General features: G+C 45.2%; 2 protein-coding genes across 7 annotated transcripts; one reads left to right on the forward strand and one right to left on the reverse strand.

The window, feature by feature from the left end:
• Positions 1-40,248: 40,248 nt before the first annotated feature.
• SYBU (syntabulin) lies at positions 40,249-99,348 on the forward strand. Of its 5 annotated transcripts, none has more exons than XM_084847987.1 (7): positions 40,249-40,425; positions 44,355-44,562; positions 69,918-70,118; positions 80,758-80,860; positions 92,902-93,108; positions 95,843-95,992; positions 97,522-99,348. In XM_084847987.1, the coding sequence occupies exons 1-7, from the start codon at positions 40,399-40,401 to the stop codon at positions 98,630-98,632; spliced, it is 2,007 nt and encodes a 668-aa protein (XP_084704113.1). In that variant the 5' UTR covers positions 40,249-40,398; the 3' UTR covers positions 98,633-99,348. The 5 variants fall into 5 exon arrangements, with proteins under 5 accessions (XP_084704113.1, XP_084704114.1, XP_084704116.1 ...); XM_084847988.1 differs by having other exon boundaries at positions 40,290-40,425; positions 92,902-93,009; positions 97,522-99,342; XM_084847990.1 differs by lacking the exons at positions 40,249-40,425; positions 44,355-44,562 and adding an exon at positions 59,908-60,166 and having other exon boundaries at positions 92,902-93,009; positions 97,522-99,342.
• A 2,747-nt stretch (positions 99,349-102,095) lies between these two features.
• EBAG9 (estrogen receptor binding site associated antigen 9) lies at positions 102,096-120,647 on the reverse strand. Of its 2 annotated transcripts, none has more exons than XM_084848924.1 (7): positions 120,500-120,647; positions 110,490-110,587; positions 109,762-109,840; positions 109,470-109,628; positions 107,661-107,768; positions 106,287-106,378; positions 102,096-102,615 (listed from the first exon to the last, which is right to left on the reverse strand). In XM_084848924.1, the coding sequence occupies exons 2-7, from the start codon at positions 110,570-110,572 to the stop codon at positions 102,495-102,497; spliced, it is 642 nt and encodes a 213-aa protein (XP_084705050.1). In that variant the 5' UTR covers positions 110,573-110,587; positions 120,500-120,647; the 3' UTR covers positions 102,096-102,494. The 2 variants fall into 2 exon arrangements, with proteins under 2 accessions (XP_084705050.1, XP_084705051.1); XM_084848925.1 differs by having other exon boundaries at positions 120,317-120,647.
• Positions 120,648-121,896: the final 1,249 nt, after the last annotated feature.

Consider the following 121,896-nt stretch of genomic DNA (forward strand, 5'->3'; position numbering starts at 1 on the left):
AGATGATCCTCCCTTGGCAAGGAGTTCCAGACCATGGGAGCATGGCCATCTCTTGAATTCCTGCCAAACATGGGACATGGGGACAAGAGTGAAAGAAGGGGCCAATCCCAAAAATCTTAAAACCTGGGCAGGCTTGAATGAAGAATGTGGTCTGTAAGGTGACCTTGTCCCAAGTCTTGAGGGGGCTTGTAGGTGTTATGGCATCAGGGGCAGACTCCCTCATGTCCAGGGAATCCGGTCATGAACTGAGGAAGTGGCAGAGTAGAGGAGGAATTTCCCTCAGCACAAACCCTGGGTAGTTGAACTTTCATAAAATCCCCAGCACATGAGGACTCCAAGTCTCCCAATATTGTCAGAGCCAATGCTTGCTACAGTGAACAAGCAAGGCAGGTGGAATAATACCTTCTAAGGGCACAATCCTATGCAAATTTAGACAGAAAAAAAGTCCCACAACTCCCAGCATGCCCCAGCCAGCATGGCTGCCTGGGACATGCTGAGAGTTGTAGGACATTTCTCTGTCTAAACCTGCATAGGATTGTGCTCTAAACTGATATTTGAGCTCCAAGTGAGATCGTCATACTTAGGTCCCACTGATTTCAATGTGACTTAAGCTTTGTGCTATGGACCGCTTTTATTTAGCAGCATACAGGCTGGGCAGAGTGGGAAATCGCAGCATTCTGTCCAATCCATTTATCCAGTTCTGCATCTTGCTATTATTCACACTCCATCTTGTGGCCAACTGGGGGATTTTTTTCCACTAAAAGTTCCAAAACTTTAATAAAGTTGGGATATGCCTTCTCTGGCAGGTAAATAACTTAATTTTGTGCAATCAAGTGTGTCCTGTTTAATGGTATTCCACTTCAACACTTTTTAGCCTTATATTTATTCAACACAAGGTTTATATAGCACATTTGAAATTGGTCAAAGTGCTTCACATACACTATCTAAACCTGTAATCTGATGCATATGTTTCTGGGAGTAAGCCTGATTGTACACAGTGAGACTTACTTCTGAGTAAATATGCATAGGATTGCACAGTCAATCAACCTTATAACAATAAGTGAGGTCAGTGTTATTGTCCCTGCCTTGCAACCTTGCAAATAATTCCACAAAAGTTACTGCCTGACAAATCCATATTGTCCAAGAACGATATCTTTTTGCCCCTAGTGTGGCATCCCTAGAGGACACCACAATTCATGGCATCCCTAGAGGACACCACAATATGTAATGTTAATTTCAATCCATTTTATAAGAATTTTATTTTTTTTATAAACATTATATCGATGATATCTTTCTAATATTTTCGAAACAAGACATTTCACATCAATTTTTGACCTTGATCAATACCATACATCCTACTATAAAATTTTCTTCTCATTCTGATGCACTGAGTGTTTCATTTTTAGATACAGAGGTATACTGCAGACAAAATCATCTATACATTAGAGGATTCAGAAAACCGACTGACAGGATTTGCATTTTGATTTGCATCTTTTGCATTTTGAATCTTTTCACCCTGTGCATCTGCATAGGAATTTACCATATGGACAATATTTACATCTTAAGAGGAACTCCTCACAATATCATGAGTATGTGAATCAAAAAATACTATTTCGGCAACAATTGGTGGATAGGGGTTACCCAAGGAATATAATAAGGGATGCTGAAACACAAGCAGATGCAGTCTCTAGACCTATGTTATTAAATTCACCTGATAAGGAATCTAATAATAAGTTTACAATCTCTCTGGAGTATTCCAGTTTGTCCTTCTCTATCAAAAAAGCAATATATAAATATTGTCATATAGTAAGCCATATACCTGGATGTGGCAATGTTCCACATATAGGATTTAGACGGACAAAAAACCTTAGAGACTTTCTAGTACACTTGGATATTGATCCATCTGTACAACATGTAGCATCACATTGTGGGCATTACAAATGTGGGGGCTGCTCTGTATGTGATCTTTCCTTACCAATCAAAGTCTTTGAACATTCCATGGATCATCGATGTTTTGAATTACATCATTTTTCCAATTGTGTGACCCAGTGAGTTATTTATGTTATTATTTGCCCATATGGGTTACCGTGTGTAGGAAAAACCTCTCGTACCATTCGAACTAGGATTATTGAACATTTGTCCAAGTTAAGAAACCGTGTTTTGGATGCTCCCTTGGTGCAACATTTTGCAGAATGAGCTCATACACATGAGGACTTTAAGTTCCTAGTTACAGATAGAATTTATTCTCACAAACACAATTGGACAGGTTATAATAACTTACTGCTATGTAAGGGGGCGGAGTGGATTTTCAAATTACAGTCTGTGATCCCTAAAGGTTTGAATGCTTCTCTGGATCTGGCATCTTTTGTGTAATATATAAGGGCATTTGTACTGGGGATATCTTTCTGATGGCATATGAAGCCAACACTATACCTTTAATAGTAATGTGGGTGACTTAGCTCCTTTTTTTCAACACTGGGTATTTAAAGCCTGCTACGAATTAGTGTGCTCACAGCTGCCAACTCAACTCATGGACTTTAGAGCAGGAGAAATTATCAGCCTGTGGGTTGAGGTTTGTTTGGTTACTTTGTGTCTCATTTCAAAGAAATTTTTTGGTAATGTACTGATATTACATGCTTTAAGTGTTGTTCTTTCGTAGCTCTGGGAAGCTCTATGAGATAAAATGCAAGCTATGCCAGAGGTTTAAGTGGCTTCTTTCGAAAAACTATTCAGATTACAATACTGCTGCAGTGTTTTTTGTTGAGTCTAAGGATGGTGAGTTGAAACAATTTCCTTGTTTATAAAGTACAGCCCCGCTTTCAGGTAAATAATTTTTGATAAGATTATGGCAACAATTCCTAACAAGAATGTCTGTGTTTATTTGAAATAATGTTTTTGTACATGTATATATTAGGATAATAACTGGCAACTAGTGTGAATATAAATGCAACAAATTCTGTGTGTGTACATATGTGCATATGCATGCACACACAGGTCTGTGCCTGTGTGTGCATATGTGTGCATATATATATGATTATAAATCTGAATATCTTAATATCTTTACAGTTATTATTTAACTGAAGAAGCAACTCATATGCAAAACAGGATTGCACCAGATTCCTGGAAGACTTTTTGGATGGACTTTGAGATCCTTGAACTAATTATAATATTTATATGTATATACCTGTGATACAGATGCTTCTGTTATCTTCCAATATATGTACAATTGTATTCATACTATTTTCATATGTATAATTATATTGTTCCAACAACAATCTATTTTAAATAGATCACTAACACCCACTATGTTCATTGTGTGTTCATATTGTTATAACATTATATTATTACTTGACCTATTTACAGTTGTGTGCTTGTTCACTTATTTCTAATTGGTTTTTACAACTGTGGCCCTTTTTTGTACATGACTAACTTGCCCCATTGATCTCAGTGGGTCTCCTCTAAGAATGACTAAGTCTGGATCCAACCTAATTTTATCTTGTTCCAAGCAATCAAGTGGGTGGCTGTTTTCAAGCCTTTCTATATCATTTTATGTAGCCCAAACGGCTCCATCCACACCCAGGGGAAAGGCACAGGGGAATCCCAAGGTTTGCAGAAGCATTTTTAAACCCGTGGTCTAGGGAATTGCCCAATGAGGACTGAGCATACTTCATGGCCATGGAATGCTGATGGCAGGGGGTAGAAAACTGGGTGGAAGGAGAAATGGAATGGAGTATCCTGGGGAAAGGACTGACTGAATCACTAAACAGTAGCACTCACTGCAACATTTTGGGAAGAATCGATTGGGGTGCTTATGCCCCTGTCGATTCCCTTGTGCCCCACAGATTTCATTGCACAAGTGGGACCCACTGCTTGCACAATAGAAATTTAATGCTTCCCAGATTAAGCCCCTGAATGAGCAAAAATGTTTGTTTCTTGGTTAGGACAAGTCAGCCGAGCTCCCTTATGCAAGCTCTCCTGACCTACCCCAGTCCAGGAACGAGCATGTTTCTGGTTGCCCCCGGAAGAGCAAAATCTCCATTCCACAAGTGGTGAGCACCACTTGTGGAAAGGGATCAGCGGGGCACGAGAGAATTGAGGGGGGGAGCACCCTGTTGGATTCTGTCCTTTGTTGCAGGTCCCACTTATTTGTTGATGATGATGATTTCTATGACACTACACACCTTATTCAAACCACTGAGGGTAGTAAAAACAGCTACGTCACAACAATATATATGTAACATATCTAAAACAAGAGTAGTAGAACAGATACTTTATTGTTATGTCATCAATCATGGAAGTACCGTATTTTTCAGTGGAGTCCACACATTTACTCAAAGCTTGATCTGAGAGATAAATCAAGTCTCAAGAGAGATATACATGCATGTGTTAACCAACTAAGCTTGAGTGTAGGGGCTCCATAAATTTATTTTAATCTGCCCCATGGATTATGTACTGAAAGGAAGTTTACACATCTATAAACAATAGCTATATTCATTTCATCTACAGATCTTAGGCGGCATGCTATAAGACAAACCCTATTATCTTGCCTCTAGGTGTCAGCATTTGCCCTCTTTCTTTTCTTTGAAACAACACATGAACACCTTACCCTCCAGGGACTAGCAGCTGTTTCATTTTTCCTGCCAAGAGAATAGTATGCAAATCAATATGTGTAACAGTAGCTTAATAAGACAATAGCTTGATAAGAGCTATTATGTAGCTTGATAAGAGAGTTATTCCTCCACAGATCCCATTACAGGCCATTCTAAACTGGGAAATATTTAGAATCTGAACTTTAGAAAGGAGGCCTAAACCACTGCTTGGAAAAGGTAACCCAAAGGGTAGAACCATTCCCTGAAAGCTAATTGCTAGTGACATTGTAAATGATGAAGAATTCATAGATATTTTTTTTTCTGCCACCTTTGGTAATGAAATCTGCCCATTAGCTTGTAAAGAGGCAGCTTGAAGCAACCTGCTTCAGGTGGCACTATGAAGGGTGGATGGCAGGAATTGGTGCTTTCCAGTTCCTAGGCAGCATAACTTTAAAGCAGCCTACTCCAACATCAGATGTTTTGGATTTCAACTCCCATCACCCCTAGCTAGCATGACCAGTGGTCAGGAATGCTGGGAGTTGTGGTCCAAAACGTCTGACGAGCACCAAGTTGGAGAAGGCTGTTGGCCCTAGCAAGGGGAGGGGGCACCATTTAGGCTTCATTTCACCGGCAAAATCTCTTGGGCCGGCACCTTACGTGGTGGGATAGTTTTGGTAACACCTTATGTCATTGGGGGTGGGGGGGCGACCTCCATCCCACAGGCTTAATCCAGCCCATGCAGGTTGCCCATCTGGCCCATAGAGGCTTGGGCAACTTCCACAGGCCCCACCCACTCTCCTTCCCAAGCTCCTCCCCCTAGCCTGGAGACTTCCAGGGGCTTTGGGAGGAGGTGGGGAGTGGAATCCCCATTGAGTCTCTCATCTGTGGTCAGAGAAAACAAGGGGATTCCCTGGAGGACTGGCAGCTGCACACTCATCTGGCACAGGCATTCCTGCAAGTGCTGGACAAGTGGGCTTCACTTGTTCTTCCTCCTCCCTGTGGGCTTTGCCTGTCCTGCATCCTCTTCCCAGCGGGAGAGAGCATGGGTGAAGTGGCTTCACTGTGCATGGGCTTTCTCCATGCTGGCTGGGGAACAAATGACTTCAGGGGGCATGGGCCCACCTCCTTGAAGTCATTTTGTCTGCAGAAGGCTGGGCCCTCACCTGATTTTATTTGCCCATCCCTGCCTTATGTAGTGCCAAAAGTTTAGATTGATTTTTTTCTTCCAATCCCTTAAAAAAAAAAATTACTCTTATCTGCTCTGCAATCTGGCCACTTGAAGCATTTCTCTATTTTATTCACAGGAAGAAGTCCTTGGCTAAGCCAGCCTTTGGAAAGAGAAGTTCTTCAAGGATTTCCGGTTGCATTTTCTAAGGGGAGACAGCTCTCCTGACCCACAGCATCCACGCAGGGACAGATTTGCCCTACCCCCATGTCAGAAAGCAAAGAGAGGAGTCAGGCCAGCAATGCTGCACTGCCAGGCCACTCGGGAGGGGCGGCAAGCGGGCACGGCCTCTCCTCAGCAACAATTTTGCCATCTGGCAGCTCAGCCCACCCGCTGACAAGCCAACATGGTGAGATTAGCCAGCTGCCTCTTGGGGCTGAGTAAAAAAATAGAATGAGTGTGTAGCTCCCACAGTTGGCTTTTCCCCACCTAATCTACACTGTGGAGCTGTAGAGTTTGTCTACTTGACGGCAGCTTGCATTGGCTTTTGTAGACAGATTCAGTGCAGGTCAAGGTGGGTAGGGAAATATGCCTAGGCTGTGCTGGTGAGTGCCCTAATGGGGAGGGGCTGCTGACCAAACTGTTTCTCATAGCCATCCAGCTCAGGGAGATGTGGTGAGGAGCTACCTTTAGGGCAGTGGAGGCTGGTTGCTCCTATTTCAGTGGGGCGGCGAATCCGCTCTGGGTTTCAGTCAGAACCAGTCTGAACTCTAAAGGAGCCACCCAAGGTGCTGAAACTATTTGGGAGTAGGGTTCAGCACTTTAGATAGCTCCTTTAGAGTTCTGACTGAAACCCAGAGCGGATTCACTGCCCACTGAAGTAGGAGCCACCACCCTCCACTGCCTTAGGCTGTGGCAACTTGGTCCCATCCAAGGCTGTCCAATGGTGGCGGTGAGGAAGAAACCATTGGGCACTTCCTTGGCACACCATTTAAGGTGAGCAGGCAATGAAAAGTATGGATCAGTTAGTTGCCCTGCTAGCTCTCACCTTAAGGCAGGAGTGGGGAACATGTTGCCATCCAGATGTTCCTGGACTACAATGCCTATCATCCTTAACCATTGCCCATGCTAGCTGCGGTTTATGGGAATTGGAGTCTGATAACATCTGGAGGGGGCAGATTGCCCGCCCCTTCCTTAAGGAAGAGGTAGCCTGCACTGTCAGGATGGAGTTGTGGATGTTGGAGAAATTAAATGTTTGTTGCCGATCCCTGTATGTGGCAATAAAATCCACTGTGAAATTCTACTGCCTTGTATCTTCATGTTGAGGTGTGGGAGCAAACGATCTGATCGAGAGTGAAACTCGGCATGAAATTTTTAAGAAGTCAAAGTCAGAGATCATAGAATAATTGAGCTGGAAGGGACCTCAAAGGTTATGTGATATTTTTCTCTAACAGAAAATGATGGTCATGCAATTTGGCTATGTGAATGGAAGTCTTGACATTTGATTTAACATAGAATAAACTCTAATCAAATTGTCAGTCCAGTCTTCTGGTAAAAGTGAAATGCCAGTGCAAGAGCTTGCTTGTATGAGGCACAAACACACCCTTCCCACTTTGATTCCCCAAGCTCTGGTCACCTGAATGGGCGTTGCATAAGTGTACAGTCTGTGACAAAAATGCTTGATACTGCTGAGGCAATGGATATTACCTGTAGAAGAACAGCATGAAAAAAATACTGAAATATAACATCTTTAAAAAAAAAAAAATGAATCAACACACCATTCAGGTCCTGTGTTTTTCCGTTCTTTCTGCTTCTACAAAATCCATGATGTGTTTCCAATCTTTATCAAGGGTGAGTAAAAGAATTCTGATAACCCTGTTTAGCATTCATTCAACACTCCATCTTGCCTCTCAGATGGGAAGACAAGTTACAGTTTTTATAGAAGCAGAAAGAATGCTTTTAAGGTTGAATGAACAATTGGATTCCTATTGAAGATTTTGGCCAGGTTTCAAAGAGCTATCTTTGGTTATCCAAACACTTCAGAATACCCAGTGAGATTAGTCATGGACAAATAGGAACAGCAAACTCCATCATGTCATGTCACAAACTGCTTTTGAAAGTCCCCTCAGTTTGAAAAGTCCTTTGCCATATGGCATGGAAGACTGCTGTTCTAGAAAAAGAAGTTCAAAGACCTCTGGGGCATAAGGAATATTGAATTATCAGTTCTTTGAATTCTGGATTTCTTCCACACTTGAGCCCTTTAATGGTTTCTGAATTGGGACTGGTTTCTGAAATTAGCTCATAATGGAATAGTGGTTCCACATGGCATGCGTATAGTGCTATATTCCCCATAGAAATCTGCTACTAGTAATGCCCATGGGGAATATTTTACGATGTGTTTACTTAGAAGTGATCCATGTTACATTAAAGATCTGGCTTCTTCCTGCCACTGTGCCTTTAATTACTATTTTCCTGCTTGCCTCTATCTTTAAAGCAGCTTCCAGACCCATAATTAGATTTTTTTTTCCCCTATTCATTTGCATAGCTATAGGCTGAATTGGTTGCAATCAGAGCAGGGATGGGGGAGGGGGGGCTTTGTGGCAGACAAGACGGGTTCTGCCAGCAAGTCCCCTGGGATATGGGGCAGAGATGGCTGGAGGACCAAGGGGGAAGGAGGGGCAGAATAACCCATGGGTGAGCCCAATCATCTGCTGGGCTCACCTGTGGGTTGTTTGGACAACAACCCACACTGTGTGGCTTATTTCACAGGGTGGGTTGTCATGTCACGCAAACTCAGCCAATGGTTGAGATGTTAAGATCCCATGAGCAGAACTCCACTAACAGGGTACTTCCATTGGCACAAGAAGATGAGTCATACAATCATAGAATAGTAGGGTTGGAAGGGGCCTACAAGACCATCGAGTCCAACCCCCTGCTCAATGCAGGAATCTAAGTCAAAGCATCCCCGGCAGATGGCTGCCCAGCCTTGTCTTGAATGCCTCCAGTGTGGGAGAGCCCACCACCTCCCTAGGTCATTGGTTCTATTGTCGTATTGCTCTAATAGTCAGGAAGTTTCTTCTGATGTTCAGCCGGAATCTGGCTTCCTGTCACTTGAGCCCATGATTCCATGTCCTGTACTCTGGGATGAGCGAGAAGAGATGCTGGCCTTCCTCTCTGTGACAACTTTTCAGGTACTTGAAACAGTGCTCCCCTCAGTCTTTTCTTCTCAAGGCTAAATATGCCCAGTTCTTTCAGTCTCTCCTCACAGGGCTTTGTTTCCAGTCCTCTGAACATTTTCGTTGCCCTCCTCTGAACCCTCTCCAGTTTGTCTGCATCCTTCTTAAAATGTGGTGCCCAGAACTGGACACAGTATTCAAGGTGAGGCCTAACCAGTGCTGAGTAGAGGGGAAGTAGTACTTCACGTGATTTGGAAGCTATGTTTCTATTAATGCAGCCCAAAATAGCATTTGCCTCTTTTGCAGCCACATCACACTGTTGGCTCATATGCAGCTTGTGATCAACAACAATTTCAAGATCTTTCTCACTTGTAGCATTGTTGAGCCAAGTATCCTCCATCTTGTAATGGTGCATTTGGAGGGGGGGGGGTCCCTAAGTGCAGAACTTGGTATTTATCCCTATTAAATGTCATTATGTTTTTTCAGACCAGCGCTCCAGCCTATCAAGATCACTTTGAATTTTGTTTCTGTCTTCCATGGTATTAGCAATCCCACCCAATTTTGTGTCATCACCAGATTTGATAAGCATTCGCTACACCTCCTCATCCAAGTCATTAATAAAAATGGTGATGAGCCCAGGGCCCAGGACTGAGCCAATCGATTCTTGTTGATTGACCCTGAAAATCTTATCCGGAGGATTGGGAGACTGTAAAAAAATGGTGTGGAAGGTGATGCAGGGGGACTTCGCAAAAAAATCTGCTCAAAGGAGTCCTTCCATTCATGGAAGGGCAATGCAGGATCCAAGCCAATGTCCCCAACCCAGCACAGTGTTATGCAGGCTTAACCCTCATTGATTTAAGCGTCCAAAACCATGAACTGTAGCCAAAGAACTCAAAAGGCTGTGCAGATGTCTTCTGCTGCTCTGGCAAACTGCCTCAACATCACTTGAGGGGAAATGATGGCTTTGGGTGATGCTCACTTTACCCTCGGTGCTGTTCTGGAGAAAGCTGACCAACCATACAAATCTATGGTGCAACCACACTTGGAATACTGTGTACAGTTCTAGTCACCACACCTAAAAAAAAAAAAAAGATATTGTAGAACTGGAAAAAGTGCAGAAAAGGGCGACTAAAATGATGAAGGGGCTGGAGCATCTCCCCTATGAGAGAAGGTTACAAAAGCTGGGATTGTTTAGCTTGGAAAAAAGGAGGGTAAAAGGAGACATGATAGAGGTGTACAACATTATGCATGGTGTGGAGAATGTGGATAGGGAGACTTTTTTCTCCCTCTCTCAAAATACTAAAACCCAGGGCCATCCTATGAAGCTGATTGGTGGGAGATTCAGAACAGAACTTCTTCACACAGGGCATAGTTAAACTATGGAACTCGCTACCACAGGACGTCCCCTTCTTGGATCACTGCCTTGTTGTGGCGAAGGGGCTTGCGTAACTCAGTGAAGCCATAAGCTATGCCATGCAGGGCCACCCAAGATGGACAGGTCATGGCAGAGAGTTCTGACAAAATGTGGTCCACTGGAGAAGGAAATGGCAACCCAATCCAGTATTCTTGCCAAGAAAACCCCATGGAACGTAACACAAGGCTAAAAGAGATGACGCCGGAAGATGAGCCCCTCAGGTCGGAAGGTGTCCAATATACTACTGGGGAAGAGTAGAGGGTATTTCCAAGTAGTGCCAGAAAGAGTGAAGCGGCTGGGCCAAAGTCAAAAGGACACTCAGCTGTGGATGTGTCTGGTGGTGAAAAGAAAATCCGATGCTGTAAAGAACAATATTGTTTAGGAACCTGGAATGTCAGATCAATGAATCAAGGTAAGTTGGAGGTGGTCAAACATGAGATGGCAAGATTGAACATCGACATCTTGGGAATCAGCGAACTAAAATGGACAGGCATGGGCGAATTTAATTCAGGTGACCATCATATCTACATATGTGGGCAAGAATCCCTTAGAAGAAATGGAGTAGCACTCATAGTCAACAAAAGGGTGGGAAAAGCAGTACTGGGGTACAATCTTAAAAATGATAGAATGATCTCAGTACGAATCCAAGGCAAACCATTCAACATCACAGTAATTCAAGTCTATGCCCCAACCACTGAGGCCGAAGAAGCTGAGGTTGATTGGTTCTATGAAGACCTACAACACCTTCTAGAACTGACACCAAAAAAAGAAGTCCTCTTCGTCATAGAGGATTGGAATGCTAAAGTAGGAAGTCAAGAAATCACCGGGATAACAGGCAAGCATGGCCTTGGTGTACAGAATGAAGCAGGACAAAGGCTAATAGAGTTTTGCCAAGAGAACACGCTGATCATAGCAAACACTCTTTTCCAACAGCACAAGAGACGACTCTACACATGGACGTCACCAGATGGTCAATATCGAAATCAGATTGATTATGTCCTTTGCAGCCAAAGATGGAGAAGCTCAATACAGTCAGTCAAAACAAGATCTGGAGCTGACTGTGGCTCAGATCATGAGCTTCTTGTTGCAAAATTTCGGCTTAAATTGAAGAACGTAGGGAAAACCACTAAACCATTCAGGTATGACCTAAATCATATCCCTGATGAATACACAGTGGAGGTGAGGAATAGATTTCAGGAATTAGACCTGATAGACAGAGTGCCTGAGGAACTATGGACGGAGGTCCGTAACATTGTTCAGGAGGCAGCAACTCAATCCATCCCAAAGAAAAAGAAATGCAAGAAAGCAACGTGGCTGTCTGAGGAGGCTTTACAAGTAGCTGAGGAAAGAAGGGAAGCGGAAAGCAAGGGAGAAAGGGGAAGATATATCCAACTGAATGCAGAGTTCCAGAGAATAGCAAGGAGAGACAAGAAGGCCTTCTTAAATGAACAATGCAAAGAAATCGAGGAAAACAACAGAATGGGAAAGGCTAGAGATCTCTTCAAGAAAATCAGAGATCTCAAGGGAACGTTTTGTGCAAAGACTGGCATGATAAAGGACAAAGAAGGCAGGGACCTAACAGAAGCAGATGAGATTAAGAAGAGGTGGCAAGAATACACAGAAGAACTATACAGGAAAGATCTGAATGTCCCTGATAGCCATGATAGTGCAGTCACTGAACTTGAGCCGGACATCCTAGAAAATGAAGTCAAGTGGGCCTTAGGAAGCATGACTAACAACAAAGCTAGTGGAGATGATAGTATTCCAGCTGAGCTATTTAAAATCCTAAAAGATGATACTGTTAAAGTGCTGCACTCAATATGCCACCAAATTTGGAACACTCAACAATGGCCACAAGACTGGAAAAGGTCAGTTTACATTCCACTTCCAAAGAAGGGCAACGCCAAAGAGTGTTCAAACTACCGCACAATTGCGCTCATTTCACATGCCAGCAAGGTGATGCTCAAAATCCTACAAGCTAGGCTTCAGCAGTATGCGAACCGAGAACTACTGAAAGTACAAGCTGGGTTTCGAATAGGCAGAGAACTAGAGATCAAATCGCCAACATTCGCTGCATCATGGAGAAAGCAAGAGAATTCCAGAAAAACGTCTATTTCTGCTTCATTGACTACGCTCAAGCCTTGATTGTGTGGATCACAACAAACTCTGGCAAATTCTTAAAGTGATGGGAGTACCAGACCACCTTACCTGTCTCCTGAGAAACCTGTACGAGGGTCAAGAAGCAACAGTAAGAACCAGACATGGAACAACCGATTGGTTCAAAATTGGGAAAGGAGTACGACAAGGCTGCATATTGTCACCCTGCTTATTTAATTTATATGCAGAGTACATCATGAGAAATTCCGGGTTGGATGAATCAGAGGTCGGAATTAAGATTGCTGGGAGAATTATCAACAACCTCCGATATGCAGACGATACCACCCTAATGGCAGAAAGTGAAGAGGATCTCAAGAGCCTCTTGTTGAGGGTGAAAGAGGAGAGTGCAAAAGCTGGTTTGAAATTCAACATTAAAAAAACTAAGATCATGGCATCTGGCCCCATCAGTTCCTGGCATATAGAAGGGGAAGAAATGGAAGCAGTGACAGATTTTACTTTCTTGGGCTCCAAGATCACCACAGACGGTGACTGTAGCCATGATATTAAAAGACGCTTGCTCCTTGGGAGGAAAGCTATGGCCAACCTAGACAGCATAGTAAGAAGCAGAGACATCACCTTGCCGACAAAGGTCCGTCTAATCAAAGCTATGGTTTTCCCAGTAGTAATGTATGGCTGTGAGAGCTGGACTATAAGGAAGGCTGAGCGCCGAAGAATTGATGCTTTCGAACTGTGGTGCTGGAGAAGACTCTTACGAGTCCCCTGGACTGCAAGGAGGTCAAATCAGTCCATACTAAAGGAAATCAACCCTGAGTGCTCATTGGAAGGACAGATACTGAAGCTGAGGCTGAAATATTTTGGCCACCTAATGTGAAGAGAAAACTCTCTGGAAAAGTCACTGATGCTGGGAAAGACTGAAGGCAAAAGGAGAAGGGGTCGGCAGAGGATGAGATGGCTAGATAGCGTCACCGATGCAATGAATATGAACTTGAGCACACTCCGGGAGAGAGCGCAGGACAGGAAGGCCTGGCGTGCTATGGTCCATGGGGTCACGAAGAGTCGGACACGACTGAACGACTGAACAACAACAACAACCACAGGACGTAGTGATGGCCATGCTGCTAGCCTTGACTTCTATGTGCTACCTCCAGTACCAGAGGCAGTGAGCCTATGTACATCAGTTGCTGGGGAACATGGGTAGGGTGGTGGTGTTGCACTCATGTTCTGCTTGTGGGTTTCCCATGGGCAGCTGGTTGGCCACTGTGTGAACAGAATACTGGACTAGATGCACCCTTGGTCTGATCCAGCATTGCTCTTCTTATATTCTTATGTCCAGAGGGACCACATGATTGAAATCAGACCCTGGTCCAAACCATTCTAACAGAAACAATGGCTTGATTTTCTTTTGATTTGTAGCAACCATTTCCCTGGCACAGAAGAACTTCATAGGGATGGAAGAATCTGTCAGTTTTGGGTTTTCCCTGTTTCTCATTTTTCCAATCTTAAGTTTGAGAATTTGTAAGTTTGGTTCATCTTGAACTTCCAGTTTTTGTTTGTTTTTTTAAGTTTGCATGTTTCTCCTAATACACACATTGTTGTATCCATGTTTTCCTAATATATACATTTTTGCAAGCCATGTCCCTAATATAATACATTTTTAATGTTATTACCCCTGATTTATGCATTGGTGTATGCATTTTTTTAATTGGAGAACTCCATTGCAAAAGTTGGGAAGAGTGAATTTCAGAAGATAACTGAATGTCAATTTGAAAGTGAGAACTTATTTTATTTTAATGTAGAAGAATTGCTCAAATTGGTCCTAAATGCAAACTGGATGAATTTCTCTCCTTTCCCTACTACCCAGCCTGTCAGTTTACTTCCCTGAGCATTGCCTTTAACAACACTGTGCAGATTTACTTTGAAATATAAAAATAGCCTGCCCTGTGCTGTAGCAAATATGCTCAAAGATGAGACTGGCATAATGGGTCAGCATGCTGCCACGAACATGCAACAAATCTGCCAGCAACTAAGACTTGCCTCTCACAAGCATCGCCTGCTTCCATTCAGCTCAGCAGCTCAGGGCATGCCATTTTGCGTCACGCAGAGCACTGCCGGCAGCAATGCTACACTGAATTTCATTCATTCATTTATTTATTTATTTATTTATTTATTTATTTATTTATTTCATTTCTATACCGCCCAATAGCCAAAGCTCTCTGGGCGGTTCACAAAAATTAAAACCAAACAACACACAATAAAACAATTTAAAATATATAGAACATTAAAACCACAATCTGATTTCTGATTTCATGCATCCAGGGGACTCTTAGCCAGCACCCTAGATCCAGGTGAGATGGGTTGCAACCTGATACAGGGGGCAGAGGGCAGGAAGGCATCTAAGCTTGGTGCTCTCTTAACACACCAGCCTGTTTCTTATGAATGGCAGGTTGTTTCTAGGGCCCAGGATGTGCATATCATTGCTGGCAATGGACTTTGTTTGGTGGTGGAATTAGGGATGTACAGATATTGTAAGACCCGGTTCCGTCTGCATTTTGCAGATTGCCAGGTGCCTTTTGTTCCATCATCCGTTCATTGACAGAGACCCAATTTCAACAATTTATTCCACCTTAAAATAAAACTTTTTAAAAAAAAACCTTCAGGTGATAGGGCATTTGTGAAGTTGCCTAGCTCAGCAAGAGACAACACCAGTGTGTTGTCTTTGACTGAAAACACACACAAATACACCCACACTGTCAGGATTGTCTAAACCAGGGGTGGGCAACTGCAGGAGGTCCAGGGGCCATGTTCATCCCCCAGACGCCCCCTGCTCCTGCTTCAGGCTGCACTCTATGGGGCATCGCCACTATCCAAGGAGCACCGGGGGGGGGGGGCAATAAAATCAGTGCCAAATGGTTCCAGTGCACTACAGAGGACTATGAGGGTGAAACGTAGCTTGTTTGCAAATTTAGCTTTCTTTGTCCCATAGCACCACAGCTGCCATTTTTGTAAGGAATTTTTTCCCGAAGCCACCAAATTCAAGGGCACGGTGGGGGCCACACTGGGACATGGTGGCAGCTGCATGTAGCCTGTGGGCTGTGCGTTGCACACTCCTGGTCTAAACAAACAATTAAAAAAGCACACATCAAATTCTGTAACACAAAAAGCTGGGTGCTTTGACCTCCATACAGAAAACAAATTGCACATATGTGCATATATTTAGCAATTCTGCAGCATTTGTTTTGTTTCTGATAGTCATGGAGTAGAGGAATGCAGCACACTGAGGTCCTCCCAATTCCAGATCTTTGGGGGACCCCACATTTTACATCCCTCCATTGTGGGAAGTGCCCATTTATTCCTACTCGCTGCCTCCTGTCCTTCAACCAATTATTAATCCATAACAGGACCTCTCATCCCATAGTCGAACCATTAGATGTGATAGAAAGCAGCATAATCCATAGGGATGACACCTGCCTTTAATTTGGGAAGCTGACTGTGCAATGGACATGTACAGAATTTAGAAGGCTGGAGAACAGAGAAGGTCATTTTCTTCTGCAGAACAATCGCAGCTACCTTCCCATCACTAAATCATTCTGTCCTACATTGATTTTTACTCATCATGAAATCTTCCTTGGGAGTCCCTTTACTGAATCAGTGAAGGGTCAATTTTGCAAGAAATTAAAGTTTCCTCATAGTGAACTGGTGCTCCATGCAATTGATGATGATCTCACTCCACATGGTCAGATTTAAAGCAGAGGCTGCACAACTACCTACCATTTGTACCCATCCTAAGGCTCCTTGCACTTTGCATGGCAGAGGGAACACCAGAAATTGCGTTATACCAGTTCAAGCTATCTGTCCATCTCCTAGTCAGTATTGATTGACAGTGCTTCCCAAGGGTCTTAAGCAGAGATCTTCCTTATCAATTCATAACTGATCCTTATTTCAAAACAGAGATACCTGGGACAGAACCTGTGACCTTCTACATGCTTAGCATGTGCTCTGCTACTGACCTATGTTCACTCCCCACCCTGTGCCTCAGACAAGATGGGAGCTCATCGCCAAGGCAAAATGTGAACCGGAGGCACCCTCTTGGCCCCCATATTATGTCAGTTTTCATGTGCGCTGACAGCTGTAAGATATGCACAACATCAGAAGCCGTTTCAGTGGGTCGCTCAGAAGCAGCAGCAAATGCTTATCACCATGGTAACCAAGTGAAGGAAGAGGATGACTTAGTACAGAATCTGAGTCCTTTTCGTTTTTGTCCATTGCAAGCTTCTGCTCACTGCCATGGCTCAGCCTCACTTCTAGTCAACAGGGCAATTTTACATTCAAACGGGGGTATGGCATGCCACCAGAGAAGTCTTTTGTGCTGCTTCTTCAGTGCTCTGTGCAATGGGACAGTGGCAGTGCTGGGACAGCACTGTCTGCCATCATAAATGGCGGACTTCACTCACCCTTCGGAGCTTGTCCCACATTGCTTTATATTTAAAGAATATATTGGCTACGATGGCTTCAAGGTTTGATGAGTAGCGAAAATCCAGGGGGGAAATGGACAGACAAGCAAGCTAAAGTGAATGAGTTGGGACTGCCAGGCTGCAACCCAAAGAACCTAACTTGACCTTTAATGGTGCAGGATGGTGATAACTTAGTGGTGGAGCACATCTTTTCATCCAGAGGGTCTCGAGGTCCAGCTCTGCTATCTCCAGTTAAGTGGTCACATAGTAGATCAGCCTTCTCCAGCCTCTTGCCCTCCAGATGTTTTTGACTGCAACTCTCATCTTCCATACTGGCTGAGGCTGATGGGACTTATAGTCCAAAACATCTGGTGGGCACCAACTTGGGGAAGGCTGCTGCAGTAGGGGATGGGAAAGACTGCTGCTGGAAACTGTGGAGAGCATCTGCCAGTCAGTGTAGACAATATTGAGCTAAGTGAACCTATGGTCTGACTCAGCATAGACCACCTTTATATGGCCATGTCTATGCAGAAGAAGAAATTGCCACTGCTGCACCTCCCATTCAACAGGACCTGCCCTCCTCCTCCTCCCTTGCCTAATGCTCAATTCTTTGCACTTGTGTGCTCTTGAATCACAGCTTTCCCCAACTTGGTGCCCTCCAGATGTTTTGGACTACAACTCCCCTGACCATTGCCTGGGACTGTTGGGGGATGTAATCAAAAACATCTGAAGGGCACCACATTGGGGAAGGATGGTATATCTAATCAAATGGTCAAGACAAGATCACCTCACAGGCAGTAGTTAAGCCCAATTTTACACAGTAGTTATTCCCAGTAGAGTCTTACATGAACTTTTCAGCTACACTCCTATATACCTCCGCTGATTTATCACATTCCCTTTTATTTTCCTCTGTCTATCTTCTCTGGGTGGCCCCCACCTTTGGAGGCAATACAGCGGGTGGCAAAGAGGGAGAGGAAATAAGACGGTGTCTTTGAAATCTTGTTCAAGAAGACATCTACCTGCTGGTTATCTTTCAGATGCTGGCTCACAGAAATTCTCCTTTCTCATGCTTTTGAGACATCTGTATTACAATTGCAAATTCCCAGTGTGGATTTTTACTGGCTTATTGTTGCTGCAGTTTTAGGATATGCTCTTTGCTCTTTGAATAGATAATTGTATTGCTTGTGTTCTGCGCACTGCTTAAAAGTATTGTAAGCCGCCTGGGATGCACAGCCAAAAGGCAGGGATGAATAAAATCTTGCAGTGCTGCTCCTCCTTTGTATCGGTACGAGTTGTCAAGCTTTCCTATCATATCTTTCTAATTTGAGAAGGGGGGCCTTAAGGCACAGTAAGTGATTTATGCTGTACAATGACAGCATAAATCTACTCTTCCTACTCTGTCCTTGGTACTGAAATATGAAAGGCAACTTTTACCCAATGAACAGCCGCAGTACATCTATTACATGCAAAGGCAGAGGTGGGTTCTTCTTTTTGGGTGGCAAATTGTTGCAATACGGGTAGCCCGGCACACAATTTGGAACTTTCTGTCAGTGCACAAGAACCTAACACAAGTGATTTAAATGGATTTGTAATAGGCAGTAGAATGTGGTGGTAGAATAGACTGTACCAAGTCAGACTGAAGGTGGGTGGCCACTGTACTAGAATGTCTCCCCTTATTCACTTATTTAGTTTACTAGTAGGCTTTTTTTAACATTCAAAAATGTTATCCCCCCCCCCAGCCAGTCTAAAGTGGTTCAGTCTACTATGTCACCTCCACCTCCTATCACCTCATACTCCTGCATGTGCAGACCAGGCTCTGGGTCTGGTCTTTTTGTGAATGTAGTAAAATAGTATTCAGTAGAAGTAAGAAACATCAGTGCTTCAGCATGACCATGGGCTTCCATGTTTTGGGTTGTGCTTTAGCATGAGGAGGGGGAACCAGTGGCCCTCCAGCTGTTGCTGGATTACAACTCCCATCAGCCCCAGCCAGTATGGCCATGGTCAGGGGTAATGGGCATTCCCCCAGCCCTGCTTGCATTTCCCAGTCCTTGCATTATCTAGAGAAAAAGAGAAAGCGCCATTTTAAATTAATTAATTAATTACTTGTTTAAATTTGGGCATTGGCTCGAGACCATTTGTCAGATCAAATCATTGTTTACTGAAGCAACCAAAAGTAAGGAAGAGAACTGGAGTGTGAACATTTAACATGCTGCCTAGGAGGAGAGAACCATTCGACTGTAAAAGATGCAGGTTATTTCCCTCCTCTGTGTGCATATTTCAGAACATAATCACAATGCCATAGTTGTGATGGGAGTGTGAAGGAAGAAGATGGTTTTCCATTTCCCAAGCAGCAGCCCCCACATCATAACAGATGGCAAAACTCCTTGCAAACTGAGAGCATTTCAAAAATAGTTTTTATTTATTACCTTCATAGCTTGCCTTCCCCCCTCTCTGCCCCCCAGGAGCTGAAGGTGGTATACATGAGAGAGAGTGATAAGCTCAGTGTCAAAGCCACCCAGTGATCTTCATGGCCAAGTGAGGATTTGAACCCTGGTCTCCCACTTCATGGAATCAGAGTTGGAGGTGCCTTGCAGGCCATCTACTCAAACCCCCTACTCAATGTAGGAAATCCAAAGCTAAAGCATTCCCAACAGAGGGCAGTCCAGCCTCTATTTGAAGACTTCTAGACTAGCATGATAGACCCCAACGCCCCTCTAGGTAATTGGTTCCATTAGTGAACTGCTCTTATAATCAAGATGCTTCTTCTAGCATTCAACTGAAATCTACCGTCCTGTAACTTAAATCCATTAGATCTAGCTCGGCCAATGCTCTGACCACTGTACCACACTACACCTCAGTACTGAGGCATGTTCCGTGTGTGTTTGTCTATCTCTGTGTGCACCATTCAAAAGGAAACAGCCCAAAATTCTACTGGCTGTGCCCAAGCTCTTGGGCTTAAAGATCTCCATCAGAGGCCCTGCTCTGGGTACCGTTGTCTTCAGAGGCAAGAAGGTTGGTGTTGGTGTCCCAGTTGTGGAAGACTCTGACAACAGATACTCCACTGGCATCTACTTTTCCCCACCCATTATAGACATTTTATTATCCCCAGTTTTTAATAGCTGATTGGTTTTATCTTTGCTGTTTCTGTGATGTTATTGCTGTTTTTACTGTAATCTCATTGTGTTTTTTGGTTTTAATATTTTTATGTTAATCTAATATCATTTGTCAGCTTTTACATTTTCATTGTTAGCTGCTTTGGAAGCTTTCAGAATAAAACTGCAAATAATAAATACATAAATAAATGACCATCTTTCATTTGAACTCAGACTGACATGAAGATTTTCCTGGTCCTTATTTGGGGTGCGGTCCTATGGGTTCTGCCCATGACACTCCTCAGCCTCTGAATTTGGAGGCTTATGAGCACCCAGTGCAGAGCGGAAGGTGTGGCAGGAAAAGTGCTGCCTCTACCGCACCTCCTGTTCTGCATTTCAGCTAGATGGGCTTTTTTGCTGGTATAGCTGAGGCGCTGCAGAGGGGGAGGGACAGAGGCAGGACAGGCCTCAGAACACAGACTAAGCCCACCTCTCCAGTTGCCTCCCCTCCCAGGCCATGGGCACACCCTCTTTACCTCCTCTCCAAGGTCCATTTGCAACCTTGGAGAGGCAGCTGCTGTGGTTCTCTCCATGCCAGCTGCAAGGGGGAGGGGGTGGGGAGCTCAGATTCCTGGCTCCGAGGTCAGAGCGCTGTCTCTGACCTCAGATCCAGGAATCCGAAATATCCTACGGCCACCCAGACTCTGTCTAGGAGCCATTGGATCACTTCCTCCAGCAAGCCCAAAAGCTACTGAATCTGAATTGGGATTTCAGAGGAAAACACAAGAAGCTGATCAAGTCCCTACTGGGCTACGTTAGGCTACGTGGGTCACATGTTGTGCAACCCCAATATCGCTGATCTATACTTAACTTATGCTAGTCCAATTGTCCAACCATCATGCCAATCTGATATCTCTAGTCATTTGTTGTTCCATGCATAAAATCATATTTTATTTCCTTTCAAAGCAAGCACAAGGCTGGCTACTATCTGGCAGAAAATTAGCTTTAGTTTTAAAGGCTTGCTCCCAATTTCATTTAATTATAGCATTTGAAAATTATAATTTTACTGCTTATTCATAATCTGTGCAATCTGACGTGTAATGTTTTCAGTGAATTAAAGAAATGGAAAAGCATCAGCATGTTTTTCTTCGGTTCTCTTCCAGTCCCCTAAAGAGAGAGAGAGAGAGAGAGAGAGAGAGAGAGAGAGAGAGAGAAAAGCTTTTGTCTCTTCTTATGAGAGATTCCTGAGTGATGCAGGTCCCTTGCTTGCTGCAGGTCTGAGGCTTTCACAATGATGAGGCTTCCATTTTTGAACAGTGTCATGTACAATATGCTCTTCCTTCTGACACCTGGTTCCAAAAGCTACAGATCGTCACAGCAGCTTCCTGGTTGTCCTGGCCTTAAGCTTAATATGCAGTGATATTCCTGGTTGCGGGGAGAGAGAAGAGAAGAGAAGAGAAGAGAAGAGAAGAGAAGAGAAGAGAAGAGAAGAGACAGAACAGTTAAAAGGAATGGAACAATCACCATGCATGAAAAATGAAGACCATATTTATGATGGTTTGTCCCAGATTTTAACAAAACTACTAGCAAATTGCTGGTCTTTGTGATAGAGGGTATGGACAGAGCTGCTGCTATATTGTAAGGACCTGGAGGGCTGTCGCCAGTAATGGGACGGCCCTAAACTAGCTGCCAGCAACTGGCACTCAGTGAACCATGCAATTGGTGCCCCCATCCCCAAACCCCAAGGACAGATCTAGGCTGAGGTTTTTGGTAAATTGGGAAAATGTTGCCCTATATTCCATTTAATGAAGAACCCCCACACACACACAGGCAGAAATTTCTCCTTCTCCTCCTCTTTATATAAACAGAAGCATTTGTCCATATGTCCTCGATGGACTCGAAAACTATACATCTGATAGATTGACATGAAACTTTCAGGATGTGTTGTATCTCTATCTGGGATGGTTTTAGGCATAGTGACATTTTTGACTGCCATCAGACACTCAACCTATATTATCATGTAGTTACAGCAGGGGCTGAGGGAAGGGGGCCCTGACAGAGCGGGAAGCTCAAGACAGTCTTCAGGACTGTCTTGAGCTTCGGGGTCACCATGGCAGGGGCGGTGCTGAGGGCCAGCACAGGCGTAACATGTCCATCTCTGGCAGCTGCGTAACTTGCTCGAAGGCTTCGCTGTGTCCAACTCTGACAGGTGTGCAAGGCTTCGTTGTATCGAATGAAGGGCTCTTCCCAACCCGTGCGAAGCTGGGTCTCTTGGCTAGTTTATAATAAAACACACCTAAAATGCTTTTCCTTTTCCTTTTACTAAGCGCTGCTTCAGCACAGAGGGTCTGATAAAAACAACAAAGGGGACAAGCACAGCCATCTGTTCTGTGAAGGAACAGAAGTGCCACCCACAACGCCCAAAGGAGGTCCCTGTCAGGAGCACCTTAGCTGCCTCTTAAAGACCCTCCAGTAGCCAGGCAGACAAAAGGGATTCTTTCGAAGGCTTTATTCCTTTACAACTTAATTACTCTTTCAGATGCTAATTGCCAGCGACTAAGCTAGGAACTGCAAAGGGTATCTTAACAGAGTAACCTAAGCTCCATGTACACAGTTGGTCCCTGTTTGAAGGAGAAGGGCGGGAAAGCCCTGAAACTTATGTGCTAGGAGGGGAGGTTCCCCCCCTTACCCATGGGGCATCAGCATGCAGCCATTGCCATAGCACCAAGTGGGCTGAGCACCTCCTCTTGGTGCCCTCCACCTCGCGCCTCTCTCTGCGCCGGCACCTTGCGTCTAACAACAACCAATCTCCCACTCTTTCACTGCCAGGGTCACTATCTCTCTCAGGAATGCTAGCAGGGGGGCCTCTCCCTGCAGCTGTGCCTCTGAGAGACGAGCGGGCTCCTCTCCCATGAGTTGTAGCTCCTCCTCAGAATCAGAGCTGCTTTGGGGCTCCGTGGGCTCAGTTCCAACCCTGACAGTCCCTGGAAGAAGGGTCCCAGCTGCATCCCCAGGGCGACACGGCCTACAAGGGACCGCCAGCCCCCAGGCTCAGCCCTCCGAGGGCAAAGGGAGCGGGAGCTCTCGATGGAGCGTCTCACTCCCTGCCTCCAACTGGGAGCAGCAGCAGGGCAGGAGGATAGCCCACATCGCCTGAGGGAGGACTGGGTCCCAAAGGTGGGCGGGTGGGCAGCCTGACTTAGCCCCACCATCCCCAGTCAGTCCCTCGCTCAACTCCACAGCCTCAGCCATATTCCCTCTGTACGCACATGGGAACTGGAATAATGACATCTTTGTTGTTTTATTTGTATTTTTTCAATCAGTATTTTTTTCCCCCTTGAATTTGGCGCCCCACTTAACTTGGTGCCCTAGGCAACCGCCTAGTTCACCTATATGGATGGGCCGCCCCTGGCCAGTGGTGTAGTGGTCCACTGTGAAGTGTGGGCGCTCATCGTGACAGTCCCCATAGCCCCAGGCATTGTCTAAAACTACAGGCAACTGTGTCAATCCATATTAACAACTTGAGATTTTCAACTCCTCCAGGATCAGGTCTGTTGTAAAGCTTATGGGTCTTAATTGCTCATTCCAGAGCAAGCCAACCCAAAATGTTTTGCATTACACCAGGGATAGCTCACAACTATGTGTTGTTGCTAGGAAAGTCCATCCCCTCAACCACACCCTGGCTACTGTGAGGATTGCAGTGGCCTTCAGGGGGTACAAGGAAACCTCAGGGGGGGGGAGATGACATCATTGTCCCCACTGATCAAAAAATCCTGGTGCTTCAACCCTAAAAGCCCTGCTCCACTACAACACTGGCTCTTCTCCCCCTCCTGGTGGGATCCCTCTCAGTGAAGTCTGGGGTGGAGGGTCCATTTTCACAGGGTAAGGTCCAGATGCTCATCCCCACTCCTTTGCCTCGGAGGTCTTCAGGGGGAGTTGCTGCCTTGTAAGTGGTGGCATCAAAGGGTGACACCAGCCGAGACCAAGGATGAGGGCAGGAAAGGCTTCCAAAATAATCCTGGCACCATATGGACATGTGGTTATTTCCATTCCTGATACCAGACTCAAATATAATGTTATTGCATGTATCTTGTAAGCTGCTCTGAGAAGCTCTTAGGACTACAGAGAAGGCTGTAAGAACTCTAAATAATAAACAAAAACGAAGAAACATGACACTGTGGAACTGCAAGGTGACATACTTACTGAAATGAATTGTCTACTTTTGTCAGCATTGACCTAAATTAGGAAGGGCTTAGACAGTCCTCCTGCCTGTGTATGCCTGAATTATTCATGTTAGGGAACAGGATTTCTTGTGCACAACAGAGTTTTCCCCTTTATCTCCAACTACGGTTTCAGCACAGAGAAAGGCCCACAGTATTACTTTCCCTGTGGAATGGAATGGCCTCTTTCATTCACAGTCTTCATTTCTGCTTTCTTCTGACATGAGCCCCCATACATAATACACAAAACAACCTTCATGACCATCCCAAGGACAACCCAAGAACAACTTGTGGCACCTCAAATGCAAGCATGTGGACAGTTGATTAAGCTTGTTGGCCAACCCAATTACCCAGACAGTCCACATTCTCCCTCAAGGCAACAACACATTTTTAGACTGCCAGAAGAGGGTAGTCAAGCATCAGCAGTCTGCAGAAGAGATATGATGGCCCATCCTCTCTGTCCATCAGCTGAGAAGGGAAATCAAGCCAAGAGTAATGACTCAGTTCTCAGATTTATCACAACAGTAGCTGACGTCAAAAGGCTTCCTGGAATCAACCAGCAAGTCACATTCATAAATATAGTCATGACACCACAGCTGTGTAGAAGATTCTGCCCTTCTTCAAAGGGGACCAGATGCAATACTCTTGGCACAATACCTTTCCTCCAATGAACCCAAGGAAGGATGCATGGGGAGAAGGGGATGGAGATGTACCCACAAATCTGCCTAGTACAGGGGTGGGGAACCTCAGGCCTGGGGGCCAAATCTGGCCCTCCAGGGTTCCCCTGATAGCCCCACCCCTTTCCTTGGCTCCACTCCTTTTACCCAGCCACTGATCATTTCATGGTTTCCTGGCTTTGGTGTAGTTTTTCCCCATTCTGAAAGATTGAAATGCCACTCCCAAGGCCTCTCACCGGCAGTAAGAGCTTTAAGCTATAATATCTTGGTATTTTTACTATTTTGCCTCCACCCACTTGGCCTATGGACCCACCCACCACCAGAATGCACCCCCCAAGACTTTCCCTGAACTGGAATTCGACCCTTGGGCTGAAAGAGGTTCTCCACCCGTGGCCTAGTACATCAATGCTCCAATTCAGATGTACGCTACTACCCACACCCTCTCCTGAAGAACTGCTCAAGGCCATCAACAGGAATTGGGTGGAGGTGCTAGTGATATGAAATGCCACCTCCATGTGGGGCCTGTATCTTCCATGGACTTGGAGATCAGCTAACAGGGAAACATATTACATCTTTCTACAAGAAGTTTTCAAGCATTCATGCCAGGTCATAAGAACATAAGAAGAGCCATGCTGGATCAGACCAAGGCTCCATCTAGTCCAGCATTCTGTTCACACAGTCGCCAACCAGCTGTCGACCAGGAACCCACAAGCAGGACACAAGAACAACAACACCCTCCCACCCATGTTCCCCAGCAACTGGTGTACACAGGCTCACTGCCTCTGGTTCTGAAAGTAGGACATGGCCATCAGGACTAGTAGCCATTGATAACCTTTTCCTCCAGGAATCTGTTCAATCCCCTTTTAAAGCCATCCAAACTGGTGGCCATCACTACATCCTTTCCATTGTTTAACTCTGAGCTGTGTGAAGAAGTACTTCCTTTTATCTGTCCTGGATCTCCCACCAACCATGAGATGACCCGGGTTCTAGTATTTTAAGAGAGGGAGAAAAATGTCTCCCTATCCACATTCTCCACACCACACATAATTTTGTACACCTCCATCATGTCTCCCCTTACCCTCCTTTTTTCCAAGCTCAACAATCCCAGCTGTTGCAACCTTCCTTCATAGGGGAGACCCTCCAGCCCCTTGACCATTTTAGGTCAGACCATTTTTCCATCTTTCCCAGTATTGTCTGCTCGAGTTGGCAGGAGCTCTTCAGGATGTCAGGGAGAGGCTTTTCACATCACCCACAACCTGATCCTTGTAACTGGAGATGCCAGGGAGTGAATGCGGGACCTTCTGCATGCAAAGGACACGCTCTGCCACTGAGCTGCACTCCCACTCCAGTTCGACATTCATTCTACCTTCAACGAATTCTTTCAGTGCCATCTTTTCTGCCTACACATCTGGTACAAAACCTCTATGAGTTTCATAAGACTGTAGGTCAGGGGTGGGCAACTTGTGGAGCTCCAGATATTTTGGCCTACAACTCCCATCATCTCTCACCACTGACTATACTGGCTAGGGCTGATTGGAGTTGTAGGAAAACACATCTGAAAGGCCACAAGTTGCCCACACCTGCACTAAACCTAGGGCACAGTCTCTGATGATGGGTAAGCCTTTGGAGATTTCCCAGAATATACCAAACACTTCCTTGTGGCTTCTCACAGCAGTCTGGCAAGCTGTCTGATAGGGAAGCTTAACTACTATTATTGATCTTATCACTGAGGAAACCCATTTGGCTTGTGTGGAATTCCAGGAAATCAACTATATTATTAGGCTGGGAGCCTGGGGAAGGAGGACCAGCCAGCAGCTGCACCGGGTGATCCTGAGCCTGAGCCTGCTTCTGCCCCCGCCCACAGGTACTTAAGGCGTGGCTGCCAGAGGCAGCGCCTCGGCGTCGCACTAAGTGCGCACTTAGCGTCGCACTTGGAGTCACAAGATCTACCCACCTGCTTCTCCAGAGACACCAGCAGCCACGACACCAGCAGCAAATAGCAGCAGCAGCAGAGGGCAGCAGCTTTAGAGACCAGGGGAAGGGGCAAACGTGGACTATCTGCTCCTTCTTAGCTGCTGTTCTCTTTTATCTCTTTTATATTCTTTTAAACTGTTGTGTATTTTATATCTTAATATTTTAATATGTGCCTGGGAGGACTATTGGGCAACTCAGGGGGTGGGGGAGGTGCCACCATAACTGTGGTCACGGGCAGGGGGAGGTATGGCGTTGGGGGATCAACAGGCCAGCTGAGGAGAAGAGGGGCTAGACACCTTACAGCTGTCCCCTCTTCTGGTTCTTCCCCCAACCTGATGGTTCCTGGCAGCCTTACCAGTCTGCCCTCGGGTCTGGTGGTGCTACTGCTGAATGCCAGGTCGGCCCAAAATAAGACCTCCCTCATCCATGATTTGATTGTGGATGAGGGGGCTGACCTGGCATGTATTACTGAGACCTGGGTGGGGGAACTGGGAGGGGTCACTCTCTCCCAGCTGTGCCCTCCTGGGTACTCAGTGCAGCACCAACACCGACTTGAGGGTCGGGGAGGGGGGGTTGCCGTGGTCTATAGGAATTCAATCTCCCTCTCCAGGCTTCCTGCTCATTCGAGTGCAGATCTTGAGTGTCTGTACCTTTTGTTGGGTACCCGGGACAGATTAGGGATTCTGTTGGTGTACCGCCCACCCCGCTGCCCATCGGACTCCCTGCCTGAGCTGACGGAGGTGGTCTCGGACTTGGTGTTGAGGACCCCCAGGATGATGGTCCTGGGGGATCTCAACTTCCATGCCGAGGCCGCTGTATCCAGGGCGGCTCAGGACTTCATGGCTGCCAGGACGACCATGGGGCTGTCCCAACATGTCATCGGCCCAACGCATATAAAAGGACACACGCTTGATCTGGTTTTCTCGACTGGACAGGAGGATGGTGATCTGAAAGTAGAGGAATTAACATCTGTCCCTTTGTCATGGTCAGATCACTTCCTGCTGAGGTTTAGACTTCTGGCGGCCTTTCCCCTCTGCAAGGGTGGGGGACCTATTAAAATGGTCCGCCTCCGGAGATTAATGGATTCCGATGGATTCCAGAGGGCTCTGGGGGATTTTCCTGCTGGTATGGCTGGTGCTCCTGTCGAAGCCCAGGTCGCTCTGTGGAATGCAGAGATGACTCGGGCGGTTGACACGATCGCGCCCAAGCGCCCCCTCCCTCTGAGCAGAGCCCGGCCAGCTCCTTGGTATACACCTGTGCTGAGGGCAATGAAGCAAGAGGGGAGACGGCTAGAACGCAGGTGGAGGAAAACTTGTGCTGAGTCTGACCGAACACAGGTAAGAGCCCACTATCGAGCCTACTCTGTGGCGGTGAGGGTGGCAAAGAGGCAGTTCTTTTCCACCAGCATTGCATCTTCTCAGTGTCGTCCGGCGGAGCTTTTCCGAGTGGTTCGCGGCCTGTTACATTCTGGGCCAGGGAGAGAGATGGTGGAACCCTCGGTAGCACGCTGTGACGAGTTTGCGTGGCACTTTGAGGATAAAGTCGCTCAGATTTGTCATGAATTGGACACAACCATTAATGCAGTTCCATTGGTAGAGGCGTTCAGAGCATCGTCTGGTCCAGTTTTATTGGATGAGTTTCAGTTACTGAGGCCTGAGGATGCGGACAAGGTGCTTGGCCAAGTCCGATGGACCACTTGTGTGCTTGACCCTTGCCCTTCATGGCTTATTAAATCAAACAAGGAGGGGTTGTCCGGCTGGGTTCAGGAAGTTGTAAATTCCTCCTTGAGAGAGGGAGTGGTGCCTGCCGCTTTAAAAGAGGCAGTAATTAGACCACTCCTGAAAAAGCCTAACCTGGACCCAGAGGATGTTAACAATTATAGGCCAGTGGCCAACATCCCCTTCCTGGGCAAGATGCTTGAGCGGGTGGTTGTAGGACAGCTCCAGGCACTCTTGAATGAAACGGATTATCTAGATCCATTTCAATCGGGCTTCAGGCCTGGTTTTGGAATGGAAACTGCCTTGGTCGCCCTGTGGGATGACCTTTGCCGGGAGAGGGACAGGGGGAGTGCGACCCTGTTGATTCTCCTGGACCTCTCAGCGGCTTTCGATACCATCGACCATGGTATCCTTCTGGATAGGTTGTCTGGGTTGGGAGTTGGAGGCACTGCACTACAGTGGTTCCGCTCCTACTTGGATGGCCGATTCCAGAAGGTGGTGCTGGGGGATTATTGCCCTGTGCCATGGCAATTGTGCCATGGGGTTCCACAGGGCTCTATTCTATCCCCCATGCTGTTTAACATCTACATGAAACCGCTGGGGGAGGTTATCCGGAGGTGTGGGCTGAGGTGCCATCAATATGCGGATGACACCCAGCTCTACCTCTCTTTCTCATCAAAACCAGGAGAGGCAGTGGCTGTTCTGAACCAGTGCCTGGGCACGGTAATGGACTGGATGAGGGCTAATAAACTGAAACTCAATCCAGACAAGACGGAGGTACTGTTAGTGGGTGGTTCGTCTGCCCGGCTAGGTGATATTCAACCTGTTCTGGAGGGGGTTGCACTCCCCCTGAAGGATCAGGTCCGTAGTTTGGGGGTGCTCTTGGATCCAGAACTGTCACTTGAGGCACAGGTGAACTCAGTGGCATGGAGCACTTTTTATCAGCTTAGGCTGGTATACCAACTATGCCCTTATCTGGACAGAGATAGCCTAGCTACAGTTATCCATGCTCTGATAACTTCTCGTCTGGATTACTGCAATGCGTTATACGTGGGGCTGCCTTTGAAAACGGTCCGGAAACTTCAGCTGGTCCAAAATAGGGCAGCAAGATTGTTAACAGGGACTGGCCTGCGAGCTCATATTACGCCAGTACTTTTCCAGCTGCGCTGGCTGCCGGTCCATTTCCGGGCCCGATTCAAAGTGCTGGTGTTAACATTCAAAGCCCTTAACGACTTGGGGCCAGGTTACCTGAAGGATCGCCTCCTCCCATATGTGCCTGCCCGGACCTTAAGATCATCATCAGCGGCCCTTCTCCATGAGCCCCTGCCAAAGGAAGTGAGGCGGGTGGCTACTAGGAGGAGGGCTTTTTCTGTTGTGGCACCCCGGCTCTGGAATGAGCTCCCTAGTGAGGTTCGCCTGGCGCCTACATTGTACTCCTTTCGGCGCCAGGTGAAGACCTTTTTATTTTCCCAGGCATTTTAGCTTTCTAAATTTTTATCTTTGCTGTTTTAAATCTGTATTTTAAACTCCTGTACTGCTGCTAGGTTTTATTGTGGTTGTATTGTTATATTGTGGTTTTAATGTTCTATATATTTTAAATTGTTTTATTGTGTGTTGTTTGGTTTTAGTTTTTGTGAACCGCCCAGAGAGCTTCGGCTATTGGGCGGTATAGAAATGAAATAAATAAATAAATAAATAAATAATAAATAAAAGGCTGCAAAGGTAAGTATTTCCACAGGTAAGGTGCCTCATTTATACTGTTTCAATTTTACTAAGAGTATGTGTGTGTGCATGCATGTCCATATATATATAAGGACTGGATATCCAATATAATTTCATGCTGTTCAAAACCATTTCTCTCTTACCAGTTGATTCTTAAATTAAGGTAAAGGTAAAGGTGTCCCCAACCAGTCGTGTCCGACTCTAGGGTGCGGTGCTCATCCCCGTTTCTAAGCCGAAGAGCCAGCGCTGTCCGAAGACGCTTCCGTGGTCATGTGGCCGGCATGACTGAACACCGAGGTGCACGGAACGCTGTTACCTTTCCCGCCGAGGCGGTATCTATTTATCTACTTGCAATTTCTTGCTTTCGAACTGCTAGGTTGGCAGAAGCTGGGACTGAAGACGGGAGCTCACTCCGTCACGCAGCACTCGGGTCTCGAACTGCTGGCCTGCCGACCTTCCAGTCTGCAGTACACGTAGTTTTATTTATTTTATTTATTAAATAAATATGGGTCTATTTATTTTGAATATGTATAAATCACCTTTCCAGAACAACCAAGGTGACCGACAGCAATATAACTATCAACTATAATATTAATAAAATTTTAAAATTAAAAACTAACAAAAGTTACACAATACACAAAAATATAAACCAGTATAAAACCACCTCCAAAGCCACAGTAGTAAAAGAGTTTAACAGCAGCATATCCAGCAAAGACATCAACTGAATGCCATTTTAAACAGCTGGGGTTTAAAATCATTTTGCATACTGCAACTGAAGGGACTAGCCATACATCCCTTTAAAATGAGTCCCACAGGGTAGGGGCGACTATGGAGAAGCCCCTATTTCTAGTGCATGCCCATCTAACTGATCTTAAAGCATTCCTGAGAGAGTGCCTTCTCCCTTACCACCCTGCCTGATCACTGGGGTCATCAGAGGGTATCCTCCTGGTGGTTTCATGTGGACCTATGGCCTGACTGGAGTCTACCCAGAGAAGAGCCTTCAGTGTGGTGGCTCCCTTCCTATGGAACTCCCTGCCTCTGGAGGTCAGGCAGGAGCCAACACTGTGTAGTATTTGGTACCTCCTGAAAACAGCTCTTTTCCAGAAAGCCTTCCTTGGTTAACCTGCCTCGGGTTTATTGGCATTCTGTTTTTTAAAGAATAATGTTAATATCATGTTTCATTCTTCTTTTTATCCTTTGTTCATTTTATCTCTTGTTGGTCATCGCTCCAGAATCTGTTTAGATGTTGAGCTGTATACAAATGTTGTACATAAATAAATAAGCAAATAAATAAAAGCCAGTGAACAGGGCCTTTCGTGCTAATTTTAAGGCATGGGCAAGTTCATGTGGGTGCAGGTGGGCCTTCAAAGAAGCTGGCCCCAAACTGTTTAGGGCTCTAAAAGCCCAAACCAACACTTCAAATTGGGCCTGGAAATGCACAAGTAACCAGGTACAGAATCTGTGTGATATGTTCTGACCTTCTGGCCCCAACAAGCATGTGACCAGTCACATTCTGCGTCAGTGGAAGTTTCCAGCTCATCCTCAAAGGCAGCCCCAGACAGAGCAGATTACAGCAGTCTAGCCTAGATTAATACTACATAATATTAAGTATGCCATTTTTCCTAAAACTCTTCACAGACGTTAAGATTAAAAAGGGACTATAAAGACTGAAATTGGGTGAATATCTTTACATAGCACAACCCTGAAACAACAGTGAACAGAGAGTTCCAGTCCTGTTTCTCCATCAGACAACAACAAACACCTGAAATAAGTCAACAAACACCTGACAAAGGCGGTGGATGCTGAATCCAACATACATCAGTGTGGGGTGTGGAGTCTAGTGAGTGAAAAGGGTTAATAGAGGGACAACTGGTCACATCCAACAGGAGAGAGTTCATTATTCAGAGCCAAACACTCATTTGTTTTAAGAAAGCCAATATTTGCAGATTTCTACATATCATTTTATAGTTTTCTTTAACAGCAGCAGTGTTCCAAGAAACAACGGGGTGTGTGGAAGCGTGCCTTCCAGCCAGGCTTCCTCATACAGTGAAACTTACATAAACACAAGCAGCGTGTACTAAATTTAAAACTGATGCTGGGCTCCTGCAGCTAATGAGACTTCAGGGGAAGGCACAGAGTCATCTTCCTTGTTTGGAACACACAAATTTGCTAGTACATCGATGACTCAGTTCACTTGTGCAATACCACTCAGATGATCACTCTATTCCCAGGCACCTGATGGCATATGATAGGTTCCTTAATGCATCAGTTGAATTGTTTATGGTTGTCACTGATGTTTTAGTAGTTTTATGGCAGGGGTGCAGCACCTCAGGCCCAGGGGCCAATCCAGCCCACCAGGGTTCCCATGAGGCCACACCCCCTTCCACTGGCCCCATCTCCTTAAGAGCATAAGAAGAGCCCTGCTGGATCAGACCAAGGCTCCATCTAGTCCAGCATTCTGTTCACACAGTGGCTGACCAGCTGTCGACCGGGAACCCACAAGCAGGACATGAGCGCAACAGCAGCCTCCCACCCATGTTCCCCAGCAACTGATGCATATAGGCTCACTGCCTCTGGTACTGGAGGTAGCACATGGCCATCAAGACTAGTAGCCATTGATAGCCTTTTCCTCCAGGAATTTGTCTAACCCCCCTTTAAAGCCATCCAAATTGGTGGCCATCACTACATCCTGTGGTAGTGAGTTCCATATGTCTCCCTATCCACATTCTCCACACCATGCATAATTTTGTACACCTCTATCATGTCTCCCCTTACCCTCCTTTTTTCTATGCTAAACAATCCCAGCTGTTGTAACCTTTTCTCATAGGGGAGTTGCTCCAGCCCCTTGATCATTTCAGTTGCCCCTTTCTGCACTTTTTCCAGCTCTGCAATATCTTCTTTTAGGTGTGGTGACCAGAACTGTACACAGTATCCCAAGTGTGGCCACTCCATAGATTTGTATAGGGGCAATCTGATGTTGGCAGTTTTATTCTCAATCCCTTTTCTAATTATGCCCAACATGGAGTTTGCCTTTTTTACAGCGGTCGCACACTGGGTTGACATCTTCACTGAGCTGTCCACCACAACCCCGAGATCTCTTTCCTGGTTGTTCACCGCTAGCTCAGATCCCATCAGGCTATACTTGAAGTTGGGACTTCTTGTCCCAACGAGCATCACTTTACATTTGCTTACAAGTTCTCCCAAACGTGGATCATTTTGTGGTTTCCCAGGTTTTGTGCAGTTTTTTCTTCCCATTCTAAAAGGTTGAAATGCCTCTATTACGGCATAGTTACCGGCACTAAGACCTTTAAGCTACAATATCCGGGTATTTTTTCCATTTTAGCCCCGCCCTTTTTGCCTTTGGCCCCACCCACCACTGGAATACAGCCCCCAGGGAACTTCTCCAAAACAGAATTCAGCCCTCAAGCTGAAAGAGGTTCTGCACCCCTGTTTTCTGGGTGGGGCAGGGGGGTATTTTAGTGGATAATTGTTTTCAGCTGTTTCGAATTTTGAACATTTTAATTTTTGTTGCGAGTCACCATCTAAGAAATCTGAACAACAGCACCCTGCAGAGTATGCAAGGCCAGTAACCAGAATTGCATGGAGGTACAGATTGTGTGAAAGATCACCTTCTCTTCTTACATCTGGTCTCTTTTAAACAGGTATTGTATCACTTCATACAATCTGCACTTCTATGTGATTTCTTGGCAGATTGCAAGGCGACCAGCTGTCCCATGTAGCTCAAAGTTCTGCCTTACCAGAAAGACCAAAGAGCTCTCTAGCACCTCCAGAATCACGTTCTAAGTAGTTAATGCATGAGCCAGAAGTCAGTATCAATCACACAATACTCTGCCAAGTGTGTATGCGGTGGCTTCAGAGGCCCATCTCAAGAGTGTCCCACATCTTAAAGGCAGTTGCCAGTGGGATCACATCACTCTGGTGCTGAAGGAGTTGCACTGGTTACCAGTTGTTTTCTGGGCCAAATTCAACGTGTTGGTTTTGACCTTTAAAACCTTATATGGTTCTGGCCCAGCCTATCTCAAGGAGCACCTCTAGCAACACCAGACAGGCTGCTTAACAAGATCGGCCTGGGATGGCCTTCTCTCTGTCCCATCAGCCAGGACAGCTAGGCTGGTGAGGATGAGGGCCTTCTCTGTGGTGGCCCCCACTCTGTGGAACTCCCTCCCTAGGGAACTCCGCCATGCCCCCTCTTTAATGAGCTTCCGCCGCACATTAAAAACGTGGTTGTTCAGGCAGACATTTGGGGTGGGTTAGGGTATTTTTAGAAATATGATGTTTTTAATGTAGAAACTTATTGTTTTAAACTGTTTTTATTATTGTACATCGCCCAGAGTGGCTGGGTGACCAGCCTGATGGGCGATTAATAAATTTAATAAATAAAAAACATCTTCCACGGTGAAGTGGGTGGGAACCAGGTGTTTGGTGGCGCCTGGTGTTTGGAACACCCTCCCCATTTGCCAGGCTCCCTCTTTAGGAAGGAGCCATAGCTCACTGGCAGAGCACATGCTTCGCGTGCAGACGGTCCCAGATTCAATCCCCAGCAACTCCATGTAGGGCTAGTAAGAAACCTTGCCTGCAACCCTGGTGAGCTGCTGCCAGTCAGTGCTGACAACACTGGGTTAGATGGATCAATAGCTTGACTCAGTATAAGGCAGCTACCTTTGTTCCTCAGCTAATCTTTGAAGGCACTTGCTTGTTGTGGCTGTTCTGAATTGTGATTGGTTGGTTGTGAATTGTGGAGTTGCTTTCACAGCTGTTATCTCTCCTGGCAGTCTCCACAATGTAGCAGCAAGGTGTCAATATTTTAAATAAACAAACAAACAAACAAACAAATGCCTGAGATTGGCATATAAGACCTTTTTATTCTCCCATTCAATAGTGAGACCAAATATTCGGCAGGAACACCAGGCATTTCAGATGGAAAATCCCTCAGAGCATTCGGGAATCCATCAGATTCCATAAGTCTTGAGGGGCAGACCAATTTGAAGGGCCCACCAATACTGCAGAGGGGGAAAGCCACCATCAATCTGAGATTCACCAGGAAATGGTCTGACCATGACAATGGGGTCACAGAGAACACCCACAATTCCAGACCTCCAACTTCCTGCTTGGTTGAAAATACCTGAAAGCGTGCCCTGCAAAGAGGTGACATATTGAGACTATCCCATGGTTGCATTGGCAGCCATGAAGTTCCTATCAGGCCCTTCCAAAATGGCCCCAATATGGAAATTGACTATTGGTTTTCCAATGTCACACCCAAGACTACCACAGGCAGGGAGACTGATGGGTAATGGGGTGGCCACTACACCAGCAAAATCCCTGACCTGTCTCATTGGCCCAGCACCGAGTACAGACACGCAAACCCAGCATTCAACCAAACCAGTCTTCTGGTGAGGCGGATAGAGTTCCTATAGAGGATATTGATACCCCTTCCCAGCCCTCTACCCCTGTACCGCATCCCAGGTGGACAAAGTTGGGAAATCCACTCCGCCCACTGAGGTTTCTGCTATACATGTCACATCAGCTCCTTAATCCACAATTAAATCATGGGTAATGAATGTCTTGTTATGGACTGACCTGGCATTCAAAAGCAGGACTACAAGACCAGAGGACAAGTTGTCAGAGCAACCCCAAATCTTCCAGCTGAAGATGAGAAAATGGGGGGCAGCTCTTAGATGTCTCACTACTCTTCCTGCTGGCTTATCCAACCCCCAGTGCCAAACCTCCCTCTGCCCATAACTACTGAAAGAGGTGTGCACCCCCTGATAACCTGACTACCAGTTATAAAGTCAAGAGCAGAATGCAGCTACATGTTAGAACACTGCTCCTCATAAGTGCAATCAGACAGAACATAAAAATGCAGAGTCGTCAATAAGCTAAAGCAGGGTTAGGCAACGTTTTCGGGCCTGTGGGCACATTTGACAATTGGAGAAACTGCCCTGGGCACCGCCACAAAATGGCCACGTGCAGATGAATGTATCAGCCTGCAGTCAGCTGCCATCTTCATTTCTTAAGAATGCCTCTGAGCCCCATGTGTGGCCCAGAGGCATTCATGGGAAAAGAAGATGGGAGCAGTTAGAGACCCTCACTTTGCTTTGAAGCAATCCCTTCTGCCAGTTAGAAACTTTGTTATTAAAATAAAAATAAAAATGGGTAGGGCACCTTGGCAGGCACCAAGAAAAATTTCTGAGGGGACACTGGAACCCGTGGGCACCATGTTGCCTACCCCTGAGCTAAAGCCTCACTACAGTGCAAACACGATGGAATGCTGACACAATACTGCCCCTATTCAGGTGTTCCTAAATTGGGGGCAAGAAACGAGGAGAGGGGTGTGCTAGCCCCACCCCCTCCACTGTCACGTTTGTCACCCTCTACTCTTGGACCTTTCTGAAGTGGACAGCCTCCAGTATCCATGAAAACTGTCCATGCAGTCCAGAACGCATGCAGGGGAAAGCTCGCATGGAGTGAAGCTGCCATCTCGGTCAGCGCCACTTCACCCACACCGCGTCTTCCGCATGGGGATTGGCACAGAACAAGCAAAGCTACCCCAGCCAAGGTGGTGCCTGGAGTGCTCTAGCTGCCACCTATATTGGGGCCTGTTCACCCATGGCACATTCTCCCTGATGGGGGGAAGGTGCAGCACAGCCGAGTCCCCAGCTTTGTGCGGCACATGGTGAGGGAACGGAGCTCCCCCACTGCCATAATTCCTGCTGTTATTGTCAATCTAAGATTGGCAATAACAGCTGGGATTCCCCTGCTGAGCAGACAGACACACAGGAGAATCTGTGCTGTTATCTCTGATCACAGAGAGATTCTTTCAGGTGGTGGAGCTTGGAGGTCAAGCCCCGCCCCGAGGAGGCTCTGCCAGCCAGATAGGAAAGATCTGCAGGCTGCATTAGACCCGCAGGCCAGAGGTACCTTCTCCCTACTCTAGTTCAGGGAAATCTCCAGATGTTTTAGATTTCAGCTCCTAGCATTCCTGGCAGGGCCCTCTGGGAGTTGAAGTCCCAAGCACCCCTTCTGCTCACCTCTGCTCTAGATGAACATTCCCCAATGTAGTGCCATCCAGACTTTTTAGACTTCAACTCCCATCAGCCCCAGCCAGCATGGCCAATGGTCAGGAATGCTGGGAGTTGAAGTCCAAAACATTTGGAGTGCACCAAGTCGGGGAAGGCTGCTTTAGATATACTCCTATCGCTGGAATTACAGCTCAAGAAATCCCCCTCTGCAGAAAACAGTCAACAATTCTGGGGGAGTCAGAAACCTTAAGAGGAAGAGAATTGTAAGTCAGGCAGGTTTTCCCAGTTGCTCAGTTCAAAATAGGCTCATCACACACAGTAGAAAATGCTCACGGTGCTGGGGATGGCCTGATATCCAAAGCAGCAAAACTCCCCTCTGTGTATCTTCTGGCTGCTGAGCTTCCTCTGTCATTTAAATAAATAACAAATACACACATACATACATACCTCCCTACTGAGGTTACAATTCCATGCATGTGACAGAGCTGTTGCTGCCCCAGGAGGGGCAGCTGACACCACCATAAATTTAAAGTGCCTGGTGTTGTTTGTGCTGCACGTTACAGCAGACCGACAGGTTTACTCCTCTGATGTCAGGGTTGCCTCTGAGCATATAGAGTGTCAGAGTAGCTCATATTCTGAGGAAGAGCTGCAACACGTGGGGGAGGAACTTTCCCAGGCTTCAGAGGCACAGCTGCATGGAGAGCCTCCCCCCACACACACACATCCCTGGGAGTGATAGCGAAAAGGGGAAGGCGAGGGAAGAACAACCTGAACTTTTAGACGCAAGATGCAGATGCGGGCAGAAGCGGGAAGTCGCAGGTCTGAACTTCGGCACTCTGCCCGATTGGCTCGGCGTCAACAGCTGTGCCTGGAAGTGTCATGAGGGGGGTCTTCCCCTCCCACCCCTTAAGCTGAGAGAGCTTGCCGCCTTTTTTCCCAAAGGGAGATCAACTTTCGTAGTTTCCCTTTGAACTCCTGAAGGCTGTTTCTTTTGTGTTCTGTGAGTCTCTAGCAATTTGCATCTGTATGCCTCATTAGGGTAAATGGAATTAAAGCCTTGGAAATGCAGCCTCTGGTCTGAGTGTTGATTTGGCTCTTAGAGTTCTCAGCCAGGCAAAAAGGGAATCCTGACATCTGCAATGCTTCCTAGAAAGTGTGTTTACAATTGCAAGTAGTGTGGTGTAGTGGTTACAGTACCCCCTCAATGAAGCACTCTCCAGATTGTTTGGACTATGATTCCTATCATCCCCAACCAGCATGGCCATTGAGTTGATGGGAATTGTAGTCCAAGCCCATCTGGAAAGCCCCAGGTTGGGGAAGACTGGGCTGAGAGTGTTCCCCTAGGACTTAGGAGACCCAGGTTCGAATTCCCTACCCAGCCATGAAGCTCACTGGGTGACCTTGGGCTTAGTCCCTATTTCTCAGCCTCACAGGGTCAAAACAGGGGAGGGGGAAGAACCATGTCTGCCATTTTGAAGTCAGTGGCACAGAGCACTTTTTATCAGCTTAGGCTGATATTACAACTATGCCCTTATCTGGACAGAGATAGCCCGATAACCTCTTGGATTATTACATTATACACGGGGCTACCTTTGAAAATGGTCTGGAAACTTCAGCTGGTCCAAAACAGGGCAGTGAGATTGTTAATGAGGACTGGCCAATGAGATCATATTATTCCAGTACTTTTCCAGCTATACTGGCTGCTGGGACTTTTCTGGGCCCAATTCAAAGTGCTGGTATTAACATTCAAAGCTTGGGGCCAGGCTTGGGGCCTGGTTATCCGAAAGATCACCTCCTCCCATATGTACCTGCCTGGATCCTAAGATCATCTTCAAGGCAAGGGTCCTTTTGCAGGACCCCCTGCCAAAAGAGGTAAGGCAGGTGACAACCCGGAAAAAGGCATTGTCTGCTGTGCCAGTTGTGGGACGATCTGCCTAAAGAGGTTAGCCTGATGCCTATGTTGCACTCTTTCTGGCACTGGGTGAAGACCTTTTTAAAAAAAAATTCCCAGGCATTTTTTAGCATTCCCGGGTTTTTTTTAGCTCTGCTGTCTTAAACCTGCTATTGTGTTTCAAATATCTGCACCGCTGCTGGGTTTTACTCTATTCTATTTTATATTGAATTTTCTGTTGTATTTTTGTGGTTTTAATGTCTGTGAACCGCCCAGACAGCTCTGGCTATTGGGCAGTATAAAAATGAAATAAATGAATAAATACTGGCTGACCCCTAATGAAATAAATGCGTATGCCACAGGAGGAATATCACATGATGTTTATGAGACTATCGCCCGTGGAGACACACAGCAGCATTGAGCTGGCAGGGACCTTGGAAGTCATCTAGTCCAGCCCTCTTGCTCAGGCCAGAAGCGGCTCTACATTTGGGGCAAATGGGGCAGTGGCCCGCCTCTCCCCCCCCCCCCCAGTTGGGGCAGAGAGCGCCCCGCACAGCCAGGTGCATTTGCTCCAGCGCACGGCCTGCACCCGCCGAGCACCACGTACGAACGTCCGCTGTCCTCCTCCTCCAACACCCCCCAAGGACTAAGCATCTCCCCGCCCTCTGCCCCACCAGCCACGATGGGCACCAGCCTCCACTGGACAGCCGTCCGGTACGGTTTCCCCAACTGGGCGGCTTGGCGCCGGGCGGGAGGGAGGGAGCGCTGGCGCCCCCCCCCCCCCAGCTCTCGTCTGTCCCATCCGCGCCGCGCGCCCCTGCTCTTAACTTTACGCATATGTCAAAAAAGCAGCGCGGCGGCGAGCGAACCGATCAGCCCGCCCGCGGCGCCCGCAGCACAGCCGGGCAGCCCACGCGACCCGGCAGCAGCGGCGGCCGCGGCGTCTCCACGTGCCAGGGCGGGGCGAGCGAGCGGCGGGGCCGGGCCGGGCCGGGCCGGGCGGGGCTGGGCTGGGCTGGGGCCGCTGAGCGCCAGCAGAGGGCGGCGGCAGCAGCAGCGGCTGCGGCATCGGCATCGGCGAGAGCTCCGCTGCCCCCCGCCCTCCTTCGCAGCAGCCCGGGCAGCTGCTTCGGCCGGGACGAGGCGGCGGGATGGGGCCCCTCAAGGAAAGCGGCAAGGTGAGCGGGGGCCATGCAGGGAAAGCACCAAGGGGGAGGGGGCGACGCTCGGGTGGGCTTGGCCGGGGGGCGAGGCGCGGGATGGGGGTGGCGGCGCGGCACCAGGCGTGCGGGACTACAGCTCCCATCGCCCGCACTGGCTGGCGGCGATGGGAGTGCTAGCCCAACACATCCGCAGGGCCCCGGGCGGGCGAAGGCTGGCGTAGCGTCTGTGGCGATGTCATGACGCCTGTCGGTGTGCATCATGCCCCAGATACGACACCCGCGGAGCAAGCACATGGGTTAGAATCCAGCGTGAGCCCTGCTCGGAGCAGACTCACTGATATGCGTGGGATTTACTTAGGCATGGCTAGTTTAAGTCCCATTCATTTTACTGGGCCTCCTCTAAGTAGGGTTTGTGTTGGATTTTACTCGTATCGAATGCGTGCCTGCTTGCCTGCTTGTGAAGGTGTGTACGTGAACGTGTGTCCTCGCGCTAGGGTTTGTGCTGTGGCAAAGGGGAGCTGAGATACACGTCTGTCTCACCACCACCCCCACCCCGCCATCAGAGGTAGGTGGTGATGAGAATATGTCCTCCCTCCTTCCCTCCGCAGCCCTTAAAATGCCCATCCAAAAGCAGCGAGAGAAGCTGGGGAAAAAGCTAGAAAAACAACGGGAAGGCTAGAAAAGAGGCCAGGGAAGCAGCAGAAGCTGGGAGAGCCAAATTTGCTGAATCCATCCTGTGACGTCATTACATACTATGTGGGTTTCAGGGCGTGTGTATTTCTCCAAGGTGGCAATTGCATAGGGAAGGGGGAGAAGTTGTGGGAGGGGGGGCAGAGACGGGGGGGGCAGAGACCAGGGGGCAGACAGGAATCCATATGTGGGTGTGCCTCTCCTCCCCCACCCCAGCAAAAGGTTTCATCCCCTCCCCTTCCCCGCAACAGCATCATCCAGCAGAGCATCCCTCTTCCATCCCTGAAGGAGTCTGACATCATTTCTGCCGCTCCTGCAGATCTTTCTCTAGAGGGGAGGGGGAGGGGGAGGGGGAGGGAGTTCAGGCTCAAAAATTACGTCAGCCCAAAGCTGGGAAGGTTTATCAGGATCCCCCAGTTTGTGTAGATATTGCCTGCCCGCCCGTGGTGCATGTGGCTGAGTCTTGGGGGGCAGGGGAGGGGGCCTGCAGTGCCTATACAGGTGGTGGCGATGCTGGCTGTGATAATTGCCTTTAAGAGCCATTCCAGCTGATCCAATCTTAGCACAGTAAATGCTAAGGGTTATCCCGTTGTTCCCCAGGATCCATAAATGTCCAGTTTGCGAAACGAGCATGTTTAATTTTTGATGCCTGTACATTCTCCCCCTCCAACACTGGTGTATACCTCTAAATTGATTCCCCCCCCCCCAAGAGATCAAGGATAACCTCCATCCATTAAGCATGGATTTGATATTGTGCTAGGTTTTTGTGTGTGTGGTTTTTTTTAATGGTGGTCAGTGGCCTCTAGGACTATTGCAGAAGGGCTAAAATGCAGTAGAGGAGACACATTCATGGATAAGCCCCAAGGGCCATTTCACACATTTTGGTAGATCTACCTCGGAGTAAACTGTATTCAACAGCCTATAGTGTAATACCTTTAGTATGACAATGCAAAGACCACAAAAATGTGCAAGCTTTCGAGATCTCTGGATCTCTTCAACAGGCAAGCTTTTACAAACGGAAAGTTGGTGGCGTGGAATAGGAAGGGGGAAAGGTTGACTGGATGTTGTAGTCAGGATGTATGCATAGCCTGATGAAGAGGTCTGCATATCTTGAAAGCTTGCACATTTTTTGTGAACTTTGAGTTGACCTAATAAAAGCCAACTATATGGATATCCACTATTTTGGAATTTTTCTTATGACCATTGCTATAGCCAGTCCCAGCTTCCTGACAAGTCAACCTATACCAGCCTTCCCAATTTGGTGCCCTCCAGCTGTGTTGGACTGCAACTCCCATCATTCCCCATCAATGGGCATGATGGCTGGGGATGGTGGGAGTTGCAGTCCAATACACGGAGGGCACCAGGTTGGGCAAGGCTGACCTATATGATACAAAGAGCCAGTGTGGTGTGGTGGTTAGAATGTTGAACTGGGAGTTGGGAGGTCCGGATTCTAGGCCCTGCTCGGCCATGGAAGCTCACTGGGTAATACTGGGCCAGTCCCAAACTCTCAGCCCAACCTACCTCACAGGGTTGTTGTTGTGAGGATAAAATGGAGAGGAGGAGGATTATGTACACCACCTTGGGTTCTTTGGAGGAAAAAAGGCGGGATATAAATGGAATAAAATAAATAAATAAATAAGCTTGCAAAGCACATTTGTCACACTAATTTTTGTTTTATTTTATTTATTTATTGCATTTCTATACTTCCCCACAGCTGAAGCTCTCTGGGCGGTTTACAGAAGTTAAAACGTTAAATACAATATAAAATGTTTAAAAGCCATTTACAAAAAAGCACATAAAAGCACACAGACAATATACACAAACAACATATAACTGAAAACAACATTGAGCTATCAGTCATAACTAAAGACACATCCAGGACCGATTAAAACTCATCATGTGCTGCCAAATGCCTGGGAAAAGAGATAGGTCTTAACCTGGCGCCGAAAAGATAATAATGTTTGTTTGTCAGGGTTGCCACATTCACATTTTTAGGCCTGCAGTCACCTGAAGGCCAGGTTGAAGGGTGAAATGAACCCATCATTTCTGCATGGGCAGCCTTCCATATTATGTTATTGTTTACTTTTTAAAAAGTATTTATTAGTCATGCCCCTTAATATATAAAACCCCTAAGTGGTTCACATATAAATACTGAAAATCACATTTAAAATGCACTATTAAAAACAATTCCAATTCTAACGCAAACAATACAAGGCAACAGTAAGGCAGAGCAGCAATTAATTGCAAGCCAGAGAAAGCTTGGGCAAACAAGTGCGTTTTCAGGAGGCGTTTGATATGTACCACATTTTCTGCCTCCCGAATTAAATAGGGAGGGTTTCCAGAGGGTGGGCACCGCCACTGAGGAGGCCTGCCTTTGAGATATGACGTGGCGACGTTCTGTTGGTCGCGGAATGACCAGTAAGGCCTCCTTTGATGGTTGGCTGGATATATATAGGGGAAAGCGGACTGCAGTCTATTAAACAGTGCCGTGAGCACTCTCCTAGGAAGATGGAAGCTGCCTTATACTGAGCCAGACAGTTGGTTCGTCCATTTCAGGATAATCTACCCTGATTGACTGGGTTCATGCAACACTCTACTCCACACTCAGTGCACCGTGCAGTGGGGCTTATTTTTCTTGAACAAGTCACCTTGAGAAACCATGGTTTGTTTCTGGGCTGTTCAGGGTGGCTAACAAGCCATGCTGCACGGTTAACAAGCCACCCTGCGGAAAACGCACTGCATTCAGACGACACATAACCCACGGTTCAACATCAACCCACAGTTCAACATCAACCCATGGTTCAACATCAACCCACGGTTCAACATCAACCCACGGTTCAACATCCAACCCACGGTTCAACATCCAACCCACCGTTCAACAACACCCTACACTCAACCACTGAGTGAGCGTGTTGTATGAACCCAGCCATTGGCAGCAGCTCTCCAGGGTTTCAGGCAGGAGTCTTTCTCAGCCCTCCCTGGAGATTGAACCTGGAACCTTCTGGATGCAAAGCATGTGTTCTGCCGCTGAGCTACAGCCTTCCCGTTTTTCCCAACTGCCCCAAGAGGGGGTGGATGGGATTCCAGTCATTGCTGCCAAACCACATGGTTCACTCTTGACAGCTGGAATGCTAGCAATGATCCATCCATGTGGAAGCACCTTTGGGTGGTAACCACTCTTCTAACGTCACATTTTGAGTTGGGTCTTTGGCATGGTGTGGGAATGAGACGTCTTTCCTTGCTGTCCTTGGAAGGAGCACAACATGCAGGACAAGGAGATCTGCCGCAGCCGTATCCCTCGCCTGGTCCTCCGGCCTCATCTCCCCCAGCAGAACATCCATCACCAGAAAGTGTCCCCAGCATCTGAGTCCCCCTTCTCTGAAGAGGAAAGCCGAGAATTCAACCCCCTTGGCTCTTCTGGAGGGTCTGCAAGGACAATCAGCAGCAACAGCTTTTGCTCAGGTACTCAAAGAAAGTGTCCCCATGAGAATGTTGATTTTTAGGCCTGATTTTGTTTTCATGGAATTATAGTGTTGGGAAGGACCTTGGAGGTCATCTAGTCAGGGCTGGCCCAAGAACATTTAATGCCTGAGGCAAAGGACAAGATAGAGCCCCTTCCACTTACAGAAGCTGACTGGGCCGCCAGCTGAATCCTACTTTAATACAGGTGATGAGATAGCATCTTCCACCACACCTGAGGGCAGCAGGCCAGTTTAAGAGATCAGGACAAGCCATGTGGCACACACAGCTCGATCCTCCAACAGGGGAATGGGGAGTCTTAGGAGGAACAACCAGGGGACTGTCACTGCTGCCCACCCCTCAGCATCTCCTGCATAAGGTAGTGGCCTCACTCTGTCTTAAGGTAGGACCAGCCTTCAGTCTAGTCCAGCTCTCTGCCCAGTGCAGGATCTACAATGAAGGATGCAACTACAGCATCTCTGACAGATGACCTTCGACGCTTTGCTTAAATACCTCCGGAGGAGGACAGTCACCCCCTGGGGCTGTGTGTTCCAATTCCAAACCACTCATTAGGAAGCTTATCCTCATGTTTAGCCGAAATCTGCTTCTCTGCAATTTCTACCCTTTGCTTCTAGTTCTGCCCTCTGGAGCAGGACTCGACTCAGTGCTGGATCAGACCAAAGGTCTGTCGAGTCCAGGGCTCTGTTCCCACAGTGGCCAACCAGATGTCTATAGGAAGCCCACAAGCAGGAGATGAGTGCAACAGCATCCTCTTGCCCATGTTCTCCAGCAACTGGTGTACATAACCATACTGCCTCTGATACTGTAATATATAGCCATCAGGACTAGTAGCCATTTATAGCCTTCTCTTCCAGGAATTTGTCTAACCCCCTTTTAAAGTCATCCAAATTGGCGGTCATCACTACATCTTGTGGTAGCGAATTCCATAATTTAGCTATGCGCTGTGTGAAGAAGTACTTCCTCTTATCTGCCCTGAATCTCCCACCAATCAGCTTCATGGGATGACCATGGGTTCTGGTGTTATGAGAGAGGGAGAAAAAAATGCTGCCTTTTTTACCCGAGTAAATGGAATAACTTCCCAAGCGGGTTCATGGTTAACAAATAAACTAGCCGAAACCTGTGAGAAATCATTCTGTTTGCTGAGTGATAGCAATCACTCTATCAGAAATCTGTTTCCTATAGGCAATACATGTACATTGCTGTATTTTTCCACATACCAATTTGCTTGGGTACATATAGAGCAACTTAGAGAAAAAGATAGTCATTGGTGATGAAATTCAATGCTGAACGTATTAAACATGTATCGCTGACTGAACTCAGATGTTAGTGTTTGGATTACTAAGTGTTTATTTTAAGCACCGCATGAAAAATTGGCACGCCTGTTTTAATAGAGCTGAGGTTTACACACTCTGACAGTCTTAAAGGGTGAGGTTTGCTCAGGAAAAGCTAGAGAGCTTGTAGATCTGTGAAGTTAGCATATAAAATGTGAGGCATGCTTTTAAAAAAAAGATAATCTAAAGGCTTTTATAGTCCTTACCTCATTAATAAGGATTGACCCAACAGACATCGGTCATGTAACGACATTGATTTTCAACACCAAACCTCCCACTGATTTACTATACCCCATGGGTGGGTCAATAATAAAATAATGAGTACAAGCAGTGTTTAGTGTGGGAATTACAGTATGCAAATGAAAGTAATCCTTTCTCCCAACAAATACATTAAGAGTGCAATTCTATGCACGTTTGGACAGAAATAAGTCCTACAACTCCCAGCATCCCTCAGCCAGCCTGGACATATTTCTGTCTAAAGATGTATAGGGTTGACCCCAAGAGTAGAATCCTATATGCATCTACTCAGAAGTAAGTTCCACTGAGTTCTGTGGTGCTTACTCACAGGTAAATACACACAGGATTGCAAGCTGGGATACTAATTTGACTAGTGGAAATTTGCCCTCAACCACACTGTAGTTTGGGTTGTATCCAATGGGTTGCCTCCAATGTTAGTCTAACTTAAGTCCATTCATTTCAGTGGGTCTGCTCTAAGTATGGTTCCAATTGGATGCAATCCACTCGTTCCATACAAACATGATTTGGAAGACGTTCTCGCCAAAGGACCATGTACAAAGAGGCAGAAGTGACTCCTTAGTCAGATACATTGCAGACACACGTCGTTTTTCTACCACTTTAGCTATCATGACTTCCTCACCAAGGAACTGTGGGAGGAATAGTTTGCTGAGGGTGGTGAGAATTCTTAACAGGTTTGTAGCCGCTCTCCTTTTGCAGAACTAAAATTCTCTGTTATCCCTAGCAAGAAGGAGCAGCTATTAAATACGACATGACAGCGTGAAGGCATGCTGATGTGGGGCCAGTCACAAAGGTGTATGTGGATAGGGAGACATTTTTCTCCCTCTCTCAAAATACTAGAGACTGGGGTCATCCCATGAAGGTGGGAGATTCAGGGCAGATAAAAGGAAGTCCTTCTTCACACAGCGTATAAACTGTGGAATTTGCTACCTCAAGATGTAGTGATGGCCACCAATTTGGTTGACTTTAAAAGGTGGTTGGAGAAATTTCTGGAGGACAAGGCTATCAATGGCTACTAGTCCTGGTGGCTATATGCTACTTCCAGTACCAGAGGCGGTATGCCTATGTACACCAGTTGCTGGGGAACATGGGTGGGAGGGTGCTGTTGCACTTGTGTCCTGCTTGTGGTTTCCTGGTCAACGGTTGGTTGGCCACTGTGTGAACAAAATGCTGGACTAGATGGGCCCTTAGTCTGAGCCCACAGGGCTGTTCTTATTTTCTTAAGTCCCACACAGACCACCTATTGCCATAAGGAAAACAGTGCCCATTCTGGCCCTATGAAGGTTTTCACAGCTGGAGAGGAGTAGGGCTGGATTAGCAAGATTGCTCAACGAAATGTCTCCCTTACTCATAGAGTTTACCCACTTGTGTGGGGCAAGTCACATCTATCCTTCTATATTCCAGTGCAGAAGTGTACTGGAAGTACAGTACTACAGTATAGAAGTTCTGCTTCTCCAGTGCACTCCATTGAAAAGAGGGGTAAAGATAGGGCTGTAGGTCTTCCTTACTTCTGTAAGTAGTCATTGTTTCCCAGAAGCATCTGGCTTTTGAGTAAGATACAGTGTTGGGCATGTGCATAATTATATCAGAAATTTACAGTTGCTCAGCAGGAATGAAGGACAGCTGTAATAATATCATTATAAACATGAGATTTACCACTTATAGCCAAAGGGCTATATCAGCCTTCCCCAACCTAGTACCCTCCAGATGTGTTGGGCTACAGCTCCCAGCATCCCCCAGCAAGCCATGCTGGGTGTTGTAGCCCAACACATCTGGAGGGCAGAAGGTTAGGGATGTCTGGCCGAAACATCTGAAATTAAAATAACAAAACAAAACTGGCCATCCAAAATAGTATATAGACAGACATATGATGCTGCAAAAATGGAGGGAAATCAGTGTTGTTCACTTATATTCTGTATGGCTTCAACAGTCTCTATGTGTGTGAATAGATAGGTTTGACTTTGATACAGTGATTTTGTCTAGAAGAGTGGGCTTATGCTGTCTTGGGCAAGCCTCGTGCAGAAAAGAAGCCGGCTGCAGCCCTTTGGGAATACAAAACGGAGGCTGTCAGTCTGGAAGGGAACAGAGGGGAAAGCAAAACCACTCAACAATAGCAGGAAGATGCTCGTACTGAGGGAGGAGTACTTAACCTCTGGCTGAGCTCCAGGGCTTAATTGAATGCCAAGGCTCAGGCCGCAAACATGTAGCAAAACGTACCTCTGAGCATGTGCAGAGCAACTTTCTGGCTCTACTTGCTTTTATCCCACCTGTCATCTAAGGAGTTCATGGTTCTCTTTCCCCATTTTACCCTCACAACAACAACCCCATGAGGTAGGTTGGGCTCAGAGAAAGTGCCTGGCCCAAGGACACCCAGTGAGCTTCATGGCTGAGTGGGGACTTGAACCCAGGTCTCCCCAATCCAGCAGTCTTACCGCTGCCCCTACACATCTGAAATTGGGGACAGAGCTTCCAGTATAGAAGCAAGGCTGGCCTAGTGTGTGTTTACTGCCCTACAAATGTTGCTCCTACCATCCCATGTTTGATCTTAACAATAGCACTTCACATCATCACTTGAGCACCTGTGATTTCCTTACTTTCTCATTGAAGTCCAGTGACTTAACTATCACACAACCGATCTTCACACCACTTAATTTGGACTAAGTAGTGCCCCCCACTAATCCGGATAAATAATCCGGATTTATTAGTCCGGATTAACTCCATGCATCCCCTGGAGCGTAGGAGATATTCCCCTGGCAAATAAACCCTTGAGCTGCCTTTGTGCGCTTCTCCCAAAAACAAAGTAGTAGTTTTTGTCCTCAGCATTTGCATAGCTGAAGCTGGCACCCCAAACTGTTGTATCGTGTGCCTCTATTGTTAGGCCAGCCTTGGTCAGAGGGTATGGCTTCCTGGCCCTTCTTCTTTTAGAAAATGATACAGCTGAGCTCTGTAATTGTATGTGTGCCTTGGCAAGTCTTTATTTCTCATCCCCACCAGGTGACCTCATAGGTAATGTGCAGTCTAAAGACTAAAAAAGAATGGTAATAATACGGTGTGCCTGTGCAGCTCAGTCCGTGAACATGTTAAGATGTAGTCTGTGGGGGTTGCACAATGTAATGTATGAAGCTGTGATACTATGCTCCCTTATTTCCACATAATGCTGCCTATAATAGTCCAGACAGTGCAGGATTCCACATAAGCCCGCTGTGGAGGATTTATGCATGTTGCATAAACATGCTGCAAATGTGTTGCAATGACAGGACTTCGGATTAATCCATCTGTAGGTGCTGTCCTCAATAATACTGTGATCATGAAATGTCTAGGGTTGCACTTGCAATTTCTCAGGAGTAAGTCCTGTTGGGAGCAAGTCCTATTGAACTGCAAAAGTTGCCATGAGATGTTCTAATAAGATTATTTCTTCTGTGCAATTATTGAGCTGCAAAAGTTGCCATGAGATGTTCTAATAACATTATTTCTTCTGTGCAATTATTTCTGAGTGGAGCAACACTTCAAAATGTACATTTCTTCTGGCAATCGCATGTGGAGCTCATTAACGTGGTTCGATATAAAACTTCCAGCTGGGTGCCAGCCTTTGATAAAACGAAACAAATGCTTTGGTGTGTGCTGTCTGTCATCTGACATTGAAACGGGCACCCTCCCACACTCTCCCTCCTGGCTTCATCCTTTGGTTTGGATTTCAGCTGCAGGATTCAGGTGTCAAGCTGAGAAAAACATTCTCCCAGCAACATCAAGGCTGGCTCGTTTGCCTCAGAGTATTTCCCCACATCAGGTCTGTTTTCCTCATAAGCCACACTGCTGCTTTGGAGCAACTCCTGCGTGTGCCAGATTTACCTTGTCAATGAGGAAAAGAATGTGCACTTTTAACAAGTGTCTGCTATCCAGCCTTTAAGGGTCTCTCTGTCCAGCAGTTCTAAAACAAACAAAAACGGGTCTCCCAAATACTCAGGAGAAGTTAAGCCGTGATATCTGCCTGCAAAACAACAAGACATTAAGGGCGCAATCCTATGCGTGTTTAGACAGAAAAGGTCGTACAACTCCCAGCATTCCCCAGCCAGCCATGTATAGGATTGCACCCTAAAGGGCATATGCTTTATCTTAAAATGTCCAGCACCTGATATCTATATATCTCAATCAGAGCCCTTTGCTTCTTACCTTGCAAACCTGTCAAAATAGGAGTCGGTAAAATAAATATTCAGCAGTGTATTGTTTGCTGAATGCACTGCTCAGGCACAAACTGTTTCACAAATTGTAGACTTCATTGATGGGTATAATTCCACGTAGAAAATTCTGTGTATATCCTGCAGGGCTGGCATCAAGGGTAGGTATGGTTGGGCATCTGCCACTCCACCCCAGGAGTGGCCCACTGAGAAGAACCCCCTGGACTTGAGCCTCCTCCTCGCCATTGTAACCTGCTTGTTCACCTGCCTCTTGCTCTGGCCCAGATAATTGTGGTGGTGGTGAGAAGGATGCAGATGCCACTGTGGTGGTGGTGAGAAGGATGCAGATGCCGCTGTGGTGGTGGTGAGAAGGATTCAGATGCCGCTATCTGGTTGCTTGCTCACTGTCACTGCCTGTCAAGCAAGCAAGTGGTACCAGTGATGAGAGGGGGGGGGGGAGCAATAGCAGCTGGTGATAGTAGAAGTGAGAAGGTTAGACCAAGTGAGGGAGGGGGCCCATTGAGGGGGACTTGGCCAAGGGCCCTCAAAAACCTGGATTTGGCACTGATACCCTGTATGTACTTCATTGTGTCTGATGAACACACACACACACACCCCTCTACTTCATTTAGGGCTTCTCCACATGGGGCTTTTATCCTGTGATTGAAACTGGTTACTCATGGAAGTTTGCAGGTCCTTTACATGCCGTTGTCAACCTCCAGCGCTTCTCCTGTGGTTTTCAATCATTTCCGCAGCTTGATTTGAAACGGAAAGAATGAGGTAATAGAAATAATCCGTTTGAATTTGTCCATGTAAAAAGGTAGTGGTGCTATAACAACAGCACCAACTAGCGGCTGTATAATGAAACATATAGAACTCACAGATAAAGGGGGGGAAAGGGGGAGGAAAAGGGAAGGGCATGTACAGGACCAATCTTAATCCCACAAAGAATCCAGAAACAGAAGCCCCAGTAGAATTGCGGGATAAAAGGCCTCTGCGTGGAGAAGCCCTGAATGTACCCATAATGGAAAGAACTGATTGGTAGCAAAATATACACACGCACACATGCATCTGGCAGATGTGATGATGTTCATACAAATGGGTGTGCGTGCACATATTACTTTGACACAGTTGATACTGTGGTAGGAGATATGTCATGAAGTGGCTCCAAGGCAGCAAACAAGGCAGAGGGGAAGGTCGCCAACAGAATATGTTGGCAGGATGCAAATTTTGCCTGGAAGTACTTTGGAAAATGACATGGTAGCCCATGGAGGAGTCTGATTTAAATTTAAAAAATTTAGATTTTTTCTGATTTAGCAGGAATGCAACAAACTCCACAGAAAGCCAGAAATATCTGTAGTTTTGCCCTGTCCCATTAGAGAAGCAAAGCACAGAACGCTGGAAGTTGTCTCATACCAGGTTGGACTATTTTGTCTGTCAAGCCCAGGATTGTGAACTTCAACCCCCATCAGCACCAGCCAGCATAGCAGATGGTCAGGAATGCTGGGAGTTGTAGTCCAAAACATATGGAAGGCACCAGGGTGGGGAAAGCTGGCTTACCCCAACTGGCAGCGGCTTTTGCAAGTCTTCTGCATCTTCTGCTTTCCAATCCTTTCTCCTCTAAGTGGAGATGCCAGAGATTGCATCCGAGGCCCTCTGTATGCAAACCATGCTATGGTCCCTTCCTCCGAGCTATGGCGGTCATCAGCAGGAGGCTTGAACCACTGCAGAGAAGCAAATGCCATAGCCTAGTGTGATAGCCTCAGGTGCTGCTGTAGGCAGATGAAGCCCCCAGCACCTGCTACTAGACTGCTTTCTGTTGCCATAATCTGCTTCCTTAACTTATCTGCAGAGCAATGTTCCCTTGGCCAGTGGGAGTTGCAGAATCCAACACATCTAAGAACAGAAGAAGAGCCCTGCTGGATCAGACTGCACACAGGAAACCCACGAGCAGGACATGAGTGCAACAGCACCTTCCCGCCCATGTTCCCCAGTAACTGGTGTACATTGGCATACTTCCTCTGATCTGGGAGGTAGCATATAGCCATCAGCACTAGTAGCCGTTGATAGCCCTCTCCTCCATGACTTTGTCCAGGCCCCTTTTCAAGCCATCCAAATTGGTGGCCATCACTACATCCTGTGGTAGCGAGTTCCATAGTTTAACTACGTGCTGTGTGAAGAAGTACTTCCTTTTACCTGTCCTGAATCTCCCACCAATCAGCTTCAGGGGATGACCCCATTGAGTTCTAGCAGTTTGAGACAGGGAGAAAAATGTCTCCCTATCCACATTCTCCACCCCATGCATAATTTTGTGCACCTCTATCATGTCTCCCCTTACCCCCCTTTTTTCCAAGCTAAACAATCCTAGCTGTTGTAACCTTCCCTCATAGGGGAGATGCTCCACCCCTGAAAGGCACCAGGTTGATTAAAGTTGGCACAGACTGTGTTGTCAAGGGGTGTAGCTCTTGGGTGATGTGGCAGATCTGTTTTGAAAAGCAGTGAGGGTGGGTATGCGTAACAAACAAGGCTTGCCCCTCCACACATGACCAAAATACGCCGATTTCAATTCTTACTACAAACAATGCATCTGATGAGCCATGCTGCATGCAGGGTTTCTAAGCCATACATCCTGAATGAGGAAAGGCAGCTGACACACCCCACATCCTGCCATGGTCCAGTAAATTATCCTTGCCTGGGAATCAGAGTAGGTGTTAAAAATTGCCCAGCCAGAAAAGGCCAGTATAAAAACGGAAGTATAAATGCATAGTCTTGATTTCTTGTTGTTGTTTTTAAAAAAGAAAGACAAACAGCTTAATAATGTTGTGCTTTCTCATTTAACAAGGCTCCTTGAATATGAGAATATATTGATAGTGATTATATGAAAATGATTCAAAGCTTTGTATTATCTCCACCTGAAAAAAAGGTGCTGAAGTTTTTAGACCACAAGCCTGTACACCAGCCTTCCCCAACCTGGTTCCCTTCAGATGTTCTGGACTACAACTCCCATCAGCCCCAGCCAGTGTGGCCAATGGACGGGGATGATGGGAATTAGAAGTCAGAACATCTGGAGTGCAACAAATTGGAGAGGGCTGCTGTATGTCATTAGTGGGAGCCCTCTCGCTTGTTTGTTCCAACCAGAAGGATACTGCTTCTGAACATGGAGGTTTGATTTAGTTGCCATGGCTAATAGCCAGGGCCAGCCCAAGGCATTTTACTGCCTGCAGCAGAGCAGTAAATGCCACCCTGCCCTCAAAGTGAAGGTGCATAGTACCCAAGGCTAGTCAAAACATTTTGGCATCTGAAGTACAAGCCCCTGTCCCCTTGCCTGGCAGTAAAATTACAATAATAATAAATTAAATAAATAACGGTTCGTTGTTTCAGGACACTCAAAACAGCTGTCTTCACCTGCCACCTCACTCTGGTGGGAACAACCTTGCTAATAGCTGTTGTTAAGCTTCTCCTCCAGGAATTCTTTTGTCAACTAATTCCTATGGAGGCAAAAAAGCACTTCTTCGATTTGTTGTTGTTGTTGTTATTCACAGGAAGCATTTGGATACAGGCCAAACAGAGCTGCTGCCCTATACACACTTACCTGGGATTAAGTCTCATTGAACTCACCGGGAGTTACTTCCGAGGAGACATGCCTAGGGTTGTACTAGGTTGCAATGCTGCGAATACTTAGTCACGAGTAAGCCTCATCGAGCTCAGTGGGATTTGTTTCAGACTGAAGATATTGATCTGGTTTGCATGATCACTGCAGCCCGCCATGGCTTATTTAAGCCATGACAAGCTGTGGTAGTTACGGGTACCAGGTTGCCTATTTAAGGCACGGCTTGTGTTGTCTGAACCCAGGCAGCAGGGGTTGTTGAGGGTTAAACAACCCTCACATAGCCCGTGGTCTGTTGTAGGGTTATGTGAGGGCTGTTTAACCTTGAAACAACCCCTGTCACCTGGCTTTGGACAACACGACACACCATGGCACCCCCCCTCCAGGGGCTGAATATCCAAAATGGTGGGCTGCAGTGATCATGCAAACCAGCCCAAAGTGACATGCATGCAATCCACTTCTGAGCAGTGAGATGTTTCAAGGGCTCCAGCACTTACTCAGACTTCAAGTTTCCTGAGAAGGAGGACACCGGAGATTTGTGCCATTTCTGTCGTACAAGGTTTATTTACGCTGAGATTAAGATGAGGTCTGCAGCATTTCCACACGCCCCCCTTATCCCCTGGGGGAAATTTTGTTTTGAAGGTGTTTTGGATGTTAACTGTGTCGTGTAAAGAGCCCACAAACTTCCAAGAGAGCGCCATCTCAATAGCAGGATAAAGGGTCTGTGTGATAAACCCCTTAGAGTACCCTGAGCTCTCCTACTGAGTGAGTGTCCTCCTGTCGATGCCCCACACACCTGCTTGAGAAGCTGAGCCAGCTGACCAGCCCTTTTGCCTTCACCTGCTTTGTACATCAATCACCACACTGAATGGAGCATCCCTCACCTTGCCTCCTTCCTTTCAGTTCATTAAACATGCGTTGTGTATGCAGGACTCAGTACAAAGTTTTAATAACCAGATCCAGCCCCAAAGAAACACATTATTATTTCTTCTTAAACGTAAATCTTCTCAAAGCATGCTTTTGTGCTGTTGAAAGCTTGCAAAATCCTGCAGAACTAAAAACAAGCTAACACACTTTCACATTAGAAGTGAGCACCAAGGGCCTGGCATACCAACTGCGCCCTTGTCTGGACAGTGATGGCCTAGCTGCAGTTATCCATGCTCTGATAACTTCTCGTCTGGATTACTGCAATGCGTTATACGTGGGGCTGCCTTTGGAAACGGTCCGGAAACTTCAGCTGGTCCAAAACAGGGCAGCAAGATTGTTAACAGGGACTGGCCAGCGAGCTCTTATTACGCCAGTACTTTTCCAGCTGCACTGGCTGCCAGTCCATTTCCAGGCCCGATTCAAAGTGCTCGTATTAACATTCAAAGCCCTTAACAGCTTGGGGCCAGGTTATCTGAAGGATCGCCTCCTCTCATATGTGCCTGCCCAGACCCTAAGATCATCCTCAGCGGCCCTTCTCCGTGAGCCCCTGCCAAAGGAAGTGAGACGGGTGGCTACTTGGAGGAGGGCCTTTTCTGCTGTGGCACCCTGGCTGTGGAATGAGATCCCTAGTGAGATTTGCCTGGTACCCACATTGTATTCTTTCCAGCTCCAGGTTATTTTCCCAGGCATTTTAGCATTTTAGCTTTCTAGACTTTTCGCTTTGCTGTTTTGAATCTGTATTTTAAATCCCTGCATTGTTGCTAGGTTTTATTCTGGTTGTATTGTTATACACCGATGCAATGAATATGAACATGAGCACGCTTCGGAAGAGAGCGCAGGACAGGAAGGCCTGGTGTGCTATGGTCCATGGGGTCACGAAGAGTCGGACACGGCTGAATGACAACAAATATTTTATATCATTTTATTGTGTGCTCTTTGGTTTTAATTTTTGTGAGCTGCTCAGAGAGCTTTGGCTATTGGGCAGTATAGAAATGAAATAAATCAATAAAATAAGGGGCTGGGGATAGATCTTCATCACAGACTAAGGGTGCATGCTATGCATGTTTAGACAGAAGAACGCTGGCTGGGGCATGCTGGGAATTGTAGGACTTCTTTCTGTCTGAACATGCATAGCATTGCACCCTGACTGTGCAAGTCTAAGACATGTCTACTCAGAAGTAAGCTCCACTGTGTTCAGTAGGGGTTACTCCCAGGTAAGGAGGACTGCAGTTTATGAGGCATTTTCTCTCTCCAGGAAATAAGGCGAACCAGTTGAAAAAGAGGATGGGGCTCCTGCACCTTTAATAGTTGTGCAAATGTTGTGCTTGCCATATGCCTGCTGAAATTCCCTTTTATACAACTATTAAAGGTGCAGGAGCCCCGTCCTCTTTTCACCTGGGCCACCCTACCAGGAAAACCACGAGGACTAGGGATAGAAAGCTTGGGATATCTAAAGTGTGAGCAGACTGCAGGCTTGTGAGATCTACTTTGTTTACTAGAACCCAGTGGGGGCTGGTGGCTAAGATTTCGGTGGGATTGTGAATCCATTCTGAGTTTCAGTTAGAACCAGCCAGTACTCTAAAGCAGCTATCCAAGGGGCTGACCCTATTTTGGGGTAGGGTTCAGCACCTACTTTAGGGTTCTGGCTGGTTCTGACTGAAACCCAGAATGGATTCACAGCCCCCTGACATCGGAGCCACCAGCCTCCACTGCTAGAACCCTAATATCTGTCAAAGGGAGCCAGGTGCAAAATGGCGACTCAGGGCAGAGTCAGTTACCTACTAGTATACCTCTTGAGAAATATACTGAGATGACTTGCATCTGCAAGGACAAATTTACATTTGATTCACTACAGATCAGAGATTCTATTTTAGAAAAGAGCAGGGGAAGCCATTTTGTGGTTGTCATCTTTTCTTTTTTTAAAGAGGGAGTCAGAAATCCTTGCTAATGGAATTCTTCCAGCAATCTAGTTGTAGATCCCAAGCTGCTTCTCTCCCTGGCTGCCTCCCAGTGCTTTAATAGATCATTTTCGACACCTTCACCAAACAACGATTCGTGAGATTCTTAGGAAGAAGCCCTGGCAATTAAACAGGTATAAACCCAATTTAAGTTTCCAGTGTCCTAAGGTTTCTGTTTTTCCTGGGCAATGTTATTGGAGAAGGAAGTTGGTCTTCATTCTCTTCAATTTCTTTACAGTAGTGTTCAAGAGGAATGCAGTGATAATCTTTCAGGTTTTGTTTTTGTTTTTAAACACACTACTGTGTTTTAAAATCCTGGCACTGCTGCTGGCTTTTCCTGTGATTCTTACTCTAGCTTTATTCTGTTTTAAACCTTCTAATGTTTTTTGTATTTATTTACTTACAACATTTGTATACCGCTCCACATCTAAAACTGATTCTGGAGTGGTGAATTGTAAGAAATAAATTGATAAAAAGATTAAAACATTTTTTTTCTTTTTAAAAACAGAATGCCAACAAAAAAGAATGCTTCCTGGAATAGAACTGTTTTCAGGAGGCATCAAAAACAACACAGTGTTGGTGTCTGCCTGATCTCCTGGGGCAGGGAGTTCCAAAGGAAGGGGGCCACCACACTGAAGGCTCTTCTCTGGGTGGACTCCAATCGGGCCGTAAGTCCATGTGGAACCACCAGGAGCATATCCTCTGATGACCCCAGTGACTGAGCAGTGGTTATGCTATTGTCTACCACTATACCACATTACCTCTGTATATTCAGTTGCTTTATATGTTACACTCAGACATGCAGATCTGGATTGGGATGCCAGGGTATATCTGGGCTGAAGCCTCGTTTCAGTTATACATTGAAATACTGTGTATAGCTGAAAGGCCTACAGCCTTGAGTAAGTTGTTCTCAGTCTCGATGATCTGGTTTAGTGAGCTTGTGAATGTACTTTACCGAATAGCAGTGCAATCTTATACAATTTAATTATTCATTCATTCATTTCAAATATTTCTTGGCTGCCTTTCAGTCAGCGTACAACAATAACACTCACATAATAAAAACAGATGTGGTCAAAACAGCAATATCATCTCAGAAGTAATCCCCCTTGAGTTCAATAGTCCCAAGTAAGTGTGTAGAGCAGAGGTGGGCAACTGAATTTGGGAGGGGGGCCAGATGACCCCCACCCAGTTCTCCATAGCCTGACTGACATCAGGCACTGTGACCCCGCCCCTGGCATCAGGGGGGCAGGGCCACACCCCCGACATCATTTGAATGTGCTGGGTGGGTGCTGTGTCATCTGGGCTGTTGTTTTGCTGTGCACTGTCTTTCCCCATTGGGGGATTCCAGAGTGCAATGAAGCCACCCTGTCTGAGTTGGAGGCTGGAGGAGCGCTCCAGCTACCAACTCAACCCAGAACACACTTCACCTGCATGGTGCCTTCCATCTTGGAGAGGACACTGTGCGAGCAAAGCCACCTAGGGATGTCGGCAAAATCCCAACAGAACCAAATGAGTCCATGAATCTGACCCGCAGATTCTGCAGCGGACTGGTTTTCCCCCTGCCTGGCTGATTCCGCTGTCTTATGAACCGTAGTTTTGTTTTTTTTTTAACTTTCTCAAATTTTGCACAAGTTTTGTCATAGAAAAATATGCAAAAAAATTTAAAAATGCCCCCAAATGTGCATTTTCCCCATAGGCTAAAGCATGAAAATGTGCATTTGGGGGGAATTTGTGCATTTTCACACACGCACATTTGCGCAAATTCAGAAACAAAAAATCCGGTGATGGGCAGACAACGGAAAGAAAGGCACCTGACACTCTGTGAAAAACAGATGGAACAGATTTTACACAATTCTTACATCCCTAAAGCCACCCCAACTGAGTAGTCAGCTAGAGGTGCTTTGACCGCCCTGGGGAAGATGCCACACAGGCGAGTCCCATGCCTGCATGCCCCACTGTTATCTCCAATCTGTGTGGAGATAACAGTGAGAATTCTCCAGTCCCTGCCCCCTGGATAAATCCATGACGGCTCCACAGGTTGGATGGGGAACCACCATGAGCTGGAGGTTCCCCTCCCATGGTGTATAGGATAACAGCTTAAAATAGCTGTACAGATAATGATTCACTATTAAAACCACTTAATTATTAGACCATACATTCTTGCAGCATATTTTGAGGAATATGCAGCTTCGCACATGGTCTAGTTAAAAGAAGACCAATGTTTTGGACTTCAGCTCCCATCAGCCCCATTCAGCATGGCCAATGATCAGGAATACTGGGAGTTGTAGTCCAAAACCTCTGAAGGACACCAGGTTGAACTAGGTGGTAAATTGAGAGACTGATTGGGTTCACACAACACATTAACCCACAGTCAGTGGTTAAGTGTGGGTTGATGTTGAACCGTGGGTGGTTATTGTACTGTGGGTTATCATGTTCTTTGAATGCAGCACGTTTTGTGCAGGGTGGCTTGTTAACCATGCAGTGTAGCTTCTTTTTCTTGAACAAGCCACATTGAGAACCCATGGCTTGTTGTTGGGTTGTTCAAGGTGGCTAACAAGTGACACTGCAAGGTTAATAAGCCACCCTGCGGAAAACGTTCTGCATTCAGACAACACGATAACCCATGGTCCAACAACAACCCATGCTCAACCACTGAGTGTGGGTTAGTGTGTTGTGTGAACCCAGCCAATGCGTTATTTAGGGCTACCCAGTCAATCTTTAGCCAAGATGGGACTTGAACCTTACTCCTAGTGTTCCCCCTGGTCCATCTTAGTTGTTGACTTGAAATCCTGGAATCTGTACAAACATTAATTTCAATGGCTGGGTGGGAGTGAAGGGGAGGGGAAGAAAACAGCAAATTCTTAATTCCCAGGCATTTGAGGATTTTGAAGTGCTCGTTCTGTGAAGAGGTTAACTCAGATGCTTCCTGACGGAGTTCTCAGCCAAATTATAGCTGACGTGTATTAGAAACTGTTTGTAACAGACGGCCTTGCGAAAAAGGCGGAGTGAAAACATTCTGTGCTATCCAAGATTAAGTGCTGCCAAGTCATGAAAGCAGAAAGTTGACGGAATGTATCTCAAAAATAAATTTCAAAAAGCATGCTACGATCAAGTGAACAGAGGGGAAGTAGGGACTGATCATACAAAGCTCATGGTTTGCTGCTGCCACCAAGTCCCTTCCTTTCCTTGTCTTCTCACATCTTCTATGGAACTACATCTGTCGCCTCAGGCAGCTTTTCCCACAGAGGGAAGTGTTATCTCCAGTTACCAAAGGACGACATGGAAATTTCCTCTCTATCCCAGTCATGATTGAGGCTGGGACTTCACAATCTGGTAATTGCTTCTCTTAACATCTGCTGTGGAAGCTTCTACACATAATGTCACAATCCACTTCGATAAGCAGGTTTTTTGCTAAGGAATCCTGACAAGTTGCTGGATCTTGCAGCATGGTTGCTAAGTCTGCAGTCTGGGCATGGGTCATGTCTTCAAGAATCTTCCAAATGTCAGTGTCTGAGCCAGCCAACTGCTCTTCATGATTTATGAGGCCACCACTTCTGACATGAAGGACAAATTGTGGTGAGGCTACAAGAGGTAGGCAGAAAAATTACAAGCTCTTACATGGAGATCTTGGCAAGTGTGCTAAGCTTGCATTTGCAGTAAGAAAGATTTCCTTTTGTGCCCAGGTTCTTTGTGAAGCTACAGGAAGAACGGTCTGTAGCTTCACTATATCTCAGCTCCGGTGTCTTTCCCCCACCCCTGCCCCCACCCCCACCCCCTACAATATAGGGTTAATAATATCAGCCTTTATTGCATAGCTGTTGTGAGGATTGCCGAAATAATGCATGTCAGTCACTTTGAACACTCAAAAGGTGAGACGTAAATGCTAGGCATTATATAAACCATGTATTGTAATGTATCAGTTTGCTATTGTGCTCTTCTGTCCAACTTTTGACTAATTTTTTTGAATGGCAGGTAGGAATGGAATTAAATAAGATCATACTGTGTAAGATTCCAAAGTTCTCACTTATTCTGAGAAGCATTTGTATCTGCATGCATCTGTGGGTATATGTTCAGTCAAAATTTTGTGGAAGGCATGTGAGATTCACCATATGTATATGTATATATATAAATAAAGGGTGCAATCCTGTGGCTGCTAGTCAGCAGCTAGATGGCCATAGGATACATCTGTTCCCTGAGAACTGACCTTCCCCCGCTCCCGCGCTGTCTTGTAGGCAGCGTGGAACGGCCCTGTGCGCGCGCTCAGAAGAGGGGGCATTCCAGGGCGTGGAAGTCAGAAATGCCAGTACGACACATCCAACATGTCGTCCGGCCATCGCTTCCCCTGCTCCACCTTCCCATGGCTAGACAGCCAAAATCAGCTGTCTAGCCACAATTGCAGGGCAGCTGAAGCATGGAGGGGATGATCCCCTCCACACTTCTCCTACCCTGCATTGGATAGGTGGTCGCCTCCGAGTTTGGAGGCAGCTGCCTATCCCGGTAGGATTGCTCCTTAAAATACTTCTGTACCACTTAACATATTAAAATCCCTAAGTGGGATTTTGACTGTAGAAGTCTAAACATGCTCTGAAGATGTTGCAGTGTTCTGTTTTTCAGTAGATGAAGAGGAAGATGATGATGCAGAGTACTTTATGGTGTTTATTTATTCTCATAGCAACTCGTTGAGGAAGGTCAATATAAAGACAATTCCCATTTTGCAGAGGGGTAAATTGAGACTGAGGCTGCAATCCTATGAATGTTTCTGTGGCTACTTAGAATCATGTAGTTGGAACAAGTGGAGGCTGGTGGCTCCGATGTCAGTGGGGCAGTGAATTCGCTCTGGATTTCAGTTAGAACCAGTCAGCACTCTAAAGGAGCTATCGAAGGTACAAAGCACCTTTAGAGTTCTGACTGGAACCCAGAGAGGATTCACCGCCCCACTGACATCAGAGCCACCAGCCTCCACTGGTTGGAATGGACCACAGAGGTAATCTAGTCCAACCCCCTGCCAGTGCATGAAATCTACTGCTACAGCATCCCTGATAGGTGGCCATCCTGCCTCTGCTAAAAACTCACTATTTACAGGGAGTCCATTACCTTCTGAAGCAGTCCGTTCCATTGTCAAACGGCTTGTGCCACCAAGCTCTTCCTAATGTTCAGATCAAATCCCCCTTCTTATCATTTGATTGGGGGATCAATGTTGGACCAAGTTGGTTCAGGTCCTACCCTCTGGTGCAACAGAAAACAAATTTGCTCCATTGACTAACTAGTGTTTTAACTTCTAGGAAAGGATGCATAGAGCCATTCTGTGTGAGAGAGTGACTTTTGCAAGACCAAATAGTACTTTTCTGGATAAACAAAGACTCAAACCCAAGTTTATATGATCCCAAATCCAGGTTTAATAGCTTCAGTGTTATTAAGCTGTAGCCAGAGCCCCAAATTTCTGATGAGGCCCATACAAAGAGTTCATGGTAGCCTGATGGGATTTTGGACTTTTTTCTTTTGAACAGCTGATCCCAATGCTATACCACACAACATTGGTCATACAAAATAAGTGCTGTTGTATGACAAAGTGAACTAGCTTCACTCTCCTTTGGATATTGGCCTCCATATGTACATGCTTGTGAGTGAATGTTAAAATAACTTTGGTGCTAGAGATGAAAATGAGATGCTACTGCTACTTGAGCATGGTGTAGTAGTTAAGAATGTCGAACTAGGAATGGGGAGTCCAGAGTTCAAATTCCCACTCAGCCATGAAGCTTACTGGATAACTTTGGGCCAGTCAGTATGTCTCCATTTGATCTACCTTACAGGGTTGTCATGAGGATAAAAGGGGGAGGGAGAGCCATGCGAGTTGTTTTAAGCTCTTTGGAAAGAAGAGATATAATAGTAATAGTTGGGATATAACAGTAATAAGCAGCATTCAAGGTTTACCATTTCCTAAGGTGGCTTCTTGTGCTTCCCCCCTCCCAAAGTGGAAATGTGTCACCCAAAAAGAAGACAGAAGAGGCAAAGATTTGCATAAAATGTGCACGAGCTAATTGGCTTAGTGGTTAAGACGCTGAACTGCAGACTGGAAGGTTGGCAGGACAGCAGTTCGAGACCCGAGTGCAGCGTGACAGAGTGAGCTCCCGTCTTCAGTCCCAGCTTCTGCCAACCTAGCAGTTCGAAAGCAAGAAATTGCAAGTAGATAAACAGGTACCGCCTCGGCGGGAAAGGTAACAGCGTTCCGTGCACCTTGGTGTTCAGTCATGCCGGCCACATGACCACAGAAGCGTCTTCGGACAGCGCTGGCTCTTCAGCTTAGAAACGGGGATGAGCACTGCACCCTAGAGTCAGACACGACTGGTTGGAGACACCTTTACCTTTATATATATATATATATATATACACACACACACACACACACACACACATTTAGAAATAAGTACGTAGTGGGGAAATAATGTAGTGGGGAAGATGTCAAGATGCCTGCTTTCCTTTTTTATGGTTCTTTATCTCTAAACCGGACTACACAGCCCTTCAAATAGAGGACTGTTCTCTAACAGCTCTCCAAATAGAGGACTGTTCTCTTTAAAGTAGGACACGTGCCCCCCCTTTCCTCCAAATGTCACTTTTATGTACGGAGATGTAACCTCTGCACGACGTCAAGAAATGACTTTGCCTTTGGTGATGGACGGCTCAGTTTCATGTGCAGCTGCTATTTTGGGTGATGGCGAAAATTTTGATCCTGCGAGATCCTGCAAGTTCAAATGTCCATCTGATACTTGCATGGATGGAAAAAATGTCCCCTGGCTGAAGGAGACGGGGATCACAACTGTACAGATGTATGTTTTCCATGCGGCTGTTTGGGGGAGAGGTTTTATACACCGGTGTTAGGTATACCGTTCGTTAAAAATAACAGGGTGACGATAGGAAAGAGGATTGCATACAACAGATCTTTTCATTGTCTGCAGCTGAATTCAAAAGCCTGGCTTAGTTATTGGTATGTCTAAAGGTCATTAATGATAGGCGCCAAGAGGAGGAGTGGTTGTCCGTGCCAAGTTTACTATGTTCCCATGATAATCAGCCTGGTGTGCAAGAAAGCTGGAGAGCTTCAGCAATTTTGGTTTAAAATGGAAGAGAGTGTGGCCTAGAGGAGCTTTCAGGGCTAGCTCCAGGTTTGAGGGGGGCTGGGGAGAGTGCCCACAGCTGAACTCATCCTCTGTTGGTCAGCCCTAGCACACTTACCTGGAAGCAGTAGCAGGTAGCCGTGATCCAAACTGTCCCGGGGGCCGGCATTTAAATTTCCTATGATGTCCCAAACGGCTGCTGTGTTGAGGAGTCTGTAGGGAATTACAGTGGCAGCTGGGGGTTGTAGGACTTTTCTCTGTCTAAACATGTATAGGATTGTACCCTACTGCTTTTCCATCCATGGTTATTCACAAGTGAGTTCCCCTGTGTTCAGTAGGGCAGCTGCATAGAGTTGCAGCCTTAGGTACAAATCAGGAAGCTCCTTTATTTGAATCTCTCCCCTGCTGTGAACCTACTAAGTGGCCTAAGGCAGGTCCTTTCCCCTCAACTCTCCCCCCCCACACACACACACACCGCTTCTCCAATATGGGGATAAGAGTACTGACTTATAGTATGGTGTTTTACAAGGATTACATTAAGCTAACACTGAAGCACCATGATTTCCCGAAAGGTGCTATATTATTTATTATTTGGGGGTGGGGGATGTATACCTTCAAGATCAGGGGTGTTAAGCCTCATACCCATGGGCCTCACTTGGGTCCCCCAGAAGGCTATGCCCCCTTCCTCTGGCCTCATCCCGTTCCTCCAACTGCCAATACTTCATTTCATTTCATTTATCGTATTTCTATACTGCCCCAAAGCCGTATAGAAATATAGCTTTGTGACCTCTGTGAACTCTGGGTGGTTGACAAAAATTAAAAACACACACATTAAAATACATTATATGAAGTATAAAACCATTCATATAAGGACATAGAACAAATAGCACACACAACAACAACTAAAACGGTTTAAAACAATCAGCCAGAGGCAATCAGAGAGACTCATTATATGCTGCCAAAAGCCTGAGAGAAGAGGGCAGTGTTAAACTGGCGCCGAAAAGATGACAATGTTGGCACCAGGTGGGCCTCGTCGGGGAGATTGTTACTCCATAAATGGGGGGCCACCACCAAGAAGGCCTTCTCCCTTGTTGCCACTTTGTGGTTTTCCAGGTTTTGCACATGTCTCTCTTCCCTCCGCCCCAATTCTAAAAAGTTGAATATTTCCCAAGTTTTAGTTAGTGGCAGTAAGAGCTTTAAACTCAAATATGCTGGTGTTTTTGATATTTGTGGAATGTTAGGCTCGCCTTGTTTCCATTCAGCCCCACCCACCACTGGAATGCAGCCTCTGAGAGCTTCTCCAAAATTAACTTCAGAGCTGAAACTTCACAGAGATATCAGGGAGCATCACTGATTCCTTGGCAAGTCTAATTGCCTATCTAAATAAGCTCTTTGCAAGGCAGGGGAAAACCATCAAGCTGGGGGCAAGTATGATGATTATTCAGGGCCCTCTGTGTATGTGCAAAAGTACTTTCATGTGTGACATGGCTTGCTTTCTATCCATTCCTTTGCAAAGGAATGGGCTTTAAGAGATTGACGTCTTCTCCGTTTGCTTTGACCAGATTGCCAGCGAACACACATCTCAGTTCTTCCTGTGAAAGGGAGACCTAGAAAATGTGCTGTGGGTCATGAAGACCTTCCTGCTGCTAATGAAATATTATGCCTTGTAATGCGTTAGCTTTTTGGTGACACCTGCTCCATTCACTTTGGCCATGCTGTCAGCAAACTGGTCTTAGCCAACGGCTCTCACGAGTCATTTCCAAAGTTCACATTTTCTCTACACTTGGTTGCATTCATTATACTGAGTACATAAAGTACAAAGCTTGTACTTTAAAACACACACACACACACACACACCCCTCTTGTCAGCTTTTCAGAGGAACAGAGAAATCAGTGTAAATTCCAGCCTTTGGGTATTTTTCCAACATACTTCTGGGAGTGACTTGCCTTTTGAAAAGATTCAGTAAAGATGAGTTGGAGAGGATGCTGACTCACTTCATTTAGGTAAAGGAGTTGTTGTTTTCCAACAAAAGAAAAATATTGTATTGGGCTCCTGTGGACTACAGAGAGGAATTCTGTACAAAATAATTTGCAAAATAATTTCCTGACTAGCTTTAGGGAGTGGGGTAAAGTGACACAATATAGCGTAAAGGTGCATACAGCTGCAATTCATTTTAGCAGTGAGCTTCACATGGGAGGACACTCAGTAAACTTTGGGAATATATGTCATCTTCTATCCCAGAGCAGTCTTGGGGAAAACAATTCTGGCTTTCAGTAGAAGCTAGATTTGCACTGATTGGCTGCCTCTTGTGTCAGTCATGAAGTCACATTTTTGCCTGCCACTCACCTCCGCCCCCCATCAAAGTGGGGCTGTACATCTCGCTGACTGGCTGGCCCTTCGTATGTAAATTCCAAAAACGGGCTGTTCATTATGTGATCTGGCTGACTCGTGTGTCAGTCATGAAATAGGCTGCCTACCTTTTCAGAGTGCATGTGAAAGTGTGAAAAAGGTTTTTTTTTTCCTTTTTAAAAGAAACCTAGAACAAATATTTGAGCAAATAAATATGCAAGGAAGTTGGTAATGAAAACAAAAGAACAAGTCCACCTGGAGCACAGAGGGAGGGGCCATTAGGAAGAGGGAAAAGTGGTGGTGGGGAAACAGACCTCACTCCATCTGGGCACACATCCTGAGGCTTCAATCCTATGGACACTTCCTGGAGATGAAGTTCCACTGCTATAAAAAGGACTTCATTCTAAGGGGAAAACTAAAATAGGATTGTGGTATAAGAAATGAAATGTGTATATGTCACTTTGATTTCCCTGGAATTAATTTTTTTGTGTATTGTGGATGAGCCCTTTTTGTATTGTATCATTTTTAGATTATATTTTTATGGTAATTATTATTATTATTATTATTATTGTATTATTGTGCTGATTATGGTTTATATTGGTGTTGTTGAGTTTCTGTTATTAATTATATTCTGTATTTGTGTGTGTAAGGGTGCAATCCTACTGAGATAGGTGGTCACCTCCGTCTTCCTCTGAAGGTCGGGTATCTAAGCGCGGCTTCGCAGAGGGGGTGGGAACAGGGCTGGAGACCACATAGGAAGTTGTCTAAAACAGCTTCTGCTGTCTCCTCCCTGCCCCCAGGAATGCCCTCTTTTCACCTGTCCGTGCTTTGTGTTACGAGCACAGACAGGCACGGAGGGGCAGCTGCTGTGGCTCTCTGCCCCAGCTATGAGGGGAGGGGGAGGGTAGCATGGCTTCCTGGCTATGAACCCGGAGCTGGGAAACTGAAAAATCGTATATAGGATTGCCGTCTCTGTCACTTTGAGGCTGCTTTTTGTAGTGGGAAGCAACACATACGTTTAGATGATGATGATGATGAAGATAATAGGCAAACCTGGCTACATGTGAGAGTTGGTTTGCAACTGACTCTGATGTATGTTCATGTGATGGGGCTTACAGGAGTAAGCCTCAATTTTACATAGAATCATAGAATAGTAGGTTTGGAAGGGGCCTACAGGACCGTCAAGTCCAACCCCCTGCTCAGTGCAGGAATCCAGGTCAGAGCATCCCTGACAGATGGCTGTCCACCCTCGTCTTGAGGGCCTCCAGTGTGGGAGAGCCCACCACCTCCCCAGGTCATTGGTTCCATTGCCCTGTTGCTCTAACAGTCAGGACGTTTTTCCTGATGTTCAGCCGGAATCGGGCTTCCTATCACTTGAACATGTGCACGCACAGTAACTGTGTTCAGGAGTAACGACCCACAATGGATTTTCCTTCCAAGTATAAGTTCTGGCAAGATTCACAGGCTCCCTCCTCCCTTCCACCCTCCTTTGCACATGAGGGTAAGAAATTAGAAGTTTCCGCTTCTAATTGGTTTCAAACCATTGTTTGCCATTTCATCTAGATGCAGCAAACAACGATTTGCACAAAATGGAGTTTGCAGCCAAAGCAGTATCAAGTATGCATTATTTGAAGGGTTAGGCAACCTTTTGGGGCCCATAGGCACATTTGGCAATTTGAGAAAATGTCTTGGGCACCACCACAAAATGGCTGCCATTGGAGGCATGGCTAATCACAAAGGACAGGTAACATGCCTAAACCATGGAATACAAGGCAGAGGTGCAGATCTGAGCCCCAATCTGAGCTCCTTTAAACCTGCACTTTTTAGTGCCAGCAGAATCCTCTTTTTCTCCCGCACTCCTCCGCCAGCCAATTCAATCCCCCCTATTTCTTTTTCTCTCTCGCTCTCACAGGAGTCCCTTTTCCTTTTCCTTTTTTCTTTCTCTTTTGGGTGGCTGGGCACACTGCAGAGGAAAACATGGGCCTGCAGCTGCCCACCATCTCCATTTCCTAAGAATGCCTCTGAGCTCCACGTGTGGCCCAGAGGCATTCATGGGGGATGAAGATGGCAGCAGCTGCAGGCCCTCACTTGGCTTGGAAGTGATTCCAGCTGCTGGTAAGAACATTTGTTAATTTAAAAGAAATAATAAGTGGGAGGAGCAGGGCACCCCGATGGGTGCCAAGAAAGGTGTCCGGGGGCACACTGGTGCCTGCAAGCACCACATCACCTACCCCTGTATTAGGAGAATCATTCCCTATATTAGAGAAGTATAATATCCTTTTCATTCCTTTTCATTCATGCCATGCCTATCCACATGTGGAAATCCACTGTGTTTAATTGGAGGGGGGACACCCCCCAAAAAAAGTGTCAGGGGTGGAACAACCCCCTGCCTCTCCCCAAAAGAACTTGAAAAACTGGTGGAGTCTAAGGGCTGAGCAAGCTCACCTCCCTCAGGCTGCCAGAGAAGATCCTGTGCAGCAGAGAGCACGGCATGCAGGAGTGAGCTCCTTGCTGTCTGGGACTACGAGCTTGAGAGACTGGGTTCATACAACACAACAAGCCAGAGTACAGGTTGAATGTGGGTTGTTATTGAATTGTGGGTTGCTGTTGAATCGTGGGTTGTTGTGTTGGATGAACCCAGACATGCTGATAAACCATGATTTGTTAACCATGAACAACCCACAGAGAGAACACATGGTTTCTTGTTGGGTTGTGAACTATGGGCTGTTCATGCTTAACAAACCATGGTTTGTCAGCATGGCTGGGTTCACACAGCACAGCAACCCACGATTCAGCAACAACCCACAGTTCAATGGCAACCCATACTCAACCCATGTTGTCATGTTGTGTGAACCAGGTCAGACACTAGCTTACTTCTAGCCTGGGGACTAAAAGGGTGCAAAAACATGGCACAGATACATCCTTCATGACGACTCTTCTTCCTTCGCAAGATCCTTTCGGTGACAGGGGGCACTGCCCCTTTGCCACTGAAAAAGGACTGAAGGGTGGTGGGAGGAATGGCATAGGGTGTGCTCCTCACTGAGGAGTGCTCCAAAATGTGCTCCTCACTGAGCCAAAACTCTACCGGAAAAGATCCTGTTGCAGATTAGGAGGGAGACTTACCCCACTGCATGTTATTCAAGGATAATTACTGGGGGGTCGGGGGGAAGCTTTGTTTCTTGCCACTCTTGTAACTCAGTTACAGGGCAGAGTTTTTGTGCTGGTGAACTAGAGACCATTACTATGATAAGGAAAGGGAGGTGATCAATCAGCTGTTTCAATATGTCTGCTTTGATTTTTAAATTTTAAGCATGCAGGAGGAGATTAAGGTATTCGTCATGGCTTTTTACAGCCCCTAGACCTCAAAATAACCACTTCCCACCCCCTAATAGTGCCCCCCCATTTTAAATGCAGCACATGAAAGCACAGAATGAAAGCACAGAAATGCCCCGCTGAATATGAAATTCACCTTATCTAGTATTCCAGAGACTGCATGCTTCATTGGAAACCAGTAGCTGTACAGTGCAATGCCAAAAAATATTGATTCGCTGCCACCTGTATTTAAGCCAACAAATAACCTTCCTTGTGGCTTTTTTTTTTTTTTTTTTTGGTCTCCTGTTTTCAGATGACACGGGTTGCCCCAGTAGCCAGTCAGTATCTCCAGTTAAGACTCCTCCTGATACTGGAAACAGTCCAGTCGGCTTTTGTACAGGGAGTGATGGAGGAGATTACACAAGAAAGAAATTTAATTCAGGAACAATGGGGGACGGAACTCAACAGTCAGCTCGATATAAGAAGGAAACAAAGACGAGCCTCATAAAACCAGGTAAGATCACTTTGGATCTCTGCAATTTTAGATGCTGCCTTTGGTTTTGCTTTCTGCTTTATAAACATTTCCAAATTGCATACAACTCCCATTTACAGTAAATCAGATACAGAGTCTGCATTTACAGATATATGGGATTTGCTAGACCTTTGTATTCTCAGATGCCGCCTTTGTTTTGAGTGGCGCAACGCGTTTTTTAAAAACTGCTTGCAAAAAACGTAAAAAGCCAAGCATAGGCAATAGATGAACCACAGAAAAACAAACAGAAATTCATTACCATAGGGGTGACTTTTTTTGAATCATTTTGAGGCCTAGATGTAATATCTAGAAGATCAGGAAGTATTTGAACACTTTATATGAAATGCACATTCTTTTTCAAGCCTGCTAGGAACAGCATTTTATTTTTTGTAATTGTCACATCATGTGGGGATGATTTGCTGCTGGGATACATTTCTCTCTGTCTTGAACTGCATGGTGTTAGCCCACAAATCCATTTGGTGTGTTTGTGTCCCTGCTCGCCACCCCACCACGGTTCTACTCTAAGTATGACTAAGTCTAAATCCAGCCTAGAATGTTTTATTGAGACATGGTTGGATGGTACAGTTGAAGGCTGATTGCACTGGTGTAGCTAGGTAATTTTAGACCCTGGACTTAATGGTCTTATAGGGAGGGGGTGGTTTATATGGCCATGTGGATTACTTCAGCTGTGATTTACACAACTAACATTTCTCTTTTCCTCCCCTTCCCCACTGCCATTTCATGCTTTCCAGCTGCTTCTACATTCCTGATATGTTACAGAGGAGGAATGAGGGGGCGGGGGAACAACCTGTTTGCCACCCCTGATTTTAATACATATATATGTATTTATACACACGCGCGCGCACACACACACACACACAGAGCATGTGCAGTTTCGCATTTTCAGCTCACTTAAATCATAGCACTGTCATGACTACAGGAAGAGAAAGGATGCTGTGGTAACCAGCATCAACCCCAGTGGGCCCTGGCATGCCCATGTCAGCCCAGTGCTGGCGCCAGACCTGTTTGCTGCTGTCCTATGAGCTGCTCTTCCTTGGGTGGTCACTTCCCCCCCACACCCCTGCTTCATGCTAGCTGCACCACCGGTTGGTTGATTCAGCTCTGTTTGGACAGTATCTCCAGACTGAAAACTGGATTCTCAGTGTGCAAGATGACCACATCCCGAAGATTGGTACGCCACTTTCCTAGCTGAGAGCTGCTGACTGGCAGCATGCCACCTTCCAATTTAAGAGCCATGGGCATGACTTTGCAGGAAGAGCTTGTGATCTGTAGGATGTCATGTGGGACCTTAGGCTTCACAGTGATTTGGAAGCATAACATTCTCTTCTTGGGGGAAACATGCTTGGCAAAGAGTTTTAGAAAATGACATTTAACATATTGTGCTTGGGTCACTGCTCTTTGTTCCCAGTTTGCTGCAAAGATCAGCAAACTGTGGGGGGAAAAGATAATGTGTTTGCTGTTCAGACACAGATACAGAATGTGCTAAATTGAATAGTGGCTTTGTCATGGGAATGGTTGAATGGTGTTTAGATCATAGCTTTGCACGGACCTATTGTCAGTGCAAAAATGCTGCACAGTCCATTCTTACTGGAGGTGAGATTTTAAAGATAAGGTTATCCTGTTTTACTCAGCTACATTAAATTTGGGATGTCTGTCGCTGGGAAATCCGGTTCTTTTTTGGCTCAACAGAGTTCCGTGGTGTGTACAACTCGCTTTGTGTCTGCAAGCAGAGCTCTGGGATATTCCCCGAACTCTGGGAACATTTTTGTGCATTGTTTTGTTTTGTTTTTGTGGGGGGAAAGTTCTGTAATTTGCACAAATTTCTGAACAATTTGCTCAAATTATGGCCAAAGTAACACAAATTACAGCAGAATTTGTGCAAATTACACAAATTTAGAAATTCAGCTGTAATTTGCACAAATTGGTCTGAAATTGCAGAACCCTCCACACACAAAAATTCCCAGAAATTCCCAGAAAATCCACAAACTGGTCCAACTCACTGCAGTTCGAGTCAGGTGCTGCAGCAGAAACCAAAACAAAGTCTAGGGTGCTGAGCCTAGAAAAACCCATCGAACACCACCCCGAAAAAAGATTTCTCTGACATCCCTACATTAAATATGTTGCATGCAGTTGATCCTCACCACTTTGTTTACCTTAGTGTAACTGTGTCGGAGGCTGATCCAGATCAGGACCACTGTGCACAGGTAGGGGAGATTTAAACCTTCCCACCCAGCCACCTTATCCCCCAAATTTGCCACCCCTACAGGGACTCAAAAAAGATGGTGGTGGGGGGACTCCATTTCTGCCAATGGAGTTTTCTTCTTTTTTTAGTCCCTGCAGTCAGGATGGGGGAACTTTGGAGGAAAAAAGGGGCTGAGTGGGAAGGTTGAACCCCCACCCCCACCCCCTAGTGCACGGTGGTCCTGGATTGGGTCACCATGTGCTTACACTAAGGTAAACAAAAGGTTGAGGATCTGCTGCATATTAATGTAGTGTGTAGTTTAGCGCACTGACATGTTGATATCGAGAAAGTTATACTCTCATGGATGTTTTTTTTTTCTCCCTATCTGATCCCAATAGAAAAAATGCTGGCCCTCTTTTCATTCCCATTGATGGGCTTACCAGTTGCATCTGCTGCCGCTTATTTGACAGTAGATCTCTTGCTGTCTTCGGCAGAGTGAAAGCTTTGGAGGAGGTGTACATATGATCAAACACTTATCACTCATGCTTGCTGTCACTGGCTCCAGCTCAGCTGACCTCACCCTGCAAGCAGTTCTGTTTGTTGGGGTCAAAACACACATTTACGATGTATTTGAGGGAGGAAGCAGAATGCCCGAGACAACGTTTATGAGACTGTTGGATAGTTATCGACCTGAAGTGTTTATGAGGGACTTGGCTCTACGGAATGACAGAGATAAAGCAGAGAAAGTGGTATCTCTTCTTGGGCTCACTTCTGTTCCATGTCCAGTACAAACTCCTTATTTTAAAAGTATACGTCCCCTTGTCCATCCTATGTTTCTCCCTTCCCCTCCTCACTACCTGCAAAGTTTGCTTCTCCAGCTGTGCCACCAAACATTTCTTCTCTGAAAGACCCTTCTGTCATGGGCTGACCGTTCCATCTTGTTGCCTCTCATGCCTGCCTGCATGTCCTGCCAGACCATCTGCAAAACCAATGCAATTAATGCCATGCCCTCGCTCTCCTTCTTCAAGTCCCTCTTCAGCATCAGCTTCTCCTGTGAACCCTTTCCAAGCTGAAACAAAGGGCCAAAGCACATCATGTTTTAAAGACTTGGCTAGCGGCAATATCTTCTTTTTTTTTTACTCTAGAGTAAGTGCAAGGGTCCTGATCTGGATTGTGACCCTAGCATGGAGGCTGGGGGGGGGGCTTTAATCTTTTCCCCCTGCTTTCCAGAGTGCCACCCCTGTGCCTGCAATTTATATTGCCCAATATGGCTTTAATATGTAAATTTAAATTTTATTAAATTTAATATAATTTATATAATTTATATTGTGAAATATGGCAATATTTCATAATATAAATTACCAAATTTATTGTAATTACCAAATTAAAGGTGTGTGGAGGGGGTAATCTGGATCAGAACCAATGTGTGTAGTGGTATGCTAAAAGGCCCCTACCCCCACACTAGATTGCAACCACTGTACTTACTCTAGAGTGAAAAAAGAAAGATGTAGCTGCTAGCTATGTCTTTGAAATAACATTTGTTTGGGGTCAGCACCTAAATACTTGTTGATTTAATTTGCTGAAATTCTTTTAACATTATTATTGTGTCTCCTATTTCTCAGCTATTCTTGCCTTTCCTACATCTCCATTTTTTGTTTGTTACTCTTTCCCCCTTCCTTTCCATTCCTTCACTCTATTGTCCTCCCTGACCCTGTCATAATTTGGATTGTAATCTCTTTGAGGGAGGGTGTGTCATGGGCATTCATGGTGCTGTTATTATTAACGACAAGAACATGACATTTCAAGTCTTTAAAGTATCTCTTTCTGCCTTTGGGGTTCTGCCTTCAGGAGGTCTTTGCAATGCTCGACAGCTTGTCTTCTCTTTCTTCAACGGAAGTTGGGCACTTAAAAAAAAAAAAAGCCACATGGCAGTGCTTGAAAGGATAAGTGTGATTTGCTTGATAGAAGCCCTACCAAATGACAGCGGGCCTTCAATCAGTGGAACAACTCCAGTGTGAAAGGGCCCTAGGCTGAGAGGTACAGATAAGCAGAGGGGTGTACGCAGCCCCCGCACAAGCTCTCTCGTTGCCTGAAGCAAGAAAAAATATGGGCCACCACCACCTCCTCGTGCCCCTTCCTTCCACCGTATTGTGATTCCTTTCCCCTGTCCTGTACCGCCCTTACCTTTCCCACCGCCACCACCCATCCTCTGTGCATTCAGGTAGAGAGCCGCGCAGCCAGAAGAAGCAGTCAAAGGGCTCTCACAAAAGCTCCCCAGCGTCTCCGGATGAACTGTTACGAGATCCCCACACCCACTTCCAGCCATGCAACTTTCCGTGCAACAAGACAAACCGAGGGTGGCGGGGGGGGGGCGCTCTCTCACTGGCTGAATCGACACATGGCAGTCTTACCATTATCATACTGCACTGGTAACTGTTGGTGCACATGACAGCAATGGGCACCCAATAGTTATCACTGCAGTATGATAACAATAAAACTGTCATGTGTCGATTCACCCACTGGAGCAAATGCTGTTTCATGGGAGGGCCATCCCTGAGTGTGTGTGTATTCTACCATATGCCTCACTCTTCCTGATTATTTCTCTTGATTTTCTGGAACCATGCTGCCTCTGACACCAGTTGCCTACAGAAAATGAAGCGACCTGGTTCTTAAGATACTGTAAGGCAATTACTTTTGGTGCTGATAGCTTGCTTGATTCTTTTTTTCCTCTCACACCTTCTTAAAATGGATGGTGCTCCTCCTTTTGCCTAAGACAGTGTGCATCATGATAATTTGCTGCACAAATTCCCGAGAGGGACAGAGAGAGAGAAAGAGAGAGAGAGAGAGAGAGAGAGAGATGCTGCTCGGTTGCTGATAGGTTCCTTTTTAGTTTCAAGTCTGTTGCTATGGAGCTGTGTAGGTTTGCTTACTTGACCTGCTAACTCGAGGAGTTATTAAGGGATCTGTCTCCATGGATACGCCAGTATGAAACTATACTCCACAAAAAGCATAAAATACACACATCTTTCTGAAAAAAGAATAAAAGTCCTCTTGTTTTTGCACAAGGATATACTTTCCCCTGTTCCAAAAAGCAAAAGGAAATACACTATCTGAAATGGAAGCAATGAGATCAACACTGTATAAGGTATCACCTCTCTATAGTGAAGGAGCCACTCCTGTAAATTTAAATGCTCTGAGATGATGAGTGCAGAGATGTTGATGCTGAAAGTTCCCTTGTGTAGGTGTGCCTGAGTATAGCCAATCCCTGAGTTCTATCTTTGCTACACTGTATAATTATCAGGAAATGGAAATAAGCATGGAGCTAGGCAGACGGGGGTTTTCTACATGAGGTATTTATCGTGCGCTTGTCAGTCCTTACAGTCGTTTATAGGTTCTTTAGACAATGTTGTGACCCTCCAGTTTCACTTTTGTGTCTAACCAGCATGTTTGGCAAGTTGCATCAGAGCAAGGAAAATGTGGCATTTAATTGTGAAAGTGAAGGAAAATGCAATTTCCTCTTGTGTATTTGTGATATTCCACTATATGACAGTGCCACCTAGAGGTTATGTAGCAGAAAAGCAGGAAAGGAAATGCTCCTCGTGTAATGCTTGGATCCCAATGCTACAACAAAACTGAAAGTAGATACAGCCGATTAACAGCATCATATAGAAAAGCTCAGAGACAACAGTATGTTGTTGAATGGGTGGAGCTATGTAGATCAGAGAAAGCTGGATTCTCAGTGGCTGCCACTGAGATCTGTGTAGCAATCACTCTAATAGTGAACTAAGGTGGCAAGTGACAATAAGATGAGCCACTTCGAAACATGAAGGAGGTATCAGCATGCTTGGGGGAACCCTGAGGTTTGTAGCAGTACAACAGATCTTTAAAAACCATTATCAGCAGCAGCAACCAACCTACCCACCCACTCCACAAAAAGGTTGTTTCACTGGGGGGCGGGGAACAAACAAGTGGAAGTGGTGTTTGAGGGGAGTATCCTGGAGGAAGAAATGGCTGGCTGGTTGGATCCCTGAACAGGAACTGCAACATTTTGTTGCAGGCCCTACTTTTGTCAGCAGATTTCCATCAGGAACATTGCTGAGGGGTGGCAAAGGTATCTTTGGTTCCTGCCTCAGGCACTAGGGTCATCCATGCACCCCGGCTTCCATACAAATCAGTGGCTCCTGTTGACTTGCATGGGTCAAAGCAAATGGTCTTCCGTCAGAATAATCCATCTCATGATCATCCCAGCTGTCCCTCTGCTCTTCTGGTACTGACTTTCCTGCAATCATAGACTAGTTCTCTCAATGTACTCCATTGCAATGGTGTTGCTGAGCCTTTAGTGCTTTCTTTCATGCAGGTTAATGGAAGCCACTCACTTTTAAAAGTAAATAAAGCCTGATATAGATGGGCATTTTGTTAATGATCTAATGCACACTTCAGCCGAAGTTGAGAGCTTCTATGTTTCATTGAGTTCAGTGTGCAAGTCTTCCATGGAAATCTGTATGACTGATAGAGCTTAGCTTTGGCTGGATTTTGTCCCTAAAACGTAATTTATTGATGCCTGACTTGATGCCTCCAGCCCTCCAACTCATGGATTTTCAAAACTTAAAAAGGGAGAGAGAAAAGTAATGGTACCAAGTTATTTATTAACTAGTGAGCACACAGCCCAGCTGGAAAAATACTTGGCTTGAAATGGTCTGGAATTGCTCCTAAGTACATCCTATGTTATTGTTAAAATTCCTGTGTCTGCTGCTGCCTGGTTGCCACTGACAAGTAAGGAGGTCACACAAAGAAGCAAATTTAATACATCCTTCTTCAGTAAATTTCACATAGGGAACCTGTTTAATTTCACAGAGTGAGAATTCATGATTTTATGCAAGGATGTGCTTTGACAGTATGGACATGTTGTTCACAGGGAAAGAAGCCCGCCCAATCTCCATTACATTTCTTTCGAATTAGATTCGAAAGTAATGTGGTTCATGAGACAAGAACACTGTTTTAAAATACAGAAACATCCTTTCCTCTTCACTGAACTAGGACACTGAGCCAACAAAAATATGAAACTGGTGCCATAAACGCTCCACACAATCTGTTGTTTATTTAAAGTATTCAAAACGGTGACCTAGAGCATGGCTTACAGCTTGTCTGTTTACTTCTCTTTTTTCCCATAGGCTTTGCTGAACCTTTTTCCCGTATTTGGCCCCAGAATATTTTTTCCAGATTGTTATGCAAGAAACTCTACACACATGTAAAGCATTATCATAAATTCTTTGAATGGGAGGTGGGAAAATTAGTAATATTATTATTATGGCTACTATCAGGTACATCCTTATGAATGTTAAGACTGAAGTGAGTAAGATCTAGGTGGCATTCCTATGTACAATAAAACCCTCATCCACCCCAGTGGGTTTACAGTGTTACCCCCAATGCACTTTACTTTACCTCCCTGTTCCTCCAGTGGAATTCTTTTCTGGATCTGTTTCCATTCCACAAAAAGAGCCTGTCGTTCATGGAAGGGACACTCTAGATCCAACCCATTGTTTTCAAGCTATAGTCCTCAATGCAGACGAAGTATTATCCACAACCTCAGGTATTCTGATATCAGTCTAGCATGGCAGTTGATTCATGCTATTCCTGTTGATTTCAGTGGGATCTGTACCAGTAAAGTGCCTAACCATTCATTTTGAGCATTTAGTGTGCACTCGTCATTCCCTACCCATGGTTGTTTACAGGTTCTTTAGATGACAACGTGACCCTCCAGTTTCAGTGACTTTTTTTGGAGCAGGAAAATTGGGGTATTATTTCTGAAAGCAAAAGGAAATGCTGTTTCCACTTGGGTATTTGCATTATTCTGCTGTACCACAGTGCCACCTAGAGGTTAAGTAGCAGAAAAGCAGGAAAATAAACGCTCCTCATATAGTGCTTGTATGTCAATTCTGCAGGAAAACCGAAAGTAGATGCAGCAGCTTAACAGCCTCATGTAGAAAAGCCCTTCAAGGGGCAGAAATATTCATTACTTGATTCTCCCTTCGTTGTATCATTTGGTTTAACAGATGACTATGTGTCCTTCACTATAAATGGGTAGCTCACTATAATAAAAAAATGAAGCAATAGGAACAAATGCCATATCAATCAAATACAATAGCAAAAATTGAAAATTAAAAGAGAAGATAAAACTGACAGCATCAAGTACCATCACAGTTTTAATGGTTCAACAAACAGGGAGAATAAAAAGATCTTTGTCCAGCACCAAAAAGAGAGCAAAGAAGATGCCAGGTGAGCTTCTCTAATAGTTGGGGTTACTGAGAGAAAGATACTGAAGATGGTGTCCTTGCATGAGCAACAGGCTTGTGTGACGGTGGGAGTTCCTTCAGGTACCAAACTGTGTCCGGCTTTAAAGATAAAGCACCAACGCTGTGCACTGTGCCCAGAAACAGACTGGTAACCCATGAAGATGATTTAGAACTGATGAGAGAGGTTCCCACCAAACTGGTCCTGGTCGGAATTCTGCAGCTGGATTTTGAACTAGCTGAAGTCCCTGAACTGTCTTCAAAGGCAGCCCCATGTGCAGTGTGTTGCAGTAGACCAGTGGTGTTGAAACTCTTTCAGCCCAAGGGCCGAGTTCCATTTTGGAGAAACTGTTGGGGGCCACATGCCAGTGGTGGGTGGGGATGAAAGCAAAAGGGGCAGGGGCAGAAAGGCCAGCCTATTTTAGCTTTAAACTCTTACTGCGGGTAACTGGGACTTAGGAGAGGCATGTCAACCTTTTAGAATTGGGGGGGGGGAACCTGCAGAGAAACCTGGAAACCACTAAACAATTGGTGGTTAGGGGAAAGGGAGTGGGGTCAGGGGAATGGGGCATGGCCACCTGGAGGACCCCAGAGGGTGTGGGACTCTAAGAGGGTCTGCACTCTTGCAGTAGACAGTATTGAGCTAGTAGACAATATTGGACCAATGCTCTGATTCAGAATAAGGCAGATTTCTATGTTCCTATGGCAAGCCCAGTGCTTTAGGCTGCCTTTACACTAAAGAAAAACCCTGCAGCCCTGCCCTTCTGCAGCCTTTCTGCATTTATCGCAGGCTCCCAGACAGCGACCACGTGATTCCTGAGAGGGGAAGCTTTTAATTGTCAAGGTTCCATAGAACACAGTGAAACAGCACCATCTAGTGGCTGTTTTAATAGCATAACATTCCAAGTTTAAAAGATAGTTCATTATTTCCGGAACTTTTTGAGATGGAATAACCAGGAAATACCTCTGGATGTGCCCTGGAGGTTAATGACATCATGAAAAGGACCTGCAAACTTCCATGAGTGAGTAATCTGGAGGATAAAACCTCCATGTGAAAGAGCCCTCAGAATGCTTTCACCATGACACATTCAAATGGTCCCCTTTCTTATCCAAGGAGCCCTTGAGTTGATCGGGTTGTTGAATTTTGCTTCTGTTGTGTACTAATTTTTATTTATTTATTTATTTATTACATTTCTATACCACCCTATAGCCAAAACTCTCTGGCTGGTTTACAAAAGTTAAAGCATTAAGGGTGCAATCCTATGCATGTTTAGACAGAAAAAAAAGCCCTATAACTCCCAGCATGCCCCGGCCAGGATGGCTGTTTGTTGCATGCTGGGAATTATAGGCCTTTTTTCTATCTATACCAAGTTTAAAAGTCATTTACATAAAAACATATGGACCATATATACGAACAATATATCACTAAAAACACCTTGGAGCTAAAAACAATTTAGCAAAAATTAGAAAAAATTAAAAAAATCCAACAATAAAACCACACAGCTTAAAACCACACAGCTTAAAAACAGGATACAAGCATCAGCAAAACGAACAAGAGTTCTAAAAAGGGAAGGTCTGCCGGAATAATAGAGTCTTTAATTCCTGCTTTAAAACCTTCAAGGAGGTCAGCAGGTGCATTTCAACCGGGAGGTCATTCCACAACGGAGGGGAAATACTTGTATTTCTTTTAATTGTTCTTATGAATTTTAAACCTGTTACCTTCTTACACTGCTTTGAACATGTTGATGAAAAGTGGCATCACCACCATCATCATCATTATTTTAAATACATAACACCAACGATTGCTAGAATTAGTATTAGGTATTCTTTGCGTATACCTGATGGTATACGCCTGATGAAAGCGGACCTCGTCCTGTTCAAATGTCTTGCACTGTCAATCCAGCCGTTCTTGTTTCAGTATAATGCTTGCATCCCATTTCTCTTGCGGATCACCATTTTCATGGAAACATTGAAAGTCTGAAATGGATCCAGCCCGTAACCTTTCACAAATGTCAGGTTTGGTGTTCACATTCCAGTGGGAGAGGCGAGGAAGGAAGCTTAGGTGCTCCACATCAATCCTTGAGTTAGACTTTCCATCAGACTTTTATTCTTCCCTTCTCCTTCCCAGGAAGCGAAGCTGATTTTAGCTCTTCAAGCAGCACGGGAAGCATTTCAGCTCCTGAAGTCCATATGTCTGCTGCTGGAAGCAAGAGATCATCATTTTCTCGCAAGTATGCAACTGCATCTTACCTTGGCTCCTTCCTGTCAGTGCTGCTTATATATTGAAGATTGGCTTTTCGGAGTTGGGGGGAGATGGAAGGCAGGGGACATTGACCTGGATTCTCTTCCCCCCACCTCCTGTCTCCCCGCCATTCAATATTTCTTGCATGTTTGAAGATGCGGTTTGTGGTACAGACAAGAATCTGACGTCTTGATAAGAGTTATCTTACAGTTATAACTGTGCAGTCAAAAGCTCTTCTCCTGTATTCAGCACATTAATTTTGCAAGCCAGCAAAGTGGATAAAAACCATTTGGATGCAGAGAACAGGAAAGCTGCTGGACATACAGCTTCTTCACTGTCCTTGTTCAGAGCAATTAACCTTCACCCTCTGGTCAACACACATTTCGTTTTTCTGCAGTCACATTTTGTCAGCCCAGCATGCACCTTACTGTGTGTTGAGAAGTTGCAACGCTGTTGTAACTAGGGATGGGCGGGCGCTCCCACCCACCCCTCTTGGTTCTCCAGGCACCTGCCCAGCCCCTGCCCCCACTCTCGCACACCCGGACCCACACTTGAGCTCCCTGCCGCTTGCTGAGGCACCCGCACTCACTCAGGCAGCCTCATCACGCTCCGCAGTCTCCATTTTTTAAAAAAGAAAATGGCAATCGTGAAAATGCGCACATTTGCCCATGTACGCACTAGCCCATATACACAAGATTACAGGCGTTGGCTTGCCTGCAATCTTGCGTGAGTGGACTATTCACGGCCCTATTTTGCATATATGCGAATATGTGCATTTGCAAAAATGTGCATATTCACTTGTATGCAAATATGCACATTTGCAAAAATGTGCACATTTGTGTATGTACAAAATGCGGCCATGAATAGCCCCTATACATAAGATACAAGCAACGAATTGGGCACCCACGCCATCTGTAGTTGTAACATTTGTAATGTAATATACTAAGATTAATGGAGATGAAGCCACTGATCATTGGCTGAGCTGGCCTGATGTCACAGCGCAGTGGGGCAGGCAGAAGCACCTCTGGGTGCCATTGGCTACAATGCTCAGATCTTAGAGAGGGGCAGGCAGAAAGGCCTAGAGAAGGAGCGTAGAAGAAAGGAGAACCAAGGTCTGAGGAGGCCTCAGGCCAAGGAAAGCAAAGGGAGCCTAGGAAAGGAGAGTTTTAGAGCAGAGTTCACTGGCCTTTTTGGACCTGTGGGCAGATTTGGGAATTTGAGAAACTGCTGTAGGCACCACCACAAAATGGCTCCCATGGAGGATGTGGCTAGTCATGTAATGGCTGCTGTGTGGGCCTGGCTAGTCAAAAGAGGTGGAGGGAGAGAAATAGCAAGGATAGAGGCTGGGAGGGAGGGGAAAACAGTGATATAAAGGGGTGAGAGGAACAGAAAGAGCAAGGCTAGGGGCTAGGAAGGAAGAGAAAGAGTGAGGAAAGGGGTTGGGGGGAGAGAAAGAGCAAGGCTAGCAGCTTGGGAGTAAGAGAGAGCAAAGAGGAAAGGTCTGTGTGGATGAAAGAAGATTGGGTGGGGACAGGAAGCAATTTCCTCTATCACTTCCTACCTGCTGATCAGTGGCAGGTTCAGGAACATGAAAGAACCTGGCGCCTAGGGGTGGACGAAAGTCACTTACCTTTTCTCGCAGCTTGTTCGCGGTGGGGGGGAGCGCTTCGCTGCTCCCCCCGCGAAGTTCAGGCCGGGGGGGGGAGGCTTCCCGCCTCGCCCGGCTGAAATTCAGGCCGGGGAGGAGGCTTGCCGCCTCGCGCGGCCGCGAACGCGAAAGTTAAAAAAAAAAACGCCCCCTGATAGGCTACGTGACGATTCACGTAGCCTATCACGGCTAGATCTGCAAAGTCAGCCGTGATAGGCTACATGAATCGTCACGTAGCCGATCACGGGTGACTTTAAAAAAAAAAAAAGCGCGTACGCGAATGGCGGCCCCCATAGGGAGCCGCCATTCGCGTTCCTTATTTAGTTGCTGTAGTCTACATAAATGTTTACGTAGACTACGGCGAAAATAAGGGCAACGCAAATAGCGTTGCCCTTATTTTCGCCGTAGTCTACGTAAATCTTTACGTAGACTACAGCGACCAAATAAGGAACGGGAATGGCGGCTCCCTATGGGGGCCGCCATTATCCGTACACACTTTTTTTTTTTAAAGTCACCCGTGATAGGCTACGTGACGATTCACGTAGCCTATCATGGCTGACTTTGCAAATCTAGCCGTGATAGGCTACGTTAATCGTCACGTAGCCTATCAGGGGACGTGTTTTTTTTTTTTCTTTTATTGCAATGGCGGCAGCGGCAGCCGGTCGAAAGACCGGCTGCTGCTCCCGCCCCGCTCGAACAGCCGACGAACCGCCAGCTGGACCCGCCGCCGGGAGGGACATTCAGGGAAGGTAAGTCCCGTCCCGGGGGGGGGGCGGAGGATTTCTCCCCGAAACTTTTTCGGGGGGCCGAACACGTTGGCGCTCAGCCCCCCGAAGTTTCGGGGAGAAATTCTCCGCCATCCCTACTGGCGCCCTAACGGTTTTCAAGTTTTTGATTAAAAATACGTTTTTGCAGGGAGCAGAGAGCTTTGCAGGTGCCGTTTGAGGTCCCTGTAGGCACAATGTTGGGGAGCCCTGGGGACAAAGCCAGTGGAAGAGTTGAAGGGAGAAGCAAAATGGATAGAATGAGAAGTAAAGAGAATTGCCCAGGGCCAGATGTTAGAGAGACTGAAGTTCACATATCGATTCGAAATAACCCAGAAGATCTTTTGGCTGCAGGCTTCTCATCTGTTTGCTGCTGAAAATTATGTAGTGCACTGTTTGTGGGGCGTTGGCTGAATAGGCAAGGGATGCAACTCTAGGCTGACCACAACTGCAGGACTGTTTTAAATGCACTTACATGCACAACTTTGAAATTGTGCCTGTGCCTTGAACAAGGAAGAAGGTTTCAAGCTGAAAGAGAAGATACAGGTGTGTGTTTTCCAGTGGAGTGCTGGCAGGAGAGCAGAGGGACATTGTTACACGACACTTTTTACAGCAGCACCACTTTGTGGTAGACTTAGGTCAATTTATGACAGTTTTGCAATAGTTGGATTCTCTGTGTGTATCATAAGATCACGATCCAGCAAGTAGCTCCTGCCTGAAAACAGCTGCATATGGTGTGCATTTATACACAGGCATACATAATTACCATCACGTTCAAGAACAAGTTATGCAGAATATGACGTTTTTACAGAATATTCTGTGATCAATCAGCTGTTCCTGGGAGCTCCTGGGGATGTTTTGCTACCCTCACAACACAATATTATTTACTTATTTAATGTACTTTTAAGGTGTCTTTTAGAAGCAAGCCCTCCCAAGGCAGCTTCCAACATAAAAACGCACACAATATATATGCAGACAGTTTACAAAACATCACCATAAAATACCAGAGAGATCCAACAACAGCAACATAACTACAAGCTTAGCAATGAGAACCATCTGTCCCAGCATCATGACCATTAAAAATCAAATCAAATAGATAAAACTATTTCAACACCACTTTAATCCAGGAACTCCACAATGACTTACCACAAGAAGCAGCTTGACACAAGTGGGTCTTTAGAGCCCATTTGAAGACCTGTGTTGATAGGACCATATTCAGCTCAACGGGATTAGCATTCCACAGATGTGGGGCTACCACTGAAAAGGCTCTGTACCTCATGAACTTAAGTGATTTTACCAGCGGGCAGAGACAAGCAGGGCTTCAGAAGTTAATCTTAAATTGAAGACAGGTTGCACAGCTTGTCCAATAAGTATCATCTCTCCATATGTTCAAGATATACTAGATGCTGTCCTAACAAACCATTTTTCTTCATCAAATTGTCCTCCGCTTCTTGTGCTTCCATGCTCAAAATCTGCCTCTCCTAGCTGCTTTTCTTCCTGCAGGGTTCCAGATGTGTAATTACCATTTTAAGTGCACAGCTGAGAAGAGAGATGAAGGCAGGCCCACCTCAGGTCTCTGCTCCAGCTGTACTTTCCCCTCCCTCTCCTGGGGCCATTACCATGAACTGCCCTTGGGAAGGATTTCAAGAGAGAAAGGGAGGCAGGCAGGCAAAGACAACCTCAGAGCCTCCGCCTCCCGGGTTGTTCCTCCTTTCCTTCCCACACAAGGCCTTCTGCCATCAACTGACATATGGAATAGATTGTTATCAGTTATTATTTTTATAATATTATTTATTGTGATTTTAGTAATATATCTAGGGTGGCCACTTATGCATTGTCAGAAAAAAAAGGTCAAAAGAGGACACCAATTTGCATAAAATGTGTATATGTTAATTTATATGTATAAATGCAAATTTAGAAATGACGATTATAATTTAAATAGAACTATTTTGTAGTCAGGAAGACTATGAAATGAAAGAGTGATCTGCATGCCTGCCTGTTCAGTCTGCTCTCTCGGTGCTGTTGATGGGAAACTTTAGGGTCCTTGCTGTTCCTTCTGATGGTTCTTTCTCTTTAAAGTGGACATGGACCGGAGTGCACGTTAAATAGAGGATGCCTTCAAAATAGAGGACAGCCCTTCAAATAGAGGACTGTCCACTATAAAAGAGGACACATGGCCACCGTATAATTTGTAAGCCACCGTGGAAGAATTTGTGTCTTGAAAGTCAAGATATAAATAATTGTAATAAATACTAATAAATTATTTGGAACGTCATATGGGAAATGTAGCTTGTGAGGGGCATTTTGAGCAGAAGAACATTGCCCTGTTCTACTTTGAGGAAGAGTGATGTAAAAATGTAATACGCTGGCAAAACCTAGCTGCTACCTGCTTGTTTCCTAAGAAATGTTCCTCTTTTGAAAGAAAATTCCCACTCCCCCTTTTCTAACAACATTTTCCTACAGTGAGGGAAATTAAACACTGTAACAAAACACATTTTCTGGAACTGGGATTGGATTAGTTTCAGTTACATGAGTAACTTGGCAACCTTCCTTCAGTTTCCTCCCCTTAAAAAATTAGAATTGTACCCTAAATGTTTGAGTTAAAGACATTTATAATGATAAAAAATAAACAAGTTATTTGAGCAAGGAGGTGAGGCAAGGAAAACTTCAGGGCTGAACCTTTCAATTTTCCCTGAAGCCCCATATAATATTCTTTCAAATACAGCCTTTGAGCCAACGAGGCAAATTACACCTGCCAAAAATATCTCTGCTGTGCCATGTGTGCAAAATGCAGATTCTGTTTTTCAGTTTTCTCATTTTAGAGCCTTTTTACAGTAAAATCCTATTCATGTCTATTCAGAAGTAAGCCCTATTGAGTTCAGTGGGACTTACTCCCAGGTAAGTGAGCGTAAGGTTGCAGCCTTAAAACTGCATTTTGGCTTTTGCCTCTCGGCGAGGGGAAAGCTGCAGTTTGGAGAGATTCATTCAGCTCATCAATAAAGCCATATAACCCCCATTACAGGCTTGTGTTGTATTCTCCTAAGTGGAGCTACCCAAACCACAGCCTTGGGATGCTGCCGTGCAGAACAGTCATTCCACCATCTGGTCCATATAAAGTGTTCCACGCAAGGGGAAAAGGAAACCAATTCAAATGAATTCTAAATTAGGAGCTTTTTTTCATGATTTGCAGTCTTCTTTATGCATGTATTCTGTCTTTACCTTTCCGCCCCTGCCCTCCCCCCCCCCCGCTTTCTTTTATATTTTTAAAAGAAACAGTTTGGATTGTGTGTGTGCATCTCCTAGTAGGGAGTGAACAACTTCAAGATGAGGCTGGACAGCCACCTGCCAGGGATGCTCTGACTTGGATTCCTGCATTGAGCAGGGGGTTGGACTCGATGGCCTTGTAGGCCCCTTCCAACCCTACTATTCTATGATTCCATGATGCTATGAACTTTCCAGGCACCACCCACATTAGAGACTTACCGTGCCACTAATATGCATGTTATTATTTACATGATTAGCCTAATTTGTATTTTTCCAGTGGGCAAATCCCAGGTCCCCAGCTGCAGTGGCAAAGATCCTTTGCATTGCTAGTTCTAGGGTGGGGTGGGTGGGTTTAAAAGAGTGATTCAGTTGTTAAAATAATTTAAAGGGCTTAGAAATCATGAGATTGTTTTTTAAAAAAGCAAGCATGTGCTTTTTACAATTTATTGTTTTGGAAAATGAGGCTTTTAAAAAACAAAGCCTTCATATTTTCAAGCTTAATTTTGCAGACATTTGAGCACTGCCCAGGTGATCAAAGCCTCATACAATGGCCTGGATTGCATGATGAATCAACCCACAGTTTGTTGTTCGGGAGCAAGTGAGCACGCTGATGCCAGCCAGCTCGCCCACTTCCAGTGCACTGAACAACTCAGGGACGTCCCATCCCTGGGTTGTTCTCCGTGACATCCAAACCCAGAACTCTGGGTTGTTGAGGAAGAAACAACCCAGAGTTATAACTCAAGAACAAACCATGGGTTATAACTCTGCATTGTTTCTCCCTCAGCAACCCAGAGTTCTGGATTTGGACATCATGGAGAAAAACCCAGGCATGGAGCATTCCTGGGTTGTTTAGCACAGTTGGAAGTGGGTAAGTAGTCAGAAGCCAGTATCTTTGCTCACTCCTGCTTGCTTCCAAACAACCCATGATTAACAAACCATGGGTTGTTTTGTCATGTGAACGGGGTCAACGAGACTCCACTGTTGCATTTCCACTGCCCAGCTCAGTCTTCTCTTCTCAAGGCTAAACATGCCCAGTTCTTTCAGTCTCTCATAGGGCTTTCTTTCCAGTCCCCTGATCATCTTTGTTGCCCTCCTCTGAACCCTCTCCAGCTTGTCTGCATCCTTCTCAAAGTGCGGTGCGCAGAACTGGACACAGTACTCCAAATGAAGCCTAGCCAGTGCTGAGTAGAGGGGAACTAGTACTTCCCGGGATTTGGAAGCTATGCTTCTATTAATGCAGCCCAAAATAGCATTTGCCTTTTTTGCAGCCACAGCACATTATTGGCTCATATTCAGCTTGTGATTGACAACAATTCCAAGATCCTTCTTGCTTGTAGTGTTGTTGACCCAAGTATCCCCCATCTTGTAACCGTGCATTTGGTTTCTTTTTCCTAGGTGCAGAACTTGGCATTTATCCCTATTAAATTTCATTCTGTTGTTTTCTGCCCAGCACTCCAGTCTATCAAGATCACTTTGAATGTTGTTTCTGTCTTACAAGGTATTAGCTATCCCGCCCAATTTTGTGTCATCTGCAAATGTGATCAGCATTCCCTGCACCTCCTCCTCCAAGTCATTAATAAAAATGTTGAAGAGCACTGGGCCCAGGACTGAGCCCTGCGGTACCCCACTCGTTACCTCTCCCCAGTTTGAGAAGATCCCATTGGCAAGCACTCTTTGAGTCTGATTTATTTTTTTTATTTATTTCATTTCTATACTGCCCAATAGCCGAAGCTCTCTGGGTGGTTCACAAAAATTAAAACCAAACAGCACACAATAAAACAATATATATATATTTTACTGATCCTGTAGCCAACTGTGGATCCACCTGATAGTTGTTTCATCTAGCCCACTTTTAGCTGGTTTGCTAATTAGGATATCATGGGGCACTTTGTTGAAAGCTTTGCTGAAGTCGAGGTATATTATGTCCACAGCATTCCCTCAGTCCACAAGGGAGATTACCTGATAAAAAAATGAGATCAGATTCGTCTGGCAGGATTTTTTCTTGACAAATCCATGTTGGCTTCGAGTAATCACTGCATTGTTTTCAAGGTGCTTACAGATGGATTGCTTTATCATCTGCTCCAGATTTTTCCCAGGGATTGATGTCAGACTGACTGGTCTGTAGTTCCCAGGTTCTTCCTTTTTGCCCTTTTTGAAGATAGAGACAACATTAGCCCTCCTCCAGTCATCTGGTACTTCACCCGTCCTCCATGATTTCTCAAAGAGAATAGACAGTGGTTCTGAGAGTTCTTCTGCCAGTTCCTTTATTAATCTAGGATGCCGTTCATCTGGCCCTGGAGATTTGAACTCATTCAGAGTAATCAGGTGTTCCTTGACCATATGCCTATGAATCTCAAGCTGCAATCCTGCCCCTTCAGCCTATACTTCACCTTTGCCAGGGGGGTTATAGACCCTCTTTTGGGAGAAGACTAAGCCAACGTAGGAATTGAGCACTTCTGCTTTTTCTTTGTCATCTGTTATCATTTTGCAATCCTGATTGAATAGTTGAAGCACCATTTCTTTCCTCTGTCCTTTACTATGTATGTATCTGAAAAAAGCCTTTTTGTTGCTTTTAGCATCTCTCGCTAACCTCAGCTTGTTCTCAGCTTTAGCCTTCCTGACGCCATTCCTGCAATTCTGTGCTACCTCCCTGTACTTTTCCTTTGTTGCTTGTCCTTCCCTCCACTTCCTGTATGTGTCCTTTTTTGTTTTCAGGTCATCTCTAAACTTTTTGTGAAGCCACATTAGCTTCTTCTGTTGTCTTCCACCTTTTTTTCTTGTTGGAATTGTTTGTAATTGTGCCTTGAGAATTTCCTTTTTTAAAAACTCCCACCCATTTTGGGCTCCTTTTCTTATTAGAGTTGCTTCCTATGGGACCTCACTTGTCATTGTTCTGAGTTTATTAAAATCGGCTTTCCTAAAATCCAGGGTACACGTTTGGCTACACTCGGCTTTTGCTTCCCTTAGAACCAAGAACTCAAGTATAACATGGTCGCTTTCCCCCAGAGTTCCTGTAACTGCTACTTTATCCACTAAGTCATCTCTGTTGGTTAGGATCAAGTCAAGGATAGCCGATCCTCTAGTTCCGTCCTCTACTTTCTGTAGGAGAAAGTTATCCGCAACACAAGTCAGGAATTTTTTGGAGGGGCCATATTTTGCAGAATTTGTCTCCCAACAAATATCGGGGATACTGAAGTCCCCCATTACTACTACAACATGCTTCCTTGAAACATTGGCTACTTGCCTTTCAAAACTTTCATCCTCGCCTTCTCCTTGATTGGGTGGCCGGTAGTAGACTCCGACCACAATGTTCCTTTTATTCTTTGCTATATTAATTTTAACCCAGATGCTCTTGATGGGGCTACCAAGCACATCCTCCAGTATTTCTGTGCAGAGATGTGTATTTTTCACATATAGTGCAACCCCACCTCCCTTTCTGTTCCTCCTGTTCTTTTTGAACAAGTTATATCCTTCAATTGCTGTATTCCAATCATGAGAGTCATCCACCAAGTCTCAGTTACACCTATCAAGTCATAATTTCCCTCCTGTATTAAGAGTTCAAGTTTGTTCTGTTTGTTTCCCATACTCTGGGCATTAGTATCTAGACATAGAAGACCATGTGCTTCATAGTCTGGCTTTCTTCCTACATGTTTGTGAAGGCTATTACTGGGTGCTATTAGAGCTGTTCTCTCTGTTGCGGTGCATGAGCCTTCGTCCATTGTTACCCCCAACTTTACGTCTCCCTTCCCCGTAGGATTCAGTTTAAAGCCCTCCTGATAAAGTTCTTCATGCTGTGGCCAAACACATTCTTCCCAGCCTTTGTGAGGTGCAATCCATCACTTGCCAACAGTCCATCTTCCTGGAATTATAGCCCATGGTCCCAGAATCCAAATCTCTCTCATCGGCGCCACCTTCATAGCCAGTTATTCACCCGGAGTATTTTTCTTTCCCTTTCTATCCCTCTTCTAACTACTGGAAGGATGGATGAGAAAACTACCTGAGCCCCAAAGCTCTTGAGTTTCCTTCCCAAAGCTTCAAAGTCTGACGTGATTTTTTCGTAGCTCCGCTTGGCGGTATCATTTGTTCCCACATGGATGAGAAGACGGGGATACCTGTCAGTGGGCTTTATGAGTGCAGGCAACCTTTCAGTCATGTCTCTAATCTGTCCTCCCAGGAGACAGCCTACCTGGCGAGTCCACGGGTCTTCGTGAAATACTTGGGTTTCGATCCCACGCAGCAAGGAGTCTCCCAGTACTACTACTCTTCTTGTTGTTGTAGGCCTTGGTTTCATCGTCTCTGCTTCACTGACCTTCAGTCTCTTGCTCATGCAGGTTCCCTTGTAATTCTTCTTCTGCAGGCTGTCCTCCAGTCTTATCCTCAAGTACCTGGAAACGGTTCCATAGCTCCACTGCTTCCACTGGTGCAGAGTGGCTTCTAGTATCAAGGAGTATCCTCTACTGCATTGCTTGCTTCTATAGTCCCTAGACCAGCTTCCTCTGCTCTGCTCTGCTTTGCTCTGCTCAGCTAGGAGGCGAGAAACAGCTTACTTCTGTATACCCTCTTCCAATGGCTGGAGGGTGGCATGTCTGAGTCAGCAAGGGGGCAGGGTCAGCTAGTGCATCCCTGCACACCCCTCACACAGTTCTAATCACATGAGGTTCGGAACACCTGAACAGGGCTTTAGAGCTCAAACCATGGTCTGTGTTCTAAAATATGGTTAATGCAAACCATGGTTTGTGTGATGACAAAATGGAGCCTGTGAACTTACCCAAGGCTGCCTGTGGCTGAGCAGGGATTTGAATCCTGGTAACTTTAGGGTGCAATCCTATGCATGTTTAGACAGAGAAAACTCCTACAACTCCCAGCATTCCCCAGCCAGCCATGCTGGCTGAGGAATGCTGGGACTTGTAGGAGTTTTCTCTGTCTAAACATGCATAGGATTGCACCTTTAGTTAAGTACTCTTTAGTCCAAGTCCAACACTCCTTGTGCTGCCCCCTACTAGTTCTAGATCTATTTAATCTTATTAAATATGTAATTATAATTAAATTATTTAATAATTAATAATTTTTAATCTCTACTTGTTGTTATTTATTTAATAAATTATTTAATTTATTTAATCTCTACTTGCAAGCAGCAAGCACAATATAGATCTTTGAAAAGGGCACTGAGATCATTCAAAGGCTTCCAAAATATATAATTCATCGTAGAAAACTTACACCAATACACTGTATAATACACATTAGAGCTGCTGCCTGATTAAAGAAATCTTAGCCGATTCATTAGATATGCACAGGCTAGTTTAGTTAGAGTGTAATCCTATCGATTGTGCTCTCAGTGATTGGAAGTCCCTTGATCTTCGCCTCCCTGTCCTCCCGCTCTGCATTTTTTGCTATGTGGTCTTTTTTTCCCATCTAGCAACAGTGCTTCAGACAGGGAGGGAAGGAGGCTGGAAAGGCCTCAGGATTGCTCGTATCCGAACCTCTCCGGTCTCCTCCCCACCCACCAAAATGCCCCCTTTCCCCCCTCTCTGAGGCACTTTTCTGACCTCAGAGACCAGCCGGCACGATTCTTTCTGCACCAGCTGTGAGGGGGGTGCAATCTTCAACTCCCCCTTCTGAGGTCAGAGCGCTTGGAGGGGGGGGATCCCCGGTATCCTGTAGCCCCTCAGACAATATCTAGGGGCCATAGGATTGCTCCCTTAGTTAATCTGTTCAGTTCAAATGAATTCAGTTACTGCTGCAATTCAGATAAATTAATAATTGATGCATATGAAAAAAACAACAACCAATATATCTGAAGGAATGAGCATTCGAGTTTTTACTTTTGGATGATGCACGTGTATCTCAGCAGGCACCATCTTAGATGAGGAATTCCTTCTTATGCGAAAGAGGATGAATGCCTCTTCTAAGATGGCAACTGCCATGTGCTCTTTTGCTAAGTACTTTTATTAAAAGTAAGCAACATTTATGTGTGTGTGTGTGAGAGAGAGAGAGAGAGAGAATTTAATGGGCTAGAAGGTTTTTAATTGATTAATATATCTGATTAATAGACTAATCATTGCAGCCCAGTCGAGGCCAGTGGCTCCAGTATTAATGGGGGCAGCGAATCTACTCTGGGTTTCAATCAGAACCAGTCAGAATGCCACAGGAACTATCCGAGGTGCTGAACCTATTTTAGGGGTAGGGTTCAGCACCTTGGGTATCTCCTTTAGAATTCTCACTGGTTCTGACTGAAACCCAGAGCAGATTCTCTCACACACACATACAACATCCAGGTCACCAGCCTCCACTTAGCCCTAATATATATTTTGCATGGAGTACTATATAACACATTGTTTTTGCTGTCCCTTCCAGTCGGGGGCCTCATGGACGGAACAGCGGATCCCTGTCTTACAAGTCTGGGTCTAGTCCTCCTACTACATCCCGTGAGAAGGACTTCCTGTCGATGCTGTGCAAAAATCAGTTGAGTCCCATTAGCACCCATCAGAATTATGGGGCTTCTTCAGCCAGCAGCAGCAATTCAGGTTCATACAAGGGAAGTGATAACAGCCCCATTCTGAGGCAAGTGAGCTTCTCCACCCTGTTCCTCCCGCACCTTGCCCCTATCATCTAAGTTCCCTACATCCCTAGCTGTCATCAAAGTGCTGAATTGTAACTGAAGATATTCTTCATTACATATATGCAGGCCTATAAATGCTATAAGCATTTGAGTTGCATTCATGAAGCATGTGAACAGGTGTGGTGGGAACACTGCTGACACCTTCCAAGCCGATTTCCTTTCCTTGGTGGGAAAAATGAAACTTTGCAAAGGGCCACACATCTCTCGCTAACTCAATGTCTGCATTGATTTTTGTGCTTCTAAATTAGTCTCTTGTGGGATAGTATATAAGGTAACACCGCTTGCCATTGCCTTGACCTGTGGCTGCTGCATAAAGAAGCTCTGGTGTTGTTGCATACTCTTGTGTTCTTTCATGTGTGCCCCTGCTGACCTTCTTTATGTGGCCACTTGTTCACATGATGTCTTTACTACAGACAAATGGGCATTGTCTGCTAGCTACAGTCCACTTAGTCCAGAGGAGGTTAATCGGCTCCGGGAAACACAAGGTGAGGATTGCAGCCATAGTTACTGTTGATCCATTTCTGTGGCCCGTTTTGCCATAGGACGATGAGGGTCCCAAGAATTGAAGTAAAGAAGGAAAGCTTTATTAGCCCACCCAGCAATGCACAAACTATTTGTCAAGACTTCCCTGAACTGTGGGACTGCTAAGCTACTCACCCAGACTTGTACAAGTCTTTAGTATGGTTTCATAAGATTATACTGGTTATAATTATACTACTGGGAGCCAGGAGGGCCAGCATCAAGGGTAGGCATGGTTGGGCACTTGCTGAGGGCCCACACCCTAGCAGGGGCCCACTGACGAGAGCACCCTGGACTTGTTCCTCCTCTTCACCATTGCAGCCTGCTTGTACACCTGCCTCTTGCTCTGGCCCAAACAATAGTGGCGGTGAGAAGTAGCACAGTAGATGCCACTGCCTACTTGCTTGCTGGCTCCTGGCTTCCCAGGCAAGCAAGGAATAGTGATGGGGAGGAGGAGGAGGAGAAGCAATAGCAGCTGGTGACAATGGTGGTGATAAGGTATATCAGGAATGAATCTGAGCATGTGGAGAGGTCTGGCAGCTCAGATTCGGAATCGGAATGGGAACAGCCGGAACAGAGGGAGGCTCCCTCCTTAGCCCACATATGGCGAGACTTTTTTCCCAAGACCTTGACACACAGATGGCCCAGACTGAACTGCCCCTGCATTCCTACACAAGAGAATGCAAGTTTTGGAGGAGGAGGAGGAGGAGGAGGAAGGTGAAGGGCATGACTTGAGGGATACTAGGGTCCGTCGCAGAGTACAGCGGGAAAAGTTAGGGGCAGGGCTCAGATGCTCTGCCAGGTCGGCCCCTCGTGGAAGCCAAGGTAGGAGGGAACCACCCTAAGGGAGGGGCATCCCTGCAAAGCAAGTCTGGCTGTGAAGTTCATGCCCAGACAGCTGGCAACTTCTCTAACTTCCCCTTCCATATCCTCTGTTGATATTTGTAGAAGTGTGGATTAGCTAGTTCTGTGCAGACTGAGAGTTTCCTGGAATCTGCATTTGTGAAGCTTTGTTTACTGGAGTCACTGAGGAGAGGGCTCATTGAGGGTGTTTGCCTAAGAGCCCTCAAAAACCTGGAGTCAGCACTGGAAGCCAGCCTTGGAACTGGAAGGAATGGAGCTGGCTCCAGGTTTTAGGGGGCTCTGGACAAAGTGCTCTTTGGTGGGGCTTCTTATCCATTGGTGGTTTCCAGTGGGCTTCTTTCATGGTGGCTACAGCAATGCTCCTGGCAGCCAGATATGGCCACCATTTAAATTTTTCACAATGCCCCTAATGTAGCATTGCCCTGGGGCATTGTAGGAAATTGTCATGATTTGTCCTCCAATTTTCAGGGCATGTTTTCACCTCACCTACTCCAAAATGCTAAAAGAATTCTAGGTTTCAGTCCAGAACGAAATCCTATCTATGTCTGCTCCAAAGTCAGCCCCATTGAGTGTATTCATTATTATTAATTTAAAACATTTTTATCTCACCTTTCCTCAGTGAGCCCAAGGCAGCTAACAACATAAGCAAAAACAATAACTTGGGGGCAATCCTATGCATGTTTAGACAGGAAAAAAGTCCTCCAACTCCCAGCATTCCCCAGCCAGCACTGTTGGCTGAGGAATGCTGGGAGTTGGAGGACTTTTTTTCTGCCTAAACACACATAGGATTGCGCCTTTAACCATTTCAAAAACAATTTGACTAGCAGAAATAACTAAAATAAAGCAGCCATAAATCACTAAAACAGTAGGAGGAAAAAGGTTAAATATACTGCATTCTTAAAAACCAAAACCGCAGCACAATTAAAAACATTTCAGAAAGAGAGCTACCAGTTCAGTCAGACTTACTCTAAGATAAGTGCATATAGCAGCCTTTCCCAGCCAGGTTCCTCCTGATATTTTGCACTACAATTCCCATCATCCCCATCCAGCATGGCCAATGGCACCATGGTTGCCTGGTTGGGGAAGGCTGATATATGATTTACAGTTATTTTATCTTGCTTGTCAAATGAGTAATCAAAGCAGTTTACCCATATACGTAGAAATACAAAAGTATACCAACATTAATATCACATTACATTGGGGAAGTATAGGATTGCTGCCCCAATCGCCAATCCTAACTGTGCAGGATACAAACACAGCTTTGCAGGCCCAACAACATTTTCTCTCTTGCAGGCGGCCAGCAAGATACAACTCTTGTGGCGAGAACCACGGCATTAAACCGCCCAGCCCAGAGCAGTACCTGACCCCACTGCAGCAAAAGGAAGTGACGCTGAGGCACCTGAAAACCAAACTGAAGGAATCCGAGAGCAGACTTCAAGAAAGGTAACTGTTCCAGTTGGAACTACATTTCACAAGGCAGCTTTCCCCGCTAGTGCTGTCCAGATGTGTTGGACTGCCGAACCCACTGGCTGGCTGGGGATGATGGAAGTTGTAGTTCAACACATCTGGGGAGGCGCCAAGTTGGGGAAGGCTGTCATAAGGCGAAGATCACGTCTGTTTGGGAGAGCTCAATGGCAGACTGTTTTGCAGGTTGTGATTCTGTTGGGTAACAATTCCTCTTCAGGCATTATGCCTGAATAGGGTGTACAAACTTAGTAAGGGGCCCTGGGCCATGCACGCTGGTGCCACCCTGCCTGCCCTCCCTGTTCCTGACCTTGCTGGGTGGAACAGCAAGCTCTGAAGGGAGGTTATGCTCATGTTCACTTGAATACATGTAGAACTCCCTGCAAGATCAGGGGCCCTGTGTTACCAAGGTTCCCAAATGCACAGGGGTGATCTCATGTTCAAGCAAACATTAATAGAAGCCCCATTCAGACCTCCTGGCTCAATTCAGGGAGGTCAAGAACTCAGGGTGACGGGGCGGTGCACGCAGGGATGTTGGTGGCAGCCCCGTGCACCTTACACACTTTTATATACCTTCTGTGGGCATAAGAAGCTATAGGCACAAACTGTAAACCCCTAAAACTGTGTTTCTGAACTTTGTGTGAACTGAAGTGTATTTTTGGAGGGGAAGAAGCTATAGATGAGTATAGATCACATGGTTTGCATGCAGAAGATCCTAGGATCAGTTCCCACAGTTGATTCCCATCTCCAGGCACGGTTGGAAAAGACCCCTAGTTGAAAACCTGGTATGCCACTGGCAGTCAGTAGAAATCAGCCTTCCCCAACCTGGTGCCCTCCAGATGTTTTGGACTCCAACATCAATCCATTCCAGCTAGCATGGCCAATGATCAAGAATGCTTGGAGTTGTAGCCCAAAACATCTGGAGGGCACCAGGTTGGGGAAGGCTGGTATAGACAATACTGATCTTGATGGACTCATGGTTAGAATGAAAGCATAGATCTGGAGTGTGTGTGTGTGTGTGTGTGAGAGAGAGAGAGAGAGAGAGAATGAGAGAGAGAGAACATGATGCATGGGGAAGGGTTAAGCTTCTCCTCTACTCACCTCTTCTGCATTGCATTGCAAATCACCCCTCCTAATTCTACTCTGTAGCAAAGAACAAGCTGTTGGACAAAACTGGAGTGTTAACAATCCTGATCAAATGCACATACGGGGGAAACAAATAAGGGGAAGATTTGGGGAAAAGGTATGTTGGCATGTGGTTTGTGCTTAAAAGTGAGGACAGTCAGTGGCCTAGAGAAAAGTTACTGCAGCTTGTAAAAATCACATTCCCTGCCTATGGATCTCTCTAGTCTGTGAGCTTCCTCTTCACCTTGTCTGAAACAGGCACAAAGCTGCACCTTCAGGCATCTTGTCCACCTGCCATTGTTCCTGTGCTCTTCACAGTTTGGTAACCTCAAAAGAGCAGATATGCTCACTGGGATTGATGTTTTGTTTTTCTCTCTGTTCAGAGAAACAGAAATCAAGGAACTTAAGTCTCAACTGGCGCGCATGAGGGAAGACTGGATTGAAGAAGAGTGCCATCGTGTGGAAGCCCAGCTCGCCTTGAAAGAAGCCAGGAAGGAGATCAAGCAACTCAAGCAGGTTATCGAAACCATGAAAAACAGCTTGGCCGAGAAAGACAAGGGGATTCAGAAGTATTTTGTGGACATCAACATCCAGAACAAGAAGCTAGAGTCTCTGCTTCAGAGTATGGAAATGGCACAGAATGGCTCTTGTAATGAGGATCAGGGTCTAGAGTATGTGTGTGGATCACCGAATAAGTCTTCAACTCTGAGTACAGCCTATTCCAAAATGGCAGACAGCATTCTCATGGAGGACCACTCTATAGAGGATATGGCCGATAGTGGTGTGCTGCTTAGCGATGATGTGGCGAATGGGAATGACATATTTGAAGACACAGTGATTGCTACCACACCCGAATTTGGTTGTCCAGCTGTCTTTACAGTCTCTACCTTAAACCACCGGGATCTTGTAAAAAACCTAACCGACTCCAAGGAAGATGACGACAACCATAACCATAGTGTGGCGATGGAACAGGCAGTTCAGGCGGATGTGTTGCTGTATAGCTCAGACATGGAACAGCTGATTCAGAACGTATTCCAAGCACAAGATGGTTGTCTCATCAGCCCATCCTCATCTTTGAAAGAATCAGATGTATCTTGTCCTGAAAGTATCACAGACTTGCTCATGGATTTGACTCCATGTGACCCAAATTCTGCAATCCTTTTATCCCCTGTGGAGTCAGTGCATGGTGCTGTGGATTCTAGGTACTATGAAAACCGAGTCATGAAAGAACTGGATTTCACAGACTGTCACACGGAAACATTTGGAAATGTTGTGGAGTTGTCCGAGGGAAGCGTCGTGAAAAGATACTGGAGCAGCAACTTCCTCATAGATCTGTTGGCTGTAGCTGCCCCCGTTGTGCCAACCGTCATGTGGATGATCAGTACTCAGAGAGGAGGAACATACCCGGTCTACAATTTTGGAGCATTGCTTCGAGGCTGCTGCCTGGTAGCCTTGAATTCTCTTCGCCGCGTACCCATCAATGTCCAACCTTAGATGTAACTGTCCTGTACAGTGTGCCAAGAGGCTGAGTTCTGGTGGGTGTAGTGAGACCATGAAAACAGTTGTGTATGTAATGGTGGGTCTGTCTGTTTTGCTCCTCAGTGTTTGATTTGCACTATATTTAGTTGAAAACATGTTCATTGTTTGAAACTGAAGGAGAAAGGCTATTAGTAGCTTGGGGACTTGTTTCCGCTAAGTGTAAAAACACAAGTGAATTTTTAAAAGCATGCTCAGCAGTTCTCGTTCTGTCATGGGATGTATGGATTGATATACCAAATGTTCTCAGATGTGAGGGGAAAGTTCATTCTTCCAAAGGCAGCTTACATAATCCTGGCATGTATTGTATGTCTGTGCTTCTTAGTGGCGCTTTGATTATGTAATCACCCCTGCATTCCACTGATCCTGTGTACAAGGGGACCGTAACCAAAAAAAGAAAAGAATAAGAATTAAAAATGCATAATTGTAGATGGGTGGGAGTCTTGAATCATGTTATTAATCTTGTTTATAAATATGGCTGTGAATATATTTTATGAAATCTGTTTTAAGTCTTAAATAAAGTCTTACTTGGAATGTGATGATGTCACTCAAGTGTATGAAGGAATATTTTAAATGTATGGTGTACTAATTTATTTTTTCCCTTGTTAAATAATCTTTTAAGGAAAAAAAAACTTTATAATCACAAGTTATAAATAAAGCATGTTGAAATTGGCTTGGTGTCTTTGTTTTACCTGAACATTGCTCATTATGAGATTTGAGCGCTCACATATGTTATAAAACAGGATGGACTACAAAGTGCATCGCAGCCTTCCCTAACCTGATACCCTCCAAGTGGTTTGGACTGCAACTCTGCCTTGGGCTCTTTGGAGGAAAGGTGGGATATAAATTAACAAATAAACAAACTACCAGCATTCCTGTGCATTGGCCATGCTGGCTGGGGCAGATGGAGTTGAATTACACATCACCTGGAGGTATTAGGTTAGGGAAAGATTGCTGGATAGGACAGGCAAATGGTGGTGGTGTTGCTGATCTAGAAAATGTAACTTTAAAAGGTGTTCAGCGGAGGGTGGTGACTCCGATTTTGGTGGGGCAATGTATCCATTCTGGGTGTTAGTCAGAACCATCCAGACCTCTAAAGGAGCTATCCAAGGTGCTGAACCTATTCTGAGGATAGGTTTAGCACTTGGATAGCTCCTTTAGACTAAGTCCTAGAAGAGAAACATTTCGTTTATTGCCACTTATATTCCACGTGGTATCCTAGCCTTGACTTGGTGTTTTTGCCTCCTCGCAACACCTGTCATGTTATTTAGGGTGGATGTTAATGATTTCCCCATGGTAACTGAATGAGTGGCATCTGAGGCTCGTACAACACATGTGACGGCAGCAAACCAATTGGCTTAAATCTGGTTGCTTATTTTTTATTACATTTATGTCTTGCCTTCTTCCACTCTTGCAGGGAACCCAAGGCAGAGTCAGAGACTGGCCCAAGGTCACCCAGTGAGCTTCATGGCTAGGTGAGAACTAAATAGAACCCAGACCTCCCAAGTACCAGTCCAGTGTTCTAACCACTACACCACAGTGGCTGTCTCTAGTGGGACATATGGTGTTTAGAGTAAAAGGAATACATGTGCGTATCAAAGCCTTTTCCTAATGTCTCACTGGCACTGGGTTGGACTGAGAGAGCCGTGCGAAACAAAAAAGCACCTAAGTGAAAGGCAAGCAGTAAGCAAGGAAAGATTCAGCATCCTTGTGTCTTTTGCTCTGAATCCGACGGGGAAACTTTGTTGTAGTATTACAGCATTAGGCATGACTAAGTCCCATTGAAACTAATGGGAAGAGTTAAAATATACAGCCTGAGGTGCCTGAAAAACATTCAGTATTTTTACATAATGGCTGACTGAATTAAGCCTACTGGTACACTCCAGCAAGTATTTGGGAAGTCCACACCCATAGCAAGAATCACTTGCAGGCCAGTGCTACCCATTAGAATGCTGGCATGGAAAAATCCATCCCAGGAAGAATGTTTCCAGCTTCTTCTGCATAATAAAGGAATTGTGTCCAGTCCAAGACTGGCAGATCAAACAAAAAGGGGGCAGAGTCATGACACATATCTAAGCAAGACACCATTGGAAAACAAAGTACATGCTAGACAGGGCTATGTGTCAAAGCTTTCAGCTTCGACACATAGCCCAAGTATTGGGTCAGCCTACTAAATTTAGATACTGGAGCAACTTATTCCTGCCCAAGCAGCTGCCCATTTTCCCCCCTAGGGAGGCTTGCTTCAAACTGATCTATGACAACTCACTATTTCCATATGACACTCTTCAAAGTTTAGGAGGGCTTAGATAGATGTGATAATCCTTAGTCACCAGGAAAGTTAATTCACAAATTGGCTAAAAGAAACCTGATTTTGAACACCAGATTACTTTGCATTTCTCAGGAGTGCAGTCACACCTTGCTTCAGACATCAGTCTGGCTCTGTAGGTGGAGGAATTAAAACCACTCTTGACTGCCTAGCACATCTCTGACGTCAATAACTCCATCAGCGGCAATCATTTAGAAAAGGGGACTTGGACCTTAAAACCTGTTTTTCCAGGTTGAGAGGCAGCCATTGTTATATTATACTGCGTAAATATTATCCAGATAGCATGGGCTTTGGAACAATGCTACCTGAACAGTTCTGGAGCCTTTCAATGAAAACTAACAGACATCTGTTGCTTATATATGGGAACTGCAAGTTACTCATGCTACCTCAGCTGGAGCTGTTTTAGCAGGGCTTTTGCCTTGTGGATGTAAAGTTGCTAACAAGTATACCACACCAGATCTACAACGAATAAAGCAAGACTATTAAGGATGCCCACACACACTGAAAGCTTCTGCCTATAGTATTATTATATACTGCTATTTTGGAATAGGGGTGGCTAGAAACTGTGACAGATGAAACCTCCACTGTACCTGTTTTAATTATCTTTTTTAAAAAAGCATGTACATCCCTGCTGGTGTTAAGCCAGAGGTGCAGAACCTCAGGCCAAACCCAGCCCACGAGAGTTCCCCAGACAGCCATGCTTCCTCCTCCCAGCCCCACCACTTACCCCTGCTCTTTCAGTGGCTTCCCAGCTTTTGTGGCATTTTTTCCCATTCTAAAAAGGTTGAAATGCCTCGCCTAAGGCTTAGTTACTGTCAGTAAGAGCTTTGAGCTAAAATATGCTGCCAAGTTTGAGGGTTTGGACCCCAGCGCTCTGACCTCTGATCTTGCCTAACACTGGAATGCCCCCCCTCACCCCCAGTTTCATCAAAATGGAATTCGGCCCTCAGTCCAAAAGAGGATCAACACCCCTGTGGTTAAGTAAATTATGTTTTTTGTTCTATGCATGCTGTTGCCCACTTCCTTAGAATTTACAATGAGGTACTTAAAATGTGGCTGTGAAGGCAAAGTGTGTGAGAAGAGAGAAGCAACACATACTTTAAAATTATTTAATTACACACCTTTTCGGTAATAAGCATAATAGACAAGAGAATAGATTGCCATCATTCAATTATTTACACCTTTTTCCCCTTTAGCATCAAAACAGGTAGTCGAAGAGTTTATGCAGTAGTATCTCTTTAAGGAGGAGTGCAATGGGATAGGGCTTCTGCAGGAAACACTGTTCTGTCATGGTGAGATTTAGTGGGATGATGCTTTTGTTGTTTGCACTGTCCAGTTGAAGTTACTTTATGGAAGAAGTGTCTCTTCCAAGATGGCTTTAAAAATGAAGCAGTGAGCTGGAGTTCTAAAAATACTGAGATCGATACAAAATGATGCATTTGCTTTAGAAGCTGAATTCTCTCTGCTGGCACCATGATACCAATGTAAGTGGCATTAGGACAGCTTCACACCGATTTTATTTTGCTCTTTCTTCATTAACCGTTGAGCTTCTTTTTCCATTTTCTTCCTTTGTTGCTCAGCTGCTCTTTTTTCCCTTTCTGCTATCTTCTGCTGCCTACAGTGTAACAGACAGAAGACACAGAATTAAATGCAGAGCCATGTTATTTGTCAGACTGCTTTTGAAAGATCACACTGCACAGAGTCATTTCCTGAACCTCACCAGTTTGTTTTTAACCAGGTACTCAGTCATACCACTGGATTCTTCACTAATATCCACCATGGTACTGGGATGCATATACCCCAATGCTATGGGCTCTGACTACTGAACAGCATCTACAGATGACCGCACAGAGGACAACACAGAATGGGTGGGCTGACTTCAGTCTTGCATGTCTACCTTATTCTAAAAACCAGAATGAATTCATTATATTTCTATACCGCCCCATAGCCAAACCACTCTGGGCACTTCACAATAATTTAAAGAAACACATTAAAATACATTATGTAACATATAAATCCATTCACATAATGAGCCAGAACAGCACACACAACAATGTATATGTATACCAATTTAAGACACTCAGCCAGAGACAAAGGGACTTATATGTTGCCAGGCTCCAGGAGGAGGGCCTTAAGTGCAGAATCTCCATTGTCTTTTAAATTACCAAGCAAAAAAATCCATGCCCTGGATCTTCTTAAAAATTAAGGCATAACTAACCTCTGCTAAGTGATCCCGAGTTTTCATTCTTGCTTAACATAGCATTGCTTTGATGGACTAGACAAATTTTCAACCTAGCCTGGCATTCTTCGCAAGAATCCCAGTAACCAGATGGCACAAGGTGGCCCCCCGCAGTGGATCATGATACGCCCAGCCTGCTACACAGAAGTGCCCTCAGTAAGCTCAAATTTCATCCAGCATTTTCTGGGGCATGAAACAGTGATAGAGAAAAGGCTGCATACCAATATCAAAGAGTCTTAGACAACCTCCTGCATTGTGTGTGCCAAAGAGCAGAATTTTCTCATTTTTCTTGCTACTCCCCCTACACTTTATGAAGTTAATCCTCAATACTCCTTTAGTAATTATGTTTTGAGTAAGACATTGCTGATTTGAATTTTTGCTTGGACAACCCCCCCCCTCATATTTCATGTTACTAATTGTAATAATCAAACCTTATGTCAGCCTTTCCCAACCTTGGATCTCCAGATGTTATTGGACTACAACTTCCATCATCTCCAGCCAGTATGGCCAATGGGCAGGGATGATGAGAGTTGGAGTCCAACAACATCTGGGACCTCAAGACTGGGAAGGCTGTCATATGTGATATACAGTTGCATCTCCACAAAAAGACTAATTCTGAAATAGATATTTGAGGTAAAATCTAAAAAAAAAAGATTTCAGATCTCATACTTTGACTGTGTCATGGAAGACATCCCATGAGATACCTGGCATTAACAGGAACAGGCAGAAACAAATAGATGGAACTAATATTTTTCTTTAACCAGGAATCTGAGAGGCCACCTTAGTTGCATACTGAGCCCTCTGCTGGTTAGTCAAGACATGTGGATTCAAAAGTTCCAACACGCAACACCAGTTTACACAATTTCTCCCTCTTAAGATCTCATTTGCAATTTCTCATACATTCAAATCAATGGAAAATCAGTGTCATCCAAAACAAAAAGCCTGGCAGTTCTTATTTCCCACAAGTTCAGCTACTGTAACAAATTACATATTTCCCACTAAGGCTATAATCCTTTAAGCACCCACCTGGAAGTTAAGTCCCATTCAACTCAATGGGACTTACTTCTGAGTAGACATACATTGGATTGCACAGTCAATGGGGAAAATTTCCCCTACACAACACTTTGCCCCCAGTAACGCTGCACAATCACCACTATCAAGCAGACCCCTTGATCCTTGCTTGATGGGGAACCTTCGCTAAGAAAGCCAGTGTAGTTTAGCGGTTACTGCTGGACTTAGACCTGGGAAACACAGGCTCAATTCCCGACTTGAGCCAGTTACTATCTCTCATCTGAGCCCAACCTAGCTCATATGGTTATTGTGTGAAAAAAGAGGGTGACCATGTATATATCAGCCTGAGCTTCTTGAAGCAAGGCTGGGATAGAAAAAAAAAGATAGAAGTCTACCATACATTCATTCATTCATTCATTCAATTCATTAATCGCCCATCTGGCTGGTCAACCAGCCACTCTGGGCGATGTACAATAAAACCAGTTAAAAACAATAAAATTCAACATTAAAAACATCACATTTCTAAAATTACCCTAACCCACCCCAAATGCCTGCCTGAACAACCACGTTTTTAATGCGTGGTGGAAGCATTAAAATCCTGGTTGGATAAATGCTAAAAACACACCATCCTAGCTAACATAAAATGACCTTAAGAACAAAGCCGGATGTGCATAGCCAAAGAAGCCATGTTGGGAAGCAGAGGCAGCTGACAAATGGAGGGGAGGGTACAGCACATCTATGTCAAGACTGGCAGACAATATCCTTGTTAGACATTACCCCAGATTTTGTGCTGTTGGAATGCTTGAGCAACCAGTTAAGAGTCTGTATGTCTACAAAGTAACAGCTGTTGGAGATTTCTACCATCAACTTCAATGGAAACTGACAGTTTTGGAATCTGTTTCTTAGGGTGCAATCCTATGAACGTTTAGGCAGAAAAAAAGTCCTCCAATTCCCAGCATGGCTGGCTGGGTAATGCTAGGAGTTTTAGGACTGTTCTCTGTCTAAACCTGCATAGGATTGCACCCTTATTTATTGTTAAATTGTTCCCACCTCACAAAGGTGAACACAACTGAAAATCTAGCCTCTGTCACCCCACACACGCAGAACACTAATTCTATGTAGAAGGATTACTAACCACCTTTGTGCATGAGAGCCCACTTACCCATTTTTTCCTGCATTCCCATTCCCCAACTTCTGTTGGATATAGTTTTGCATATACTATTTGAGTTCTTGCCTCGATTTGTAGATAACAGGAAGCTACGGAGAAGTAGTTATTCATAGGGCTCTGTAGCTCTGGGGAGCCTTAGTTTCTCTAGGACCTGTCCCAAACCCATTTTTTCACCTGTCCTGTATTGCCACATACTAATTATTATTGTTTTTCATTTTTATTTAAATATTTTACTCTGGTTTCAAACCAAGCTACAAGTGGCTTGTAGAATAAAAACGAAAAGGAAGTACAAATTAAAATCAGAACCAGAAAAACAGCAGCTAAAAATCGATCCAATGCCTGGGTGAATACAAAATTCTTGCCCAGGTACCTAAAGCTCATTAGGCTAGGTGCCAAGCGAGCAGCCCTAGAGACAGCATTCCTTAATTACATCTGCAGAAGTTCTGGGACATTTCAAATGGAAAGATATAATGGGTATGAATCATAGCAGCAATTTTACTGTCTCTTTACTCTAATAATTGCATTACAGGAATGACCCTAGGCGAAGCTCAGGCTTGCATGCTCCCCACTCCACACTCTTCCTCCACTGTGGCTGCGAGACTGGAAGACTTTGCTTCTGTTTTTGCTTCTGCTTTTGAATAACTGCAATTTAGCGTTATGTCCAAACCCAGACAAAAAGTGTGGTTAGTTTTAAGTATGGTTTACTGACACAAGCCTAGTTCAAACCTTGCTTTATGAAGCTGGGGTTAACTGAAAACAGAAGCAAAACGTATGGTTATGTCTAGTTGCAGTCTTCCTGTATCCTCCCTGAAGCTGTGCCTACTAGTTGACACATTTTTGCGATACAGCCACAGGTCTGGGTAATTACCTCAGAACTTCTTCTGCTTGCCAGGATGCATCTTCCTCTTCTTCCCAAGCATTTCTGTTTTCCTGCCATGTCTCCAGGTCACCCAATTCCGGCTGAAAAGCAGCAAGAATTCAACACACAAAATATCCAACTGAAATATTCACAGTACCTCAGGAAAATATTATCCTGCATTATGGGTGCACTATTCTTTTTATAGCACTGTAATTCTAGGTTCAGGTAAAGTTAACTCTACCCCTCCATATCTACCCATCCCTGGGGAAAAACAACACCACTAATTGATGACAGCCATCCGTTGAACAAACTTACTAAAATGCAGAAGCACGTTCAAGCAACCTGCCTGTTTTTGAATGTTAGCCAAGACCCTCTTAATTTCTTTAGGACCCAATCCTATGCAAGTTTAGAAATGAAAAAGTCCAACTCCCAGCATTCCCTAGCCAGCATGGGGACATTGTAGGACTTTTTCTGTCTAAACTTACACAGGATTGCACTCTTAATGTACATACACCATTCCTTCCATGTTTTGCCATGATATCCTCTATACTTCGCTCTAATATCCTCTTTGAGAATGTCTCCCCAAAAAGTCTGCAGTGCTTAATACCAGACAAAGCATTTAATCAGAGATGCCTCAATTACTTCCCAGTTTTTATGTATGTGAAATGTTAAACTTCCTTCATGGAAAGGTGAAGCCATTCCCCCCTCCCCACCCCCAAGAAAAAAACAACAACATGCTCTTGAAGGGAGAAGGGGCAAATGGACATACTGCTTTTGTTTCTCACTTTGATTAACAATTTGTTTCCTTCTGTATCAGAGGAGAGGAGAAAGTGAACTGAATGAATCAATCCTATATCAATTAAAAAACTGGTGATAAGGAGCAGACTCGACAAACTGATAATGAGGCTGAGATAACTTGTTTAAAAACAATGTCATTAATAGTTATGAATAAAGGAAGCCATGCATGAAGACACTCTATGAGGAGTCAAAGTGGCTCATCAATGGTTGGCAGGCATAGGACTTGCCAGTTCTAGCATTTTTACTTTGCACGCAATTTAGCAGGTTGTTAGTATTATGTGCACAGCTGGACAATACAGGCTTCAAGAAACACTCTAAACTCAAGCACTGCCTTTGGAGACTTGCCATTGACAAGAATTCTTAGACACACTTAAACATATTAGTTTTCACATTTCTCTTGCATATATTTTTTTAGACCAGCTTCTTTAATTTTTAAGACTGGACCAAGGCCAAGAGGTCTAAGGCTTTATCAGATATTTCAACAACATGACTTCCCCTTGAACAAGCAAGAACAGTGATGGTTTCTTCTATGAGAGAAACAATAATCTGGAAACTGAAATTTATCAGTATGAAGAAGATACTTACAGATTGGTGAATAAAAGGAACATCTTGCGTAGCTGCTAATCGACTAGAAAATCCTGCACTGCCATCCTGGTTCCCAAAATTTAACGGTTCACGTTTTTTAACAATAATCTGAAAGGTAACATTTAAGAGGAAAGAAACAACAAATAATTAATATACTGGCATTATTAATAGATTGAACTGGAGGACTTCCAGCTCAATGACCTTCTGTGGCCCACATTAAGTCGGGCCTCCTGGCACTACCATATCCGACTACTTCTTTACAATGGTTTGGGCTTACATTTGCAGATTGGAACATACATACATATACACACACACATGTATTTCCAACAGTTCAAATGCAACAGGAAACCATGGTTTCCCACTACTTGAATGAGCCTAAGGCTCATCTACTCCCCATCTCTTTTGTGACCATGAAGTGATCAGAAGAGTCTGATTCCACTTTTAAACAAAGTGCAGTTCCACGTTATGACTGTACTTAAGAAACATGTGTTTGCTGAAACTCCACTTTGTGAGAACAGGTCAGAATAAGAGAGCCAGTGCGGTGTAGTGGCGAGAGTGCTGGACTGGGAGCCGGGAGATCCGGGTTCTAGTCCCCACTCGGCCATGGAAGCTCACTGGGTGACTTTGGGCCAGTCACAGACTCTCAGCCCAACCCACCTCACAGGGTTGTTGTTGTGAGGATACAACGGTGAGGAGGAGGATAATGTAAGCCAACTTGGGCTCCTTGCAAGAGCTAAAAAGGCAGGATAGAAATGCAATAAATAAATAAATAAATAAATCTGTAGTTTCCAATCTTGACCTGTTCTTATGTCCCAAGTCTGGACAAAACAGAGAATTGTTGTTTGCTTCAAAGCAGAAGCAGATATTTCCAACCTTGCCTCTCCAAAAGAGGAAGAGAGGGAGGAGTATGTGAGCACGAGGTTTGTGCAGGCTTGCTCACTTCTAAACTGGGCCAGTGTCATTTTGGGAAGGCTTAGCTGCACAATCTCTCTCGGTATAATATTATCGGCAGATAATGTTGGGAATTCCATATCCTTACAAATTTTCTCTTGCACACGTAAGTTTGTGACACCTGTTTAGCCCCACCCACATGCAATACAACTCTGGCCTGTCTGTGCTAGAAGGAAGCATCACAACACTCGTATGTGATGCACAGCAAGTTGGAGACAAAAATCCACATGTACATAACAGGGTCTGGCTGCTTGATGGAATGGAGTGGGGCTTTAGCACAACTATCAAAAGAAAATTAGCATACCAAAGTGCATAAATCTCAAATTACAACTGATATATCATTCAACCCATATAACTTAAGGTCATATGCAGTAACTACAGATATATTTTAAGTTTAAGTTTATTTGCCTAAGTTCTCCACTGATAGTATTATATGACAAAACTGACACTCACAAAAATCGAGAGGGAAAAATCATGTAAATACGCACGTCAGTCAACCTGATTACAAATGAAGCAACAAGGTACAAAGTAGAAAGGAGTAAAGTCTTCTCTGAAGCTGCCAAAATTCGACTCTAGCAGCAATCAGGTAACGGGCCATGCTGCACCTTGCAGCAATCCAGGCTGGCTAATCAATGCCGGCTAGCCAATCAAAGATCAAGATGGGACAACACACATAAGTGCACACACTGTTCCTCTGCTGGATATCACCATGTTCTCACAGCATGGCAGCCAACTGCGCCAACATTCCAGATAGCCAACATGTAGCAAACACATTCTGTGCAACAACTACTATTGTTAAATCACAATGACTACTTTATCGTATAACACTTCAAAACATTTTGCATGCTGGAAACATACTTTCTGTGTTTTTCTTATTGTTGGTGCCATGTCCTTAAAGTAGTCAGGCTCCATTTCTTCCAAACCATTTTGTTGATTGGCCACACTGCCATTACCGCCTTCAATTTTCACACTCGTGGGTGCATCTTCATCCCATGAAGACCAATCTTCTACTTCTGACTAAAGAGCAAACAGCAAGATTTCAGCTTCCTATTTGCAAACTGAAATTTATCGTCAATAAACTATTTTTTTACTGTGTCATTTGGCAGAATTATTGTTTAATTACTGGTATCTAGGTGATTAAAGTTATTACCTGTTTAGGAACAGATGAATAATCTACAGTGGTGGGCAAAGTTATTTGGTCTCCACTAAGTTTTCGCCCTCTTCCAGTCCTGAAAAAGAAATGTAGACATCTTCCTACCTCTGAAAATATAGGCACTACTTGGAACTATTAGTTAGGCTAAATAAGTTAGAGAAAGAAAATGATTTTAAAACCTAAATAAAAAATTAGCAAGTTTAAAAGACTTGATAAAGTCAGTAGCCTTTGCATAAGTAAATGTAATATCTGATTAAAATTCTATTTTAAGAAGGAATATAAAGAAAGCAAGCTTTGCAGCTGCTTTTGAACAAGTTTGGTCTAAGCAAGAGCTCTAAATTCTAGAAATCCTGACCACTGTAGATGGTCAGCTGTGATATGACAAGTTTCCATTATGAACCAAGGCGAGCAGAATCAAAATGTAACTAATTATCTAAATACAAAAAATAATCATATGACATAGACCAATCTATACATGATTCGATAGTGTTATTCTTGGATGTGCCAGCTGAATTATAGTCAAACCAGAAAATTTGTGAGCATATCTTTTGCAGTGTGTCTGATATTTTGCATATAAGTTTCAGTGAAAATACCTGGGTATTGCTAAGACCAACACTAGCCAGTTGGAAAATGTTAACACCGTGATAGGAGCTGAGATTAGTGAATACGATATAAACAATGGTTGGGGATCCCAAGATTTATTTTAGACATGATTTGATATTTACCTGCATATTAGCCGCTTAAAAAAAGAGAGTACTGCTGCCAGGCACGTACAAATTTTAAACAGACGGAACTGCGTAATGGCCATGATGGAGGTCTTCGCCTGCAAAAAGGAAGAAAATGATGCTGATGTTTATAAAGTAACTTCATATCAGCTCACTCCTTTTAGGGTGCAAGCCTATGCATGTTTAGACAGAGAAAAGTCCTACAACTCCCAGCATTCCCCAGCCAGCATGGGTGAAAGTTGTAGGACTTTTCTCTGTCTATACATGCATAGCATTGTGCCCTGAGGGAGCAATCCTGTCGGGACAGGCGGCCAGCTCCAAACTTGCAGATGATCCCCTATCCAATGCAGGGCAGGAAGAGTGTGGAGGGGATCTTCTCCTCCACGCTCCAGCCACCTTGCATTCACAACCAGACAGCCAATTTCAGCTGTCTAGCTGCAGGGTGTTGGCGCATGGGGTGGGGAGGCCAGATGACGCATAGGAAGCATCATGGCAGCACTTCCACACTCCCTGCCCTCTTTTGCCCTGCTCTGCTCTTATGAGCCCGGGGACAATCCGCACTGCCTATGAGAAGGTGGGGGAGACAGTTCTCCAGGAACTGACCAATCCTATGGCCATCTAGCCGCTGTCTGGGGGCCAAAGGATTGCGCCGTTTGTGTCTCACTGATGCTGGAGCCAGTCAGTTCATACAGTTCAATATGATTAGAATTTATAGACATGGCTTCAAGGTGTCCACATTGATACCCAGGTACCAAGGAACATACCTAATATTTATCCTTTCCATTTCCATGCTACTGGTCAGGATATTCACAAGTTCACATACTTCTTTCACAGTTTTGAACTCCTGCTTTTTCACAAAATGAAAGCACATATGAAAGAGTCAAAATCTGTGTCAAATTATAAATAAGCCTCTTGAATCTATCAGGTTCAGTGAAGGGAAATCTTTTCTGCATGAATACGGTTGGCACAATTAACTAAATTAATTATGGTGAAAGAGCCTAAGAAAGGAAGAAAGAATTAGGCTGTCAAGAACCATGAATGTTTTTCAGTCCTATTTGAAAGATTTATACATTTCTTCCTTTGAATTCTTCCTTAAGAATGATGGAGGTGGTGGATCATTCAAAGTCATTTTAGCTTGATTTCTTATGCCTACAATGGTTTTGAATGACAGGAAACAAGTAAGCAAAATAAGAACCCCTGAAATATTAGCCAAATTAAACTGGCTAATAGTTGCTGTTCATACTACTGTGGTCCATTCCAGTTGATTGGTTTCATTAACTGATTTTTTTTTTGCATTTGTGAATGGATACTGAGAGTTAACATTTCAATAATATTCACAGTTCAGGACGTTTCTGCATTTAAGCTGGTTTCCACCAGCCATGTTGGGTGATAGGGGGTGTGTGTATGTGTGTGTATGGGGTGTCTATGTTTATATCAATTTGTTTGAACTGGATATAGTTTAATGTATTGTCACATGACCAATATGGGCTGGACATTTTATAAAGACTTTCTATATACCCTGAGATATATTTTATATAACACTTCTTTATTTGTGTTGACATGGGATAAAACAAACAAACAAAGGTAGCCATGTTGACCATAAGAAAAATGTGAAAATCCATATTACTATAATATCTGTACTAGGCCAACCAAAAGATCTCAAAAAATGTGCAAGCTTTCAAGATCTCCAGATCCCTTAATCAAGCAAGATGTTCCAAAAAGCACGTTTGGCTTGGGGGCGGGGGGATAAAAATTCTGACTTGATAGTGAAGTCACAGACCCAGTCTGCATGATAAAACAACCCAGTTTGTTAACTGTGTTGTCTGTGAACATGCAGGAGTGAGCAAGCTGGATCCTGCCCGCTCCCGCTTTGTTAAACAACCCAGTTTTAACCCATGATTTATTGTTGGGTTTAAACTCTGGGGTGTTTCTCTCTCAACAACCCCAGAGTTCAGAGTTTGGACATCATAGCGAACAACCCAGGAACGAGCATTCCTGGGTTGTTTAGCAAAGCAGAAGCAGGCAAGAACCAGCATGCTCACTCCCACACATTCACAAACAGCCCATGGTTAACAAACCGTGGGCTGTTTAATCATCCAAACTAGGCCAGAGTGTCTGCATGTTCAGAATGCCAAGATGCAGTGGCGGAGGAGGGGTCTCCAGACATTCAAATTAGGCTCCGAAGGTCATATGATGTTTACAAGGCTGGACCTGGAGCTGCCTTAAGGTTGCTATGAACAAGAAAGGGGAAAATGTTGGATCCCCCATTTTAGACATCTAAAGTCCGGCTGTTATTCAGACATGTTTCCAACTTCGATGAAGCACATGGGGCCTATAAATGCATTGCCAATTTCTGGCACAAGAACCAACTATGCCCACTGAAAAAATGTTCCCTGCCTGGAAGCAAATCTTACTTGCCACAGGCTATCAAGCAAGTGGCTATTTACATGCCTGGTTTAAAGCTGCCTTGACTGGAAAGGCAGGGTATAAATAAAATAAAATAAATACATAATAAATAATAAAGAGTTCCTTCACTGGTGTTACAAAAGCAGATCTCACAATTTTAAGTCAGTACTAACAGATGCAAAATGGTTAAATTTCTCATCTATTCATGCATAAGAGCATTCTATGAATGCAATGCATAATATTTTGGCTCCCAGTGTGTACCAACATTCAGACTGACTTGTGCTAGAGAATACAATTATACTATGAACTTCTTCCTACAATCCCACTCTCTAAACATCCAGGCTCTAACACCTATCATTCTAGTTCTCATTAAGAGTTTATTATAGTTCAAAGCAGTCAATCTTACTTTCATCATGAAGTCAGTTAACCCTACATTAGTTATTTTTTATGTACAGCACTAAGGCCACAGTGTTATACATACTTAACTGGGTTTAAGTCCCACTGAACTCAATGAGAACTACTTCGGAGTAGACGTGTATAGGATTGCACTGTAAACTATTATTAGGGAATAATTTCAGAATAATTTAGGAAAAGCATTCTCAAGCTGTAGAAAATACTAACAACATAAATAATAACTATCATCATTTTAGCTTGACAGTTTTATAACCTCAAATCAAAAGACACAGCTAGAGCAACAAAAATGAAAATGGAAGGGTTTTTTTATGTAGGAGAGTTCTTGGATGCTATTTTCCCTATGGCATATAAAGCACATTATTAGATGCAAAGATTATGCCTCTGCTTTCTAAATATGTTTTTAGTTTCAACACACACATGCATATACTATACATGCTTTTTGCCCTTTGAATTAGTAACCCTAACATCCATGTTTTACTAGGAATTCACCCTAATGATTTCAATGGCATTTACTTCCAAATATGCGTTCTTAGTACTGCAGCCCAAGACAGATGTTCTCTTGGACAGAGAGATGGTTTCTATTTACACACAGTCCATTTTCCCCAAATGAACAAAAGAATATGGTACCAACTGTAGGCATCTGGGGAAAAAATATTTTAACTCTGTTGAAGTGCAGCTAGCTAACGTTATCGAGAGGATTCACATTGAAGGGGATGAAAATGGAATAGTAACATAGGTAATCTATATCTTTTAGCTTGTCTTACTACTTAAGGGCAAATTCAGATCTTTCATAGCAAAAATAGTAACCCCTGAAGCAATTCCTTGTAAATTACAAGGCTCAGAAAGCATCCTACAGAGCCAACAAGCATGCAACCCTTAAATGTCAACAATGTCTCAACCAGCAGGTTTTAGTTACAGCAACCTGCAACCAACCAGAGAAGAGTGATGATAAAGAATAAACACTTAACTTTAAGACTACTTGGATATCACACATTGCTATTTTCCCTTGACCGATGTGCACTATCATGAAATATTAAATATGTTACATTTTGTAGTTATTAATGACTAAAATTTCAGTGCTCTCATCAAGACTCAATACGGCTTGAATCAGTCAGTAAGACCCAAAAACCTTTGTATCAATGGTCCACCAATTATAGCCGGGCTTCGTGGCCATATTTTCATTTCTAATAGCTAGCTATGAAGTCCAGTCTCATCATGATAGCACAACAATATTGCGTGAATTTATCAACAGATATTGGGTTGGATTCAGATTTACACGGGATCAACTGCACTGGTGGAAGTGGACTCCTCCAGCTCCTTGAGAATGCCGTGTGGGAGTGCGTGAGCAGGCTGCCTCCCACTTACTCACCACTTCCGCTTTACATCCGCTTTCATCAACAACCCAGGAATGCCCTGGATTGTTGATGAGACATGTGAACCTGAAACTTTGGGATACTGAGGGACAAACTCAGAATTTTAGCCCAACAAACCAGCAAGTAACTGGTTAAAGAACAGGAAGCAAAGAGTAGGAATAAATGGACTGTTCTCACAATGGAGGGATGTAAGCAGTGGAGTTGTCGAAGGATCTGTATTGGGACTGGTACTTTTTAACTTGTTCATTAATGATCTAGAGTTAGGGGTAGCAGTGAGGTGGCCAAGTTTCCTGAAGACACCAAATTATTCAGCGTGGTAAGAATCCCTTGTGGCCACGGTGGCTTAGTGGTTAAGACGCTGAACTGCAGACCAGAAGGTCGGCAGGACAGGAGTTCGAGACCCGAGTGCCGTGTGACAGAGTGAGCTCCCGTCTTCAGTCCCAGCTCCTACCAACCTAGCAGCTCGAAAGCAAGAAATTGCAGGAAGATAAATAGGTACCACTTCGGCGGGAAAGGTAACAGCGTTCTGTCCACCTCGGTGTTCAGTCATGCCAGCCACATGACCACAGAAGCATCTTCGGACAGCGCTGGCTCTTCGACTTAGAAATGGAGATGAGCACCACATCCTAGAGTCAGACACGACTGGTTGGGGACACCTTTACCTTTTTAAGAATCCCTTAGAAGAAATGGAGTAGCACTCATAGTCAACAAAAGGGTTGGAAAAGCAGTACTGGGGTACAATCTCAAAAACGACAGGATGATCTCACTACGAATCCAAGGCAAGCCATTCAGCATCACAGTAATTCAAGTCTATGCCCCAGCCACTGAGGCCGAAGAAGCTGAGGTTGATCGGTTCTATGAAGACCTACAACACCTTCTAGAACTAACACCAAAAAAAGATGTCCTTTTCATCATAGGGGATTGGAATGCTAAAGTAGGAAGTCAAGAAATCACCGGGATAACAGGCAAGCATGGCCTTGGTGTACAAAATGAAGCAGGACAAAGGCTAATAGAGTTTTGCCAAGAGAACACGCTGATCATAGCAAACACTCTTTTCCAACAGCACAAGAGGCGACTCTACACATGGACGTCACCAGATGGTCAATATCGAAATCAGATTGATTATGTCCTTTGCAGCCAAAGATGGAGAAGCTCCATACAGTCAGTCAAAACAAGACCTGGAGCTGACTGTGGCTCAGATCATGAGCTTCTTATTGCAAAATTTCAGCTTAAATTGAAGAACGTAGGGAAAACCACTAAACCATTCAGGTATGACCTCAATCATATCCCTTATGAATATACAGTGAAGGTGACAAATAGATTTAAGGGATTAGACCTGATAGACAAGAGTGCCTGAGGAACTATGGACGGAGGTCCGTAACATTGTTCAGGAGGCAGCAACTCAATCCATCCCAAAGAAAAAGAAATGCAAGAAAGCAAAGTGGCTGTCTGAGGAGGCTTTACAAGTAGGTGAGGAAAGAAGGGAAGCGAAAAGCAAGGGAGAAAGGGGAAGATATATCCAACTGAATGCAGAGTTCCAGAGAATAGCAAGGAGAGACAAGAAGGCCTTCTTAAATGAACAATGCAAAGAAACTGAAGAAAACAATAGAATGGGAAAGAGAGATCTTTTCAAGAAAATCAGAGGTATCAAGGGAACATTTTGTGCAAAGACGGGCATGGTAAAGGACAAAGAAGGCAGGGACCTCACAGAAGCAGATGAGGTTAAGAAGAGGTGGAAAGAATACACAGAAGAACTATACAGGAAAGATCTGAATGTCCCTGATAGCCATGATAGTGCGGTCACTGAACTTGAGCCGGACATCCTAGAGAGTGAAGTCAAGTGGGCCTTAGGAAGCAATACTAACAACAATGCTAGTGGAGATGACAGTACTCCAGCTGAGCTATTTAAAATCCTAAGAGATGATGCTGATAAAGTGCTGCACTCAATATGCCAACAAATTTGGAACGCTCAACAGTGGCCACAAGACTGGAAAAGGTCAGTTTACATTCCAATTCCAAAGAAGGGCAACGCCAAAGAGTGTTCAAACTACCGCACAATTGCGCTCATTTCACATGCCAGCAAGGTGATGCTCAAAATCCTACAAGCTAGGTTTCAGCAGTATGCGAACCGAGAACTACTGGAAGTACAAGCTGGGTTTCGAAGAGGCAGAGGAACTAGAGATCAAATCGCCAACGTTCGCTGGATCATGGAGAAAGCTGGAGAATTCCAGAAAAACGTCTATTTCTGCTTCATTGACTACGCTAAAGCCTTTGATTGTGTGGATCACAATAAACTGTGGCAAATTCATAAAGAGATGCGAGTACCAGACCACCTTACCTGTCTCCTGAGATACCTGTACGAGGGTCAAGAAGCAACAGTAAGAACCAGACATGGAACAACTGATTGGTTCAAAATTGGGAAAGGAGTACGACAAGACTATATATTGTCGCCCTGCTTATTTAACTTATATGCAGAGTACATCATGAGAAACGCCAGGTTGGATGAATCACAGGAATTAAGATTGCCGGGAGAATTATCAACAACCTCAGATACGCAGACGATACCACCCTAATGGCAGAAAGGGAAGAGGATCGAAAGAGCCTCTTGTTCAGGGTAAAAGAGGAGAGTGCAAAAGCTGGTTTGAAACTCAACATTAAAAAACTAACATCATGGCATCTGGCCCCATCACTTCCTGCAATATAGAAGGGGAAGAAATGGAAGCAGTGACAGATTTCATTTTCTTGAGCTCCAAGATCACCGCAGACGGTGACTGTAGCCATGAAATTAAAAGACGCTTGCTCCTTGGGAGGAAAGCTATGGCAAACCTAGATAGCATAGTAAGAAGCAGAGACATCACCTTGTCGACAAAGGTCTGTATAATCAAAGCTATGGTTTTCCCAGTAGTAATGTATGGCTGTGAGAGCTGGACTATAAGGAAGGCTGAGCGCCGAAGAATTGATTCTTTTGAACTGTGGTGCTGGAGAAGACTCTTACGAGTCCCCTAGACTGCAAGGAGGTCAAATCAGTCCATCCTAAAGGAAATCAACCCTGAGTGCTCATCGGAAGGACAGATACTGAAGCTGAAGCTCAAATATTTTGGCCACCTAATGCGAAGAGAAAACTCACTGGAAAAGACCCTGATGCTGGGAAAGACTGAAGGCAAAAGGAGAAGGGGATGGCAGAGGATGAGATGGCTAGATAGCATCACCGATGCAATGAATATGAACTTGAGCACGCTCCGGGAGAGAGTGGAGGACAGGAAGGCCTGGCGTGCTATGGTCCATGGGGTCACGAAGAGTCGGATATGACTTAACGACTGAACAACAAGAAAAAACAAAAAGAAATTACGAAGAGCTCGGAAAGGATCTCTCAATATTGGATGAAAGGGCAATTAAATGACAAATGCAATTCAATGCAAGTAAAGCGTAAATTGACATAGATTGGTGCAAAAATCTCTAACCTCACATATATGATGATGGGGTCAGAGCTAGTGATGAAGCAGCAGGAAAGAGATCTTGGGGTCATGGTGGAGAAGTCAATTTTTTTTTTTAAGAGGGTCTATGACCCCGCTGGCAAAGGCGAAGTACAGGCTGAAGGGGCAGGATTGCAGCTTGAGATGGATAGGCATATGGTCAAGGAACACCTCATTACTTTGAATGAGTTCAAATCTCCAGGGCCAGATGAACTGCATCCTAGAGTCATAAAGGAACTGGCAGAAGAACTCTCAGAGCCACTGTCTATTCTCTTTGAGAAATCATGGAGGACAGGTGAAGTGCCAGATGACTGGAGGAGGGCTAATGTTGTCCCTATCTTCCAAAAGGGCAAAAATGAGGAACCTGAGAACTACAGACCAGTCAGCCTGACATCAATCCCTGGGAAAAATCTGGAGCAGATGATGAAGCAATCCATCTGTAAGCACCTTGAAAACAATGCAGTGATTATTCGAAGCCAACATGGATTTGTCAGGAACAAATCCTGGCAGACTAATCTGATCTCATTTTTTGATCAAGTAACCTCCCGTGTGGACCATGGGACTGCTGTAGACATAATATACCTCGACTTCAGCATAGCTTTCGACAAAGTGCCCCATGATATCCTGATGAGCAAACTAGCTCAAAATGGGCTAGATGAAACAACGATCCGCTGGATCCACAGTTGGCTACAGAATCAGAATCAAAGAGTGCTTGCCAATGGGACCTTCTCAAACTGGGGAGAGGTAACGAGCAGGGTACCGTAGGGCTCAGTCCTGGGCCCACTGCTCTTCAACATTTTTATTAATGACTTGGAGGAGGAGGTGCAGGGAAGGCTGATCAAATTTGCAAAGGACACAAAATTGGGTGGGATAGCTAATACTTTGGAAGACAGAAACAAAATTCAAAGTGAACTTGATAGACTGGAGCGCTGGGCAGAAAACAAAAGAATGACATTTAATAGGGATAAATGCCAAGTTCTGCACCTAGGAAAAAGAAACCAAATGCACAGTTACAAGATGGGGGATACTTGGCTCAGCAACACTACAAGCGAGAAGGATGTTGGAACTGTTGTTGATCATAAGCTGAATATGAGCCAACAATGTGCTGTGGCTGCAAAAAAGGCAAATGCCATTTTGGGCTGCATTCATAGAAGCACAGCTTCCAAATCCCAGGAAGTACTAGTTCCCCTCTACTCAGCACTGGTTAGGCCTCATCTGTCCAGTTCTGGGCACCACACTTTAAGAAGGATGCAGACAAACTGGAGAGGGTTCAGAGGAGGGCAGCAAAGGTGATCAGGGGACTGGAAACAAAGCCCTATGAAGAGAGACTGAAAGAACTGGGCATGTTTAGCCTTGAGAAGAGAAGACTGAGGGGAGATAGGATAGTGCTCTTCAAGTACTTGAAAGGTTGTCACAGAGAGGAAGGCCAGGATCTCTTCTTGATCATCCCAGGGTGCAGGATATGGAATCATGGGCTCAAGTTACAAGGAAGCCAGATTCCAGCTGAACATCAGGAAAAACTTCCTGTAAGAGCAATACGACAATGGAACCGACTACCTGGGGAGGTGGTGGGCTCTCCCACACTGGAGGCGTTCAAGATGAGGCTGGACAGCCACCTGTCAGGGATGCTCTGACTTGGATACCTGGATTGAGCAGGGGGTTGGACTCGATGGCCTTGTAGGCCCCATCCAACCCTACTATTCTATGATTCTTCAAAGAATCTTCAGTGCCATCTGTAATGTACGAATCTGCATGCCAGATAAACATTCTGAGGACAAACAAACAAAGGAAGGGATTGTGACCTGCATCCACCCACGGGTGGAAGTCACCTAGTGTCACTCTCAGAGGGCACCCCGGGCTTGTGGAATGGCGGGTTTAGTTCCACGTGGCAAACAGCGCTGGCCAAGGGCCTGCGAAAGGCATGATGGCCCTTCGAGATCACCGTTACTCAGAAGAACATCACCGACGTCTACAGTGCTAAGGCGCGTTCCCGAGCGGCTTCGAACTCTATATATCGGCAGTATGTTGCCCGCAGAGCAAGGAGAGGGGCACCCATCCACAACGACGCTGCGAGGCAGGCTACTGGTCTTACTCTACAGACGCGCCACTGAGGGCACGAGAGACGCTCTCCTCAGGTTTGTCCGGAAAGTAACCAGCCTACCCTTTGTCGGGAGGCAGGGGCCGAGCCGGGCACACACGGGGCCCAGGCGGACGCTCGCTCTGAGGGGATCCCCGGCGGCCAACCAGCGAAGGAAGCGAAAGCCGAGCCGGGGAGGGGAGAAGCCGCCGCGGCTCCGCCCGCGGAGGGCGACGACAGGGGCGGCGGCGCCTCCTCCGCGCTCACCTTGTCCAGCGCGGAGCGGAGATGGAGGCGACGCGGCCCGAGCCGAGGGGGAGCCGCTTCCCTCGGCGAGCGCGAGCTCCCTTCATCCAGAGGCGGGCGCGGCCTCCGGCGCGGCCATCGTCCCCTTCACCAGGCCGCCGCCAGCTCCGCCTTACGGTCACCCGGGAGACCCACTCGCTCGGGCCCGCCTCTTCCGGCCACGCTCCTCGCGACCAACCGAACGCGGAGCAGGAACGAGGGGCGGGGAAAGAGCAGGAAAGGACGCTCTGCGCAAGCGCCCTGAAGCCGCGCCCCCTCCCGGTGGTGTCATTGAGCTCGAGAACCAGAGGCGGAGCTTAAGGGACGTGCCAGCTCGATCACGTGACGTCCTTAGGGCTTCTTCTCCTGCTCGTGTCGCCTTAGTGCAGCCCAGTGGAAGCTGGTGGCTCTGATTTCGGTGGGGCCGCGGTTCCATTCTGGGTTCCACTCAGAACCAGCCCGATCTCTAAAGGAGCTACCCAAAGCGCTGAACCCAACCCCCCAAATCGGTTCAGCACCTTGGATAGCTCCTCTAGAGTTCGGGCTGGTTCTGACTGGAACTCGGAGCGGATTTGCAGCCTCGCCGAAATCGGAGCCACCAGCCTCCACCGGTGCAGTCTAAACATGCATAGGATAGCGCCCTTATTAAAATGCATCCCTATTCCAAAGGGAAATTATCAGTTACGCTCTATATTGTAGCATTTTTCTGTTCATCTAATTATTAGATGAACAGAAAAATACTGCAGGCTTGGGGGGGTGGGGTAGAAGTTTTAAAGGAGAGGAGAAAAGGGTTGGGTTGGGAGGTTTTCCAAGAGAAATAGTCTTACGTACACACCAGTGCCAAAAATAAAAATTGGATAGGTTTGGGCCTGGCTTATTTCCTCCACGGCAAGATGTCTGAGAATTTATGATTGCAATCCTGTGCATGCCAAGCCCCTGCTGGACCCCATGCATGTTTACCTCAAAGTAAGCTTGACTGAATTCTAACTAACTTTTTTACTAACTTTTTTTCATTTACTTGTCTTGTAACACACACTTCCACACCAGTGGGACTCTGCTTTTAACCTCTACTGAGTAGAGGAGCAGGCACAGGCTAGTCTAGAACAATCACAAAGCTAGACACAAAAGGGAAAGGAGGCTATGGAAGGACAAGACTCTCCAGTGGTGGTGACCTGCAAGGTGTGTGCAATGTTTGTTTTCTTGCCTGAGAACAACATGGCCTACACCTGCAACAAGTGCAAGTTGATCACGCTGCTGGAGGAAAAAGTAAGTGGACTGGAGCGGCGACTGTTGACCCTCCGGGGAATAAGAGAACACGAAGAGTTCTTGGACAGAATGGGGGAACTACAGCAGCAAAGGGAAGACCAGAAGCTTGAAGA

The sequence above is a fragment of the Heloderma suspectum genome, chromosome 4 (genome assembly GCF_057233095.1).
Source record: "Heloderma suspectum isolate Gila_16-S chromosome 4, 16-S_ref, whole genome shotgun sequence".
NCBI lineage: Eukaryota > Metazoa > Chordata > Lepidosauria > Squamata > Helodermatidae > Heloderma > Heloderma suspectum.

What these genes read in the sequence shown, in the direction of transcription:
- SYBU (XM_084847987.1), top strand. Translation starts at nt 40,399, where the DNA reads ATGGGGCCCCTCAAGGAAAGCGGCAAG. An exon ending in AGATCATCATTTTCTCGCAA is followed by an intron (nt 80,861 to 92,901) that starts GTATGCAACTGC and finishes TGTCCCTTCCAG; the next exon opens with TCGGGGGCCTCATGGACGGA. An exon ending in GATAACAGCCCCATTCTGAG is followed by an intron (nt 93,109 to 95,842) that starts GCAAGTGAGCTT and finishes TCTCTCTTGCAG; the next exon opens with GCGGCCAGCAAGATACAACT.
- EBAG9 (XM_084848924.1), bottom strand. Translation starts at nt 110,572, where the DNA reads ATGGCCATTACGCAGTTCCGTCTGTTTAAAATTTGTACGTGCCTGGCA. An exon ending in TTTAAGCGGCTAATATGCAG is followed by an intron (nt 109,841 to 110,489) that starts GTAAATATCAAA and finishes TTTCTTTTTCAG; the next exon opens with GACTGGAAGAGGGCGAAAAC. An exon ending in ATTCATCTGTTCCTAAACAG is followed by an intron (nt 109,629 to 109,761) that starts GTAATAACTTTA and finishes TTTGCTCTTTAG; the next exon opens with TCAGAAGTAGAAGATTGGTC.